The 142,732-nt window shown below is 42.9% G+C and overlaps 1 protein-coding gene and 6 long non-coding RNA genes across 15 annotated transcripts, besides 11 other annotated features; 3 read left to right on the top strand and 4 right to left on the bottom strand.

Moving 5' to 3' along the window:
- Window positions 1–9,686: 9,686 nt before the first annotated feature.
- Window positions 9,687–10,671, bottom strand: LOC101927480 (uncharacterized). Its single transcript, NR_134971.1, has 2 exons — window positions 10,579–10,671; window positions 9,687–10,011 (listed from the first exon to the last, which is right to left on the bottom strand). It is a non-coding gene; the product is annotated as an uncharacterized LOC101927480 (long non-coding RNA).
- Window positions 10,672–14,080: 3,409 nt separating this feature from the next.
- On the bottom strand, window positions 14,081–56,219 carry LOC105371275 (uncharacterized). Of its 3 annotated transcripts, XR_933597.4 has the most exons (3): window positions 55,709–56,219; window positions 53,854–54,103; window positions 14,081–16,006 (listed from the first exon to the last, which is right to left on the bottom strand). It is a non-coding gene; the product is annotated as an uncharacterized LOC105371275 (long non-coding RNA). The 3 variants fall into 3 exon arrangements; XR_007065072.1 differs by lacking the exon at window positions 14,081–16,006 and having other exon boundaries at window positions 52,429–54,103; window positions 55,760–56,219; XR_007065071.1 differs by lacking the exon at window positions 14,081–16,006 and having other exon boundaries at window positions 52,429–54,103.
- On the top strand, window positions 15,781–17,432 carry LOC105371276 (uncharacterized). Its single transcript, XR_007065073.1, has 2 exons — window positions 15,781–15,942; window positions 17,264–17,432. It is a non-coding gene; the product is annotated as an uncharacterized LOC105371276 (long non-coding RNA).
- Window positions 56,220–81,300: 25,081 nt separating the features above from the next.
- Window positions 81,301–91,324, bottom strand: CRNDE (colorectal neoplasia differentially expressed). Of its 5 annotated transcripts, NR_110453.2 has the most exons (6): window positions 91,208–91,324; window positions 87,539–87,651; window positions 87,039–87,125; window positions 86,023–86,088; window positions 82,736–82,848; window positions 81,301–81,647 (listed from the first exon to the last, which is right to left on the bottom strand). It is a non-coding gene; the product is annotated as a colorectal neoplasia differentially expressed (long non-coding RNA). The 5 variants fall into 5 exon arrangements; NR_034105.4 differs by lacking the exon at window positions 87,039–87,125; NR_170995.1 differs by lacking the exon at window positions 87,039–87,125 and having other exon boundaries at window positions 82,736–82,765; window positions 90,932–91,324.
- Window positions 91,009–91,208: a silencer, noted in NCBI's record as "silent region_7503". NCBI's record gives its function as "represses an Ori minimal core promoter by ATAC-STARR-seq in GM12878 lymphoblastoid cells {active_cell/tissue: GM12878}" and the evidence as "EXISTENCE:reporter gene assay evidence [ECO:0000049][PMID:35858748]".
- Window positions 91,259–91,668: a silencer, noted in NCBI's record as "silent region_7504". NCBI's record gives its function as "represses an Ori minimal core promoter by ATAC-STARR-seq in GM12878 lymphoblastoid cells {active_cell/tissue: GM12878}" and the evidence as "EXISTENCE:reporter gene assay evidence [ECO:0000049][PMID:35858748]".
- Window positions 91,849–91,918: a silencer, noted in NCBI's record as "silent region_7505". NCBI's record gives its function as "represses an Ori minimal core promoter by ATAC-STARR-seq in GM12878 lymphoblastoid cells {active_cell/tissue: GM12878}" and the evidence as "EXISTENCE:reporter gene assay evidence [ECO:0000049][PMID:35858748]".
- Window positions 93,137–93,246: a silencer, noted in NCBI's record as "silent region_7506". NCBI's record gives its function as "represses an Ori minimal core promoter by ATAC-STARR-seq in GM12878 lymphoblastoid cells {active_cell/tissue: GM12878}" and the evidence as "EXISTENCE:reporter gene assay evidence [ECO:0000049][PMID:35858748]".
- IRX5 (iroquois homeobox 5) lies at window positions 93,303–96,923 on the top strand. Of its 3 annotated transcripts, none has more exons than NM_005853.6 (3): window positions 93,303–93,885; window positions 94,936–95,341; window positions 95,515–96,923. In NM_005853.6, exons 1-3 carry the CDS (start codon window positions 93,637–93,639, stop codon window positions 96,309–96,311), a joined length of 1,452 nt encoding a protein of 483 aa, NP_005844.4. In that variant the 5' UTR covers window positions 93,303–93,636; the 3' UTR covers window positions 96,312–96,923. The 3 variants fall into 3 exon arrangements, with proteins under 3 accessions (NP_005844.4, NP_001239126.1, XP_011521111.1); NM_001252197.1 differs by having other exon boundaries at window positions 93,637–93,885; window positions 95,518–96,923; XM_011522809.1 differs by lacking the exon at window positions 93,303–93,885 and adding an exon at window positions 93,956–94,647.
- Window positions 94,055–95,254: an enhancer, noted in NCBI's record as "CDK7 strongly-dependent group 2 enhancer chr16:54965529-54966728 (GRCh37/hg19 assembly coordinates)". NCBI's record gives its function as "activates an origin of replication core promoter dependent on BRD2, BRD4, P300/CBP, MED14 and CDK7 cofactors, with strong dependence on CDK7, by STARR-seq in HCT116 cells {active_cell/tissue: HCT116}" and the evidence as "EXISTENCE:reporter gene assay evidence [ECO:0000049][PMID:35650434]".
- Window positions 96,957–97,708: an enhancer, noted in NCBI's record as "H3K4me1 hESC enhancer chr16:54968431-54969182 (GRCh37/hg19 assembly coordinates)". NCBI's record gives its function as "activates a minimal SCP1, AML or CMV promoter by ChIP-STARR-seq in naive H9 embryonic stem cells {active_cell/tissue: H9 hESC(naive)}" and the evidence as "EXISTENCE:reporter gene assay evidence [ECO:0000049][PMID:30033119]".
- Window positions 97,709–98,458: an enhancer, noted in NCBI's record as "H3K4me1 hESC enhancer chr16:54969183-54969932 (GRCh37/hg19 assembly coordinates)". NCBI's record gives its function as "activates a minimal SCP1, AML or CMV promoter by ChIP-STARR-seq in naive H9 embryonic stem cells {active_cell/tissue: H9 hESC(naive)}" and the evidence as "EXISTENCE:reporter gene assay evidence [ECO:0000049][PMID:30033119]".
- Window positions 98,452–101,109, bottom strand: LOC124903692 (uncharacterized). Its single transcript, XR_007065074.1, has 3 exons — window positions 100,602–101,109; window positions 100,208–100,493; window positions 98,452–99,790 (listed from the first exon to the last, which is right to left on the bottom strand). It is a non-coding gene; the product is annotated as an uncharacterized LOC124903692 (long non-coding RNA).
- Window positions 99,028–99,590: an enhancer, noted in NCBI's record as "H3K4me1 hESC enhancer chr16:54970502-54971064 (GRCh37/hg19 assembly coordinates)". NCBI's record gives its function as "activates a minimal SCP1, AML or CMV promoter by ChIP-STARR-seq in primed H9 embryonic stem cells {active_cell/tissue: H9 hESC(primed)}" and the evidence as "EXISTENCE:reporter gene assay evidence [ECO:0000049][PMID:30033119]".
- Window positions 101,844–102,406: an enhancer, noted in NCBI's record as "H3K4me1 hESC enhancer chr16:54973318-54973880 (GRCh37/hg19 assembly coordinates)". NCBI's record gives its function as "activates a minimal SCP1, AML or CMV promoter by ChIP-STARR-seq in naive H9 embryonic stem cells {active_cell/tissue: H9 hESC(naive)}" and the evidence as "EXISTENCE:reporter gene assay evidence [ECO:0000049][PMID:30033119]".
- LOC105371277 (uncharacterized) lies at window positions 113,938–117,100 on the top strand. Its single transcript, XR_001752189.1, has 2 exons — window positions 113,938–115,015; window positions 116,787–117,100. It is a non-coding gene; the product is annotated as an uncharacterized LOC105371277 (long non-coding RNA).
- Window positions 114,063–115,262: an enhancer, noted in NCBI's record as "P300/CBP strongly-dependent group 1 enhancer chr16:54985537-54986736 (GRCh37/hg19 assembly coordinates)". NCBI's record gives its function as "activates an origin of replication core promoter dependent on BRD2, BRD4, P300/CBP, MED14 and CDK7 cofactors, with strong dependence on P300/CBP, by STARR-seq in HCT116 cells {active_cell/tissue: HCT116}" and the evidence as "EXISTENCE:reporter gene assay evidence [ECO:0000049][PMID:35650434]".
- Window positions 119,795–120,089: a silencer, noted in NCBI's record as "tiled region #5485; HepG2 Repressive non-DNase unmatched - State 13:Ctcf". NCBI's record gives its function as "represses a minimal TATA promoter and a strong SV40 promoter by Sharpr-MPRA in HepG2 cells {active_cell/tissue: HepG2}" and the evidence as "EXISTENCE:reporter gene assay evidence [ECO:0000049][PMID:27701403]".

Genomic DNA, 142,732 nt, shown 5'->3' on the forward strand with positions numbered 1-142,732 from the left:
TTTTATTTTTCGTAGAAACGTGGTTTAATCCGTTGTCCAGGACGGTCTTGAATTCCTGGGTGCAAGTGGTCCTCCCACATCAACCTCCCAAAATGCTGGGATTACCGGCATGAACCGCCATGCCTGGCCTAATTTTTAATTTTACATATTGTGATATGTTAGTACATTTTATTATTATTTTCCGGTTTTTTTTTCTGATTTGAGAAACATTAAAATTAAGACTTTTTGTGAGCTCAGTCACTGTGCCTCCTGTGTCTTATGTCTTCCCTGATATCCAGCACCTGGGACAGGGTGAGCACGTAGTAGGTGCTGCACGCAGTTTTTATTCTCTTTCTCTTTCATCCACATCTAAAGCAACATTTTCAAAAACTCCAAGTGGCAAATTAAAATTTAAAAAATAAAGTCAAAAGAAAATGTTCTCCAAGCCAGTGGATATCTGTAACAGCAGGTTTCACTTATAGTGAATATCACTTTACTGCTTTTAACAAACTTCAAAGAAAATGTTGTAAGGCCATTCATTCTACATGTCTGTTTCACATCAGTCACAATTATATTCCAGCTTCACTTCTCTCCCCTTGTTATACCTCATAAATCGTGTAACCAGAATGTATGTGTAGTATATGGATTACATTAGGAATTGTCAGAAGTAGCCTGATAGTCAGCATCGGCAGTGGCCCTCCCACCCCTGGCAAATCCCTGGGAAGGTATGTTAATACCCGCACCCGCAGTCATTAGAAGAACCGCAGCTCAGGGGAAGGGACCCATTTCCTTAACAGTCTCTCTAGAGAATTGAAATTGCCATTGCAACATTTAAACCATCGTGCCACAGCTCTCCAACAGATATATTCATTGACCTGTTGAGTGGTCATACAAAAATAAAAACAAAAATCAGATTTGCAGTGGAAATGAAACCTCGTGTGTGGTACGCAGGGAACATGCAGGTTTCCAGAGCTGGTTAGTTGAGCCCCCGAGATGCTGTTTTGGCAGTGCAGGGTAACATTCTGTTGTCCTAGAAATCCTCTCTACCAGTGCCTCGCAAAGAAGGAAATGTCTCTGGATTTCCAAATTTCACTGCTGTCTGCTTTTTCATTCATGGCAAAGACTCCTGGATGACAGCAGCCACCCTTCTCATAAGGAAATGACAGAGATGAGACGGCAACCTGGGGCCCCTCTAGCAATCATCTGGACAGGGCAGAGCGCTTTACCTCCCCTCAAACCCTCCCCGCTCCCTGCTTTGATACTTTCTCCCCACACAGTAAAGATCCAAGGAAGTTGCCCATCAATGGCAAGCACATTTTTCCGTTTGAAAGATGCAGTAAAAAGAAGTTATATAGTCAAAGAATACAGATTCCTTGTTCTAAATGAAAGAGCTTAATAGATTTATATTTATCACTCCCGTTACATTTATAAGATCATTGAAATTCAAGACCTTCTCATTTATCTGGCAACGGTTGAGAGCGAGCTGCTTCCCACATGTGGCTTTTTCTGATAACCCACACTTTATACCCTTTGAAGCACCAGCACTTGTTAAAATGGAATCTTTTTTTTTTTTTGATAGAAAAAATTTTCAAAATGTCACACATGTTTCCCAGCCTTTTAAAACAGATTTTCGTGAAGCGTAATTTAGCATCCTCTGGCTTTCTAAGAATGCATGTGGAGGTGTGATGGTGAAAGAACTCTAGAATCAGACAGATGGGTTCATATGAAACTCTGACACTGCCATGTTGGTCATGAGACCTTGAGCAGTTTCAAATCTCTGGGTGCTGCCGTGTTCCCATCCATAGAGATGGATGAAACTCTGAGACATGCTGGGAGGCTGAGTGACCTGCTACATATTGCAAGTGTTTAATGTGATACTGGGGAAATATTAACCATTTAAAAAAAAAGAGGGTAAGGCCAGGCCAGGCATGGTGGCTCACGTCTATAATCTCAGTATTTTGGGAGGCCGAGGTGGGAGAATCATTTGAGCCCAGAAGTTTGAGACCGGCCTAAGCAACATAGTGAGACTTCATTTGTACAAAAAAATTAAAAAATCAGCCAGGCGTGGTGGTGCATGCCCATACTCCCAGCTACTCAGAAGACTAAAGTGAGAGGATCGTTTGAACCCAGGAAGTTGAGACTGCAGTGAGCTGTGATTTTACCACTGCACTCCAGCCTGGGTGACAGAGTGAGACTCTATCCCTTAAAAGAAAGAGAGAAAGAGTGTAGTAGAAAATAAATGTGTAATGAAATAAATAAAATTAATAAGCAAAACCAACATGTTATAAATAATAAACTGATGAGCACTGCTATGATCTAAAGATGCCTTCAGACTTTTTAATAGGCACGGTTAACTTCACCTATTCTAAATGTTCTCAGCTCAAAATGCCATTTGAGTTTCTTACCTTTTTTTCAAGTTTTTGTTTTAACTTTTTTTTTTTTTTTTTTTTGGAGATAGAATTTCGCTCTTGTTGCCCAGGCTGGAGTACAATGGCGTGATCTTGGCTCACTGCACTCTCTGCCCCCCAGGTTCAAGCAATTCTCCTGACTCAGCCTCCCAAGTAGCTGGGATTACAGGTGCCTGCCACCACACCCAGCTAATTTTTGTATTTTTTAGTACAGATGGGGTTTCACCACGTTAGCCAGGCTGGTCTCGGACTCCTGACTTCAGGTGATCCACCTGCCTCAGCCTCTCAAAGTGCTGGAATTACAAGCGTGAGCCACCGCTCCCACCTAACTTTTGTTTTTACAATCCACGGATCTCCCTTCTCCCTGGGTTCAGTGTCTACCTCTGGCCATAGCTCCTCTAGTATTTTCTTTCTAACATCCTGTGAGATGAGAAACCACATACGCCAGTTGGCTAGAAGCATTTTTCAGTAAGAGTAAGTGTGTTCTAAGGCATGGCTTTGGGTAATTTTTTTTTCCTGAGAGGAGGGGAAGTATGACTTTTAGTACATGGTATTTGTCAAGATGGGCCAGGTTTTGCTGCAAGAAAAAAACCTCCAAAGTCTCAGGTGGCTTCACAGAGTAAAAGTTTATGTCTCATTTATTTTGTGTGTCCACTTGGGTTGCGGAAGGGCTCTATTTAGCATGGTTGCTCAGGTACACAGGCTGACAGAGCCTCCATCTCAATCCATGCTTCCACAGTCCCCACAGCAGGGGAAGGGAACTTGGTAAATTGCCTAGGAGGTCTTAAAACTTCTGCAGGAAATCACATATGTCTTCATGCTGACATTTCATTGGCTACCACAAATGACATGACCACACTTCTAGAGGGCAGATAGGTACAATTCTATCATGGGCTGGCAATGGGGGTTGGGGAGAACTGGGTAATCTCACATATGGCTCTGGTTTATATATTTTAGCTAATAATAATCCCAGTTTATATTTACTGAGTGCTTTTATTCCATGCCATCTACTGCACTAGGTGCTTTTCAGGCACAGGTACTTTCCCTGTTTTTATATATGAGAAAATTAACATGCAAACAAGTTAAGGCACTTGTCCATAGTCATACACAGAGTAATAACATGGGTAAACTGATACTCAAACTGGGTCTGTCTGACACCAAAGCACATGTTCTTAACCAATGTTTTCTGAATCTCAAATATGTTCTAGACCACTGAGGTTGATAAATAACCTTGAAATAAGTGACTCATGTTATTGTTGTGTTTGTGAAATTTATCCATGGAAGGATGGTCAAAATTTCCTTTGTTCATGTTCTTTTCTTCATTGCCTTTCCCCTAGTGGGATGGCTTTCAATTTAACAAGTATACTCTGAGCACTGACTATGTACTTATCTGTGAAACATGCCAGGAGTGATTCCTGGGCAGGATATAATCAACGCCACAGTTCTTGATTTCTTAGAGTCTATAATCTTTCAAAGAAATGATACCGAATAAAAGTAAATACTTTAAGATGAAATGTAAAATATAAGGTAGTTTGTAAGAGAGTTAAACAGAATAGTACGATGCATTGTGTGCTACACACAACTCTACTTGCTGTTGTCAATGTCAGGGAATAGAAAGAAGGGCTTGAAAAACGAAGAGAATTTAGACAACAAAGGTGTGCATCCTAAAATAAGCAGAGGGCGTATGAAAAATGAGGAGACTGGCTTGACGAGGGCGAAAACTGTGTGTTGGGAGGAAGGGAGGGAACTAAGCTGGCTGGAAAACATAGAGCCAGGTTACAAAGAAACTTGAATACCGGTGGAAGGCTTGGCCATGTCCCCTGCCTTGTCCCCTAGGCAGAGAGAAAGGGGATACAAGGCATATGATATTTCTCTTTTCCTATAATGTTTTAAACATTTTAAATTTTTCAAATAAAGTTGAAGTTTACTTTGCCTCCTCATCCATTCCTGGTCACAGTCACCTCTCCTCTCTCCTAAGAGGAAATTACCATCATGATTTGGTGGGTAATATTCCTGTTCACATTTTAATATTTTCCCCCACAGGTATGCAAGTTATGAATTCTACTTCCATCCTTTTACCCCTAAATCCATGACTACCCATAAATTAATATTCCCACATCTAAATTAAAGTCTAGAATTAATATTGCTTACTTCCTTCTAAATAATACACACTTTAACTCTCATCTGCCCTCCAATCTTCCATGATTTTGTTGTTTAGAAATTTACTTCTACCTTAGTTTTAAACACTCACAAAAAGCCATTTTAATTATACTGTTGAGAGTTTATTTAGATTTACCAACACATTTATCCACTTTTAAAGGTTTCTTGCATCCCTCTTCTGTTCATGGTAATCTTTTTTCTTGCCAAAGTAATCTTGATATAGATATGTATATATATGCCAAAGTACTACTTGAAGACCAGGCGCAGTGTCTCATGCCTGTAATCCCAGCACTTTGGGAGGCCGAAGCGAGTGGATCACTTGAGGTCAGGAGATTGAGACCAGCCTGGCCAACATGATGAAACTCCGTCTCTACTAAAAATACAAAAATTAGCCAGGGGTAGTATTGCATGCCTGTAATCCCAGCTACTCGGGAGGCTGAGGCAGGAGAATCACTTGAACTCGGGAGGCGGAGGTTGCAGTGAACCAAGATTGCACCACTACATTCCAGCCTGGGCAGTAGAGTGAGAGTCTATCTCAAAAATAAATAAATAAATAAATAAATAAAATACTATTTGAAAAAGTAGCCTTTTGATGTCTGAAATTGACTTTATTTTATTTTCACCCTGGAATATAGTTGAATATAGATATGAGAGAACACATGTCTTGGATAGTGAAAATTATTGATTATTATCTCTTTGCTTCTTATCCTGTCATTTTTTCTGTTTTGCAACTCTTAATCAACATATGTAAGACTATCTCATTTGATTAACTTTTGTATTTTCCATCTCTTTCTTTCTCTCTTTTGCTGTATTTTGGATAATTTCCTCAGATCTGTCTTTCCATTTACTTATTCGCTTATCGACCACATCTGTTTTACAGTTCAACTCGTCTATTGAGGTTTTTATTTCAATTACTCTTTTTTTCATTTTTAGAATGTTTTCCTCCAATCTGCCTGTTGTTTTTAAATTTATGTTATTCTTAGTTTATGATTGGTGTTCTTTTTTTATGTTTTGAAATGCTTTAAGTCTATTTATTTTAAAGTCCTTTTTAGATTGTTATTCTGTTACTCCCAGCTCTTGAGATGCAAATTCTCGCATTTGTTTCATCTGTTGGCTCTGCTTCACTGTGTCTTGCTTCTTTATGTGGCTTCTTTCCTTATTTCCTTTCTGTAAACTCATCCTTATGAAGATGAAAGTGAAAGAGGGGCCCATGACAGTTTCATGTGCTCTACAGCATCTTTGTGAGGTGCCTTTGAATTTACTGATTCTGGACAAGATTTTAAAATAATTTCTTAGTTTTGGGTCCGGGTACATAAGTAACAAGAACTCAGATCTTACTCATGACACAAATTCATTTCTTTTGAGTGATGCCTGTTACTCTCATGGCCCTGAAAAACTACAAGCTTCCCTGCTATTCCCCTAGGCTAGTGGGTGGTTTCTTTAGTTCCCAATTCAGAGGACATTAGTCAGCTCTTCAGAAATCCTGGCTTTATGCAGGTAGCCTGGCCCCTCCTCCTGATTCTCTGGGGCTCAGGCCTATAGGATCCTGTTCACCGGGCCTCTAAAGTTTCAGCTGTTAAGGTCTCACTCCTATCCTGGTTCACATGTAAGTATTTGTATTTTACCTCCCTCTGATCACTCTAACTTTGGGCATCCTCTTTGCATCTGGCACTTGAGGCTTTTCCTTTCTTGGTTTTCAGTTTGAGACTGTATTAAAAATGGTGGAGAGGGTATTTTTACCAAAATTTATATATGTGTGAAGTGGGAGGGTTGGTTGGTTTGTTTTAATCAGCTCAGATTAGCACTGTTGAACTGCAGCTATGGAAAAAATACTTTAAATGAAAAACTACACAGGACTTGGCAATTAATCACACACAACTTACTTAGTTTGCATTCCCCCTCCCCATCCTCTTGCTGTCTACTTCCCAAAAGGAGATTTTGAGACAAGGACTTGAGAGTAAGTTGTTAACATTGAAGATGGGGATGGGTGTGGTGGCTCACGCCTGCAATCCCAGCACTTTGGGAGGCCGAGGGGGGCGGATCTTGAGGTCAGGAGATTGAGACCACCCTGGCTAACACGGTGAAACCCTGTCTCTACTAAAAATACAAAAAAAATTAGCCAGGCATGGTGGCAGGCGCCTGTAGACCCAGCTACTTGGGAGGCTGAGGCAGGAGAATGGTGTGAACCCACGAGGCGGAGCTTGCAGTGAGCCGAGATTGCGCCACTGCACTCCAGCCTGGGCAACAGAGCAAGACTCCATCTCAAAAAAAAAAAAAAAAAAGTTAGACAGGGAAGGGAAAATGGCCAATAAAGGGTGTTATCAATCCAGTTACTATTCTAGAAACTGGAACATAATTACCCTGGAGAAACCCTGGGTGTTCAGTTATCCTACTCAAGGGGTGAGGAAGCTATTATATTGATATTAACTACTGTATGTCACTGGTGGAAGGTGCTTCCAGTGGGTAACCCACCAACATTTCCAACCTGTCATGTAGATGGGTTTAGTTATATACCAATGTGTAACATACTATCCCAAAATTTAGTGGCTTAATATGACAATAAATATTTATTATTTCATACAGTTTGCAAGGGTGAAGAAATTTGGAATAGCTTAGCTGGTGAGTTCTGGCTTGAGGTTCCTCATGAGGTTGCATTTAAGAAATGGGCAGGGATTTAGTAATCTGAAGGTTTGACTGAGGCTGGAGGACCTGCTTCTAGGGTGGTTCACTTGCACAGCTGGCTGGTCAGTGCTGGCTGTTGGTTGGAGGCCTCAGTTCCTCACCATATCAACTTCTCCATTTGACTGCTTGAGTGTCCCCACAACAAGGCATATGCTGACCCCAAAATGAGTGATCCAAGAGAGACCATGAGACCACAGGGCCTTTTATGGCCTAGTCTTGAAAGTCACACTGTCATTTCCACCACATTCTATTTGATAGAAGCGAGTCAAGTCATAAAGTTTGGCCCACGTTCAAGAAAAGGGGAGGGAGGAGTATTAAAAAATGTGTGAATCTATTTTTAAGCCATCAGAGCAGACAAATCAGGCTTTGGCAATCAGAGTGAGTTCTCAGGCAAAGAAACACAGGTACATTTGGAATTCAGGTAGGCTAAAGTAGCAAGGAGGAGGGAGGATGGGTGGGGCACCAAGAGTGTCCTCTCCAGGAATAAATAAAGATAAGTCCAACCCACTTTTAAGGTGTAGGGAAATAGACTTGATCGTTTCATGGGAGGAGCTGCAAAGTGACACGCTAAAGGACATCAGGATATGAGTGAAGATCTGGGCCATCTTCAGAATCAATGTACTGCAACCACTAAGAAAGAAAAAAACTTCCAGTTAGATTATGATACTCCATAGATTGTAAGATGTATCTCAGTTTCAGGCCAGGTGGAGTGGCTTATGCATGTAATCCCAGGACTTTGGAAGGCTGAGGCAGGCGGATCACTTGAGGTCAGGAGTTCGAGACCAGCCAGGCCAACATGGTGAAACCCGGTCTCTACTAAAAATACAAAAATTAGCTGGGTGTGGTGGTAAGTGCCTGTAATTTCAGCTACTTGGGAGGCTGAGGCAGGAGAATGGCTTAAACCCAGGAGGCAGAGGTTGCAGTGAGTTGAGAGCATGCCACTGCACTCCAGCCTGGGTGACAAGAGCGAAACTCCATCTCAAAAAAAAAAAAAAAAAAAAAAAAAAGATGTATCTCAGTTTCAGACATACTAATATGAAAAAAGTATATCTTAGAATCAACAAATATAGTAGTTGTACAAAGAATTTCAGAATTATATATATACGGTAGCTGCAGAAACAAACACCTCTAACTTTTGTTTTCCATCTTACATAGATTTCATTAAGAATTAAGCATAGACAGTAGGATGATGATGGTATGGAGATTTAGATTTTAGCCCTTACCAGGCCATATCCTAGAAGTTGAATAAGTCATTTAATCTCTCTGGGTCTCAATTTTCACATCTGCAAAATGGAGATAAGGTACCGCCTTGACTTTCCCACAGATCAATAAAAAACAAATGCAAAATAGCTTTAAAAATTAAGATGTCATTGAGATATAAGGTGCCATCAGTGTGCAGAAGCAGCTATAAAACTCACAGATAGTGTGAAAGAAAATGAACGTTTTTGTTCCCTCGGAAGCTCAAGAAAGACAAAATTCCTGATTCCTTATGGTGCTAATCATACTGGACTGATTCCCACATTTTATTTATTTATTTATTTATTTAATTTTTTTTTTTTTAGATGGAGTCTCACTTACTCTGTCACCCAGGCTAGAGTGCGGTGGTACAATCTCTGCTCACTGCAACCTTTGCTTCCTGGGTTCAAGCGATTCCCCTAACTCAGCCTCCCAAGTAGCTGGGATTACTGTTGTGCACCACCACACCCAGTTAATTTTTGTATTTTTAGTAGAGACAGGGTTTCACCATGTTGGCCAGGCTGGTCTGGAACTCCTGACCTCGGGTGATCTGCCCACCTCAGCCTCCGAAAGTGCTGGGATTACAGGTGCGAGCCACAACGCCCAGCCTGACTCCCACATTTTAAAGAAATATCTTTGTTTAAAGATCAAATTTTTAGAAATGGAAGAAGGCAGGGGGGACTTGAATGTGATCCTACACAAACAGATCTTGCACGTCAATGAAGATAAAAAACAATTGGTCATTTTCCAGCTGGTGCAATAAACCCGGGCATAGGAGAACCATAAGCCTCATTGGCTGAGCTAGCAAATCTAGGTATTGTTCACACATGGCCGTTTCCTAGTGGTGTCTGCCCGAGCCCAAATAGAGACAGAACTTGCGGCTTTCAGTCAGAAAAACCCAGCTGCCACTTGGGCTGCTGAAAGCTCCCAGTATAAAGAAATGACACACACCTGAGCAGGTCTGATATATATTCCTTTCTGCAGAGGGCAGTGGAATACATTCCTGGGCCATTCATCATGTTGCTAAAATTAGATCCTGCTTAGAAGGAATGATATATTACTGATTACATAATAAAGATAGCTATATTTCTCATGAGAAACAGAAGGGAGAGATATATTTAGGCATAGGGCAAATATATCCTTGATATGAAAAATGGATTCATTAAGTATTTAATCTTTATACCATTCCTGTGAAATAAATGCACACATACATCACACATGTTTTAAAGTGACTTGATAATTAATATTGTTACACTTGAGAAAAATCCTGGCTCTCCATGGAGAAGTCATGTCATGAGTCAGAAGAGTGCAGGCTGAGGCATGCCCTCCACTGAATGGCTTGTCTGCACTCTGAAAGCCAAGTGAACCAACCATTCCATCCGTATGAAGAGCGTAAGTCCTAGATTTGCGTCGTGATGTCATCTCAGGTGGGTGAGGCCCAGAGGGAGTCACTGTGGCTTTTCTGAAGTAGTACATTTCAAAGAGTCCATGGTGATGACGGCTGAAAATATCCTATCTACAAGAGACAGCTTTCATTCTCCTTTGTCTGTAAAAAAAAAAAAAAAAAAAAAAAAAGCAAACAGAAAAAAGAAAACATCAGTTGCCTTACATCTCATTCTAGTTCTCTGCAACATCCTTACCATACAGGAAAAATCTCACATTTTAAAAAACTTGTAGCCATGGTGGAGGCATTTCCAGATATCCTGTGATGATATTCCCACTTAAAACAAACATGAGGGTGTTTGGTTGAAGTTTAAACAAACACACAGATTTGTAGCACCTCATGTGTCAAAGGTCAGCAAAAACAAATCTGGGTGAAACGAAAGAGCGAAATAATTCTAAGAACAATAGCTATGAAGAGTAGATTGATCTAACTCAAATTTATCCTAAAAGGATTACAGTTAGGAGGAAAATGCTAACAAGTTATAAAAGATTAAAAGCTCATTACTTGTATGTTTATGTTACAGGAAAATAGCATAGGCTCTGAAGTTAGATGGGCTTGAGTTCTAGTCCTGGATCTGACATATACTAAATTTGTGAGTTTTAAGCAAGTAATTTAACCTCTTGTGAGCTCTTTTCCTCAACTGTAATATAAAAATCAAATTGCTCTGACCATACTGTCCTAAATGTTGATGGCGTGTATGGTATCTAGCACAGTGCCCGATATAGAGCAAGAAGTCAACAAACATCTGCTGCCTTCCATTCTCCATCCCCTGGAGTCCATCCACTTAGATGAGTCTAGGAAGGTAGTGGCAGAAACCTTTTCCAGCACTCAGTGATATCATCATCGTCATCATTATCATCACAATGCTTCTCTCTACCGGGCTGTCAGTTAAAATTCTAGAGTGAACAGGAACACATTCATGGACAAAGTCCTCAAAGTAGTCAGAGTAGGCTAGGCTCTGCTGCCATAGAAACAACCTCCAATGCTCAGTGGCTTAATACAATAAAGGTTTACGTCTCTTTCATGCTACATGTCCATTGCGAGTTAGCAGGTACCTGTGCTCACTTTAGTCACTCAGGGACCCAAGGTTCTGCCCTCTTTTGATGCCACCATCTCAACATGAGGTTTACACTGGACTGTGGGAAGAAAAGAGCATCAAAATAGAGCAGTGGCTTTTCATTGCTTCCATGAGGAAGTGCTATATGACACTTCTGCTTACATTTCAAAGGGTCAGAGATGTCAATCCACCCAGGTCCCTAGAGAAGAGGCGACTCAGAGAATTGAGGCTCCTGTGGAGTAGCAAAATGATGACTAGAATGCACCAGTACACCCAAGTCCAGGGAGGCTTCCAGTAACCCCAACTGCAGGTGCTGTAACCCTGACTCCCCGGCTTCCCTTCCTGGGAGGATGCTGCTTTGCATGTGACCCACCAATCTCAGCCAGGATCTAATCCAGGCCCATTCTCTCCCCTGGTTCAGGCTTGTGAGTGGCTTTCTGAAGTTTTGATTATTAACCTTTCTAAATAATTCCTATACTCTTCTCAAGTCACATCTAAGTTGTCAAACTTGCAGATGCTTCATGGCAACATGATTGTTATTTTGTCACCAGATGCACCTTACTGTCACCTCAGATCAAATTAGACTCCCTATGTAGCTGATGTTGCTACAATTTTTGCTTCTTTCCCAGAAATAATCAGTATCTCCCTTATTTGCCAGTGGTTGACTGATTGCTTTATTGGCCCTTATTTTTCACCCCTCCCTTGTATTCAGGACCCTTGACATGCATTTTGCATGACCTCTTGCTAAAGAGGTGGAGTTTATTTCTCTATGAATAAGAAAAGTGGCTAAAAGCTTTATGGAAGGGCCCATGTTCAAGGAGATTGACCTGTCAGGGGGTTTGACAGCAGTAGGAGTTTCCAGGGTGGGAAGACTCAAGAAGGAGACTCCACTGTGATCCTGTGTGGTTCAATCTGATGGAAGCGGGACCCCAGCTGGTGGTTCTGGATATGAGGAACAAGGTCTTGATTCTGCAAAGAAGAGGTTACAGTAGCTAAGTCAGAGTGGCCAGGCACTGAACAAGCAGGCTGAGATTTGGTCCGAGGGTCCAGGAGGGCATCCAAAAAACAAACAGAAAATCTAGACAGGAGACCAGCAATCCTGTGGGGCCTGAGAAGACGGTGCCCTGCTGGCACTGCCAGGCTCATCAGACACCATATTGAAATAGGAAGTCTCATTCCAAAAACCACCGACAGTGGGAAGGGGGATCCTGAGCTTTTTCTAAGTTCAGAGCTGGATGAGAGTCAGGTCCTCTAACTTGGAGGGCCACGGAAAGCATGCACCCCTCCCCCAACAAGATTCTGACTCAATTGGCCCTGGTTAGTAGAATGTATTAGGTTGCCACAAAGGTAATTGTGGTTTTGCCATTACTTTTAATGGCAAAAACTGCAATGACATTGCTCCACCCTATATTATTATTATTAACAATATGCTGCCTGTATTGAAAAGCACTTAACCAGTTGGCTGGACCCCAAGCCTTCCTCCTGGTACAGGCCTCAACACTGATCTTTCTAAACCACAGTTTAATTAGGCACCCTAATTGCCATTTCTAAAGAAAAAAAATTAATGATGAAAATAACTGTTTTAATCTGCGGATTAACGCGCACAGTCATTGAAAATCTATAAATTGACCAACAGAAGCCCTTGCCACGACACTTGCTGTATGTCCTTTTTTTAAGACAAGGTCTTGCTGTGTTGCCCAGGCTGGGGTGCAGTGGTGCCATCACAACTCACTGCAGCCTCGACCTCCCAGGCTAAAGTGATCCTCCCACCTCAGCCTCCAGAATCTTGAAACTACAGGCATGTGACACCACACTTGGCTATTTTTTGTTTATTATTTGTAGGGTCTCCTTGTATTGCCTAGGCTTGTCTTGAACTCCTGGGCTCAAGCTATCCTCCCTCCTACAGCCTCTCAAAATGCTAGGATTACAGGCCTGCGCCACCGCGCCCAGCCCTCTAGCCATGTTTTACATGTCCCCCACAGTCAAGAGCTGATGCCTTGCAAAGACAGGGAGTACATTGTAAAACTTCAGAGCAATTTACCTTAAAGAGATTCTTAAAAATATTCATTTTATTTTTTTTAATTTATTTATTTTTGAGACAGAGTCTTGCTCTGTCATCCAGGCTGGAGTGCAGTGGTGCAATCTCAGCTTACTGAAACCTCTGCCTCTGAGGTTCAAGGGATTCTTGTGCCTCAGACTCCTGAGTAGCTGGGATTACAGGTATACACCACCAAGCTAGGCTTATTTTTGTATTTTTAGTAGAGATGGGGTTTTGCCATGTCGGCCAGGCTGGTATCGAACTCTTGACCTCAAGTGATCCACCCACCTCGGCCTCCCAAAGTGCTAGGATTATAGGTATGAGCCACCACACCTGGCCTAAAATGTTCATTTTAAAGAAGAATATAGCAACTTAAAAATGACAAAATATTAGCTTACCTATCTGTATTTATTCATTCGCACCAAACCCAAGGACTCTAGCATTCTTTTTTTGAGACAGAGCCTTGCTGGGCTGGAGTGCAGTGGCGTGATCTCGGCTCACTGCAGCCTCTATCTCCCGGGTTCAAGTGATTCCCCTGCCTCCGCCTCCTGAGTACCTGGGACTACAGGCATGCACCACCAAGCCCAGCTAACTTTTGTATTTTTAGTAGAGATGGGGTTTCACCATGTTGGCCAGGCTGGTCTTGAACTCCTGACCTCAGGTGATCCACCCACCCTGGCCTCCCAAAGTACTGGGATTACAGGCATGAGCCACTGCACCCAGCCTGGACTCTAGCATTCTTAACATAGAATATTGCATGCTAAGGAAGAAATAAGAAAATGCTAGGATACATTGCAATGTGGGGTTCTTTTGAATCTGGGGTCAGGGCAGGCTTTGCAGAGACAGTGCCTGTTGATTTCAGGACTAGATGAAAAGCAGGAACCAGCCTGGTGACCAACTGGGGAAAAGGTTCGCAGGTAAAGGGACCCAGCATTCCGCAGAGAACTCATGCTCAATGATCAGTGAAGAAAGTAGTTTGGCGACTTCAGGTGATGCTCACAGCAGTTCATTATAGCTGTGAAGCACCCCAGCCACCTGAAGAGAAGGAAGTAAATAACACACACACACACACAAAATGAAGAACAGGAGTTAAATTTATTTTTAAAGCACCACGAATAAGCATAGCCGGCATTACAGACAGTATTCTGGGGACAATATTATGTTCTCTCGCATAACGTTTCTAAAGAACAGAGAGGCGCATGGCCCCAGTCAGTTTTCCCTGTGAGTGATACAAAATAATCTTTTATTAATATTATTTTCGATTTGTTACCATTGTACGTAATCTCAGAAGACCAAGCAGAGAACACATTATATAAATCAAAGGAATAAATGAATATGAAAGAAAAGACAATTATAAGCCCGAGTAAAAATTTCTGCCCATTCTGTTACACTATAAAGCATTTTGTAAATCTAAATATCATACGTGAATGTTGAATAAATATATAAATATGATCTTCCTCTGGGTTTTTAAAAATAAGAATCTCAGTAGGCAAAGAGTTATCATTTCATATTTAAAAGTTCTCTCAGGCCTGTGTTTTCCAGCCTCAACAGTTACCGCAGGGAAGCCCGTATCTAGTAGAGACAATGAGGGTGGCAGTTGAGAGCTCTGGGTTTTGGACTGGAGGCAGATGGAACTAGGTTGAGTCCGTACCTTGCCATTTGGTTGTGTGACCTTGGACAAGGTACATAATCTATCCAAGCCCTCGTTTTGAAATGTCTAAAATGGGGTGGTTCTTCCCATTTCAAATTGTTGTTGTTGGAACAAAATAAGAATTAGTTAGAGTGTGGAACGGCGGCTGTGACATCCCTGTGGTTATCACGACCAACATTATTTCATCAGAGGGCATGGGTGTGTTTGAGGGCCTCACACTGGTACACTTGGAGATGCACAAAACAGCCATGGGACAGAATAAGGCTGTGGCATGGTGGTTGCTTCAGATGGGAAGACTTGGAATGGACAGCAACTCTTCTACAGCCTTACCAATCAATCCTGGCGGCAATTAAGAATTAAAGGCCTGGCACGGTGGCTCACGCCTGTAACCCCAGCACTTTGGGAGGCTGAGGCAAGCAAATACTTTGAGCTCAGGAGCTCAAGACCAGCCTGGGCAACATGGTGAAACCCTCTCTCTACCAAAAATACAAAAAATTAGCCAGGTGTCGTGGTGCGTGCCTGAGTCCCTACTACTCGGGATTGCTTGGGCCTGGGAGGTGGAGGCTGCAGTGAGCCAAGATTGAGCCACTGCACTCCAGCCTGATCGACAGAGAGAGACCCTGTCTCAAAAAAAAAAAAAAAAAAAGAATTCAGGAAGTTGGAGATCAGTCTGTTGCCCATTGGTTGTTGTTGCATTTCACCTAGTGAGTTTGGCTTTCAACTCTTTATTAAGGAATTTGACGATAATCTTAAAAAATTGTTTCTGGAGAATTCTTCCTGAAACAAATTGTCACCTGGAAACTCATAAAGGATAAATACCAAGCCAGACAAATAGGAAACAAACTATATAATAATTATTCACTTGTAAGAACTGCAGAGATTAATGTTATTCATGATGGAGAAAGATATTCTGCTTTAGGTATATTTTGTATCCCACTAGCCGGGGTAATCAACATATTCTCCCCCCTTCCATTCAAAACAAAGTTTGATTAATGCATTAATTAGATATAGTAGGATTTATTCTAGGTTAACAGCTTGGAATATAAGTTAAGAGAGATGAAGAGGAATCCATAATCAGCAATCATCCCTCAATAACTCATCTGCTGTTGAGATTATATCTTCTAGGTGCCACTGCTATCTGTTCTGAGGTTCACTCTGTTCAGCAGCCTTGGACTCTTCATGGAGTAACAGATTGGTATAACTACAGCCTTGAGCCTCACTTGAACCACCACAGCCTCTTCTGAACAGCCAGCAGTCCTTGAAGTCTCAGAGTCTTTTAACCAAAGGGTGTGGATGTTTCCTTATTGATATCATCAAAGATCTAGTGTATCAAGATGACAAACTTTGCTCCCTGTTGGGCCAAAAAGAGACATAAAATTTAAAACAACAACAACAAAACAAAACAAACAAAACAACAACGATAAAAAACAGCCCTCTTCTTTTAGCAACTGTAGTTGAGTACAAAATTACCTTATAAATCACAAATTTTTGAGGGTCTAGCATGTACACACACACACTCACTAATGAAAATAGGCAGATTCCATAGAACAAACAGCTGCTTTGGAAAAAAAAAATGAATCCAGAGTGACAACCCGGGTTTGAGCCCCAGGTCAATTACTGAGTAGCTAAGAGACCTTGGGCATGGTCATTTCACTTCTCAGAATGTGTTTACTCATCTATAAAATGGAAATGATAATATTTACTTCAGGCTCCTCACAACATTGTGGTGAAAATTAAAACAGATAGTCCATGTAGAAGTATTATAAAAACTGTAAGAGGCACTGCTGTGTAAGTGGTATTGTTATTACCAATTTCTAAGAATTGTTGAACACCTTATCCTTAGACCATATCAGCAAGCTGACACCTGACAAATGAGAACTCATTACTGTGTCATATCCCATTGTCTCTTGCTGTTTTCATCCTCAGCAGATAGGGTGGGCCTATGTTGCTCTGGAGCATACATCCTTGGTAGAGGGCATTTCTCTAAAAGTGGAAAGGATTTCTAGCCTTCTTCTCATCTCACCATTTCCACATATCCATATGCCAAACAAATGTCATTCAAAATTCCTAAAGCAAGAAAAGAGAAATATAGGAAGCAGATAGGCACATCTGTTTTAGGTTTCCTCACTTTTGTTAAGATTCTCTATAGATCCAAATGGCCTCTGCCTCAACTCCTGAAATCTCTGCATAACAATAATATTTACCATTTGTTGAGTACTTCTGTAGTTGGTCACGAGATAAGCTCTTGATGTTGAATATTTTCTTTAATCCTCACAACAAACATATGAAATAATATTACTGCTCTGGATTTAATGACTGGGAAATTGAGACTTGGAGAGGTTAAACAACTTTTCTTAGGTTGCAAAGCTAGCTAGTAAGTGGCAGGGATGGGAATAGGTCCTAGGTCTGCCTAGCTCCATAAAACATGGTCTGACCACTACACGATCAAGTTTTTCCTGAAAAAATTCTCTGCTGTTACTATTAGTTTTGTCTGAAATCTGCCCTTGAGCCAAGTTGCTATATAGCACTAAGAATTATTTTTGCCTCAATCTGTCAGATGGTTCATTTTTCCATCCAACAAATATTTATTGAATCTACTCTCTGCCAGGTACTGCACCAGGGAAGAGGTGGTCATCAACTATGAAGGAATCCAGACCTTTAATCCTGTAGAGCTTCCAAGTAAGGATAATGGGTCAACTACAACCTTCTTCCTAGGATATGTCGACGTGCACGGCATTAGGAAAATCTGCTCTTTAAATTAAAATACAAACTCATGAGGATTTTCTTTATCATTTACCAAAAATATATGCCTTAGAGATTCTTTAATTTCATTCATTCTGTCAGTGAAATGATAAATGTTTGTTAGGTGCCTATTAGGAGTCAGACACCATACTAGCCAATCTAAAAGATAAAATTGCATTTATAAAACCTTTGATAATCACAGTTATTCCAGATATACTAGGGAACACCTAATGTTAATACCTGTTAATTCTCAGTTATCTATTTTGATGGAGAAAGAAAATAATTGGGATATATATATATATATATATATATATATATATATATACATGCATACCCACACACACACATGCACGCACATCACCATAACCAAGATTTTGAGATTCTTTCCACTTTAAACTTTTATAGATACCTTTTGAGCTTAAAAAATTTCCTTATTTTGTTCTGTGGAAAAAGTATTTATAAACAGTGGAATAGGTAAAAATTAGAGCACAAAAAAGAGGTAAGGGAGAAGTGAAAATGCAGCATGGGTAATCCAGAGCTAAGCAAACTGTTGAATAATCATCATTATTTTTAATATGTTTCCCATGGTTTCCAAGCATCCAGATCAAATTGAGCTTTCCTTTTTCTGAATAGTGATACTGGCTGGGTGTGGTAGCTCAGATCTGTAATCCCAATACTTTGGGAGGCCGAGGCAGGAGGATCACTTAAGCCAAGAAATTTGAGACCAGCCTGGGCAACATAGTGAGACCCTGTCTCTACAAAAAAATTAAGAAATAATTGTATCTGTGCCTGTAGACCCAACTACATGGGAGGCTGAGGAAGAAGGATCACTTCAGCCTGGGAGAGCAAGGCTGCATGAGCCATGACGGCACCACTGCACTCCAGCCTGGGTGACAGAGCAAGACCTTGTCTCAAAAATCATGATAATAATAATGATACTCCTCTGGACCTTAATGTTTATTTTTAGATTTGTGGGGCCTTTCCTTTGGAGAATGTGAACTCCTTGAAGGAAACAGCCCTGCCATATTTGTTTATACCTCCATAGCAAACAAAACAATTCTGGGCACACAATGGGTGCTAAATATGTACTTGCTGATTAATAGATTAAGATTCTTAGAGAGGTAACAGTAATAACTGAAGGATTATAGAGACCAAAAACAAAGATATTACCTAAAAATAATTATCTTCCCATTTGTTGAAGTAGTTAAAATATAATGGTTTAAGAAGCCAGATTCTGTCATTTTCTATTTCTGCATCTTTGGACAAATTACTTAATCATTCTGTGCCTCAGTTTACCCTCACTGTAAAAATGAGGATAATAAGTGTGTCTATCTAGTAGAATTGTTGTGAGAATTAAGTAATTATAGAACAGGATTTACACCTCCAGCACATGATGAGTGTATAATACATGTTTGTCATTATTTGTGACTCATTTCTGATAATGCAAAAGTCTTTTAAAATGAGAAAGTAAGATACACTAGATTAATTTATTTCAAAGATAGCAGGAAATGTAGTCCTTACCACTACTAAGCTTCATTTAACTAATGAAATTCCATTTTGACTTCCAATTAAAGATGGCAGATTGTGCAAATGCATTCACTTTTGCTCTCTTCTAAGACTATTAAAGTGGCAGAAAACAACCTTCTAAAGAGATAGACCCCTAAGGATTTGGATAACAAGAGAAAAGACAACAACAAATAATTTCTTTGGTGAGACCCTTACATATTATGGAAACCGGGCTTATGACAATTGTGGCATTGATTGCCAGAAAAGTGGAAGAATGGAATGTGGATGGAAAAACACAACAGAGCATCTAAGAGATATGGGACAATAACAAAAGATCTAACCTACATGTAATTGGCATCCCAGAAAGAAAAGATATTAAGAAATAATATGTAAGGATTTTCCAAAATGAATTACAGATACTGAATCATAGTTCCAAGATGCTCAAAGAACACCAAGCAGAATAAATGCTCCCCCGAAAAGAACTCCCACATCATAGGCATATCATATTCAAACTGCTGAAAACCAGAGACAATGAGAACATTCTGAAGGCAGCCAATGAAAACAGACACACTGTACACACAGAAGTTAAAAACCAAAGGTAAGAAGGACAGAATATTTCTCATCGGAAACTATGCAAGCCAGAAGATAGTGGAATAATGTCTTTGATGCTGATTGACATCAAAAACCAGTAAATTCAGAATTCTTTACCCAGCAAAAATATCTTTCAAAAAGAAAGGAGAAATAAAGACTTTCCCAGACTCAAAACAAACAACAACAACAAAACCTGAGAGAATTAATTGCCAGTGTACCTATGCCATAAGAAATGTTATAGAAAGTTCTTCAGGCATAAGGAATGTAATAGAAGATAGAAACTTGAATCCAGAGAAAGAAATTAAGAGCATTGGAAATGGAATGACTAAAGGTAAACATAAAAGTCATGTTTTATTACTTGTAATTGCTCTAAAAAATAACTATCTAAAGCAAAATTAGAAGTATTGTGCATGTATAGCATTTGTAAGAGTAAATACAGGGCAACAATAGAACAAGGGTGAGGAGCTGGAAGTGGGAATATATTACCTTTATAGTAGACATGAAACAGAAGATAATTATTTGAAAGTAGACTTTGATCAAACAAGATGTGTATGGTAAAGTCTAAGGCAACTACTAAAATTTTTAAAAACAGTTACACATGTTAATTCAATAGTGAAGATAACATTAGATAGTAAAAAATGCTTAATTAATCAAAAAGGGGGCCAAAAGAAAGCACAAATGGAACAAATCAAAAACAGCTGTTTAGATTATTGACTTTAACTCAATCATATCAATAATCATATTAAATGCAAACCACACTAATAAAAAGATAGAAATTGCTAGACAATATAAAAAGCAAGACTCAACTATATACTGTCTACAAAAATACCATTTTAAACATAAAAACATAGATAGGTTAAAAGTAAAAGGATGGAAATAGATGTACCATAGAGACACTAATCAAAAGAAAGCTGAGTAGCTTCATTAATGTCAAAGTAGGCTTCAGACAAGAAATATTACCAGTGATAAAGAGGGTTATTACATAATGATAAAGGATTCAATTCTCCAAGAAGACAAAGCAATGAATGATTTTATGCCTATAAATTCAGCAGCTTAGAGCAAATGGACAAATTCCTTGAAAAGCATATCTTACCAAAATTAGCAAGAAGAAAAAGAAAAATTCACATAGCCCTGTATCTTTTTTTCAAAATTGAATTCATAATGAAAAATCTTTCAACAAAGAAAATCCCAAGCCCAGATGGCTTTACTCGTAAATTCTATCAAAGCCTTAAGGAAAAAACTAACACCAGTCTTACACAAACTCTTCAAGAAAATAGAAGAAAACACTTTCCAAGTTGTTTTATGAGGCCAGCATAAACACTGATGCCAAAACTTGACAAGGACATTACAAGAAAAGAAAATTACAGGCCAATATCCTGCATGAGTAAAGACGCAAAGTCCTCAATAAAATATTAGAAAACCAAATTCGGCATTGTGTGAATAGGATAACTGTTATTAATAACTTATGCCAGGATTGCAAGTTTGGTTTCCCATTAGAAAATCAATGTTATAATTCATCACATTAACAGAATCAAACAGAAAAAAGCATAACATCTCAATTGATGCAAAAATATTTTTGAAAACATTGTATACATTTTCATGATTTTTTTTTTTTTTGAGACAGAGTCTGGCTCTTGTGGCCCAGGCTGGGGTGCAGTGGCCCCATCTCAGTTCACTGCAACCTCCGCCTCCCGGGTTCAAGTGATGCTCCTTCCTCAGCCTCCCAAGTAGCTGGGATTACAGGAGTGCACCACCACGCCTGGCTAATTTTTGTATTTTTGGTAGAGACGAGGTTTCACCATGTTGGCCAGGCTGGTCTCAAACTCCTGACCTCAGGTGATCCACCCGGCTCAGTTTCCCAAAGTGCTGGGATTACAGGCGTGAGCCACTGCACTGCACCCAGCCACATTCATGATTTTTAAAAACCTCTCAAAAAAACTAGGAAAAGAAAGAACTTTCATCAGTGTAATAAATGGCATATATAAAAACCCAACAGCAAATGTTATACTAAATAGAGAAATATTTAATGCTTTCTTTCAGAGTTCAGAAACAAGATGTCCACTCTCCCTACTTCTATGCAACCATTATCCTGAAAGTTCTAATACAACAACGTAAGAAAAAAATAAAGGCATACAAATTTAAAAAAAAAGAAGCAAAACTATCTTTTATGCAGATGACACGATTTCATATATAAAACATCCTAAGGAACCATCATCTGGTCTAGTAGAACCAAAAATAAATTTAACAAAGTCACGGCAGCCAAGGTAAATATATAAAACTCAATTATACTTTAATTTTGGGCTGGGCACGGTGGCTCACGCCCGTAATCCCAGCACTTTGGGAGGTTGAGGCGGGCAGATCGCTTGAGGTCAGGAGTTTGAAACCAGCCTGGCCAACATGGCAAAACCCCGTCTCTACTAAAAATACAAAAAAAATTAGTCAGGCATGGTGGCAGGCACCTGTAAATCTCAGCTACTCAGGAGGCTGAGACATGAGAATTGCTTGAACAGGGGGCGGCGGGGAGCGGGAAGGGAAGGGGGGTGGCAGGTGGAGGTTGCAGTGAGCCGAGATTGCGCCACTGCACTCCTGCCTGGGCGATAAAGAGCGACTCCTTCTCAAAATAAATAAATTAATTAAATAAATAATTAATTCATTATATTTCAATTTTGACAAACAAAACATTGGAAAATAAAATTAAATAGCAATTCCATTTATAACGGCAGCAAAATATAAACTACTGAAAATTTAACAAAAATAAGTAAGACATTCTGAAAATGATTTCATATTGCCGAAAAAGGTTAAATAAAAAATTAAACCATATAACATGCTTATGGATTGAGAGAATTAATATTGATCTATAGCTTCAGTGCAATCCCAATCCAAATTCCAGGAGGCTTTTTAGTAGAAATTAATGAGCTGAAGTTAAAATGTATTATGAAAATTCAAAAGATGAAGATTAGCAACAGAACCTTTAAAAGAAAAAATATAGAAGACATATCCTTCCTGCTTTCAAGACTTACTATAAAGCAACAATTATTTAGACGCTGTTATTTGCATCAGATAGACAGACAAGTCAATGAAACAGAATTGAGAGTCCTGAAATAGGTTCACGTGTGTATAGTCAATTGATTTTCAACAAAGGTGTTTGTGCATGCTCACACAGGCACACACATCAATGTAGAAAGAAAAGTCTTTGCAACAAATGATTCTAGAACAACTGGATATCCATATTAAAGACAAAAACAAAACAGAAGAACTTTGACTGCTACCTCATACCATATACAAAAATTAGCTTAAGACAGGAGGCCTTAATGTGAAATCTGAAACTATTAAGCTTCAATGTTTTCTAAAACGAGATACAGGAAAATATCTGCATGCTGTTATGCTCAGCTAAAATTTCTACAGAACATAAAAAATACTAATGATAGAAGACAAAAATCACAAATTGGACATAATCAAAATGTAACACTTCTGCTCATTAAACAATACCATGAAGAAAATGAAAAGACAAGACACAGACTGGGAGAAATATTTGCAAAATAATTTTATTTTATTTTATTTTTTGTAGAGACAGGGTCTTACTGTGTTGCCTAAGCTGGTCTCCAACTCATGCCTCAAGAAGTCCTTCCACCTCAATCTCCCAAAGTGCTGAGATTACAGGCATGAGCCATAGCACCTAGCCTGAAAAATTTCTTTCTTTTCTTTTTTTCTTTCTTTTTTTTTTTTGAGACGGAGTTTTGCTCTCGTCACCCAGGCTGGAGTGCAATGGCGCGATCTGCAACCTCCGCCTCCTGGATTCAAGCAATTCTCCTGCCTCAGCCTCCCAACTGGCTGGGATTACAGGTGCATGCCACCACGCCTGGCTAATTTTTGTATTTTTACTAGAGACAGGGTTTCAGCATGTTGGCCAGGCTGGTCTTGAACTCCTGACCTCAGGTGATCCACCTGCTTTGGCATCTCAAAGTGCTGGGCAAAATCTATTTCTGACAACAGATTTGATATCTGAAATATGCAAGAATGCCTACAAATCAATAATAAAAAGAAAACCTAAGTGCCAAAAACTGGAAACAATCGAAGTGACCACCAACAGGTGAATTTATACACAAACAGTAGTATACTCGTGCAGTGGAATACGCTTGACAGTTTAAAGGAACACGTTTTCTCAGGTATCTCAAAGACATCATTTTAAGCAAAAGAAGCCAGACAGAAAAGAGTCCTCATTGTTATGATTCCATTTATAGAAAGTTCTAGAGTAGGTAAATCTAACCTGTGATGATAGACATGAGAAAAATTGGCCCCATGCAGTGGCTCACACCTGTAATCCCAGCACTTCGGGAGGCTGAGGCAGACGGATCACTTGATGTCAGGAGTTTGAGACCATCCTGGCCAACATGGTGAAACCCTGTCTTTACTAAAAATACAAAAATTAGCCGGGTGTGGTGGTGCGTGCCTGTAATCCCAGCTACTTAGGAGGCTGCGGCAGGAGAATCACTTGAACCGGGCAAGTGGAGGTTACAGTGAGCCGAGATTGTGCCACTGCATTCCAGTCTGGGCAACAAGAGCTAAAACTGTCAAAAAAAAAAAAAAAAAAAAAAAGAGAGAGAGAGAGAGATAGGAAAGGATTGTCTCCTGGAGGCTGAAAATGTGTTAAGATGGAACTTTTTGGGGTGATGGGAAAGTTCTGTATCTTGATTGGTGTGCAGTTATATGGGTGTATTCATGTATTCATACCCGTTAAACTGCACATTTAAAATTGATGCATTTCATTGTATGTAAATTATACCTTGATTTTTTTAAAAAGGGGTAAACAAAAATCACTTTAACGCTAAGTGAAAGAAGCAGGTTCCAGCAATATGATTTCATTTATGTAACATTCAAAAACAGGCAAAGTGAATCAGTATCTTTCTCACTGTGAAATTATTTTCTAAATAATCCACCACAAGAGCTGAAAGTGGTTGCCTTTAAGGAGGAGAAACTGGGGAGACAGCTAGTTTCCTTCATAAAATTAGCATTAGTTGAGACTTAAAAATCTGTTGCATATATAACTTCGGCAAAAAGTTACATATGCAAGCTAAAAAAGAAACCCATACCATTTGCAGGTTGGTGCTATAAAGTTCAAAAGAGGATTGTTGACATTCATTTCAAATAGAAAATTATTTATGATGGGCAAATCTGACAGAAAGTCCAGGACACTGGGTCCACTTGCTGTTGGTTGTGTAATAGAGGCCACCTAGTCACCGGTCATGCATAAAAGACAATGGGAAAAACACTGGAAAAGTGTACATTAAATTAGAGTGAGGGAGGAAAATTGTGACAGAAACCCTATCTGTACTCCCTAATTACAAAGTCTCGCCTTCACCAACTGACACAAATGTGAAGTCAAATTAAGTATCGTCTAATTAACTAGCATCCACACAACTTCAAGACCCGCGACTAGGTATTATTCGGCCGAATAAATGAAATGCAAGGACTTGCAGATTCTCCGTCAACCCAGATCTGCCATCTCAGCCGACCGCTACAAGGTTAGGCCATTTTGTTTTCACACATCTCTCCTTTCAGGGCTCTCCTTGTAATATTTACAGAAAAAGGCAATGCTGGTAAACAGTTTCACACAATGAGGTGTGAGAGTTGATAGGGTCTATTCAAGCTCTGAACTCCCCTGATGAGCTGCCAAAAGTTGTTATGAACGGCCCAGCTGACAGCGTGATGACTGATAAAAGAAAAACAAACAGCTCGGGTAATTCATGAAAACACACTGCACCAAGACAACTCCGAGTGGCGAGTGACAGTTAAGATAATGGAATTTTGGAAGCTTTTCTTAAGCGGTCCTCTCTATACAATTATTCTGTTAATAGACTCTGCCTTAATGTAGCTGGATCCTCAAAACTTCTTTCCATAGAAAAATATTTATTATGATCTCTGGCAGAGAGGTTCTGGCCTTGGACTTTTATACATGGCCAGTTTCACATACAATTTCCTCTTCCCAGAGCAGGCTGAAATTTAGTGTAGGGCTGTGTCTGCCATTTAAAGAAATAAAATATCCGATTTCCACTTCTAATACTAGGAACATTTTGAAGTGTTCTTCCCTCATTTCTTTCATTTACGAACCATTTGCTGCAAACCTTTGATTAAAAAATAAATATTGGTTTACACACTCAACTGCTAATATTTTAAAGGAGAACAATTTAAATGTGGTGGAAGTCAATTTCCAATTCACATAGCTTATTTTGAGTTCATTTCCTTAAATCAGGCGTGACGAAGCAAGAAAATATCAATTTGTCAATGTTTTGCCTTTGTACCCAATGATTTTTCATGAAGTACATTGTGGTTTCTGTAGCAATCGCCTATTTCTTAATTAATGTTTTAGAAAGCAGAAATATAGACATATCTAAAGCATGTGTATATGCACACATAAATAGTATGTGATCCTGTGCCCAGAGACAGAGAAGGAAGAAAAGAGAGACGAAAAGGAAGAGGGGAGTGGGTGGCTGTGTAGTTTAGGACCTGGCTACCGAAGGGTCAAGCAGCATATTAGAAATGAAGAATTTCTGCACTACCCTAGCCCCCGACCAAATCAGAATTTGCATTTTAACAAAGATCCCCAGACGATTCATATGCACCTCAAGGTTTTGAGAAGCTCTGTAATTTTGATGACTGATCTCCTTAATAGTTTAAGTTTTATAGCTGTAGAGGCTTACAAATATGATGATCTATGTTTTACAAAAAGTTTAAAACTCTAACATAAGTTATTTAAAGCTACTCAAAGTAATTTCATAAGTGTTCTTTCAAATTTATTTTTCTTCTCCTCCTTCCCGGGAATAAATCTGGAGTGTCCTTGAGCTCTCCAAGCCTTCTAGAGACTTCGTCCCTTCCGCAGTCACTTTCCTTTTACTTCAAACATTCATAGGCCTGTCTGGCACATTTTTAGGTACTAGGCATGGTGCTAGAGCCTGGATTTTGTGAACCATAGGACTTTTATAACAATAATAAAAACATTTAAAAAAATTATAACTTGATTGTAGTATCAACTATTTAACTGCTGCAATACAGAGTATCTCACAAGAGAGATGAGAAAATCATTGGAAAGACCCAAACAACAGAGGTGGCCTCCGCCTACCCATCAAGGACAGCAAAAATCTACCATTGGACACTCATTCCTTTAAGTTTTGTGGTTGTTAATATTTATACAGTCATCTTTAAAACTTGATGGGCTCTTGAGATCTGGTCTAACTCTCAACAAATTTGCTGAGTGTTCATAAATTTAAATACATACCAATTAAAGAACTTAACATGGCCCAAAATACTGTAAACAAAGATAAAAGACAAAGGTTAAATCAGGGAAAATATATGCAACTATATTTACTATTAATATAAGGACTCATTCCTTTTTATTGTTTTGAGACAGAGTCTCACTCTGTCGCCCAGGCTGGAGTGCAGTAGTGTGATCTCGACTCACTGTAACCTCCACCTCTTGGGTTCAAGCAGTTCTCCTGCCTCAGTCTCCCAAGTAGCTGAGATTACAGGCACACACCACCATACCCAGCTAATTTTTTGTATTTTTGGTAGAGACGGGGTTTCACCATGTTGGCCAGGCTGGTCTCAAACTCCTAACCTTAAGCAATCTGCCCGCCTCGGCTTGCCAAAGTGCTGGGATTACAGGTGTAAGCCATGAGCCCGTTAGGGACTCATTCCCTTAATTGACAAAGAATTTATATAATTTAGTTGGAAAAAGACACATCCAGTGGAAAAATGAGCAGTGGACATAAATAGGCAATTCATCCACAAAAGTGAGTAAATGCATGAAATGGTGCTCAACCTCATTCATAATCAAAGACATACAAATCAAAGCAATGATGAGAGAATGATTCTTACCTATTATGTTGGCAGAAATTAGAATATTTGATAATACAAGTCGTGTGCAGAAATAGGCACTCTCATCTACTGTGGGTAAGAATATGTATTAGTTCAACTATGTTAAGGGGCAATTTGGTAATATTGATCAACATTGTGAATGCACGTACCCTTTAACCCAGCAATTCCATGCTAGGAATTTAGTCTAGGAAAATACTTGCAAAAGTACATTAAACAAGATGGATAAGCAACCTCAAGGAGCATCATGCCAGGAGCTGAGCACCTCCCCCACCCTGCCCCATGGCAGTACCACCCAACAAGGAAAGACTCCCTGAGCCACACAGAGAATCAGATAGACTGGCATGAGCTTGCTACAGAATTATCTCTGAGATGTACCAATTATTCATATATACAGAGAAAAAAAGCAAGGCTCAGAGTGGTATGTACAACTTGATCCCTTCAGATTAAATAAAAATACATATATATTGGTAGCAATTCATATTTTTCCCCTGGAAATACAAGGACCAACTAACAGTGCTTGCCTTTGGGGAAAGAGAGCAGTTAGTGGCAAAGGTGATGAGTGGAAGAAAGCCTTCTAATGTTAATTATATGTTTATCTCTATGGTTTGAATTTTCTAGAAAAGTTCTGAGTGTATGTGTATATAATGTAGGCAAGCAATGCCTTGGCATTGAGTTTATAAACCATTTTGCCTTATTAAGTTCCAGGCACAAAAATATTGGGGAAAAGTCCTTGGAGTGAAATTATTCTCCATGAGTTCATTTTCACAATTATATCTCTGCAGGCAAGCAGATTTCTCAACCACACAGTAGCTAGGCTTCCCAAAGAACTGCTGTGTCCTCTGGGGCTATGATGATAACATTTTTGGAGGTCAAAGAAACCTCTGAGAATCTGTTTAAAGTATGACCAGAAAAACTTTCCGCACACAAAATTTCAGATTCAATATTGGGAGTTTTGCAGAACCCCTGAGATATCCATGGATTGTGTGAGGTCAAGGGCTCGAGCTAATAAGGATGATCTACCCTAGAGAATCTTGAAGGTAGAACAACACCAATTTTATGATTTCATACGCAGCTCTATTGCTGGGACTACTTGGGTTTTCACAGTCTGCCCGGGGGCTACTCCTGTGAAAGTCCTTCCTGACTCTCCCATATCCTACCCAGCTGAGCCTGGAGGCCTGCTTCCACAATCCCAAAGCCTGCCATGCTTGTGTCTATAAAGTGTAGTATCTTTTGTGGTGAGTTATAATTGTTCACTTGTTTGGTTTGCCATCAAGATGGTTAGCTCCTTCAGGGAAAGGCATTTATTTCATAGATCTTTATTTTCTCAACATTGGAAACATTAAAAATGACCAACGAATGAATGCTCAATGTAAATAATCAAATCTTTGTGAATAACCACATACAAACTTGGTATAACCCATTTTGTATTTTTAGTAGAGACAGGGTTTCACCATGTTATGTTGGCCAGGCTGGTCTTGAACTCCTGACCTCAAGTGATCCACCCACGCTGGGCTCCCAAAGTGCTAAGATTACAAACGTGAGCCACCATGTGCCCGGCCCCCGACCCCTGCCTACTTTTTTAACCAAAGTAGTTATGTGTAACTAGAATGATACCCTTCTTGGCCCTCTCTCTGGTCCTACCATATCACCAGTATGATACCTTCTTTTGGAGTCATGCAGAAGCTCTAGGGCCCATGTGGACATTACATGTGATTTCTCTAATCTGGGGTTCTCTTTTCTTTATTCCACTCAACCATCTAGTGAATTCCCTGGTCATATGGATCTAGCCCTTGAGTGTGGATGGGTGGCTCACATTAAACCATCTACTCCTTGGCAAAAGAAGAGTGGGTCATCTGGTCACTATCCTCCAAGAAGGGTAGCACTCTACTTACACATAACTACTTTGGTTAAAAAAGTAGGCAGGGGTGGGGAGCCGGGTGCACAGTGGCTCACACCTGTAATCCCAACACTTTGGGAGGCCAAGGTGGGTGGATCACTTGAGGTCAGGAGTTCAAGACCAGCCTGGCCAACATAACATGGTGAAACCCCGTCTCTACTAAAAATACAAAAATTAGCCAGGTGTGGTGGTGTGTACCTGTAATCCCAGCTAGTTGGGAGGCTGAAGCAGGAGACTTACTTGAACCCAGAAAACAGAGGTTGCAGTGAACCGAAATTGCGCCACTGCACTCCAGCCTGGGCAACAGAGTGAGACTCCATCTCAAACAAAACAACAAAAAAGAAAAAAGTGTGTTTGCGGGGGTGATAAATGTCATTTGGACATCCAGTAATCCAGCCACCAACGTGCTTCCTCTGACCATCACTTGCAGGCAGGTAAGGAGTAAGAAGGCAAAGAAAATTGCAGTGTAATGTCCCATACTCAAGGAATATTAAATGTTGCATTGTGGACTTTAGCCCTCCTGTATGTCCTAATCAAAGAAATAAGAGCGGAAAGGATAAAAGGGGCTTTGTAGTCATAGATCTGAGTGGGAGTTCTAGACCAGCATATATGGAATCATGACGAGTTCACTTGTTCCCTCTGGGGCTCAATGTGTTAGTCAGGAAAGGCTGCGCTATGCTTCAGTAACAAATAAGCCTCAAAATATTAGTGGTTGTATAAAACACAGGTTTCTTTTACTCACATGAAGTCCTCTGTGAATTGGGTGATTCACCAAGGTGGCTGCCCCCGATGTGATGACTCAGCAATGCATCCTGCCTCTCTTTAGTGACAATGCCAGCTCAAAACATGATGGAAAAGAGAGAATGTGGAGTACACATAACCACACTTTCATGCTGCATCTGGAAATGATGTGTGGCCATTTCATTTACCACTGGCTAGAGCTAGTCACATGGTCCCAAGCTAACTGCAAGGGTATTGAGGAGTGCAGTCTTCTTGTGCACCAAAGAAAAGCACAGTGGGACTTGCACAACACATAGAACTGTCTTTGCCACATTCAATGTCCTCATCTGTAAAGTGAGGATAACACCTACCTTACAGTTTTGCTGCAAGTATTAAACAAGAATGCACGTAAAGTGTGCAATGCATATAGCAGACAGTCAAGAAATGGTGTTTAGTTATTTTGACTGAAGCCAGTAACTCCCCATTTGTTGGGCTATTAGAGAGGCTTGTTACATTGCAGGGACACCAGGCCTTCTGGGAGTGAAGCACCACAATAGTGTGAGCTGGTGTGTCTACCAGCATGTCTATTTGTCTATTTGTCATAGGAGAAAGTCTTGGCCCTGGGATATGACACTCAAGACAGCCTCAGGGTGTCATTGGGAAGTGGGGACCAACTCAGAAGGGCCTGGCCCCACTCCCAAGACGTCACATCCCAATAAGATACCTGGTCAGAGGTATAACACTTTCCTTATGCCAGCAGCCAAGAAAAACCAGCAACTTCCAACAGCATTCCACATGAACAATAAACTCAACTTGACTTTGTTGATGATAATGATAATGGAAGTGTCTATCTTCCTTTTTAAACAGTATATCCCTCAAATTTGTTTTTCTATCATTTGTATAACCACCACATGATAAAGTTGCCCTTAGTTTGGTTAATTATGTTCAATCCATGTATAATGTGAGAGTCAGATGATATATTTTTTAATGTGATGTAATTAATCTTTAATTCTTGGGGTAAAGAGAAGGAAGATAAAGAATTAAGGATATTCCAGACCAGGTGCAGTGACTCATGCCTGTAATCCCATTACTTTGGGAGGCCAAGGCGGACACATCACTTGAGGTCAGGAGTTCGAGATCAGCCTGGCCAATGTGATGAAACCCCTTCTCTACTAAAAATACAAAAATTAGCCGGGCATGGTGGCATGTGCCTGTAATCCCAGCTACTCGGGAGGCTGAGGCAGGAGAATCTCTTGAACCTGGAAGATGGAGGTTGCAGTGGGCCAAGATCGTGCCACTGGATTCCAGCCTGGGTGACAGAGCAAGACTCTGTCTCAAAGAAAGAAAAAAAAAGAATTAGGTATATTACCTGGCAACTCTGGGAGTAGATAATATAATCATATTCCATTCACATTTCCTGGTTTCCTGGCTGCATTCTCCCTGTCACTTTATGCACTATGCTGGTAAATACAGTGCTCACTCACCCCACCATCCAATCACATTCATCCAGTTGAACTCTAGAGGCAGCCATGCACTACCTTTTAGAATGTGATGCTCTAGAAACTTATTATGTACCACCACTCCATTATACATTTTTTCAGTAACAGCAATGAAGAGGCATTGAAATACAAAACTGTTTTATGTTCATTTTATATCTTCCCAGAAGAGTTTCATTAACGACAAAAATACACCTTTTTAAGAGTTCTATATTTTCAATTGTGACCTACTACTAGGAATAATTTATAAGAAAAGGTAAAATTTTCCTTGTATCTTTATCAAAATGATTTAGTTTATCTGTTACACACTTTATTTTGATTATTTTCTCCAAAAAACCAACATTTGCAAAATAACAATCAAATATACAGTCATCTGTGTAACGAAAGGACAGATAAAACATTTTTGTTTTGTTTTTAAGATGGGAGTTTTGCTCTTGTCACTCAGGCTGGAGTGCAATGGTGCGATCTCGGCTTACTGCAACCTCTGCCTCCCGGATTCAAGTGATTGTCATGCCTCAGCCTCCAGGGTAGCTGGGACTACAGGCATGCGCCACTACACCTGGCTAATTTTTGTATTTTTTTTTTTTTTTTTTTTTGAGACGGAGTCTCGCTCTGTCGCCCAGGCTGGAGTGCAGTGGCGCGATCTCGGCTCACTGCAAGCTCCGCCTCCCAGGTTCACGCCATTCTCCTGCCTCAGCCTCCCGAGTAGCTGGGACTACAGGCGCCCGCTACCACGCCCGGCTAATTTTTTGTATTTTTTTAGTAGAGACGGGGTTTCACCGTGTTAGCCAGGATGGTCTCGATCTCCTGACCTCGTGATCCGCCCGCCTCGGCCTCCCAAAGTGCTGGGATTACAGGCGTGAGCCACCGCGCCCGGCCTAATTTTTGTATTTTTAGTAGAGATGGGGTTTCACCATGTTGGCCAGGCTAGTCATGAACTCCTCACCTCAGGTGATCCACCCGCCTTGGCCTCCCAAAGTGCTGGGATGACAGGCGTTAGCCACAGCGCCTGGCCCAAATAAAACATTTCTAATGTATCTTAATTCATTTCAGTTTACCTCAATTTGTTCATAAAAACAGATGAACAGGAGTACAAAAGGGTTTGTTTAGAAATTAAGCCATCTGCTGCCATTCAACATGGGCTCTGGTGGACCTGATTCTGCAACATTCCATTTGAAAACTGTTTTGTAGGGGATACTTATCATCTCTAATGTCTTTCAGGCCTGTCCAGAAAATTATTCAGCAGCTATAATAGCCGGTATATCACCTAACTCCAAGGAAACACACTGATATGCCCAGCATGTGTTAAAATCAGGTACTATTGGTCTGATTCCCAGTGCTGTGTCACATTCATGACATGCAGCCAATGAATTAAATCACTTTTGACATATTACACTGGCCTCTGACATGCTGCCAATGTAAAATGACATAACATACTGAAAATGATAATATTGAAAACGGATTAATAGATAGATTCAAATAACCAACATCTAATAACTCTTTCAAATGCAAAGAAGGAATGATAATCACTTTGTCCTATTTTGAAAATGCATTCTTCTCAGAATAAACATTATCATATATAATAGCTGCTACCATATGTTGAATACCTACGTACAGACATTGTTATAAGGACCTTCCCTCCTCAACAGTCCTATAAGGCAGGTACTATTAATAGTTCCATTTTATAGATGAGAAAACCAAGGGCCAGAGAGGTAACTTAACCTGCCTGAGGTCACACAGCTGGTAAGGAGCAGAGGCTACCTTAGCAACCTTGCTACATACACCTTCTTTGAAAGGAATCTAGGAATGTCAATGGGCTTTTTAAAACTCACTTCTTAAACTAAATTTTATCTCTGACATACACAGCTGAATAAGAAATACAGGGCAGACATGCGAATGGTATGCTGGGTTTGCTACATAAAAGTCATCAGGCAAATAACTCGGCTTCTATCAACCTCTGTTTCTTTAGCTCTAAAATGGCGGTAATGATAGTATTAGTCTGTTCTCGCACTGCCATAGAGAAATACCTGAGACTGGGTAATTTCTAAAGAAAAGAGTCTTAATTGTCTCACAGTTCCACAGGCTGCACAAGAAGCATGGCAGTTCTGCTTCTGGGACGCCTCAAGGAACTTACAGTCATGGCGGAGGGGAAGGAGGAGCCAGCACTTCACATTGCCGGAGCAGGAGGAAAAGGGGCGGGGGGAGGTGCCACACACTTTTAAATGACCGGATCTCCCGATAATTCACTCATGATCACCAAGACAATGCCAAGGGCGATGGTGCTAAACCATTCATGAAGGATCCACTCTGATGATGATCCAATCACCACCTACCAGGCTCCACCTCCAACGCTGGGGATTACAACTGAACATGAGATTTGGGTGGGAACACAGATCCAAACCATATCACTTGATCATAAAAACTGTTGTGACGTCTCAACACTGTTATGGGCTGTATTGTATCTACTGCTTCCCCCACCTCCCACTAAATCCACATGTGGAAGTCCTGACCCCCAGCACCTAAAAATGTGACTGAAGATAGGGCCTTTACAGAAGAGATTAAGTTATTTTATTATATAAATTTTATTTAGGTTGGTGCAAAAGTAATTGTGGGTTTTGCCATTAAAAGTAATTACTTTTGCACCAACCTAAATAAAATAAAGCCTTTAGGATGGGCCATAATACAATCTGACTAGTGTCCTTATAAAAAGGGGAAATTTAAACATTCCGAGAGATGTCAAGGATGCAGGCACGCAGAGGAAGGGCCACCTGAAGACAAAGCCAGATGGTAGCTATCTGCAAGCCAAGAAGACAGGTCTCAAGGGAAACCAAACCTACTGACACCTCAGTGTTGGGCTTCCAGCCTCCAGAAATGTGAGACAATACATTTCTGTTGTTTAAGCCACCCAGTTTGTGGTGTTTTGTTATGGTGGCCCTAGAAAATGAATAAAAACACATTAACAATAATTTCCATAGTCCCTGGCAAATAGTGCTCATTAAATGGTTTTTAGCTCAGTTGTGAACGCAAATACACACAGCCTTTGTTTTGGCTGAAAGGAAATGTGTCCTACATTTTAAAACATAATCTGAAAAATGTTTTTCTAATCCATAGACTTTTCATGAAACTTTAATTAAAAGACTAAAGATGGTTCATTTTTCAAACTAACAAAATCCAGTTAACACTGGTTAAAAGTCACTTTGTGGCCAGGTGAAATGGCTCATGCCTGTAATCCCAGCACTTTGGGAGGCTGAGGCAGGTGGATCACTTGAGGTGAGGTCAGGAGTTCAAGACCAGCCTGGCCAACATAGTGAAACCCCGTCTTTACTAAAAATACAAAAATTAGCTGGGCATGGTGGCGGGTACCTGTGACCCCGGTGACTCGGGAGGCTGAGGCAGGAGAATCACTTGAATCCAGGAGGTGGAGGTTGCAGTGAGCCGAGATTGTACCACTGCACTCCAACCTGGGTGACAAGAGAGAGAGTCCGCCTAAAAAAAAAAAGAAATGTCAGTTTACTACAACATTTCATTATACTGTGGATGTTGAAACTGACATTCAAAAGCTCCTTCTCTTCCTTGTAGCTATTGGGGCACTTGTGTCTAGTAAGTCTAGGTTTGGAATTGACACAATTTTGACAGTAACACACAAAGGTCATGACAGAAAGAGAGGGAGAATATATAAACAAACCAGTGTAGACAAAAAAAAAAAGTATTGTGTTGAAATTTTCTTGAATGAAGCTACCTATATCAGAGCTGATATATAAATTTCATCTCAAGAGCTAATTCCTATCACTTGACTTTGGGTCTTATGTTGAGAAAGGTTCTGAAGCCACACCTGGGCTCAGGAAAGAGCACCTGGATGGATTAGGAAGTTGTTTGAAAATGGAAGGAGAAGGACAGGAGCAAGTGGGCTGCATGTTTACTATTCAGAATCTGGACATTGGCTAATGGGCCCCTTTGACTGTCATCTTTTAACTTTAAGGCCTATCAAACATTTGGACTATTGTGCATACTGGATCTATCTCAATACTGTAACTTAGCAATTCTGAATTCACTAAAAACTAAATGCTTTTCTTTATATATGTATTTCCTGTAACAGTTAAGCTTTATTAGTTAAAAACAAAAGGAAACCCCTCTGCTTTGAGCTAACAAAGGCCATCAGCTGAATCACCTTTCAAGTTGCTCTAAAATTCCAGCTGGCTAACCCATAGAACACATATTTTCAGAGGAAGACAAGTTTTTCCTCACGAGTCACCATGGTAGCTTTTTGGTTGCCACCTAACAGTAGGCTTGCGGTTCACACTTTTGCATCAGTGGCTTTGCAATCTGCAGGTACTGTTAACTCTTGATAAATGCAGGTTATTGTGAAGCAGACTAGGTCATGGGGCATGTTGCCCACCAAGCCATACCCTAGAACCTGAGGGGATATGTATCGGCCCGATAATGCCCAGACTTGATTTGCTTCTAAACTGAGGACCAAAGCTCACGTTGTGAGAACTGCACCAGTCAGCGAGCCACCTTCCCCTTCGTGATCCCACTGGAGAAAGATATTTCAAATGATTAACGATTAGCATTTACTTTCAAACTGCCAAGTCCAGTTGGCTAAAGAAAGGCACTAGGAAGCCTAAGAATCTAGGTTTAATCTCTAAATGGGCCAAATAGCTTCACACTGAGAAACCTCCAGCTCGACTTTAACCATAGTCCGTCCCATGGGTTGGAAGGGGGAGAGAGACAGAGACAGTGACAAAGAGACTGACTGAAATAAACTTCAGCCCTACCACTGGAAAAACTCAAAGGGCAGGTGCTGCTGAAAGGGCTTCAGCCCTTTCCTGTCCAAGATCACCACGAACGAGTCGTATTCAAGTCTCAACATGGATCTCTGCTGTAGGAACACAGAGGAGGATCGTTAATGTTCTAAACATCTGATGCCCGTGTGTATTAATCCATTCTCACACTGCTGTAAAGAACCACCTGAGACTGGGTAATTTATGAAGAAAAGAGTTTCAGTTGACTCACAGTTCTGCAGGCTTAACAGGAAGCATGGCTAGGAGGCCTCAGGAAACTTACAATCATGGCAAAAGGCGAAGGGGAAGCAGGCACGTCTTACCACGGCAAAGCAGAAGAGAGAGTGAAGGGGGAAGTGCCACACACTTTCAAACAACCAGATCTCGTGAGAACTCACTCACTATCACGAGAACAGCAAGGGGGATATCCACCTCCATGATTCAATCACCTCCCACCAGGCCCCTCCCTGGACAAGTGGGGATTACAATTTAAGATGAAATCTGGGTGGTGACACAGAGCCAAACCATATTACCATGGTATCTAGCACAGTTCCTTACATACAGCAATAAATTCCTGTGGACTGACTACATTTTAAAATAAAAATCCATTTATTATTATTCATTAACCTAATACATTATAATAACATCTCTACCAAATTTATTGGAGTAAGTTGGCTCCTGCAGAAAACTACAGTACTATGCTAAAAGTCCAAAAGTTTACAAATTAAAAAAATAAAAATTGATATTAAAAAATATTAATTATTATATTATTTTAAACCTTCATCCAAAATATAAAAGTAGCTGGGCATGGTGGCTCACGCCTGTAATCCCAGCACTTTGGGAGGCCAAGGTGGGTGGATCACTTGAGGTCAGGAGTTCGAGACCAGCCTGGCCAACATGGTAAAACCCCATCTCTACTAAAAATACAAAAAAAACTAGCTGGGCATGGTGGCACACATCTGTAATCCCAGATATTTGGGAGGGCTGAGGTGGGAGAATTACTTGAACCTGGGGAGATAGAAGTTGCAGTGAGCCGAGATCACACCATTGCACTCCAGCCTGGGCAACAGAGCAAGACTCTGTCTCAAAAAAATAAAATAAAAATAAAATAAAATAAAATAAATAAAAGTAGAACACAATAAGTATTATGTTGGTTTATTTTCAATAGAGAAAACTGTCTGGTAAACTCTGAAGGCCCTTTCTGGTTCTGGAAAGTAACAGGCAATAGAAAATAATTCAACAGGCTGGCCACCATTAAGACTTCCTTGACCTGGGGGTCCAGCTAGCTTATATTTATCTCAGCCTCATTCATGACTTCCAGCTATGCACAGTGAGGGTTTGCAAATGGGACATTTCTTATGCCACTCTGCAAGCAGTGCCTCCTCACGCCAGCATTGCCTGCCACCAATAGAATTGTCACACTGTGGAAAATGCAATGAGTGGCTTGTTTTCTGGGAGATGCAAAGAGATGAGCTTTTATATAGAACAAGGACTTCCTTAGCTGATTCAGCATACTTAGTGTATCTGATATACAGACCTTCTTAATTGAAATTATGTTTAGTCATGCTTAAAAAATAATCTTATGTTGCTTCTAGAAGAATGCAATCTCTTATTTCAGTATCAGGGTTTCTAGCACCTTATTTGGAGAAACCCCTGACATTCCTCTGTCCTTCCATCTCCTGCATGGCTCTAATAACCAGGAAGCACAAAGATGGAAAATGAATTCAGGCAGCATAAGTGGCAACCCTCTCCCATGTTTCCTCTCCTCTGCAACCCCCTAGAAGGCTTTTTGAAGTCAGAAGGCGCTCCATAGGGGGTGAGGGCTGACTCTGGCTGCCAGCAAGCAGAAATGTTCAGCTACTTAACACAGGGCCACATGTGGCAGCTACAAAAACATCAACAGGATGTGAAATCTGCTTACTTCAATGGCATTCTCCCTGCCCTCCAATCTTTTCAAATCTAAGGAGGTATGGGAGTAGCTGAACTTGGGGGGAAGGGTGGACAGAAACATCTTGTGATTTTAGTTGAAAATTTGCATTATATAGTAAATCTTGGACTATTGTCCTGCTGTTTTTTATTCCATGTGGTTCTGAGTCTGCAACCTTGGGGAGCCAGAGTGTTGCATTTAACACAAAGCCTGGTGACACAAGGGATTTGGAAAGCTGACCACTGGAATATTAGGTGTTTTACATTAATTGTAAGTCAGAAGGAAATATATGTCAGAGCGGGTCCCCAAGGTGTCTTTCTCAGGTTAAGCACTGTACTTATTTAAGTTACTCTAGGGTATAGCTTCCTTTGTCCTGGAGACAAAGGGCTACGTGAATTTGCCAAAAATGATTTGAGGCCAGCTTTTTTGTACCTCTTAGCTTTGGTAAGCTGCAGCTTCCACTCCTACTGTTTAGTAGAAGGAATCCACTGCAACAGGACAGTACTCACTCTGCAAATGATTGGTTACTGGGAATGCTAGCCTTAGGTTTTCTCTCCAATGCCAACAGGAGTGAAACCAGAGGGATGGCCTCTAGGATCTTTCTTCCTCTGAGATGGCATGAGTCCAACCAGTGATTCTGTGATGCTGAAATGGAGAAGGGGAACAGTAGAACATGACTGTACCAGTTTTGGCATCACACAGATGTGGGTCCAAGTCCTAGTTCTCTCATTCATAAATCTCATAAACTCAAGTAACAACTCATCTTCTCTAAGTCTCCATTTCCTCACCTGTAAAAATAGGAATAATAGGGATTATTCCTTATGGGAATTTAATTCTTTATGGGAATTAAATGAGATACATCATAGTGTCTGGCACATAGTGAATGCTCAGTAAATGTGAGCTCTCATTATTAACATTATGAATCAATGTGCCTTGTCCACAGACAGTCCCTACATGGACCCTTTCCTTGGAATTCCAGCCATGAATAGGTGCACAAATTCGAATTTGTACACTGCTCACAGGCAACTAAGAAATTTAGTCCCAGGCCGGGCACAGTTGCTCATGCCTGCAATCTCAACCCTTTGGGAGGCTGAGGTGGGTGGATCATGAGGATTAAGAGATCGAGACCATCCTGGCCAACATGGCGAAACCCTGTCTCTACTAAAATTACAAAAATTAGATGGGCGTGGTGGTACGTGCCTATAGTCCCTGCTACTTGGGAGGCTGAGGCAGGAGAATCACCTGAACCCGGGAGGCGGAGGTTGCACTAAGCTGAGATCGCGCTACCGCACACTCCAGCCTAGTGACAGAGAGAAACTCCATCTCAAAAAAAAAAAAAAAAAAAAAAAATTTTCCCACTGGGGTCATTTTACTTAGCATGGGTTAAGACCAAGAAAACAAAAGACATTACCAGGCTACTGTTTATTCTTATTCCCAAGCCGGCTGGAAAATGTTTGAATCTCCATTCCAGAGTCTGTTTATCAGGGCTATCCTGTTATATCAGTCAGTTCTCACACTGCTATAAAGAAATACCTGAAACTGGGTGATTTATAAAGAAAAGATTTTTAATTGGCTCAGGCTTCCACAGGCTGTACAGGAAGCATGGCTGGGGAGGCCTCAGGGAACTTACAATCATGGTGGAAGGTGAAAGGGAAGGAGACACACCTGACATGGCTGGAGCAGGAGGAAGAGAGAGAAGGGGAAGGTGCTACACACTTTGAAACAACAAGATCTTGTGAGAACTCACTCATTATCATGAGATTAGCAAGGGAGAAATCTGCCCCCATGATTGAATCACCTTCCACTAGGCCCCTCCTCCAACATTGGAGATTACAATTTGACATGAGATTTGGGTAGAGACACAAATCCAAACCACATCACCTATCTTCTCCATAAGAGAGCATTTATTAAGTATTTTCTCGGTGCATATATAGCACCCTGAGAACAGTGCTCTTCCTAGGGGTAGAACGTTTTCCTGAGGCATTTACAAATTAGCAGAAGGGACAGGACTTGGACATAAACCATTTGGGCACCGGGCCATAGCCATCAGCTCAGCCATGGGCTAGAAGCGATGTAATCATGCACAGGTGGGCAGGCAGGGGAGCTTAGAACTTGCCTTTGTCTGAAACCATCAGACAAAGTTCATCTGTGTTCCCTTGTGCATTCTCTTTCTCTTCCTCCAGAAGAGCACAGATCTAGCAGAGGCTGTGTAGAGGAAAGATGAGTTTGACTATGGGTGTGTTTTGTGGCCATCCTGGAGGCCACGAAATCTTCATCCCACAGAGTAGGATGAAGATTCCCAGCACAGCACTCAGAAAGCAAGGCATGTTATCTGGGCCCAGGGCTGCCCTTGCCTCCTGAGGTCTATTATTTATCTTAAAGCCAGTGGGACCCAACCAAGACTCTTGGCCGGGATTTCATTCCCATTAGAGGATTTTCTCTGGACCATTCCTCTTTTCCTTGGACACATTCATTCTTCTCCCACTCCTCATGAACCCCAAAACCACTTCCTGTGAGATGCCCAGCTGTAAGAATTCCATGGCCCTGGTGCTAATCCCTTTTCATTTGCTTCTGCCTAATTTTTTTTTCTAACATCTGTAACCATTCGACCAATTCATGATCTTCCCAATACCCTGAAAGTGGATTTCTTTGCCTATGTACATGTCTGCTGTTTTTCTTCTCTAACAGTTCCTTAATCCTTGACTGAGAACCTTCTAACTGACTACCTCCTGAGTCAAGACATCCCTATCAGAAGTGTTCATGTCTGCTGGACTTAGTCATGGAACTCTAACATTACTGACTTTCCTAAGCTATTGTCTTAAACATTGTCACTAATTAGGGAAGTTCAAGTTTCATAGAAAGAAACTATTATAACCCACTTCCCATATCTACAGTCAATGGGTACTTTGTGAAAATTAGAAAAAGACTCCCTTTTCTCAAGATGCTTCATTTTCATTTGCTGAAAACTGTCAAGATAAATGTACAAAATCTACCATGTCCGCAATATAAATAATGTTCTTGTGCAGTGCACAACCTGCAGAAATTTACATGTTGGTACCGCCAAAGGAAGGGACTCCTTACTAAAGGTAATAGGAAAGATCATCCTCAAGATGTTAAACCACTTAGTTAGTAGTAGACAAATTAGATGTGAACGCCCTATCTGTTTGATTCACCACTATTTTCCCAGTAGGACTGAATTGTAATGGGTATTATAATCATCTTAACTACCACCAATATGATTTGGGACTCCATACACGTAAAGAATGGTGTTGCTCTATTTAGAATAAGATCTACTAATTATCTTACAATGGATATTTACACAGACTCAAAGTATGTCTCTACAGATTTCTTATTCATTACAAAGAGAAAACTTGACAGTGGAGAAACTGACAGACATCACCTTTACCAAGCGGTGGAAGGCAATGTCACCAATATTGAAAAAAGGCAACACCATGTGCCTTCTGATGTGATGAACTGAGAAGAACTCAGCATCACTCTGGGATTTTCCTGTCTTTAATCCCAAGCGAACATCAGTGAAACCCAATTGGAAGGACAGTCTATAAAACAACTGGCCTGGACCCACCACAAATGTCAGGGGAAAAAAAAAAACTGTTCCAAATTAAAGAAGACCAAAGATACATGACAACAAATGAAAAGGGTAAGCCTTGATTAAATCCTGGATTGGAGGAAATACTGTAAAAAACATTACTGTGATCATTAGTGAAATCTGAATATGGGTCAATTAGATAGTAGTATTGTATCAATGTTAAATTTCCCAAATTCGATAATTATACTGTGAAAGTATTTATGGGTAGAAGGTCACAGGATCCATAAGGGATAATAGAATGAAAGAAAGCAAATGTAATAAAATGTGAACAATTGGTGAATCAAGGTGAAGAGTATATACAAGAATTCATTGTACTACTCTTGGAAATTTTCCATAAGTTTCAAAATGCTCAAAAGAAAAAAGTTCTAAAAAAATTTCTTATTATTTGAAAAAATATATATTATTCTGGTAGAAATAAGCAAGTATGGACAACTTTCACTGCAAGATGGTGAGCTTCTAGTTTAAACTGGAGGATGAAATAAACAAATCCTTCCATGACAGCATTGTAAGCAAGCAAAGAGTCATCAACCAATCAAACATTCAAGGAATTTGAATTAGTCATCTAGTTGGAAATTAACTATGGAGGATAGACTACATACATTTAATCTCCCCTCTTTCCTAAAACACCCTGAAGTTATTACCCAGAAATACAAAAAGAGTACAACTGTACAAAGAAAAAGAGAATAAAAATGTACCTGGATAAAGGATATCAAAATAATTTTAAAGGGAATCAAAACCATTTCAGAAGGCAGAAAGTGGGTAGAGAAGTAATATATTGGTGTTACAGAGTGAAACTAGAATATAAATTCTGCAGAAAGGAGCAATGAGAATGAAGCCCATGGCCCCTCAAAGCTCAGGAATCAGGGAGCCAGGTATGGGGTGGATGGGGGATGAGGCTCACATGGAGAGAAAGGTTTAAAGCCTGTCTGCAGCAGTCAGATTCCCAGATCTCCTACTCTCCCTTCTGCATCCAGGTGACTGTTTGGATAGGAGAGATTAAATTAGAGGCTCTAATTTAGGGATTAGATTTAGGGATAACAAGCATAGAGAAGGGCTGGAGCAACACACAGGGCTTAAAAAAGAAGCATACTGAATGATGAGCTTCCTGTCCCTTTTTTCCTCCCTGCTTCCAGAACACCAGCAGCTAAGAGATGCCTCTCCAAAAGGAGACTGGAAAGTTCATCTCTTGAGACCCAAACTTTTAGATCCAGGAGTGGGAAGCCCCCCCATAGAAATAGCTAATGTTGGCTTGCCACCTGATCATATGGCAGTGAAATTCATCCACCACCAAGCTCCACAAATGGACACAGAGGATCTAATTAGCTTTCCATTAAGAATGTAATCTTAAATATTACAGCTAATGACTACAAGACATTTGAGGAGATCCTTCAATATGAAAGAGGAAGACCTAAACAAATAGAAAAATGGGATCTGGAGGAAGCTGAGAACATGCAGACCACAAAAAACAGCAGTGTATAAAATTGTATTATTAATAACCTCAGAAAAATAAAACCTCAGAAACATAAAACCTCAGAGAAATAAAAGAATATACTGTATCTATGAAACAAGAACAGGCTGTTACAGAACAGGAAAAATCAGGGTATAAGATGGAGCCTTGGAAAAGTGTGATACTGACAGTGCAGACATTTTCAGATGAAGATATTTTATTTCTGTGCATACTTCTTTAGAAAGCTATGGAAAGATAAGCTCCATGAACATGAGAAGCAAGAGAGAGAGAAAGACATAAAACCAAGAAAACAGGGACTCCAACACAGGAAAACACAAAAATAAATTTCAGGATGGCAGCTAGGTGACAAAGTGAAAATGCAATTGATCCAAATTAGAGAAGGATAAAAATAAATTTCCTGAAGAGAGTTCTTTAGAAAAGAAAAACCAAATAACCAAAAGAGAGTTGATAAATTATGCTCTGATACATATAATTGTTTATAAAATCTTGATTGACTATCAAGGATGGGTTTGATGGAGCACATGGAACTAATCAAATATAAAAACGAGGCCATTATTATCTTTAAAAAAATTTTAAAAATAATTAGGGAAGTTCAGGTGCATTATTTTTCCCAGTAGTACCTTGTATTTACAGGCATAATAATAATCTTCATACTGAATACTCATTTAACCAAAAATTATATTGGAAATTAATATTAAATTCCAAAATTATATTGGAATCCCTATATTGGAGCAATAGGAATGGTAAAGTAACGAAGCTATAGATTCATATGTTGTCAATGGAAGTCAATAAAATATATCCATTATTGATGTAGCCGTGATTGATAACTAAAGAAATAGCAGTAATCATAGTATTTAGAAATGTGAAGGCAAATGACAGAAGAAACACTTAGACATTTTTAAAGGGTTGCAACTGAAAAGTAGAGAAGAGGTAAAGAAGGGTGAGGCAAAGACCTTCTCTTTTCTTTATAAGCCTTTGAACGCTGTTTCATTGTCAACTATTTCATCATTGTTATCTTGATGAAAATAAAAAATAAAAAGAAATATTAATAGCTTAATTGAAACATCAGAGTAAAACACAACTCAAACAGGTTGTGTATTGAAGAAATGAAGCTGGGCTGGGTGTGGTGTCTCATGCCTGTAATCCCAGCACTTTGGGAGTCCAAGGCAGGCGGATCACTTGAGGTCAGGAGTTGGAGACAAGCCTGGGCAACATAGTGAAACCCTGTTTCCACTAAAAAAGAACAAAAAACAAACAAACAAAAAACAAATAGCCGGTGTGATGGTGCATGCCTATGGTCTCAGCTATTCAGGAGGTTGCGGCAGGAGGATCACTTGAGCCTGGGTGGCAGAGGTTGCAGTGAGCCGAGATGGAGCCACTGAACTCCAGCCTGGGTTATAGAGTGAGACCCTGTCTCAAGAAAAAAAAAAAAAAAAGAAAGAAAGACATGAAGTGGATTTCTTAATGCAGTAGAGAAAGAGCAAACTCAGAGATGACAAATATGAAAGAACCAGAGTGAGATGGGTTATTTCTCAAGGTCACTGAAAGGCTTACCTTGTAAGACAATGAACTTTGTTAGCAGGGTTGGGCCTGGGGTGAGCAGGTGAGGATGGGGACTAGGGCAAGGTGCCTAGAATGCAAAATTCAGAGAGACCTGCACCACCCTGAAAGCAAGTGCCTTAACTTGGTACCCTACGGGCTCACCCTCTTGCCAGCTTGTCTGTTGGATCCCACCACTCACAGTGGTGGGTACAGTGGATTATAGCTGCTGTGTTTGCAGCTGAAAATCTCTCTCCAAACGTGGAGAAATGTGCTTAGGGAAAGCTCACTGCTTGAGGGCTGAAGCAGGGTGAAAGCCAGAAAAATGTGATACAATTACACTCTTCAAAAGACAGCGAGGAAAAGAATCACAAGGCAGCTCTGGCTGTTAGTCTCACAGGAAGAAGTGCCACCCTGGAGCAAAGGATTCCTACTGTAATCAAAGGGAACAAAGGGGGCATTTTACATCAATTAATGGTACAACCCACTAAGAAGATATAGTAGATTTAGACCTTTATTCCATGAAAAAGCAAAGCACCAATACATAAACAACTTATTGAAAATACAGGAGAACTTCTGAAAACACAGGAGAACTTCTGAAAACTACAAGCTCTCAGAGACTCACAAGTGAGGTATATGGAAAATAAGAATGTAGAGTAGGCCGGGCACAGTGGCTCACACCTATAATCCCAGCACTTTGGGAGCCATAGGCAAGTGGATTGCTTGAACCCAGAAGTTCAAGACCAGCCCAGGCAAAATGGTGAAGTCTTATCTCTATCAAAAATACAAAAATTCGCTGGGCGTGGTGGCAGGCACCTGTGATCCCAGCTATTCAGGAGGCCAAGGAGGGAGGATCACTGGAGCCCAGAAGTCAAAGCTGCAGTGAGCTATGATTAGACAGCTGAACTCCATCTTCCTCGGTAACAGAGGGAGACTCTGGGACAGAGAGAGAAAGAGAGTTAGGGAGAAAGGGAGAGAGAGAGAAAGAGAGAGAGAAAAAGAAAGAAAAGAAAGGAAAGAAAAGAAAAGAGAAAAGAAAGAATGGAGGGAGGGAGGGAAGGAGGAAGGAAGGAAGGAAGGAAAGGGAAGGAGGGAGGGAGGGAGGAAGGGAGGGAGAGAGGGAGGGAGGAAAGGAGGAAAGGAGAAAGAAAGAAGAGCATCTAAAAAACAAAATTAACAAGCTTGATTTAATAAGTGGACTTAAGATACATTTCCTAAAGCGAGAATACACATTCTTGTTAAACATATATGAAATATTTACACATTAACTATGTTTTTAACCACAAAGGAAATCTCAGTATATTATCCAAAGGGGAAATCATACAGGCTCCATTCTCTAGCTATAATGAAAAAAAAAAAGCCAGAAATGAATAATAAATCATAGCCTTCTCCTCCTCTTCTATCCGTGCCTCCCCATCTACAAAACATTATCTAGCCACTTAGATAGTTTTTAAAAATTCTCTTTTCAAGATAACTCTTTGGTTAGAAAATAGTAAAAGTACAAAATTATGGACTATTCAGTTATGAAAAACAGTAAAAACAATAAATAGAAAAACTAGTAGACACAGCCAAAACTGAACTTAGAGGATAATTTATAGCCAAAACATACTTATTAAAAATCAAGCAACATGTAAAACAACAGCAACTATGCATTCAGCCAGAAAACCCAGGGAAAGGTCAAACACATCAACTAAAACAAAGTAAAAGGAAGAATTCGTATATGATGGGGTTCAGGTCACACAACTCCAAAATATAGCACCTTGGAAATGAGAAAACAGCAGGAGCAGGAAGGTCCCTCTCACCCTTCTTCCCCAAAGCAGGCCATAAAAACCTGAAAAGGTCACTCTCTGACCTTCTCCCTCCCTGAATAAGGATACCCTCTAGGTATAGAGCAACACACCTGTCACATAAGGGTTTTCAGGAGAGACCCTTATGTGACAGGTGTCTTGCCCTATACCCAGAGGGAAGGAATGTCACACAGGAATGCCAGGAAGAATCTGAACAAACAGGCCTTGCTAAGCCCCCCACTCAAGTTTGTGACCACTAGGTCATACTGAGACAGCCAAGTATAAATGGGTCCCCAGAGAACCTCCCACCAGCCTGCACACTGGGAGGAACGCGCATGGGGGCGAAGCCTCCGGAAGTTTGCAACGTTTGCAGTGGGGAGGAGCCTGGCTCCTCCTCTTCCTGGGTGGAACCTGGGATTCAGTCTGCGAGGCCGGAGGTATATACTAGCAGGACTCTCGCTCTGCTGAGGGTCCCTGTTTCCCCTTTGTTTCCTTTTTGCCCAATAAATTCCATTTTTCTCACCCTTCAAAGTGTCTGCAACCCTAACATTTCATGGCCATGTGACAAGGACCCCGTTTTTAGCTGAACTAAGGAGAAAGTCCTGCAACAATAACCTTACATCCTCCAATTATGCTTCTGCAAGGACTGTCCCCTCTTCAACAAACCTAAGCATAAAAACACATAGATTTCCCTATTTCTTTGGGTCTTCATTTCTGCAGTTTCCTATGCAATGTAAAATTTATATTAAATAATTTTGTAAGCTCTTCCCTTGTTAATCTGTCTTTTGTCATAAAGGCCTCAGCCATGAACCTGGTGATAGGGGGTAGGGGGAATGGATATTATGTTTTCTCCCATACAAATAAAAAGAAGAACAAATAATTGAAGAAAGAACATATCGATAAAAACAAAACTTAAATAAAAGTGTGGCAAGTATGACAAAGAAAAAAAGTGGAGAAACCAAATTAAACCACATTTGGATTAAGAAAGTGGATACAATTACAGATAAGGGAAATATTTTTATTTTAACTTAATTTTATTTTTTTGAGATGGGAGTCTCACTCTGCCCCCCAGGCTGTAGTGCAGTGGCATGATCTCCGCTCACTGCAACCTCCGCCTCCTGGGTTCAAGCGATTCTCATCCCTTAGCCTCCAGAGTTGCTGAGACTATAGGCACCCACCACCACGCCTAGCTAATTTTTGTATTTTTAGCAGAGACAGGGTTTCACCATATTGGCCAGGCTGGTCTTAAACTCCTGACCTCAAGCAATCTGCCCGCCTCAGCTTCCCAAAATGCTGGGATTAGAGGCGTAAGCCACCACACCTGGCCTTGGGAAAGACTTTTAAATAAAAATATTATGTAGAATTTTACGGTGATAAATTGAAAATCCAAAGGAAATGGATTTAGTATTTTAATAAAATACTAAGTATTTAAAAAATAATTCAAATGGACTCCCTACCTCTCTTCTCCAAAAACAAAATAAAATACATATTCATTCATTCAACAAATATTTCTTAGCCATTATTGTGAGGTATTTTGAATGAAGATTAGCAAGATAATCTGCTTTCCGCTAAATCAATCTATAAATTCAATGTATTCCCAATCAAAATCCTGAAGAAATTTTAAAATGGGATTTGCAAACTGATTTTGATCTTCATCTGAAAATGTAAATGTGTGAGAAGTTAAAATTTTGTAAAAGTTAAAAAAAGGAGACTTGCCTTAATAAATATCAAAACATATTACAAAAATGTCTACAGAGTCACAATTCTGCAAAGACATTTCCTTCCCCCTGTCAGAGGTGTTTGAACCAGAGTGACTGCATCTTGAATAGAGTCTGGGTAAAATGAGGCTGAAATCTACTGGGTTGCATTTTCAGGAGGTTAGGCATTCTGTTACAGTATGAGATAGGAGGCTGGCACAAGATACGGGTCACAAAGACCTTGCTGATAAAACAGCATATGGTAAAAAAGCTGGCCAGATCCCACCAAAACCAAGATGGCTACAAAAGTGACTTCTGGTCATTCTCGCTGCTCATTATATGCTAATTATAATATATTAGCATGTGAAGAGACACTTCCACCAGTGCCATAACAGTTTACAAGCACCATGACAACGTCAGAAAGTTACCCTATATGATCAATTCCAGGAATTGCCCACCCCTTTCCCAGAAAACACATGAATAAGCCACCCCTTGTTTACTGTATTCTCAAGAAATAACTATAAGTATCCTTAGTTGGGCAGCCCACACTGCTGCTCTGCCTATGGTGTAGCCATTGTTTTATTCCTTTACTTTCTTAATAAACTTGCTTTCACTTTACTCTATGGACTTGCCCTGAATTCTTTCTTGTGCATAATCCAGGAACCCTCTTTGGGGGTCTGGATCAAGACCCCATTCAGGTAACACCCCACACCCCAAAACCTATTCAGAGTTGTTACTGCCTGGAGTGGACCTGGACTGGAGGGGAGAGGGTGTAGAAAACAGGGAGGAGAATTTTTACTTTTCACCTTTGTATACGTTTTCCACTGCTGCTATAACAAAGCACCACAAACCTGGCAGTTGAAGCGACATAAATTTATTTTACAGCTCTGGTCCAAAGTCTGAATTGGGTCTTACTGGGCAGAAATCAAGGTGTCAGCAGAGTGTGGTTCTTTTTCTGGAGGTTAAGAGGAGAACTTGTTTTCTTGCCTCTTCCAAGTGTCTAAATGCTGCCCACATTCCTTGGCTGGTGGTTCCATTCCTTCAGCTCTAAAGCCAGCAATGCTCAGTCTTCGTGTTGCATCACTCTGGTACTGCATCTTCTGCCTCCTTCTTCCACATTTGAGGACCCTTGTGATTACACTCAGTTCACCTAGATAATCCAGGGTAATCTCCCTATTTTAAAGTCAGCTGATTAGTGACTTTAAGTCCATCTGCAATCTTAATCACCTTTTGCTGTGTAATGCAACATATTCAGCTTCTGGAAATTGGGATATGGACATCTCTGGATGAGCATTATTCTGCCTACCACAACTAGAGCTTTCTAAACTGTTTGTATTTGTTAACTTAGAAATATGTATTACTTTTATAATTTAAAATTAAGAGTACCTGATGGTGAGCATTTTTTAAAAAGCTATAAAGATTTAAACTTACTTTTGTGTTATAATGATAAAAAGGTTGATGTTGCAGGATTAGGCAAATGAAACATTAACAACAACAAAAAAAAACCCTAGCAATTCAGAGACATATATAGGCGGGATATAGCATTAGACAAAGGTCATATTTCAAGCCATGGGGGAAACAGAATGGACAATGTATAAGAGGAAACTGTGGGTGTTACCGGAAATAAAAGGTTTGATCTTTATGTCATACCACATAATCAAATAAATCCCATGAGGTTTAAAGATCAAAACTTCAAAAAAAATTAAAAGTAGTAGGAAAAGATGTAGGAAAATATACTTGTAATTTTGGGTGTGGTCTTCTTATACCACAATCCATAAAGCAAAACTTGATAATATTAAAATCAAAGTCAAAATATAAGCAACAGGCTGAGAAAAAATATTTGATAAAATATAACAAAGAGTTAGTAGCCATAATCAATAAAGATCTTTTGTAATCTGACAAGAACTCAATGATATGGGAAAATGAACAAAAAACATAAACAGGATGATTCTCAGAAGAAGTAATGTAATGGCAACACATATGTGAAATCACGTTCAAACTCACATACTTAGCACACTCAAAAATTCCCCATGGGTCACTGGGTGCCGTGGCTCACGCCTGTAATCCCAACACTTTGGGAAACTGAGGCGGGTGGATCACTTGAGCTCAAGAGTTCAAGACCAGCCTGGGCAACATGGTGAAACGCTGTCTCTCCCAGAAATGCAAAAAAATTAGTCAGGCTTGGTGGTGTGCGTCTGTGGTCCTAGCTACTCTGGAGGCTGAGGTGGGAAAATTTCTTTGAGCCTGAGAGGCAGAGGTTGCAGTGAGCCGAGATGGCACCGCTGCACTCCAGCCTGGGTGACAGAGTGAGACTCTGTCTGAAAACAAAAAAAAATTCCCCATGGCATTATTTGCCAAAATGAAAACTGGATATATGACTTTAAAGGCATCGATAGCAAATAAGTAAATTTTGTACCTCCAAAATAGAGATAATAAATAGCTATTAAATACAATAAGAATGATCTTGGGCACCAATAGAGGAAGATGTCTGTAATAAAATAAGTGAAAAGCTGGGCGCGGTGGCTCACACCTGTAATCCCAGAAATTTGGGAGGCCGAGGTGGGCAGATCATGAGGTCAGAAGATCGAGACCAACCTGGCCAACATGGTGAAACCACGTCTCTACTAAAAATACAAAAATTAGCCAGGCGTGGTGGCGGGTGCCTGTAGTCCCAGCTACTTGGGAGGCTGAGGCAGGAGAATCGCTTGAACCCGGGAGGCAGAGGTTGCAGTGAGCTGAGATCGCACCATTGCACTCCAGCCTGGCGACAGAGTGAGTGAGACCCATCTCAAAAAATAAATAAATAAAGTAAATAAAATAAAAAGTGAAAAAAAAGCAAGTCACAGACTTCTATGGAATAATCCAAATATGCTATATGTAATATATACATGCAATATACCCATATGTTCCCATGTATAATATGCACGGAACATGTTACAAAAGGACTCCTTCAAATTGTTAGCAAAAGTGACTACCAGGCAGGAAGGTAGGACAGAGGAGAGAGTCAAAGGGAGAGGGAGAGTTTATCAAATAAACTTTTTTTTTTTTTTCAGATGGAGTTTTGCTCTTGTTGCCCAGGCTGGAATGCAGTGGCGCAATCTCGGCTCACTGCAACTTCTGCCTCCCGGGTTCAAACAATTCTCCTGCCTCAGCCTCCCATGTAGCTGGGATTACAGGCACCTGCCACCATGCCTGGCTAATTTCTTGTATTTTTAGTAGAGACGGGGTTTCACCATCTTGGCCAGGCTGGTCTTGAACTCCTGACCTCAGGTGTTCCATCTGCCTCAGCCTCCCAAAGTGCTGGGATTACAAGCATGAGCCCCACACCCAGCCTACATTCTTCTTCTCTATTTTTCCTTTAAAGTAAGCATGTATTGTTTTGTTTTTGTTTTTTGAGATGGAGTCTCGCTTTGCTGCCCAGGCTGGAATGCAGTGGCGCAATCTTGGTTCACTGCAACCTTTGCCCCCGAGGTTCAAGTGCTTCTGGTGTCTCAGCTTCCCAAGTAGCTGGAATTACAGGTGCATGCCACCACACCCAGCTAATTTTGCATTTTTAGTAGAGACAGGGCTTCGCCATGTTGGCCCAGCTGGTTTTGAACTCCTGACCTCAAGTGATCCACTGGCCTCGGCCTCCCAAAGTGCTGGGATTACAGGCGCAAGCCACCGCACCCAGTCCATGTATTGTTTTGAAAAATACAAAAAATAAAATAGAAAAGAAATGATAAATAAATTCTCAAAAACTGATACGGGGACAATGGTAAGCAAAAGAAAATTATGAAATCAATGTATCCTGTAACTTTTTTTCCCAAAAAAAAAAATAAAATGATTGGCAAAATAATTAGTCTAGTCATGCTTCAAAGAATGTTAGTTTAGCTATGGGGTTTTCTAATACTTTGAATGAGAGCTAAAAATGTCAAATTCATATATCTTTCAAGGATAAAAATTCTCTAATAGCCTTCATTAATTGCTTCCATTGTACATAATATTTTGTAAGTTTTACATCTCCAGGAAAGTAATGTTTACAAATTCAAACCGTGTACCTTCAATATTACTTAGGTGACATAAACAAATTAAAATAAGGCCAATGTATGCCAGTTGTGTTTATCAACCTGATCCCCTCTGAAAACGAGAAATGAAGTCAAATACCCTTTAATACTATTTATTAGTGGAGTAATATAATACATTTTGACAAGTTGAACAGTTGTAACAGGAGGCTACTTAAGTCTCTACAGGGCCTGTTTAGAATGAAAACAGGAGTGAGAGACAGCTCTATAGCTGGGTTTTAAGAACAGCTCAGCCATCAACTATATCCTAACCAAGTACTTTTATCCAGTTAATTTATGGAGTGAATCCCTTAGGGTCTCTAGCCGTCTACCCCTGCAGCTCATTAGAGCCCAATATCCAACTTTTCTCACTGTAGCACTGAGAGCATTTATGCTTAAAATGTAATTAAACTTAAAACAAACAAGATCTTTATTCCCTGACAGTCCCGCTATTTTTAAATTGACAAAGGCATGAACTTATATAGGATTATTTAGCAAGCACTATACATTTCAGCCACTTATGGCAAGACATTTGCCCAATTGTTCATCCTGCATGCAATTAGAAATCTAAATACTTGGGTAACGGGTTTCTATTGGGAATTAAACTTGCAGATCTCTTACAAACTAGTAATGTGGTAAGACTTGCTGTCCAATGAGGTGTCTTATTGAAATATCCCAGGCCATTTCACTTGTCACAGCTGTCGTTTCAGCCGCTTGCACTCACAGTGTATAGCTTTCATTACGAAAATAGAAATTTGTGTCCTAAGTGCTGTTACATTACTAATGCTAAATATTTAATTCCCTGGGGTTCCAATTATGGTTGAGCACTGGCAACACTGATTCTACTTTTTAATAACAACTGTAAAAGCAATTTGAGCATTTTTCAATTAATTAAATACATAGTGAACGAGTAACCTCTTGTCATTTTGCCCTCCAGGACCTGAGCTAATTGGTGTAGAATAAAATGTTTTGAAAATTAACTGATATTCTGGTCTGCACACTGTTATACCATTAAATTACAGTTTGCAAAATGAAGTTTGTCTTCTAATAGTTACACTCAATAGAGTCTGCAGATGTGAGTAAGTACCTGCATTTTATGTACGTCACGGTGCCTGTAATTACAGCCGAGTTGAAAGTCGAGTGTAGTTTCTCTAAACACCAATCAGTATCAATAATACTTTGCATTGTTCACAGATAAATGCAACATATTTCAACATAGGAAAGTTTCCCAGGTTTCATTACATGTTTTCACGATTTAGCTTAAATGTTTTGAAAGTTTGCTCACAGGAATTACTATCGCTAATTATATTCACACAGAAAAGTTAAAAAAAATTTTTTTTATATTTTTTTCACAAGAGAAAATTACAAATCGGATGTCTGGGAAAGCCCTTCCTTTTTAAACACTTTGTGGCAGTTTCTCGTTTCACTATAGAACAATGTCATAAATAAGCTCTAAATTGGTGTTTCAGCTGAAAAGGATGAATTATAAAAGCAGATGCAATTTTACTCACATTTTAAAACGAACCTTTTTCTGAAGTACAATGAAATATGATTAAAGAGACCATCTCCTTGTAGAAAAACGTCTCTGACAGGTGTTCTTCCAGGCCGGAGTCTTGATTGGCCATAATCTAAAATCCATGCTTGGAAAGTGAATGCCTTTTCAGCAGCTGTCTGCCTAACAGAGATGATCCCCTAAACAGGTTTCACTGAATTAGGAATCTCAGCAGAAGCATTAGGGCTCATGGAGTAAGACACAGAAAGTGAAATTAATCACGCTGGCAGAGAGAGAAAAAAATAATAGGGAAAATTTAATCACTTCCATACCCATCTTTAGGGTTAAAGCTTTAATATTTCTAAGATTTTAGTAACATCTTTGAGAAATGAATTTTTAATTACAGGACTAACTGGATAGCACCAGCCGGTTAAATAAATCAGCCTAAATTTCTGATTAAAAAAAAAAAACTTAACTGGATAAAGAGAACATTTTAGAATTCTGAGGTTGAGTTGACTTTTCTGGAAGCAATCTCCAGTCAATCAGCAAATACACACACACACATAAGTGAAAATCAAAATATAAATATAAATTTCTTTAAGGTTTATCTAAATATTAATCTATATGGAAGGTAATATCTTAATAGATCTTTAAAAACAACAGCTTAATATATCTTATCATAAAATAATTCTTAAAACAAGACATAGAATTTCTAAATGACATGTTAAATACAGTTTACAAATTATTTTTGCCAAAGACCATTTTTTTTCCAGCCCAAAGAACAGCTATATTTCAAAATAAAAAAGTCAAAATTGGCCTAGCGTGGTGGCTCACACCTGTAATCCCAGCACTTTGGGAGGCCAAGGCGGGTGGATCATGAGGTCAGGAGATCAAGACCAGCCTGGCCAATATAGTAAAATCTCTTCTGTACTAAAAATACAAAAATTAGCCAGGCATAGTGGTGCACGCCTGCAATCCCAGGTACTCAGGAGGCTGAGGCGGGAGAATTGCTGGAACCGGGGAGGCAGAGGTTGCAGTGAGCCAAGACTGTGCTACACTCCAGCCTGGGTGACAGAGCAAGACTCTGTCTTAAAAAAAAAAAAAAAAAAAAAAAAAAAGTCAAAATAAAGAAAACTTGTGCTTTGAATACAAGTGGCACAGATATTTTTTATATTAAGAAATGGATCCGAATTTATTCCAAAACACTTATGTATCTAGTTTTGAAAAATAATAATTTCGGCTGGGCGCGGTGGCTCACGCCTGTAATCCCAGCACTTTGGGAGGCCGAGGCGGGCGGATCACAAGGTCAGGAGATCGAGACCATCTTGGCTAACACGGTGAAACCCCGTCTCTACTAAAAATACAAAAAATTAGCCGGGCGCGGTGGCGGGCGCCTGTAGTCCCAGCTACTCGGGAGGCTGAGGCAGGAGAATGGCGTGAACCTGGGAGGCGGAGCTTGCAGTGAGCCAAGATTGTGCCACTGCAATCCGGCCTGGGCTAAAGAGCAGGGCTCCGTCTGAAAAAAAAAAAAAAAAGAAAAGAAAAATAATAATTTCATTAACTGACTTCTAATATGTGGCCAAACCACAACCAAACAAAACAACACCCAGTTCTCTAAAAACATGAGACGGTCATAATTAAAGTCACTATCTTTAGTATCAGGGTCCCCAGTTATTGCACGCAGCTAACCAGTTGGAGTTGGTCATCAAATCCCAGACAGCCTCCACCCATCTCCAGCTGCAGCAGCAGGATGACGACTAGCTGAAGATGGTGAGACTTTGACCCCTCAGGATCACATGCCCATTAAGTTCCCCTCCTTGTGACCTGACACTCCCTGTACTCACAGGGGTTGGCAGCCCCAATCTACACAGTCAGAACTAAGTCTTACCTATTATCCACCAACACCAGTACGTGAAGCCAGTGAGAAAACTCCACCAACCTTGGAAGCAGAGGATCTAAGCTCAAACTTGAGAATGCGAACAGCGGTGGGATCTAGGATGGGTCACTTCACACGTCTGCACCCCTGATCTCCTGGCTCTGACATGGGGGACAATGCAATCTCTGCATTGTTCTCAAGGTCCAATGAGAAAAGACGAAGTTGCTGCAGAAGCTGTAAAGCAGCATGTAAATATAAGATACCCAAGGCTTCCAGGCTAACGCTCACCTGCCATTTAACAAAGCATTTCTCATGTGACTGTGCAAAGTGCCTAAAGTAAAAAATATATGCAGTCAATCCATAATAATGTGCCTAAAGAAAGAGGTTAGAATCATTGTGGACTCTGCAGTTTTCACTAGAGATGCTGTTTTAGAATTAAGGCTTTAGCCCAAGTGCGGTGCCCCATGCCTGTAATCCCAGCACTTTGGGAGGCTGAGGCGGGCGGATTACTTGAGGTCAGGAGTTCAAGATCAGCCTGGTCAACAGGGTGAAACCCTGTCTCTACTAAAAATACAAAAAATAGCCAGGCATGGTGGCACGCGCCTGTAATCCCAGCTACTTGGGAAGCTGAGGCATGAGAATCGCTTGAATCCAGGAGATGGAGGTTGCAGTGAGCCAAGATCGTACCATTGCACTCCAGCCTGGGCGACAGAGCAAGACTCTGTCTCAAAAAATAAATAAATAAATAAAATTTAAAAATCAGGGCTTTAGACTTTAGCTTTAGTCCCAATAAATTGCAAGTCAAAAGAAGATATGTTTAGAGTTTATTAAAAAAAAAAAAAGGACCAATGGGATAAAGAAGACAAGGGGAATTTACAGGAGATTATCTCAATATAGGTGTCATTTAATAAACTATAAACTTAAAATGAGGCCTGTTTTAATTTTATTTTCTAAGGTGTATTCAAATACTCAAATATTTCCCTTAGTTCCCAGACTCAAGGCCCGATGGCTCCCCTATCCTGGCTAGAATCAGCCTCTGAAGAACTCTGCGAAGTGGAGAAGGATGTCAGAGGAGGGAGTTAGAGCAGATGTCCCTCATTTTAACACCCAATTGGCTAAAATACACAGAGAACTGAGAAAAGACTTGCTTGCAAGTTAATATACAACTGTGGCATCTGGCCCATTAGTGGGCTCTGGAAGCCCTTTTTCATGCTGGCTGTATTCTACTTAGCTCCACTACCTGGTCTCCAAGTCCGCAGGAGCATAAAAGCAGAATTTTGAAGGGCAGGTCGAGGCCTGCAGGTAGGGCCAACGAGAAATACAGCTGACAGCAATTGAAGACACAGAAAGCTTCTGAGAAATGCCAATGAGAACTAAACAGAAAACAAAAAACCAAAACAACTAAAAACGAAAAGGCCGAGTCCTTTCATGAGAACTGAGTTATACAGTCCAATTCTTACTGATGACGATGAGTTATTACCAAAGTTAAATGAGACTTGATATGCTTTCAAGATGAGACGGGAAAGTATAATCCATTTTAGAAAGATTTCCATCACAAATAGTTAATGTTAATTCCTAAAACTGGGCTATCTTGAATAACCCATTCCCTGAGGGTTCCAGATTAGCATCATTTCACTGTAGTTAGATAGTTTTATGGTTAATGTACTGTGGTATAAATAAATATAGCTTAGCCTGTCTCCACTGAAAATATGTGTTCCATAAAACAACAAGTAAAATAGGTCAATAAGCAACCCATAGTAAATAATTCAAGCATAAAAGTACATAACATTAGAATGAACCAAGATAAACCAGTCCTCTTCAAAATTGACAATACATTTATTCAAAATGGACTTTTAAAATGAAAACCTAAATATCTAAAGATAAATGGTGAGAAAAGAGGTATCAAATTATTAATTTACATGCACTACACTCCTATAAGAAGAGTCTGTAGGAAAATAAATCAGTTTATGCATCCACATGATGATGAAGTCATACTCTATACCACTCTTATTCAGTTTTACAACATAAAGTTATAGTAGATGTTCAATAAATTGTTGCACGGAAATATAATTTACAAGGCGTTCAGATGTCAGATGAAAAAGAGATGGGCAATAACAGGTATATCATCAGTTTTTCATGGGGGTATTTAGAGATGTGAAATATAAGGAAAGTGAAAGAGAGGAATTTGAAATTTTAAAGAAACTCAACCTGCTGAAGGCTATGATGCACACGTTGATTTTGACTACATCTTGGGGCAAAAGATGCTTGGTGAATAATGTCTGGCTCTGGTTAGGTTTCAGAATAGGAGACTAATCTGAAGACATTCAAAATGGCACCAGCAGATGAGAAGGATGAAGTCAGAGTCCCAGCCTCCTAGCTGCCCTGGCACTGGCTTCACTACTAGGCAGTCCCATTCAGCCAGGCTAACAAAAGATGTCCTGATTTGTGGCTTTGGGGAAACAAGGTAGCAGGTGACCTCCATGGAGCCCCTTGGTGGCAGAGGGAGGTGACAAAAGGTTCCCTATACTGTTAGCAAGCTTCCTTCACCTCCTTGCCTGGTGCAGGTTAAGTCAGAGTTTTAGTGATTCCATTGTTTTAGATTTTAATTTACATGGCTCTTTGGGCATTTTGCAGAGTATATCACCAAAGAAGTGGACATGTTTGCCTTTAATGTCTACGGGCATAATTTATGCATTACTATACTGTCCATCACTCTACTAACTCGAAGATATTAGTAATCTTTGCATTTTCCCCATAGGCTGTGAACTGTGGATAGCATAACCATACCAGGGACATGGGTATCCTCTCAGTCCTCAGCTTTACCCCAGTTTAGTTTATTTATTTATTTATTTATTTATTTGGAAATGGAGTCTTGCTCTCCTGCCCAGTTTGGGTAAGATGCGCCCACTGGGCAATGTTGCGATCTTGGCTCACTGCAACCTCTGCCTCCCAGGTTCAAGCAGTTCTCCTGCCTCAGCCTCTGGGGTAGCTGGGATTTCAGGGGCGTGACACCACACTGGGCTAATTTTTGTATTTTAGTAGAGGTGGTGTTCTCCATGTTGGCCAGACTGGTCTCAAACTCCTGACCTGAAGTGATTTGCCTGCCTTGTCCTCCCAAAATGCTGGGATTACAGATGTAAGCCACTGTGCCCAGCGTTATCCAAGTTTATGACCAGCTAAACTTTACTCTCCCAGTCCAGAATTCACACAGCCCACTGAAACATAGACAGGGCACTCTTGACATTACAAAATTGCTTTATGGTGAGGTTTTAGAAGAACTTCATGTGTCTATCTCATAAAGACCTGAGTAAAAAAATTTACAAACACTTACACAATGCTTAGAATGTGCGCGCTGGCTCACTGCTATAATCACAGTACTTTGGGAGGCCAAGGTGGGCAGATTACCTGAGGTCAGGAGTTCAAGATCAGCCTGGCCAACACGGTGAAACCCTGTCTCTACTAAAAATATCAAAAATTAGCCAGGCGTGATGGCTGATGCCTTTGATCCTAGCACTCCAGAGGCTGAAGCAGGAAAGTTGCTTAAACCCAGGGGGTGGAGGTTTCAGTGAGCCGAGAACTCGCCACTGCAGTCTGTCTCAAAAAAAAAAAAAAAAAAAAAAAGAATGTGGCCTACATCTTCCACCCCACTAGTGAAGGACATTTCAGGCCTCTGCAATAAATTGGCAAGAGGGGGCAGATAATTCATTGTTTATGTCATTTCGGGGGAGAATAGATCTGGGGATTTAGAAACCCCAAAGGCAATCCTAATGAGGTTTCTGAAAGGCTGTTTAGAGACAGAACAGAAGAAGGGGGATTCTTCTCTCTCTTTAGAACAGGTGTCAGTCAACTAAATCCAGTCTGCAGCCTGTTTTGTAAATGTCATTGGAACGCTCTTGTACAAGTGTCATTGGAGCACAGTTACACCCTCTTGTCTATGGCTGCCTTTGCAATGCAATGACAAAGTAACTGTGACAGAGATTGTCTGGGTCACAAAGCCAAAAATATTCACTCTATAGCTCTTAATAGAAAAAGTTGGCCAATGCTTGCTTTAAAGTAGCTCTCAGACTGGGCACGGTGGCTCACGCCTGTAATCCCAGCACTTTGGGAGGCTGAGGTGGGTGGATCACTTGAGATCAGGAGTTTGAGAACAGCCTGACCAACATGGTGAAACCCCATCTCTACTAAAATACAAAAATTAGCCAGGCATGGTGGCATGTGCCTGTAATCCCAGCTACTTGGGAGGGAGGCTGAGGCAGGAGAATTGCTTGAACCTGGGAGGTGGAAGTTACAGTGAGCTGAGATCACGCCACTGCACTCCAGCCTGGGCAACAGAGCAAGACTACGTCTCAACAATCAATCATTCAATCAATAAAATTAAGTCTCTCTCCCTGAGAAGGATAGGAACCCCAGCAAAGCTGTCTCTATCCTAGAAAGCACCTCCCCGAAACCCAGCTTTAAATAGCTTCTTCCCTGTTTGCCCCTCCCTACGCCCACCCCAGCCTTGACACATCCAGATGCTGAGGTCTGTGTTATTTGGAGATCACCCCTACCTAAAGGCCTAAAACACACCCCACTCGCCAGTTGTGAAACACCCAATGAAGACTCAGAACCATCAAGTCATCAGAGGAGTGGTTGAATTTGAAAGTTCCCTTTTCAGCTCCACATTCCCTTTTCAGTGACAGGGCAGAAAAAAGGGGATATTTTCTCTCCTTTAGAACAGGGCTTGGCAAACTAAATCCAGCCTGCAGCCTGTTTTTGTAAGTGTTACTGGAGCACTTGTTTATGGCTACCTTTGCATTGCGATGACGAAGTAGTTGCCACATAGATGGCTCAACACTGATTGAACACCTGGCTCCTGCCCATGCATTTGACCTCAAGTGCAGGGAAGCCTCAAAGAGGAGGATGTGAAAGAGTGTGTGGCATTTCATCAGAAAAGGATGAGACGAGAGAAGACCCTCCAAATGGAAGAGGCAGCAGACCCACAGGTGTGTGGGTGATCATGCATGTCATGGTCTACCCTAAGAAATGCAGCTGCTGGGAGAGAAGGGTGCATAGGCTGGAGAGGTGGGAAACAAGGCTGGAACAGTCTGCCAGTCAGGCAGCAAAAGACCTTGTGAATGGCACTGTTGAGAAGTGGAAGGCAGGAGGATGTTTCTGTTTAATTTTAATTTTTATTGTGATTTTACTTTAAGTTCCAGGATACAAGTGCAGAACTTGCAGGTTTGCTACATAGGTATACGTGTGCCATGATGGTTTGCTGCACCTATCAACCCATCATCTAGGTTTTAAGCCCCACATGCATTAGCGATTTGTCCTAATGCTCTCCCTCCCCTTGCCCTCCACCCCCACAACAGGCCCCGGTGTGTGATGCTCCTCTCCCTGTGACCATGTGTTCTGATCATTCACCTCCCACTTATGAGTGAGAACATGCGGTGTTTGGTTTTCTGTTCCTGTGTTAGTTTGCTGAGGATGATGGCTTCCAGATTCATCCATGTCCCTGCAAAGGACATGATCTCATTCCTTTTTATAGCTGCATAGTATTCCATGGTGTACATGTACCACATTTTCTTTATCTAGTCTATCATTGATGGGTATTTGGGTTGGTTCCATGTCTTTGCTATTGTAAATAGTGCTGCAGTAAACATACGTGTGCATGTGTCTTAATAGTAGAATGATTTATAATCCTTTGGGTATATACCCAGTAATGGGATTGCTGGGTTAATGGTATTTCTGGTTCTAGATCCTTGAGGAATCACCATGCTGTCTTTCACAATGGTTGAGCTTGTTTACATTCCCACCAACAGTGTAAAAGTGTTCCTATTTCTCCACAGCCTTGCCAGCATCTATTGTTTATTGACTTTTTAATAATCGCCATTCTGACTGGCATGAGAGGGTATCTCAGTGTGGTTTTGATTTGCATTTCTCTAATGTTCAATGATGCTGAGCTTTTTTTCATGTTTGTTGGCTGCATAAATGTCTTCTTTTGAGAATGTTTGTTCATATCCTTTGCCCACTTTTTGATGGGATTTTTTTGTTTGTTTGTTTTTTGTTTTTGTTTTTTTTGAGACGGAGTCTTGCTCTGTCACCCAAGCTAGAGTGCAGTGGCGCGATCTCGGCTCACTGCCCGCTCTGCCTCCCAGGTTCACACCATTCTCCTGCCTCAGCCTCCCGAGTAGCTGAGACTACAGGTGCCTGCCACCATGCCTGGCTAATTTTTTGTATTTTTAATAGAGATGGGGTTTCACCATGTTAGCCAGGATGGTCTCGATCTCCTGACCTCATGATCTGCCTGTCTCGGCCTCCCAAAGTGCTGGGATTACAGGCGTGAGCCACTGTGCCCAGCCTTGTTTGTTTGTTTTTTTTCTTGTAAATTTGTTTACGTGCAGGAGGATGGTTCTAAAGGATTTAAACAGCAGGGTGCAGTGGCTCATGCCTGTAATCCCAGCACTTTGGGAGGTCAAGATGGGCAGAACACTTGAGGTCAGGAGTTTGAGACCAGCATGACCAACATGGTGAAACCTCATCTGTATCAAAAATACAAAAATTAGCCAGGCATGGTGGCGCGCTCCTGTAATCCCAGCTACTTGGGAGGCTGAGGCAGGAGAATTGCTTGAATCCAGGAGGCGGAGGTTGCAGTGAACTGAGATCGCGCCACTGCACTCCAGCCTTGGGGACAGAGTGCGACTGTCTCAAAAAAATAAAATAAAATCCTTAAAAATGATTTAAGCAAGGGCACAATTGTGATCAGATCTCACTTTAGGATGGTCACTCTAATAGCAGGGGTGAGGTAGTTGGGGTAAGGGAAATCTGTGCCCTCTCCTAGGCTGCTGGACCCTCCCCACCACACCTCCTCTGAAAACCACTTCTCTATGTACCTCAGAGAGTTCAACCTTTTCCCCCAGGATCTATGGGCACCTTCTAGATAATAGCAAAAGCGGTATCGTTCTCATCCCAAATCATCACTTTCTGGACTGCCTCCCAGTCCCATGCTTCTCCTTCTATCAGCTGTTATTGTTGTTTTGTTTCTAATTTCCAATCTGCTAGAAACGTAATTTTATTATATACAAAATCTTACACTCGGGTACCGTGGCAATGTCAAATTTCTATACAGGTCTCTAAATGCTTTCCCTCATTTTCTGCATTTGTCTTGTCACAGGCTGATCAAAAATGTTTGTGGAAGTCCAGTTTCCAGTTTGGCATTTAAAGCACTTGGAAGCTGCCCCTTCATCATAACAGGTGGAAAGCTGAGCAAACTGAAAACTCAACAACCTGACTTGGGTCTGTAAGAGTGAGATCACAGGGCAAACTGCTGCCTCTGAAATTGGAGAGACAAACAGGTAGATACAGAAAACAACTTGTCAGAGCAGAGACCTCTGTGGGGACCAAAACCAGGTAGGAAAACCTGAATTGTAATTGACCAATTGCCAGAGACTGGTTGTGTACAAATCTGACAGTTAAAAACCCCTGAAGGACCCAGTCATGGGGAGGTAGGGGGCCATTTTTTGAGGTTTGCCTCTTAGAGCTCTACCAGGTTATTACAGTGAATATCAGAGAAAAATTCCCCCTCATGCTTCTAGCGGGGTGGGAGGGGGAAAGAAACCACTTGAAATACAATACAATACAGCACTCTCTTCCATTGTGTCCTTTTTTTTCCATTTTTTTCTTTTTTGATATGGATCCTCGCTCTGTCACCCAGGCTGGAGTGCAGTGGTATGATCTCGGCTCACTGAAACCTCCGCCTCCCAAGTTCAAGTAATTCTCCTGCCTCAGCCTCATCATGCCTGAATAATTTTTGTATTTTTAGTAGAGACAGTTTTGCCATGTTGGCTAGGCTGGTGTCAAACTCCTCACCTCAAGTCATCCACCTGCCTCGGCCTCCCAAAGTGCTGGGATTACAGGTGTGAGCCACCGTGCTAGGCCTCATCTGTTCTTTTTTCTTCATTTTTTTTTTATTTTGAAGTGGAGTCTTGCTCTGTTGCCCAAGCTAGAGTGCATTGATGTGATCTTAGCTCACTGCAACCTCTGCCTCCTGGTTTCAAGTGATTCTCCTGCTTCAGCCTCCCGAGTAGCTGGGATTACAGGCATCTGCCACCACGCCCAGGTAATTTTTGTAGTTTTAGTAGAGACAGGGTTTCACCATCTTGGCCAGGCTGGTCTCAAACTCCTGACCTCACGATCCACCCGCCTCGGCTTCCCAAACTGCTGGGATTACAGGTGTGAGCCACCGCACCCAGCCCCCATCTGTTCTTAACAAGATCTGCTATTTGACCACAGCCTAACCTGATGGGGTTTTATCAGAGCCCAGGTGTTTTGGGGGAAGTGAAATACTCAATTTCAGCCCCCTCTATACTTCCATGTGGGAGAAGAGAAATACCCCACTCCAGCTCTCTCCAGCCATCCTGTCCCTCCTAAGCGGGGGAAACTGAGAAACGCATGTGAAGTTCATAGTTCAGAGGCATCGATTCACTAAAAGACAGAGGCAGGCCTAATCACAGGACTATAGAATGTTTCCCCTCTCCCCACACCTACCGTGAGATTACTGAAGGCCTATTTACGGCAAGTCCTTTTGCCCAGTACATCACGCGCAGCTACCAGGAAAAAATTACAAGGCATACTGAAGGGCAAAAAACACAGTTTGAAGACACAGAGCTAGCATCAGAACCAGACTGAGACATAGCAAGGATTTTGGAATTATTAGATTGGGAATTTAAAAGAACTATTTTTTTTTAGGCTGAACTGTGTCTCTAAGTGATGTTTATTACCCTGTCTTTCCCAAGATCAAACATATTGCTAATGGTTAGATTAATTTCAGAAAAGTAAATTGAGCAGTGCCTGAAATTGAACAAGTGATGCTACAGTTCAAGTCAAAGTCAGACTTCGTTAAACTGAATTCAAGTATTAGGTTGGGGCAAAAGTAATTGTGGTTTTTGCCATTCCTTTTTTAAAAAAAATTACTATTTTTATTTTAAGTTCCAGTACATGTGCAGGATGTGCAGGTTTGTTACTTAGGCAAATGTGTGCCATGGTGGTTTGCTGTACCTATCAACCCGTCACCTAGTTATTAAGCCTAGCATGCATTAGCTATTTTTCCTAATGGTCTCTCTCCCCTCACCCTATGCACCAACAGGCCCCAGTGTGTGTTGTTCCCCTCCCTGTGTCCATGTAAACCAACTATAATTGTTATAGTTGAAATGTTTTTGTCCATTCTAAAACTCTTGTATTGAAAACTTAATCTTCGATGCAATTATATTGAGAGGTGGGCCTAACAGAAGGTTTTTAGGTCATGAGGGCCTGGCCCTTATGAATGGATTAATGCCAATATCAAAAGAGTTTGCAAGAGTAGGGTCTCTCTTTTTCACTCTTCCGGTATGTGAGAATACAACTTTCACTCTCACTTGTTCTTCTGCCTTCTGCCATGGGAGGACACAGCAAGAAGGCACTAGACACCAGATACTAACAACCTAATCTTGGACTTCTCAACCTCCAGAGTTGTGAGAAATAAATTTCTGTTCTGTATAAATTATCTCATCTGTGGTATTCTGTTATAGCAGCACAAATTAACCAAGACAATGATAAAGATACTAATGACTCTAAGGAATGAAGTAGAGGGCACGCAAAGACAGATGAGAAACATAAGCTGAGACATGGAAATTCAAAAAAAGAATTAAAAAAATACTAGAGATAAAAAACAATGTAAGAGAAATGAAGAATACTTTTGATGGGCTAATTAGTAGACTGAGGCAAGAATCTCTGAGCTTGGCGATATCTCAATAGAAACTACCAAGACTAAAAAGCAAAGAGAAAAGTAACTGAAAAAAAAAAGAGAAAACAGAATATCCAAGAACTATGGGACAACTACAAAAGGTGTAATCAGATGTGATGAGAATACTCGAAGGAGCATAAACAGTGAAAGGGCACATAAAAAATATTTGAAGCCATAATGACTGGGAATTTTCCCCCAGTTAATGTCAGACACCAAACCACAGATCCAAGAAGCTCAGAGAACATCAAGCAGGACCGATGCAAAACAACTGAAACCAAACAAACAAAAAACTACTCCTAAGCATATCACATTAAAAGTATAGGAAATCAAAGGTAAAGAAACAATCTTGAAGGAAGCCAGATGAAAAAACACCTTACCTATAGAGGAGTTCATTACATCTGAACTTCTCCTCAGAAACCATGCAAACAAGAAGACAGTAGTGTGAAATTCTGAAAGTGTTAAGAGAAAAAAACAAAACGAAACAAAATCATCAACCTAGAATTCTATGTCCTGTAAAATTACCCTTCAAAAGTAAAGGAGAAATAAAGACTTTCTCAGACAAACAAAAATTGAGGGAAAGCATTGTAAATAGATCTGCCTTGCAATAAATGTTTAAAAAGATTATTTAGAGAGAAGAAAACTTATATAGGCCAGAAACTTGGATCTACATCAAGAAAAAAAGATCATCAGAGAAGGAATAAATTAAGAAAAAATAAAAATTTTTATTTTTCTTATTTTTCATTGTTTTAACAGATAATGTTTTATTCAAAATAATACTAGTGACAACAGCGTTTGATTATATATACATATATATGCTTATCTATAAGCAAAATGAATGACAACAATGTGATATTAGGGATAGGAAGGAGGAACTAGAATTATTTTATTATGAAAAGGTAATCATGTTACCTATGAAGCAGTATCATATTATTTGAAAGAAGACCTGGATTGGCTGTAAATGTATATGGCAAACTCTAGAGCAACCACTGAAAAAAGTAAAAAAAAAAAAAAAAAAAGAAATATAACTCATACGTTAAGAAAGGAAACAAATATTGTTAAATAGTTAATTAAAACCATAAAAGGCAGAAAAGGAGAAGACAAAAATAGAAACAAAGAACAAGAATAACAAATATACAACAGGAACAACCATGATATATGTTAATCCAGCTATATAAATAATCATTTTAAATGTCAGTGGTCTAAATGTACCAATGAAAAGAAGTTGTGTATGAGCCTGACAACAGAGTCAAAAACATATGAGGCAAAACCTGATAGAACTGCAAGGAGAAGTAGATGAATCCACTATTAGGGTTAGAGACCTTAACACTTCTTTATCAGAAATGGATAGATCCAGCAGGCAGGAAATCAGTAACGACAAAGTCAAACTCAACAACACCATCAATCAACTTGATATAATACATCTATAGACTATTTCATCCAATAACAGCAGAATACACATTCTTCACAAACTCACATGGAACATTCATCAAGACAGAACATATTCTGGGCCATAAAAAAACACCTTAACAAATTTAAAGGAGTACAAATCATACAATATATGCTCTCAAAACACAATGGAATTAAACTAGAAATCATTGACAGAAAGATTAACTGCAAAATCCCAAAATAACTTGGAGATTAAATAATACATTTCTAGATAACACAGTGGTCAAATGAGAAATCTCAAAAGAAATTTCAAAATATTTTAAAATAAATAAAAATGAAACTGCAGTTTATTATAGGTTACAGAAAACCCAGTGCTTAAAGGAAATTTTATATAGCATTGAATGCATATGTTAGAAAAGAAAAAAAATCTAAAATCAATAATTTAAATTTCTACCTTAGGAAACCAGAAAAAGAAGAAAAAAATGAAATCCAAAATAAGCAGAAGAAAAGAAAATAAAACAAAAAGTGGTACAAATTATAGCAAAGGTAGCCTGCTATATACAAAGTTCATATTCAAAAGTCAATAGCTTTACCACATACCAGCAGGCAACAAGTGTAATTTGAAATTGAAAACATGATACCATTTACATTAGCACCACTACAAATAAAATAATTTTAAATTTAATGAAATCTGTGCAAGGTCTATAGGAAGAAAACTATACAATTGATAAAAGAAATTGGAGAACTACATAAATGAAGAGATATTCTATGTTCATGGATAGAAGGACTCAATGTGGTTAAGATGTCTTTTCTTCCCAACTTGATCTAGAAATTCAACACAACCTCAATCAAAATCCCATCAAGTTATTTTGTGGATATCGACAAACTGATTCTAAATTTTATATGGATAGGCAAAAGACCCAGAATAGCCAACAGGTATGACATGATATGAAATGATAAACAAGAATAAAGTTGAAGTTCTGACAATACCAACTTCAAGATTTGCTATAAAGGTATGGTAATAAAGATAGTGTGATATTGGTGAAAGAGTAGACAAATAGATTAATGGAATAAAATAGAAGCCAGAAAATAGACTCACATAAACATAGTCAAATGATCATAGACAAAGAAGCAAAGGCAATACAATGGAGGAAAGACAGTCTTTTCAACAAATGATGCTAGAACAACTGGAAATCTGCATTAAAAAAAATGAATCTAGACAAAGGCTTTAAACTCTTCACAAAAATTTACTCAAATAGATCACAAAACTAAATTTAAAACACAAAACAATAAAATTCCTAGAAGATAACATAGGAGAAAAATCTAGATGACTTTGGGTTTGGTGCTGACTTTTTACATACAACACCAGAGACATGATCCATGAAAGAAAGAACTGATAAGCTAAACTTTATTAAAATTAGAAATTTCTGCTTTGTGGAAGACACTGTTAAGAGAATAAAAAGACAAGCCAGGGACTGAGAAAAAATATTTGGAAAAGATATATCTGATAAAGGACTGTTATACAAAATACACAAAGAACTCTTAAACTTAAAAATAGGAAAACAAGCAACCTGATTTTAAAAATGGGCCAAGTTGTGTATGGTGGCCCATGCTTGTAATCCCAGCAGATTGGGAGGCTGAGGCAGGAGGATTACTTGAAGCCAGGTGTTCGAGATCGGTCTGGGAACATGGGGAAATCCCATCTCTACAAACAAATTTAAAAAATTTAACCAGGCATGGTGGTGTGTGCCTGTGGTTCTAGCTACTCTGGAGGCTGAGGAAACGGGTTGCTTGAGCCCGGGAGGTAGAGGCTGCAGTAAGCAGTGATTGTACCACTGCACTTTTAGCTTTGCTGACAGTCAGACCCTGTCTCAAAAAAAAAAAAAAAAAAAAAAGATGTTGGGGGGGAGGCTAAATGCCTTAACAGACATCTCACCAAAGAAGACATACAGATGGAAAATCATCCCACAAATATATGGTCGACTGATCTTCGACAAGGGCGCCAAGTATACGCAATAGGGAAAAGGCAGTCTCTTCAACAAATGGTATTGGGAAAACTGGATATCCACATGCAATAGAATGAAACTGGACCCTTATACCATAAACAAAAATTAATTGAAATTGATTAAAGACTTAAATGTAAGACCTGAAAATGTAAAACTGCTAGAAGAAAACATAGTAGAAAAGTATCAAGACATTGGTCTTGGCAATGACTTCATGGATATAACACCAAAAGCACAGGCAGCAAAAACAAAAATAGACAAGTGGGAGTCCATCAAACTAAGAAGCTTTTCCACAGCAAAGGAAACAATCAACAGAGTGAAAAAGCAACCTAAGGAATGGGAGGGAATATTTGCAAACCATATGTCAGATAAGAAGTTAATTTCAGAAATTAAAGATTTATTATTTAATTTCAGAAATTAAATTATCCAGGTGTGATGGCACGCACCCGTGGTCCCAGCTACTCAGGAGGCTGAGGCAGAGGATTGCTTGAGTCTGGAAAGTAGAGGCTGCAGTAAGCAGTGATCACACCACTGCATTCCAGCTTTGGTGACAGAGTGAGACCCTCTCTCAAAAAAAAAGTGGGGGTGTGCCAAATGCCTTAACAGACATCTCACCAAAGAAGATATAATATGGATGGAAAATCATCCCACACATATATGGTCATTTTTTTTTTTTTTTTTTTTTTTTTTGTGAAACGGAGTCTTGCTCTGTTGCCTAGGCTGGAGTGCAGTGGCATGAACTCGGCTCACTGCAACCTCCACCTCCCAGGTTCAAGCGATTCTTCTGCCTCAGCCTCTTCAGTAGCTGGGACCACAGCCGTGCAGCACCATGCCCAGCTAATTTTTTTGTATTTTTAGTAGAGATGGGGTTTCACCATTTTGGCCAGGCTGGTCTTGAACTCCTGACCTCAAGTGATCCTCCCACCTCAGCCTCCCAAATTGCTGGGATTACAGGTGTGAGCCACCACGCCCAGCCTATGTGGTAATATCTAATTTCAGAAATTAAATAAACTCCTGCAACTCAATAGCAAAAACACTAATAATCCAACGTAAAAATGGGCCTGGACTCGAATAGACATTTCTTCAAAGAAGACAAAAATGGCCAACATGTATATGAAAAATACTCAACATCACACTAATCATCAGAGAAGTGCAAGTCAAAACCATGAGATACTACCTCACACCTGTTTAGATAATGGCTATTATCAAAAAAAAAATAAAAAAGCATGTTGGTAAGGATGTGGAGAAATGGGAAACCTTGTACTATTGATGAGAATACAAAATGATGCAGCCACTATGGAAAACAGTATAAAAATTTCTCAGAAAATTAAAAATAAAAATACTGTATGATGCAGCAATCCAATCTAAAACCATTGAAATCAGGATCTCAAACAGATATTAGCACTCCAATGCTCACTGCAGCACTACTCACAGTAGTCAAGAAGTGGCGACAACAACCTGATGTTCTTTGGCAGATGAATGGATTATTTAAATGGTGGCATATACATACAGTGGGATATTATTTAGCCTGAAAAAAGAAGGACATTCCGACACGTGCTACAACATGGATGAACCTTGAGGTCATTATGCTAAGTGAAATAAGCCAGTCATGGAAAGACAAATACTACATGACTCCACTTATATGAGGTACCCAGAATAGTAAACTCATCAAATCAGAGAGCAGAATTATGCTTGCCAGGGAATCGGGATGGGGGAATGGGAAGCTGCTCAATCATCACACATAAAGTCTCAATTATGCAAGATGTGGATCTGGAGATCCAATGTACAGCATTGTCTCTATAGTTAACAACAGAGTGTTAACTGTGTACATTGTACACTTTAACATTTGTTAAGAGGTTAGATCTTATGTTAAGTATTTCTTATCAAAATTAATTTTTCAAAAAGAAGAAATACAAATGGCAAATAGGCATATAATGCTCCCCATTATATGTCCTTAGGGAAATGCAAATGAGAGGCCACTACACACCTATTAAAATAGCCAAAAGCCAGAACACTGACAACACCAAACGCTGACATGGATGTGAAGAAACAGTAACTCTCATTCATTGCTGGTGGAAATGCAAAATGGTCCAGTCACTATGAAAGTTTGGCAGCTTCTAACAAACCTAAGCATAATTTTAATGTTTGATCTAGCAATCACATTATCACATTCTTCGGTATTTACCCAAAGGAGGTGAAAATTTATGTCGACCCAAGAACCTGCACACAGGTTTACAATAGCTTCATTCATAATTGCCAGAACATGGAGGCAACCATGTTCTTTAGTAGGTGAATGGGTAAAAAAAACTGTGGTATATCCAGATGATGGAATATTATTCAGTGCTAAAAAAAATGAGTTATGAAGTCATGAAATGATATGGAGGTAACAAATACATATGACTAAGTGAAAGAAGCCAGTGTTAAAAGGCTACATACTACATGATTCCAATTATATGCAATTCTTAGAAAGGCAAAACTATGGATATACTGAAAAGATCAGCTGTTGCCAGGTGTTAGGAAGAGGGAGGGATGAACAGGCAGAACCCAGAAGATTTTTAGGGTGGTGAACTGACTCTGTATGATACTATAGTGGTAGAAACATGTCATTATAGCTTTGTCCAAACCCATAGAATGTACAACATGAACTGTGAACCCTAATGTAAACTATGGACTTTGGGTGATAATGATGTGTTAATGTAGGTTCAGCAATTGTAACAAACGCACCATTCTGGTGTGGGATGTCGATGAGAGAAGCTGTGTATGTGTGGGGGTAGCAGGTATGTGGGAAACTTTTGTACCTTCTGCTCAATTTTACTATGAACCAAAAACTGCTCTAAAAATTAAGCCTATTTTTTAAAAAATATATGTGGGCTGTCAGTCTATGGAGCACACTTGGAGTTGCACTGTGGACTGTGGCCTTTCTAGGTATGGAGACGTTGATTCCTCAACCCTGGGTCCCCAGCCCTTTGTTCAAGTATCGCTGATGGTGGAACAGACCCAGGTGTGAGCTTTGAGGGGGCTAGAAGGCAGAATTGACCCAACCTGATGAAGAGGAACATGTACTGATTGGGTAACTGGGGCAAGAGTGATGCCATGACCCAAAACATGATGAGGAGGAGGGTATAGAGAGAGACAGGCTCAGGGCAGAGGAGCCAGAGGAGGGGCAATCAGGAGCTGTCCTGGTAGACAGCTGAGCTCTCCATACCCAGGCTTGGGCCAAGGAGAGCACTGAGGTGGGAGGTGGAGCTGCAGAGAGGAGCTACCTTTGAGGGATACACCAAACGAGGTGGCCAGCAAAAGCAACACAGGCAGGGGCCAAGGAGGAACCCAGGAACGAGTGACACTGTTCCCTGCACAGAGAGAGCAAGCAGGATGAGGACTGAAAACCATCAGAGTTGGCAAATAGGCCTTCAGCAAACTAAGAAAACCAGGCTGGGTGTGGTGGCTCATGCCAGTAATCTTAGCACCCTGGGAGGCCAAGGCAGGCAGATCACTTGAGGTCAGGAGTTCGAGAAGAGCCTGGCTAATGTGGCAAAACCCCATCTCTATTAAAAATATCAAAATTAGCAGGGCGTGGTGGCAGGTGCCTGTAATCCCAGCTACTCGGGAAGCTGAGGCAGGAGAATCGCTTGAACCCGGGAGGCAGAGGTTAAAGTGAGCTGAGATCACGCCACTGCATTCCAGCCTGGGCGACAGAGTGAGACTCCATCTCAAAAAAAAAAAAAAAAAAAAAAGAAAGAAAACCTGATGGCACGGGGATGAATGAGAAATGAGAATGGGAAAACCAATAGAAAGACACCTTTCTATTGACTTTTTTCTAAAAGCTCAGTTAAGGACACAAATGCTCCCGGTGGAGCACAGAAAGAGAGTAGGTCTAGAGGGGATATTTTAGAATGGAAGCAAGTAAGGAAAAGAAATTAAGTGAAGAGGGAGAATTTTAAGATATAGAAAGAGTTAAGATACCAGAGGAAAACGGGAAAGAGAAAGCAAAGGACTAGCTAGATAGGAGAAAGGCTATCATTCCCTTAAAAATGAGGAACAGAGGTAAGACTGGGCACAGAAAAAATACAGAAATAGGCCAGGCACCATGGCTCACTCTGGGAGGCCAAGGAGGGTGGATCACACGAGGTCAGGAGTTTGAGACCAGCCTGACCAACATGGTGAAACCCCATCTCTACTAAAAATACGAAACTAGCCAGGTGCATGGTGGCGCATGCCTGTAATCCCAGCTACTTGGGAGGCTGAAGCAGAAGTGCTTGAACCCGGGAGGTGGAGGTTGCAGTGAGCCTAGATCACGCCATTGCACTCCAACCTGGGCAACAAGAGCGAGACTCTATCTCAAAAAATAAATAAATAAAATAAAAAATTAGAAAAAAATAAAAAATTACAGAAATAATGTATTGTGCTTTGCTGAAAAAATTATCCCATTTGGTTTTACAATTAAGTCTGCATTACTTCAGCTTCTCAGTGGGTTTCAAGGTTTTCAAAATGAAAATGTCAAGGAAGTACCAGTTTCCAACTTCTTCTAAAACTTGTCTATTCAATCTCTATTTTTTTGGTCCTCATCTTTTTGAGCAAATAAGTGATAACCCCTTATTTCTTAGCCACTCGGGAATAAACAGGAGCTACAGTCCATATCTGGTCCTGTTTCTGCTCTAAGGAACAATTCCACCAGCCCCAACACAACTGGCAAAAAATCAAGGCAGTACTGAATCCTTCCTTCCTTTCTTTTTCCACCTCTGAATATGGCAGTGCCTTCTGGAGGTATACATGTTCACTCTTGCAGGATTTACGAGTTGTAAGTTGTCCTCATGATGTATGTTAATTATATTAAGCAGATGCAGACAGGAAGATCATATCAGGGTTTATAATCCACAGCCGGGTTATAAACTCTGTGAAGGAAGGACTATGGCTACTGTGGTCTCCACTTACGGCCAACGCTGCCCCAGTACCCAGTACTTAGTAGGTGCTGAGTGAGTATAGTCATGTGCCACATAGCAACATTTTGGTCAATAATGAACTGCATATGTGATCCCATAAGATTATAATACCGTATTTTTACTGTACCTTTTCTATATTTAGACATGTTTAGAGACACAAATACCATTGTATTACAACTGCCTACAGTATTCAGTACAGTAACACACTGTACAGCTGTGTCGGCTAGGAGTGATAGGTTACACCACAAATTCGAGGTGTGTAGTAGGCTATGCCATCTAGGTGTGTGTAAGTGCACTCTATGATGTTCATGCAACAATGAAATCACCTAACAAAGCATTTCTCAGAATTATCCCCATCGTGAAGCAGTGCATGACTGTATTTGTAGAATGTCTGTTTGAAGTAATAAGATGCAGGTAACATTACATGAAAACCTGAAGATACTAATCATTTAAGCATATGTTGTAACCAAACTCATCAAATTTCTAAAAACAAAAATATTCTTAAATGCTTTTTGTCTCTGAAATGTTTCACTCCTCTCCATCTACTAATTGCTATGCACAACAGAAATTTACTACACTTAATTCATTGAAATGCTTATGGGACAACTAGAGCTAGGAACATTCTTTCTCTTTCCTTCTTTCATATACTCCCAAATCCCATCTTTTTCAAAACATTGCCCAAAATATTGAACAGTCTGTCTCACAGCTGGCTTTACACAGGACCATGATAGCTGTACTACACAAAAACAAAACAAAAAATAAAAATAATGAAAGGAGACACATTTCTTGAGAGCGTTTCTCAAGAAATGTGCTCTTTAAGAGGAAAAAAGATGAAACAATATGAAAGAATTTTAAACACTTAGGTATTTCAGTCGTGCCTCAAAACCAACTGCTGGGCCCACACTGAACATGGATCTTTTTCCCTCTAGACCTAATTTTACCGGGTTCCAACTCAAAACATCCCCATCCCACCACAACTTAATTGTTTAAGCACTCTGGATGCCATTGACATGCTTTTCCTCTGCCATCACATGGAATCAGTCATCAAGTCCATTTATTTCTAGCATCTGAGCATCTTCCATCAATTCAGATCTCTCTCCTTCCCCTGGCCACTCTTAGCTCAGGCCAACAACCACTTGCAGAAACCTAACTGATCTCTCAATATCCAATCTTGCTGGCCTCTAATGCATTCCCCATGCTACCACCAAAGTGATATATTTAAAATGCAGACCTGGTCAGGTAAATGCTTAAAACCTTAAGGGCCCCCCCTGTTTGCAAGATGAAATGCAAGTTTGTTGGCCAGGCATATAAAAGCCCTTCACAGCCTTGCCTCTGCCTGTGCCTGCTCTCTTCTCTCTCCCATCTCTGCATACATCCCTCATGATCCTCTATACCGGACTACTCCAAGGTTCTCCATTGTCACTGGTCTTTGTTCCCCTTGCCTGGAGCCCTGTTCCTGCCAGGGATCAACCCCAATGCCCTCTCCTCTAGGAAGCCTTCCTTAACTTTGCCCACACTCCACCAGATTTAATTAGGGACTGGGCCCATGTACTACCATGATCCCTGGAGCTCCCCCTTATCATGCTGTGCTGAAATGATCTGTTTATGGCTTCATCTCTACAATAGGTGATAAGCTTCAAGTTGTGCCAGGGTGAAGACTGCATGCCATTTAACATTTTGTCCCCTGGCCAGAGCCAATGCCTACTTTGTTGAATTCAGGGAGTATTTTTATTCATATTTGATTCTCTGGATTTATCACAACGTTAAAACACAGCAGGTATGCATGAATAGCAATGAATAAACAGAACATTCCATTGGATAAAATCCAGTTCTTAGATGAACACGCTGATGCTTTCTACTTGTACCCATATCTGGTGCCAAGATGTTTGCATGACATGTACAAATGACAAGTAGACATTTATTTCTGACATTTATTTCTAATGTGAAGAAACTATTATTAAGAATGGGGTTGTGATACAGACGTTGATAGGGTGAATTTCCAGAAGTTGGGACAAGCATCTTCAAGTTGGCAGAATGTGCTTTGGAGTCAAAAAATAAGTTTAATCGTATCACTTACTAGCAAGTCATTTCACCTTGCTGGGACTCAGTTTCCTCATGTGAAAAACAAGTCTTCTCCAGCTTCAAAAGCCTGCAAGTGGAAGTGGCCTGCTATTTTTATGCACTGCATTTAAAAGTATTTTGAATAAAGAGGCTCCTGAAAAAAAAAATAGTGCATAGATGTGTCTTGCAAATGACACTTTAGTATACTCATATATAAAGTTTAAAGATGGCACATACGTTGAAGTAACTTAGCAATAAGTTATTCTAAAACATGTTGTGAAGAAAAAATATATAAACAATTATAGACAAAATTATAAAGTGCCTGGTGTTTTAAAAGAATGTACAGTGAATACAGCAACCACTGCAGTCAGGAAGTCTAGTGGTAACCAACCTATGATTTGCAGTATTTGTAAAATTTTTTTAAACTGTCTAAAATTGCACCATTTTCTTTTTCTTTTTTTTTTTAAACTACTACATAAACAGTAGTACAAGATGATTCCACAACGCTTTGTCATTATATGTACTTGGAACTTTTAAGTCACTGGTCTAATATAGCCCTTTCATAAAATACAATTCATTTTGGTCTCCTCATTGGCAATGCCATAGTGTTGAAGATATTGGAATCAATATTATTACATATAAAATCCTGAGTATCTTAATTTTAATGTCTTTTATAACTGCCTTGCTCAAATTTATGATTTACATAAATTTAAAGAAACTCTGATAGAAACTTACGTCTTCTGTTTTCCAGATTCCCAAGTTAATGGGGCCTTGGCTATATGAAAGCTTCCTATTTTAGCCTCTTAAAATTGGATGCACATTTAGAAAAGGCTCTTAGCTCTCTCTTATTATCCTGTACACTTTAACAAAGTAATGTACAGAAATACTTGTGTTTTCTTAGGTTGCTCAAAAGAGTTTCTTAATAAGGCCATAAACTCTATGTACAGTCTTACCAAAAGTCATTTGTGTGTGTGTGTGTGGAGACAGAGTTTCAATCTATTACCCAGGCTGGAGTGCAGTGGCGCGATCATGACTCATTGCAGCCGCGACCTCCCCAGGCTCAAGCCATCCTCCCATCTCAGCCTCCCAAGTAGCTGGGAGGTTAAAAAAATTGGTTAATATTTTTTTTTTCTGTATTTTGTAGAGACAGGGTTTCACCATGTTGCTCAGGCTGGTCTCGAACTTTTGGGTTCAGGTGATCCACCCACCTTGGCCTCCCAAAGTGCTGGGATTACAGGAATGAGCCATCATGCCTGGGGTCCCAAAGCCTGCTTTATATAACGTTTTATCTATATGTGATCTTACAGTTTTAATTTTGGAGCTCTTCCACAGGAGCTTTAAGTTCTTTTGTTATTTTAAGCCTCAGATAAACTAAAATTTTTTAAAGTATTATAGTCTTATAGATTATGCATTTAACAGACCAGAAAAGTATAAAATACCTTATTCCTTCTTACCAAATATAAAAGAAAATGTTTTATACACACACACCCACACACACACACGAGCCTCAGAACCTACGAGACTCTTCAAAGTAGTAGTTTTTCAAGGAAGGGTACTCATTTGTTTTTCATGGAAACCCACATATTTAAATTCAAAGATTACTATTTTTTTTCTTTTTTAAAAAGCATGCCTTATTTCTAGTGAATTCCTAAAACATAGAAAGCTGTTAAATACTTTTGGGCAATGACATACACTTTTGATGCCTCAAACTCTGAAACTGTAAACAAACCAGATTCCACCCCACTTCCAACAAACCATGTCCCAGTTGATTTCCCTCTTTCTATCTGATGTGCTCCTTCAAGATTCAAGCCTCTTGCTGGGGAGGGGAGGAGAGTGGTGACGGCGGGGGGGGGGGTGGTGGGGGGCGAAGGGGAGAGATTGGTCAATGGGTCTGAAGCTACAGATGGAAAAGAGGAGTAAACTCTGGTGTTCTATTGCACAGTAGGGTGATTGTGGTTAACAATATTGCATTATGTATTTCAAAATACTAGAAGATTTTGAATGTTCTCATCACAAAGAAATTATGTTTTTGAAGTGATACATAAGCTAATTATCCTAATTTGATCATTACACAATATGTAAATGTATTAAAATGTCACACTGTATCCCGTAAATATGTGCTATTGTGTCAATTACAAATAAAATGAAACTTAAAAAAAAAGCAAGCCTCTCATTCTCTGTAATGCCTACTCCATCAGCTGCAGTTCTTTTTCCTCATGAATTCTGGAAGCTTTGGATTTCTGATTATGCGTAATTAGATTGGTTTCTCAGTTTCTTTTTACTTTTTCCCATCCCTACCCCCTAGTCTAAGAGCTAATAGAGCTACACTAAGAGAACAGGTGCTGTAGTGCCTTTTTATTTTTATTTTTTTTAGACGAAGTCTCGCTCTTATCCCCCAGGCTGGAGTGCAATGGCAGGATCTTGGCTCACTGCAACCTCTGCCTTCCGGGTTCAAGCGATGCTCTGGCCTTACCCTCCCAAGTAGCTGGGATTACAGGCGCCTGCCACCATGCCCAGTTACTTTTTGTATTTTTAGTAGAGATGGGGTTTCACCATGTTGGCCAGGCTGGTCTCGAACTCCTGACCTCAGGTGATCCGCCTGCCTTGGCCTCCCAAAGTGCTGGGATTACAGGCGTGAGCCACAGCGCCTGGCCTGTAGTGCCTTCTTTATGATGGGTTCCCAGTGCTGGAAGTGCCAGAAGATGGGATGCTACAACACGGCTCAATGAATGAATGACTATTCTGGTATTCAAAGATTCAAGTGTACATCCTTTTACCCAGGTCAGTTTTAAGGGCAAAGACTATTTTATTATCTCGTGTCATTTATTTAACTATGGTCATGACCATAATGAGCTAAAGATTAAACTATATTCATGAGGATTGAAAGACTCGGGTTCCCTGGGCCTAGTATCTCACTCAAAAAAAAAAGCTAGATTTATAATATTGACTGCTGTTAGAAGGATCACTGTGACCAGCCCAATGTTTCACCCGTGGTAACTTTTTTTTTCTGTTTTTTTTGAGACTGAGTTTTGCTCTTGTTGCCCAGGCTGGAGTGCAGTGGCGCAGTCTTGGCTCACTGCAGCCTCCGCCTGCCAGGTTCAAGCAATTCTCCTGCCTCAGCCTTCCCAGTAGTTGGGATTATAGGCGCCTGCCACCACGCCCGGCTAATTTGTGTATTTTTAGTAGAGACGGGGTTTCACCAGGTTGGGCTGGTCTCGAACTCCTGACTTCAGGTAATCCATCCGCCTCGGGCTCCCAAAGTGCTGGGATAACAGGCGTGAACCACCACGCCCAGCCGGTAACGTTTTAAAGTCAATATACTTGGCCAGCACGGTGGCTCACACCTGTAATCCCAGTATTTTGGGAGGCCAAGGTGGGTAGATCACCTGAGGTCAGGAGTTCGAGACCAGGCTACCAAATCCTGTCTCTACTAAAAATACAAAAATTAGCTGGGCATCGTAGCACACACCTATAGTCTCAGCTACTCGGGAGGCTGAGGCACGAGGATCACTTGAACCTGAGAGGCGGAGGTTGCAGTGAGCAGAGATTGCACCACTGCACTTCAGCCTGGGTGACGGGGTGAGACTCCATCTCAATCAATCAATCAATAAAGTCAATATACATGATAGAAAATCAGAGCAAAAATTATCCTTGAAAATTCTTTCAGTGGGTCTCCCCAATAATATAGCATATATGGTTGTGTACTACCTCACTATGTCTCATAAAGCATAATATAACTTTGTATAATTTCCACCAGAGTTTGATGGAAACAGAGCTGTTTCCTCCATTCAGCATTGTGGAAAGTCATCATTTTAGGGGCCATGTACTAGAAAAAGATACTTCTTTTTCCTAACTGCATATAATTGAATTACATGAGCATTTTCTGCAACAGCACTCAACAAAGCATTGTAAAGATGAGTTAATTCTACAAATAAAAACTGCAGGCCTGAGGGTAGTGACAAACGCTAAAGAATCTATCAATTCAGAAACTATCATAATACATCCTTGAATGTCAAGTCTCCAGTAACACTGGAAAACTGCCCTCATCTTTCTCAAAGTTGCCTGTCAGCTTTGCAACATCTTTCCTAGAGTATATGCGTCTTTTATTCCTTTACATAGGAATTGTTTGCCAATAAAGCAATTTTTTCAAAAGTATTTCTCTAAAATAAGAATAAAGTCTAGATTGTGGAAAAATCCTTCCTTATATTTGGCTACAACTTATATTTTTATGTTTTAAAATCATAAACAAATCGTCTCAAAAAAAAAATACTCTACATAATTACCATATGACTCACAATTTTCACTCGTGGGCATCTGTCCCAGGAAAATGAAAGTTTATGTTCACACAGAAACCTCTACACGAATATATATATAGTACTTCTATTTGTAATAATCAAATACCAGATACAACCCAGAAGTCCGAATTGATGAGTGATGTGGTACACACGTACCACAGAATACTACTGAACTAAAAAAAAGGGAACAAACTATTGACACATATAAGCTGAATCTCCAGAAAATGATGCCGGGTGAGTCAAACCCCAAAAGGTTACACACTTTAATTGCAATTATATAACATTCCTATAAAGGCAAATTTATAGAAATGGAGAACATGCTAGTGGTTGCCAGGGTTAAGGGAGGAGTGAGATGGTCTGGAAGTAGGGGTGGATATCAAAGGGCGGTAATGAGGGATCCTCCTCATGATATAAATGTTCTCTGTCTTGACTGCATCAATGTCAGTATCCAGGTTGTGATGCTGTGCTATACAGTATATTGCAAGAAGTTACTATTAGGAGAAACTGGGTAGTGTTCAAAGATCTCTGTATTATTTTGTACAACTGCATGTGAACTTAACAATCTGAAAAAATAAAGTTTGATCAAAAATAAAAAAGGAAATCTCTCTAGCCTAATAAATTTACTTTATGACTCTGAGATCTAAGCTTAAGAATTCATCATAGCCCTTGGATTCTTTGTCATCATCAGCCTTTGTGGACCTTCCCAGTTCCTTCCCTAAGCACTCCTTCTCACCAGATGTACCCCTTCACAGTGTCCACACCAAAGAGGCTAGAGACCTGTCTATACAAAAGAATTCTTCCATCTTCCTATAGCTGCTACAAAGGCCACAACAAGGTATTTCCCAATGGCAAGGTAATCTATCATTACTCAATTACCCAAATGCAGGGATTCTGTGAAGGAAGTGGATGTCAGCCTTCTTTACAGAGATGAAACTCTGCCATTTAGGGCAACTTTTTCTTGTATATGAAATGAGCCAATAGATTTGTTTGAGGAAGAGATATTCTATTCCAGAGGGACTATTACAGAAAATTAAAGTACACATAGGAATATCTTTCAAGTCTTTTTCCTCCCATAAATATGAGTCATATTAGAAAGTTATTTTAAACCTAGTCTAATATCTGATTGTCAAAAGAATGACTCTGATAGAAAAAGGAATTTTTTTGAACCTTTTTTTTTCAGGTATAAACATTCATTCAATCCAATAAAGACATTTTAGAAAAAAGTCAACCTATACAATTTATTTTATTTTTCCTATACCTTGGCTAAACAAAATATATTTGGTGATACTGTAAAATACTAAGCATTTTCAGTAAAACTGGCAATCAAATACAGCTTAACCTTCTTCTGCGTGACAACTGAGGATTTTAATTGGAAAAGTATTATAGTCTATAAACAGGAATACCCAAAACATATTTAAACCACTCGAGCACTTTGATTTTTCCATGTTCTTTGCATCTAGATTGAAACACATCACAGGAAATTTCAAAGACCAACGGCTGAATCTAAAAGAAAAAAAAAATCCATTTAGTTGCTATGATCATTGTCACCATCAATCCCTAATATCTTATACTTCACTGGTCACACTTAACTCTGCTATGCTGTTTTATGCTTGGGAGAAGACAAATTACTAATCAATTATGTATACTAATTTAAAATGCTACCTTTAGGAGGCATTTTAATAACTTAGTAATAGGGGTGAAGTGCTTCCTCTAACTGCTTACGTGAAAACACCTTCAATAACACATTAGCCAGGATGCACTGAACATTTGGGAACAATTAATGCTATAGTCTACATAAACTGTCAAATTGCCCCCCCTAAAGTAGTGGTACAATTCTGCAACTGGTTGAGGTCACATGGAAAATAGAATTATATGCTAATTTGTTCCCATATTAAGTTATCATAAAAGGTCAGACCAAACATAGTAAAAGGAATCCTGGAAAAAAAATTAAGTAGATTGGTATGTACTGTATCAAAGTAAACTGTTTATCTTAATAGATACAAATACAAGAAAATGTTAAAGCCAGGGCATTTTCTCCTTTTTAAAAAGAAATGTTTTAGCTAACCCTAGGCAATGACTTGCACGATTTAAAAATACTTTATAGGAATAGTTTTTCCCTAAAGGAGAACAGGGGTAGGGTACTTTTTTTTGCTTTCAAGCAGAGAAAAGCAATGGAAAAGGGCATAATATCCAAAAAGGAAAAATTTCTCCAGAAAACTATTTCCTCTACTTTACATGTTTCTTAAATTTAATTCACATAGTTCTACACATGAACTATAAAATGAACACACAAACACACATGCTTAGTTTAGCTGAAACTAAAGAGGGGTCAAGAGATGTTGACTATAATACATTTATTATTTTACTCCAAACTAAGAAATAATTTGGAGGGGTGATGGAGAAATGAAATATTACAGCATACGAAATCACAGGTCTAGTATTTTATAAAGCATCCAGTTTATTGCAGGACACAACTAAGACAAGTGACAGAGATCATCTGTCACACCCTTAGGCAAACTCCTGAGAAAAAAATAAAACAGTAATTTTGTGTCCTAGAGACTATCCTTTTTTCCACCAAAAGATATACTTACATTTTTCATTTCAACATTTCCAGTGGCATCCTACAAGAGAACTAGCACTCACAATGAGTCATCTGAATTTTCTTTAAATCGTAACTCATTTTTAATTTCTAAACAGGTTTTACCTATTGATTTAAATAAGATAATTATTAGTTACCATAAAATGAGTTAGGTTCACATGAAATATCAGTTTGACATCTTATTCAAATACTTACTTTCCTGCTATTACCAGCATTGTTTATCCTATTTTCCTTATCAAGTTAGATATGGAGATACCTAGGCATAAAATCTTCAGACACCTTGATGGACTAAAAATAAATTTATTTTTATAAAAAGTATAAAAATTATTATCATTCTTGTTTTGAAGGATTTTATGTATTGGGAAGTAAATCCATAAGAAGTTGAGAATTACATTAAAAGAGGGTAAAAGTCTGACAAAAATGAAAACATGCATTGATGCCTAAAAAATCAGGACTGAAGTAAATTAATCTTCATTCCCACTGAAAGCAATCTTGATGTCCAGAGACTGAGAATTATTCTACCATAAAATACGGCACATTAAATACTACAATAGCCCATCTGAAATGTCTTAATATAATTGATATCATCTACAAATGATTGTACATATATTTTAATATTCATTACTGGAGATTCCAATGCAAAATATATTGAAATTGTAAAAATATTAAGTCAGTTAAAGACCGCATCAAATCAGTAGCTATTCTATGACTAAAAGTAAGACTCAAAATAAGATTTGAAAAAAACCACTAAAAGCAGGGTCAAAATATTTGGATGTTGCTTATCAGAAACAACACTATCATTCCTGATGGTTTGCTTATAAAATTCTATATTCCTACCAGCTGGCTGAAAAGAATCAAAAGCTTCTTACAACCAGCTAAAAAGAAAGACTTTACCATGCCCCTTGAAAAAGCTCATTTTCACGTTACTCAGGCTTCATTATGCTAAATCAATATTCGTTTAGTCACTGGGGTTATTGACATATTTTAAAATAAAAGTATACCCTTCAGCTACTGCACTCATTACAGGTAATTTGTCTTGTCAGAGAGCAGGGAATATTATCCTAGTCTTTCAGGGGCTGACAGCCCATGAAAATACCTCCCCATGGTTACAACTGTAAATAATTTTAAGGTAAAATATTGAAAAATCAATGACTGTTTCCTGCAATCTGTCACAAACAAATCAATCATAATCTGTACTGCCAGAGAGTATGATTTGAAGGAGATGGGAGCAGATGTAATTCTTGGCTGGAATCTCTCATTTCAAAATCACTTCACATAATGGTGTCATCATTTAAACACTTAACAGTCAGTGCAACTGCCACTGTAACATCTAGTTGGACAAAACCACAAGGAGGGGGAGGAGAAAATGCCATCACTATTATGTTAACAAACATTTAATTTAAATGGTTGCTGCACTAGTAAATTTCTGCAGAAAACAGTTTTACCCGCCCCCTTTCACAGTTCCAAATTAATCAAGGATGCTTTTCTATAATCTGATGCTTAGCAAATTAGCTCATGATTCAAATTTTGCCCTCTTGAAGCACATATACCTTTTATTTTAAAAGTCCATTATAGAGAATAAAATTTGGAATATATAAGGTATTTGAATTGCAGAACACCCCTCTAATTCTGTTAATATAGCAAAGACAAAACAGTATCATATACATCAAGATCATACTTTTAAAGTAAGTTTAAAGGTCTCAATTGCCCAGATATTAAATTTATATTTTCCTTCTATTAAAAAATATTACATTTCAATTTTGTAATATTGTAACATATTTTAAGATGACCAGCAAGACCTAGTCAATTTGAAAATACCCTTGCATTCCATACACAAGCTATACCATAAGTAATAACCCAAGTATATGATGTGTAAAAGTTGGTGAAGGTCATAATACTGAATTTTTTTGCAAATGTAAACTGCTTTCCAAGTAATCAGCACCATTTTTTACTAGACTACATTTTAATCACTTCCTTAGCTGCTTACAACCTCTACTTAGGCATAAATAAAAGAATCTGAAATTGGTATATTTCCCCTTCCTGCTGTGTTAACCAAAAATACTATTTGACTTAAAGATCAAAGAGTCTTTTTCCTGAAGGTTTTTGTTTTTAAATGTACACTAGTTCTTTTAATGAAAGAAACTGGTTTTAGCCACGTTTCTAACCAATTTCCTAATTATATAACTAGACACCATGAAGTCCTTCATTGTTTTATTAATATTCCTCCCCAGATATAGTTCAGGGGGCAGATGTTTTTAAGCCAGTCAAATTTAGCGTTGGGGGTTGGGGGAAGGTGGTACATCAGCATTAGTGAAAGGGGCAGATATTTTTGATGCCTAGAAAAGTATATTATTTTCCTTAAAAAGGAAAACAGATATAAATACCATTACAAAATTTCAGCCTGTATAAACATTCTTAGATATAGTAATTGGCATATTATAAAAAGGTTTTACTCTGTTTTTAATTTAGCCTGCATATTCAATGTGCCTACATAGCATCAGAGGATAGAATCTTTTCTGATAGATACAAATTTAACCCAATTTTTGTTCTTCAAGAATCTTTCATTCTTAAACACCACTGGGTTTTTGAAAATGAAAAAGCACATGGGTAAATTATCAAAGAAATAATCCACAATAAAAGGGAGCCCTCCATTCCATGTGAATCCCTGCAACAGCTGCAAAGTAAGCAGCAAGCCAACCTAGGAAAAGATTACGTGAAAAGTGGAAAGGCACCTAAGGCTCTGAACCAGGAAAAGAACCCCTGTGCAGGAGCTCCCGGCCTCCAGGACACTACAATGCCCCAGGCTGGGCCCAACTACTTCTCAGCAGAGCACTGGAACCAGCTGCCAAACACCAAGTCTTATACTCAGAGTTTGGTCATGTCTAGCAGTAAATCATCCAGCAGAAAACACATCCCCCCAAATGAAGGCAACAAAGAACTGGGAGGCGAATGAGGACGGTTAAGCAACATGCTAAATGCATGCACGTCAACCACAAACTAAAATGACATCTACAAGAACTGTGCAGGACACCTTCACAGATCTAATTCTCAGAAAGAAGCTATTTTAAGGGTGCTGAGTATGGCTAAATGATATTTCTCAGCTCTACCAATGCAGTCCATGGCACTAGAAGAGGCAGGCTCAAAAACTTAGCAGAGGAAAATAAAATTGTTTCCATATACCAAATTCAAAGAAATTGCTGTCTACTGCACAAAGTTCTTACATGTAATAAAGATTCAGGATTACAGAGGAAAGTATTCTTTTAAAAGAGATAATATTACCTCCTTATCTTCAGAATCTCCTCCTTCCAATAGCCAGTACAGTAGCTCCATTATGAATTGCAGACTCTTAAAAAGAAAAACAGGAATAGTTAGCTTCATCTTTTGCACCACTTCCTTCCTTCATGGAATTACAATTTAATTACCAATACTCCATTTGATTTTCTTCCTAGATGATACACTTCTCAAAAAGCATGCTCTTTAGCCATTTCTACTAGAGAACGTTTAATACAACCTTCTCAGTTAATCAACCATAACCCATTATTGCTGAAAGGACATCTTTTCTTCATATTTTCAAGAGTGGGAACCCCCTACATCTATTTTATATAGAAGGAATATAAGAATTTTAATACATGTGAATACCTCTAATATACATGAAATATGAATCTTAATAAATGTGGCCGATAACAGATATAAAACTCAACCAATCTGCCTATGTGTTTAGATTTTTCCTACATTTATCCTTAGGAGGAAAAAAGAAATTACTTAATCCTCTTATCTTTTAAATTCAACAATTTTATACATGGTTTAAAACAAAGTAAAACAAAACAAAAAACTAAGCTTAAAGGCAAACAAAAAGGAATCAGATTACTCACCACCTAACATTTTCTTTACATTTGTGTTGTGTTTTCTAACTCACTGTAATGCTTTAGCTCTCAGTCATACGTGAAACCCAATTTCCATAAGCAATTAATAATAGGAAAACTCAAGGATGTTACTTTAAAATTATTATATATCACTTCATATTAGTTAAAAATCACTGTAATGCCTCGGAAAGTATTCAGAGAAACATTTATTTTATTGGCGGCTATATTAACTACTGCCTTCTGTAAAATTAGCTTTTTTTTTTGTTATAAGAACCATTTTTTTTACTTAATAAAATGTTCTGTGTCAATAAATTCAGTTCCTTGCTCTGACAACTAGACAAATATTCTGCAAAACAATTCTTTCTCATAGCTTTTCTTACCTGCCTATATTCAGCAGCCTCTATTTGATGAGAAATGACAAGTTTTACATACCTGTGTGTACTCTGTCACTAAAAAAGTTTGGTACCCATGACTGGAACTGATATTCCCACTAAATTTATTCTTAAAAGAAATAGGTAACTGAAATGATTAAAAACTGTAATTAGGCATAAACAGGTTATTTCTCTTAAATAATAATTCTATTTGTATAAAATATTACAAACTTCACTTTGATTTTTATGAAAAGCACTGAGTTTATAAATTTTACTGTCCAATTATACCATTAAAAATAAATTATTCAAAGTAATTCCATGATAAATAGTAAGTAAAAATAAATTATTCAGTTTTATTTCATGAACCTAAAATTTATCTATTTACTGTACTCTTGTTTAATGCATTAATAAAATTTTTAATAATCAAAGGCCTCAAGTAGCTGACATTCTCTACATTTTGTACTTAGCCTCTATTATCAATAATAAATACTTTGGTAAAACCAACATTGATGCTATTTTGGATCGACTCCACATACAAGCAAACTGTGTGCAGACACTCACTTGCAGACCAGCCTTGGGATGAATTTCAGCCAACATTTGGAGGAACCCCTTAGTTCAGAAGTGAACTTAGCTGACAGCATCCAAATGTATTATGGAAGCATCACACTTAACACCTGCACCGAAAATGGAAATGATTCTGTTTAAGGAAACACAGAAAACTAAGTAATACTTTTGGGATATTAGATTCAAATATCTAATTTTCTCGAAGGTATCACTCCATATTATGGCAAATAAACAAATAAAAGCTGTATCAAGGTATGGAATATCATTAGCCTGAGAAAAGACTAGAAAAATGGATTACGTAAATGACAACTGCAGGAGAAAATTATATTCTCTTCTCCTGAACAAATGTTAAGTGCATCCTTACTAATAAAGACTTAAACTCAAACTACATTAGAATATACTGGTTTTCAATTTTGAAGCATCTAAGTTAATTTGCTAAGCTAAATTGGTGCTTAGGTACACTACAGCTATAAAAACACTGCAGATTTATGCAGAAATAAGCCTTCAGCATCACACTTCAGAGCAGTGCTATGAAAGCAAACCACTCATTATTGAAAAAGGAAAAAAGAATTCCTAGATTTGACATGTTCTTAGAGTTGCACCAGCTGCTATTCTATTAAGAAAAATTATTCCCTATAAACAGCTAACAAATATACCAAAAAGATGTTAAAATATAGGAGTCAACAAAAAAGAGATATTGAAGAGAAACATATAAAGATAATGAAATACTACCACTCAAAACAGGCTGTACTATCCCAGAGTTAAAACATTATTCCAAAGTATGATGCTATGTTCATCATCTATTTTGAAGAGCATATTTAATTCACTCAGGATTACATGATTTAATTTACTTTCCTGTTATCAACTAAAGAACATTTTTTCCTAAGATTTCTAGAATGTATACACATAATAATAATTATTGAGTTATTCGTTAAAATGGATAATTAGTTCATATTCCTATTTCATCTCTTTTAATGCAATATATCAAATTTGAAAATAACACATGGATAACAGCATAAGAATGCTCATCATAGCTGCCAGAGGGGAAAAAAATTTTGATTAGGGGTGGTATGGGAGATAAATAAAGCAATTATCTCAAAATTAATGGTCTTGTTTTAGTTTTAGCAAACAAATCTACGTAAGTCTTTCTTTTAGTTTACCATGTAATTCTAACCAGGTAATTATCCTTGGAGTCAAGAATGAGCTGTGACTCTACACCTGGCTTTTCCGATCATATGCCTATGGTCTCCTCCACTTTCATTTCCTCTTTTTACAGTGACTTTTAATATTAAAGAAAAACATACACACTTCTTACATACACACTGATAGACAGCCAGCTTCCAGGAAATCCTAAGCTACAAAGAGAAGAGAAAATCTTAATGCAATACTTATGTTAAAAGGTATTAGGTGCTGGGTAAGCCAAGGGTAATATCATCAACAGCATCCATCTTGCCAGTGTTTTTGCATTCCGAGATTTGTAGTAAAGAACAGCAATATTATTTTAGTGGTCACCCAGGTTATGACTCAGATCCTTAAACTAGTAAGAGACTAAATGCACTATCTTCACTTACTCATCAATTCAAACACACAGAACAGTATTTTGGAAGAAATAAAACAGTTTTCTTCTATTTTTAGAAATAAAAACAAGGCATTCCGTAAACATTGTATCTAGGTATTTAATGATATGAAAAAGAAATTGTTTTAGATCATTAAGGCACCCCAGGAGACTGTTTCTTTTCCAAAAAAACGAAATAGCATAAATTTCTCATATATTTACCTCTTATTATATTCCTGTTTCTGCACATTAAGCATGCCCTCCTCTACAGACTTATTCTGAACACTAACAAGTGTTTGCTTAATAAAATACTGCTCTATTTTATGCTTTTCTTTCAAAATTAGAAACCATTATTCCACAAAGGTAGAGCACAAAGAAAGCCGACACAGGCATTGCCAAAAAGCCACAAGTAGTATTAGTACATGCCAGAACACTTAACATTAAACTATCATTTCTCTCTAAAACTTCTGTTGCTAAAGTGCTCACAAAATCTGGAAGCTCAAAGACAGGTTTCAAGTGCAATTAAATTCTCCAAAAGCAAAACTGTACAAAAATATGCCGCCCTTCTTATGTCACCATTTATAGACAACATTTTCTCAGGATCTTAATTAAGATAACGATGCACACCTGTGTCAACATTCTCTGGCAAGACAGCCTTATCAATCATAATCCTTTAAGTACACTCCAAAACAGCAAAGCGATATGACAGAAGCAATCTGTTGCCTTTCCTGGTGTTGGTGTTGTGTCTCTCCCACAAGAATGATGAGATCTTTAAAATACAGCAGACCTACTTCTATGAGTCTTTAAAGTTTTAACTGTAAATAGCTATTAACACTAAATAAACAGGAATAACCTCTTTTGCACTTGACTGAAACAATGACAACTGTACAGCCAAAACTTGAAGAACAAGCTCTAGGGCCATGTCTTGACAATACAATTGCGAACCGTACTTTAAAGCTTTAAATTTTAAGAGTTATGCGAAACTGGATCGGTGCAGACATGACAAACCAATAAACCTTTAGGAAGTTTCAAAATGAGAATATTTAATAGTCCTACGTCAAAAACAACCCGAGCAAACTTATCCCTAGTGTAAGTTTAAATGTTGGGAAAGACACAAATTCAATAGAAAGTAAGGGGAGAAAAAGTCTTCTTGGTAACCTAGGATGGGAGGGATACAGATCCCACCTCTGCTGGAAGAGAAAGCTTCAGAGTCAAGACACCAAACTACCGCTAACAAGTATGCAGCTTTCCAAACGGAAAAGCTAATGAATAGGAAGTAAAAAGGAGGGGAGAGTGAAACAAACGGTCACCACTACCCAGATAAAAAGTTAAAACCTCGTGTTTACCAGCAAACAAGTGAACGCTTTCATATAAAAACGGAGAAAACCCGCCAGATGCTATCTGCATGCCGTCTGCCTGCTAATCATGATCGGCCGTTCCCTTTCTCATATTAACACAATTCTATCTCAGACGCCGGGCGGCCGTGGCCAGCTGAGCAGCAGAGCCATCAATGTGCAAATAAAGCAGAAAATAGAGACATCCTTAAGAAATGAGTCTTAAATTTGGCGTAGAGCGGAGGTGACAACCACGGCAACAGAACCATACATTCTAAATGCCTCAATATCTTGCAGGAGTCTCTCCAGCCCCTGACACCAAAAAGAAGACAGTACAAGAAAAGGGGTTAAAAAAATTAAAAAAACAACCAACAAACAAGCCACGGGGCGGGGGCGGGGGCGGGGGCGGGGGTGGGGGGAGAAAGCGCGGGACTGCCGGAGTGGCAGGATGATGTAATGAGGATGTCTGTGTGACAGACTCGGGTTCTCGGTGGCACAAACCTCCAAGGGCTCTACTCCGGAAAGCCGTGTCCCGGACGAGAGCCGCGGCGACGAAGGGAACAGGCGTGGACAGAGGAGCCACGCCCACGCGCGCCCGCCCCGAACCCCGACACCCGGAGAGGCTCGACCGGCGCCGACGCGGCCCGAGGCCCAGGCCCTAGCCCACGGGACGTCTGGTCGGGCGCGGGGCACCGCCGCGTCCGTTCGGCCCACGAGGGGACACGACTAGAGGGGCGGACGGCGCGGCCAGAGGGCCTGGCCCGGGCGGGGGCTCACCTCTCCTCCGCCGCGCGGGCGCGCGGGCCGCGGACGCTCCCTCGTGGCTGGCGCGAGCCCCCGGCGGGCGGCGCGCGCGGGCCGTTACCGACCGTTAGCGCCAGGGGCTGCGGCTGCGGCGGGCGGAGCCGGGGGCGGGCGCTGAGGGGCCGTGGGGCCGCAAGAGGCGGGAGCGAGGGGAGCAGGGCGGGGACGCTGCTCCCAGGAGCTCCCGGCGACGACTCGGGCCTACTGCGAGCCCGGGAAGAGGCCGCCGGCGAGGCCGCCACTGGCCGGCTGCGCGCTCCCCCAGGCTCGGGCCGCCTGGGCCGCTCCGCCTCGCTTAGACATTGGCCGGCTGGCAGCCACCTCGGCCCCACGGTCCCCGCCGCCGCTGCAGCCAGCTTCCCGTCTCCATGACAATAGCGCGATCGAGACCCCGCCCCTCCCCGCCCCTCTGGCGCCGAGACTCGGAGGAAAGCGGGGTTACGTCACCAGGGGGCGGAGCCCAGGGAGGCCAGCGCCCAATCATAGGTGAAGGAGGTGTCAGGCACTGGGCTGGGCGGACCCAGGGGCTCTCGGAGAATGTAGTCTGAACCGCTCAGGCCTCTTGGTGGGCGGTGTCTGGGGGAGGGGAGCAGACGGAGGGGAGGAGCCAACGCGCGTGCACGAGAGCGCAGCACCGAGCGGGTGCCGGTGCGGCGCTGGGTTAGTGTGAGATCGCGAAATAAAGTACATCTCGCCCGTCAAAGTCAATGCGAGAAACTTTGTATATAGTTATGCTTCGGCTTGCGTGTGGCCCCATTATGCGAAGTTCCCGATATCCCGAGCTTCCGCGGCGTGCCCAAACCTGTGCCATCTTCTGTCCTGGTTCACCAGCGCCCCTGTCTGTCCCAGAGTTCGAGTGCGTCCGTGGCTTGTGGTGGCGGGAGGTGGAGAGAAGAGGAGAGGGTCTGTTTTGTATTCTAACTGTGTGGCCGTCGTGGGCAAGGGCTCTGCCTCTGACTCAGTTGTGTGTGTTTGCTTCGCCAGCGCCTCGCTGAACAAACAGTGGTTGGGTTGGGCACTGCTCTGCCCAGTGTTTGCAGTGGAGCGTGGGCGGATGCGAGAGTGCGTGCGAAGGGGAAGGCGACTTAGTTAAACAAAAGGGAAGGGGACCCGCACCCTCCACCACCACCGACTTGGCGGTGCGAGCTGCGTGCGGTGGGAAAACCGGGAGAAAGAGGCTGCGAGGCGTGGGAGTGGAGCTGGGGACGGTCCCGAGATCTCCTCGGGTGTAGCTGATTCTCTGTCTGGCAGTTCTTGCCCACCACCCCTACTCTAGAAAAAGGCTACCCCGGTAGTTCCAGGAACCAGTGTCTTCTCCCTCGCCGTCCGGCGGGGGGTCGGTAGAAGGAAGGCGAGGCGGAGACGTGCAGACGTCTGAGGCCTGTCTCTCGCCCACCTGCTGCTGCCGGCGCAGAGGGGCAGTCATCCCGGACTTCCTGCGCCCTGGGCGCGGGCCATCCATCGGCTCTCCCAGAGACTTTCATTCCGGATCTCCAGCTGGCTCTCCGGGCCCCCTGGCTTGGGGAAGACGCCAGAGGGGGGTGGGCAACGAATGGCCTCGGAGCCCAGCCTGCCGGAGAACAAGAAATCCGCTAAGTCCGCGATCTACTGTGGCTAGGAGAGCGCAGAGCGTTCGCCGGCGCACAGCCCGCGGCCTCGTTCCCTTTGTGCTTCGGGGCGGCGGGACTGCCACTCCGCCCCGAGTTAGCAGAAGAGGAAAGTTGGAAGAGATCGGCGCTCCTGGGATGTGATTGTCATCCTGGGGCCGGCGCTCGAGAGTCTGAGAGAAAGCGAGAGAGAGGGAGAGACCGGGGAGGGGAAAAGGGGAGGCAAAGAGGAGGGGTGAGAGGGGGGGCCGCGGAGGGGAGGCGGGCGCTAGGGAGGGGCGAGAGGAGCGCCAGCGAGCGGGAGAGAGAGCCGAGGAGGAAGAGGGAGAGGGCGAGGCGCGCCTGGCGGCCGGGTTGGCTGCGGCCGCCCAGAAGCTCCTGCCAGTCCTCCCACCGACTACACCCCGGGAAGGAGGAGCTTCGGGCGCGCACAAGGCGTCAGAATCCTCAATTTCCAACTTAGCATCTTGGCAGGACCTTTGCAAAGGCAAAAGCAGAGCCCCCCGGTGCAAAGAGCGAGGGGAAAAAAGAGAAAGCAGCAAGGGAGGGGAGGGGAGGGGAAAAAAAGCCCAGCTGGGGCGAGCGAGGCGCGCAGAGGAGCGGGCGCGGCGGTCGCAGCCGGAGGCGCGCGGGAAGCCAGCGAGGAGGCGCCGCGGGCCGGAGCCCCGGAGCCGGGGCCAGAGGAGCGGCGGCCCAGGGCAGCCAGAGGCCAGGTGCCCGCCCGCTCGCCCTCGCAGGGCGCCGCCCGGCTCGTTGGCGGCCGCGGCGCGGCGCGCCCCATGCCCGTGTGTGGCCATGTCCTATCCGCAGGGCTACTTGTACCAGCCGTCCGCCTCGCTGGCGCTCTACTCGTGCCCGGCGTACAGCACCAGCGTCATTTCGGGGCCCCGCACGGATGAGCTCGGCCGCTCTTCTTCGGGCTCCGCGTTCTCGCCCTACGCTGGCTCGACTGCCTTCACGGCGCCCTCGCCGGGCTACAACTCGCACCTCCAGTACGGCGCCGACCCCGCGGCCGCCGCCGCCGCCGCCTTCTCCTCGTACGTGGTAAGTGAGCGGGATCCGCGGCGGGCGAGGGGCAGCAGGGGCCGGGCGGGAGGACGGGGGCGGAGGGGGACACGGGCCTAGGCGCCAACACCGACCTCCCCCGCCAAGCTTCGCGGCCCCTTCAAACTTGGGCGATTGTCTCCGCCAGCTTCGCCCAGGCCTTGGACTCAAGAGTTGCTCGCAAAAGAGAGCCGCGTCTTGCTCGGATCGCTGAGCTGGCGGGAAGGGGTTCTGTGGGGAGAGGTAGCTGCAATTAAAGAGCAGCATTTGGTGTAAACGTAAGCTCCGGGCTGCCCTGCAAATTTTATATTTTTGGTTTTGCCATTTTGGAAAAGTAGTTCAAAAGAAATAGACTCGAAATTTGAGCAGAAGCGTGCTAAGTCTATGTAAATGTGTTTGGCCTAGCCTTTAATTAGTCCTCCAAAATGTTGCAAATCCGTAATCCTATCTTCGCAATCCGATTTGGGAGTATTAAATTTCTGAAAAGTCGGTCGAGCTGCGGTGCATCCGGGATTTTTCGGCCGGGTTGTAACTTCGGTCTGGGGTAGTATTTTTGGAGGGTGGGAGTGCGTGGGCATGGCTCAGCTTTTTGTTTGCATTTCTTAGCTGTTGAAAAAAGAAAAAAAGAGCCTTGACTTCCCTTGTTTTCCCCCCTTGCGCCCAACGTGCGTCCGCTCCCCCGCCGAGCGCGGAGTCGCCTCAGTTGCCCAGGCCTCTATCTGCATGGAGGGCCGGGCCGCCGTGGCCAGATCTGCGCACGGGGTACGGACGTGCCCGGGCAGATGGGGGCCTACGGGGTGACACCGAGGCCGGGACAGCTTCAGGGGCCCCAGAAGGACCTGACCCAGAAATTGAGGTCCCCGCTGCCTTCTGAGGAGGGGGAGGAGTTGCTCCTAGGTCTGAACCCCGCCAGCCTTGCCCCGTAGGAAGCTGGAGTGCGGGCCTCGTCCACCCACAGACCCCGGGGAGCGCAGGGAAAAGGGTGCTTCGGTCGTTCCGATGGCAGTGGAGACCACGGTCCACACTCACCTCTCTGCGTCTCCACCGCAGGGCTCTCCCTACGACCACACACCCGGCATGGCGGGCTCCTTGGGGTACCATCCTTACGCGGCGCCCCTGGGATCGTACCCTTACGGGGACCCAGCGTACCGGAAGAACGCCACAAGGGACGCCACGGCTACCCTCAAGGCCTGGCTCAACGAGCACCGCAAGAACCCCTACCCCACCAAGGGCGAGAAGATCATGCTGGCCATCATCACCAAGATGACCCTCACCCAGGTGTCCACCTGGTTCGCCAACGCGCGCCGGCGCCTCAAGAAAGAGAATAAAATGACGTGGACGCCGCGGAACCGCAGCGAGGACGAGGAAGAGGAGGAGAACATTGACCTGGAGAAGAACGACGAGGACGAGCCCCAGAAGCCCGAGGACAAGGGCGACCCCGAGGGCCCCGAAGCAGGTTGGTGGACATGGGAAAGGGCGTGTTGGGCGGGAGTAAAAAGGAAAAGAGAGGCCTGGAGGGGGCGCGCACGGGGCCTGGAGGTTGGGGGCAGGGGTCCCTGCCTTTGCGGGCGGGAACCGGGTCCCGCCGCGCGGCCTCTGCGCCCCTGACAGCCTGGGTTTCGCCCGCAGGAGGAGCTGAGCAGAAGGCGGCTTCGGGCTGCGAACGGCTTCAGGGACCACCCACCCCTGCAGGCAAGGAGACGGAGGGCAGCCTCAGCGACTCGGATTTTAAGGAGCCGCCCTCGGAGGGCCGCCTCGACGCGCTGCAGGGCCCCCCCCGCACCGGCGGGCCCTCCCCGGCTGGGCCAGCGGCGGCGCGGCTGGCGGAGGACCCGGCCCCTCACTACCCCGCCGGAGCGCCGGCGCCCGGCCCGCATCCAGCCGCGGGCGAGGTGCCTCCGGGTCCCGGCGGGCCCTCGGTTATCCATTCGCCGCCTCCGCCGCCGCCTCCTGCGGTGCTCGCCAAGCCCAAACTGTGGTCTTTGGCAGAGATCGCCACATCGTCGGACAAGGTCAAGGACGGGGGCGGCGGGAACGAGGGCTCTCCATGCCCACCGTGTCCCGGGCCCATAGCCGGGCAAGCCCTAGGAGGCAGCCGGGCGTCGCCGGCCCCGGCGCCGTCACGCTCGCCCTCGGCGCAGTGTCCTTTTCCAGGCGGGACGGTGCTGTCCCGGCCTCTCTACTACACCGCGCCCTTCTATCCCGGCTACACGAACTATGGCTCCTTCGGACACCTTCATGGCCACCCGGGGCCCGGGCCAGGCCCCACAACCGGTCCGGGGTCTCATTTCAATGGATTAAACCAGACCGTGTTGAACCGAGCGGACGCTTTGGCTAAAGACCCGAAAATGTTGCGGAGCCAGTCTCAGCTAGACCTGTGCAAAGACTCTCCCTATGAATTGAAGAAAGGTATGTCCGACATTTAACGCGGGCTGCGTCGGTCCCGGACTTTTCTAATTTATTAAAAACATGGCCTTGGCAGTTATTTTTCCATCACCGAGAGAGAGAGACAGAGAGAGAAAATAAACTACCCCTCCTATTCAGAAGTTTATAGTTTATGGAGATGGATGACATAAAAATGTAAACATCTCCACACAAAAAAAAAAATGTCTTAACCAACCGAAAAGAAAAATTAAAAAAGGATTTGTATTAAATCTTATTCTGTATATTTAATGTAGCATTTTTGTATTTAAATTGATAATTCAATATCTTTGAAGTAAATTATGAAATCAAGACACCTGTACAGGCATTTAATGTTTTTTTGTAATATAAATATATACATTTGTGTTTCCCCCAAAACTGTTTCATAGTTAAAAAATACAAGTTTAATTTAATTTTTTACACCTATTGATTCTGCTGGGTATGAGCTAAAGTATTACAGAAAGGAAACAGGTTATACTCTTAGATTTAAAAAGTGAAAGAAACTGCAGGCGCCTTTGTAAAATGCAAAATATTTAATTAAAAGAGATTTTAACATAATGAGAGCCACTCATTACTTTTTAGAAGCCTCAATAAACTGTCCATTGCCTTGGTCAAAAGGTGCAAACTGCAACTTTTTTCAAAGTGGGGATTGAAAGGTTCCACAGACCTTCAAGTGTACCAGGGGAAAACCATAATTAGGCTGCAAGCCCCGGGGAACCTGGCCCTGCCCAGAATGCAGATCTGGATCACTGATGCGGGCTGTTTGGGAGAGATTGGACCCTGGAGGAAGGAGAAGAGAGACCCAAGTGTGTGCCCAGAAGGGAGAAAAGATGGCAAAGCCAGCTAGGGACACGCACCACTCGAGCGCCATCGCTTAACCTAATTACTTCCAATCAGTGTCGTGTTTTATGCAAAGCAATCAGCTGGTGAACTTTGCTAATGAGTTCGATTTTATGCCGGATTTAGCCCTTATTACTATTTCAAGGGTGCTTCGGGCTAGTGCGGGCGGGAGCATTCAGGGATGCCAAGGGGAAGACTTTCCCAAGTCACCGTCTTCTTCTCTGCCCCTTCAAATTTGCGCATTGATCTCTTCTTTGGATTTGATTAAATTATGAACGTTCCATCTCAGACCGTGCGGGTGGCGGGCGGCCCAGAAGTGCCCGCTCAGCTGCGGGGCTGGGGTCGAGCGGGACGGGCGAGGGGACGGTTTCCCCCTTTCACAGGTAGGTGTCACACTTGTCCTGAATTTCAAGCCTGCACTTTGCAGAGTCGGAGATTGCAGAGTGGGCGGAAGGGGAGGAGGGAGCGCCACAGCCACTTGGGGGAAGAGAGGGGAGCCCCTGAAAGGATCCCTCCCTCTCACAACGGGCCTCTTTTTGGACAAGTGGCCTTCAAAAGTTCGAGGCCATTTACCTAGATAACGAGGCCGTTGTGGACTCCATCAGGCTTGTCGTCGCTTTAGCACTTTTCCCAGCTCAGATGCAAGAGTCCGAGTAGCTACAAAAATATTTCTGGGGTTTTATTTTCTCGTTTTAATCCCACATACTTCATCTCAAAATAAAAAGTCAGGATGCATTTGAATCCCTAATGAGGAAGAATCCACGCCCTGTCCCCGAGGCCGGCCAGCGATGTGGGTTCGGGCTTGGCTGCGGTGCTGGCGGCTCCATTTTGCACCCGAGATCTGGAGCCCGGACGCGTTTTACTTCGTGGGAAATTTTCAGTGGTTGGGGGAGGGACTAGGGGTTGTTATAGCAAAAACATACCCCAGCGACGGGAATTAATTTGCTCTATTAAACCCAAGCCTGAGTGTAGAGAGGGAATGTGTTTGCACATAACACCGGCTTAATTAGACTAAATCAAAATGCACATATTTGCATTTCTACTGAAGATGACTTTAACCTTAACTCGGTGTTTTAAACCCACCCCGAAGTTTCACTGGAGTTGCTTTTGCTATTTCTTTTTTTTAGCCTGCCACGGGGCTCCTTTATAAGCTTATTCGAATTTAAACAAGTTTGAAAGCTGCATTGTCCAGATGTTTTAGCAAACAGCAGTCGACTTTAGGGTTTAAATTAGTGAGAAAATTCACGCAGGGAAAATGGTTTCAAAGCTGGAAGTGTGAATGATTAAATATGCATGAGACGATCGTATTTTATTTTGTCCCTTTAATTATAAATGATTTTTTTAAACAATTGAATTCCAGAGATGACTTGCCTTCCCTCCTTTCCCCCCTACGCCGCGCCTCATCCCCCTCCACTCTCCCCTCTCTCCCCCCACAGCCTGGTTCACAATCAGCTTTCCCCCCTGTTGAATATGCAGCCCCAGGAGTCACCTTTTCTAAAAAAGTCAGAAGAATAGGCCAGTCCCCTTCTCTTAAGGGAGAGTTTAAGGACGACATCAACTCGGCGGGGTTTTGGAAGCATTGGCCCTAAACCCTGCCCAACGATTTTAAAAAGAAAATTACAGGCCTCCCAGTGTTCCCGGGAATATGCAAATGCCAGGGCGCAGGCCTCCCAAATCAGACCGCGAAGGCTCGGGGCTGCGAGCCGAATGCCCGCCGAGCTGCCTGGGAACGGGAACCGCGCACCCGGGAACGCCAGGCGTTTCTCTTCATCCAGGAACGGCGCGGAGAGCCTCCGGCTGGGGAGCTAAACCGCTGGGGACTCCGCGGCTGCTGCCTGAGTCGCTGTCCGCTGCCCGCATCCCTTCCGCCCTGGGCCTCTGCACGGTCTGCGGTTTTCTGTGCGCACTTGGTCTTCAGTACTAGCACCCAATTACGTCTGGGTTTTTCTTCTTTACAGAGCTGGGTTTCGGTGGCCACCAGCTTTTCTGGTGTTTAGTGACTCTGAGTTTGGAGGTGGCCTACCAGGCAAACGGGGATTCAGGGCATTTAGGAAACGTCTTCCGCGCTTAATCCCAGAAGTGGTTGCGTGTCCGTACGATCCCAAGTTCCTCCCGGAGCCTCTTCTTTGCTGCGTCTCGGGCCCTCCAGCAGGCGAAGCCTCTTAGACGCGCTGGGGAAACTTCCGGCGTGTTCGGGGCTCAGGGTTTCTTCTCAGGCATGGATTGGGGCGCAGAAGTTGCGCGAGGCAGCGCCTAAGGTCCCGAGGTGCTGAGACTGTGCTGGCGTTTGCCACCTGCCCCTGGCTAGGCCGTTTCTGGGCCCCAAGAAACGCCTACCTTGGCACTTAGGGACCAGAAGCCTCTGGATGTCTAGCAACAGGGGTCACGGGATCACTGCGTGGGGTCTCTGTAAGCAGTCCCCTGAGGCAGTGCAAAACCGGAAACCTGCTCTGTGCGGGGCCGAATCAGTTCATGGGATTTGGGAGTCAGGAGAGACGTCTTTCTCCTCCCAGCTCCTACACTCCGGGTACCAAGGCCCGAAATGCCGTTCCCCCAGCCCGGGTGCGGGGTCTGCAGCAAGGCCTCCTGATTTGCAAACCCCTCCGGGCTGCTTATTCCTGGTGCCATGCGCAGCCCTTGGGACCTAGAAGATTGTGGGGGAGGGAAGGTCGCACGTGCGGTTTTGGCACCGACCGTGCCTCCTAGTCCACCTGTCCCCCACAGCTAGCTGCCAACTCGGACGGAAGCGCGGAACAGCGCAATGCAAACCGCCCAAAGTGAAAGGAATGTAATTGCGCTCCCATGACAGAGCCAGACGCGGATGCAGTTTAGGAAGGGCGCCGCCTACCGGCCCCTGGGAGCCATGCGATTCGAAGGGAGGGGGACCTAGAGGAGACCCCCGCTATCCCCCCACCCACCGTGGGGCCTTAGCTTTGAACTCCGGCCCGGACAAACTTAAACTGCTTCGCCACCCCAACGCGCCACAGCCCTGGACCTAAGACCCAGTTAGCATTGGGAATTTGGGGAGCAGGGCCCACGACTAGAACAAAGTTAACCCTACCGGTTCCCGCCACGGCTTCGGCACATTTCAAAAAACCAGGCGCAGGCAATTGAGAAATACGCTGCCGGCTGAAACAGCCTGCGGGTGGGGGCTGCAGCCGTGCGCGCCCGGCAGTTCCCGTCCCGCATCAGGTGTACGCACTTCCACTCCTGCGGGCCCTTCCACGCTCCAACTCTGGACCCCGCGCAGTTTTAATCTGCGGTTTGGGAAATGGGGGTGCTACCGTGCAACCGCGCCCTGAAAGACCGTTTTGGTCTTAAGAGCTTTTGGCCTGTGGGGTGGACATCTGTAGAAAAAGGAAAAACAAAACAAAAGTAACCTCCCATTGCGTCGAACCCTCCTATTCCGAAAAGAACTTTAATGAGGTTGGCTTGGCAAGGCCTGCGGTGCTTACCTCGGCTTCGCCCTACCCCGCCAGAAGCCCTCATAGGTTGTATCCACTGGTCTCCCCCAGGTGCAGGGTTATTAGGGGAAAGGGGGGCGCGCCCTCGGGCTGGATCTTTGTTTCCCTCGTCGCCCGGTCATCAAACAGGAGGGAAATCGGGCCCGACTGGGACCTTGCTGCCCGCCTTCCCCTTAAACTGGCTAAAGCTTCAGGACTGTCCCTAGACCCACCCCGCGGGTCTTCCTTTGTGTCCAGGGCATAGCCGATCTCCTTTTCGTTTTCACGAGAACTGCGACTTGGGCCTCGGGCACTAGGCGAGCCCAGGTTGTGGCCTAACAGCAGATCGCCTCGGGAGCTTGGCTGCAGCTCTGCCCGCACCTCCAGCGCTGGGCGGCCTCTCGGGGCCAGTGGGGATCTCTGGCCTCGTGTAGGCCACGGGCCCCAGCCCTGGGTCCCCAAGGCCGCTCGCCGGGCAGCGCTCGTTTCCGGCACCGGGACGAGCCCAGCGCGCTCAGACACCACTTTCCCGGTGAAATCTGCTTTTATTTGCTCCGAGCAAACCTCGGGCTCTCAGCGCTCCCGCCTGATGGATGCAAATGTAAATGTGCACTTATTTAATTGGATCAGGCCCCAAGATAAAAGAGATAAACGGCTCCCCGCTTGCTAACTTATTTTCCTAGGCATGCAGCGCCGCGTGGAGGGGAAGCTAATGAAGGAGCAGCGCGGTGCTGGGCACTCGAGCTCTCCGCAGCCGTGGCACGCTGGCCGGCCGGCCCCGCGTAGGCTGCAACTCCTTGTCGACCTGTTTTGCACTGGCCCTGCCCGCTAGATAGGGTCCCCCCGGGACCTTCTGTGCGCCAGGCTGGGAAAGTGAGAAGGCGTGGTGTTGGCATTGCGCTTGCAAATACCCCACCCTCGCCACAACTTTCTCTTTTCTCTATCTCGGTTTGTCCCCCTCCCCTTTCTTACCCAAGTCTCCACGCTTGGGTCATACTGGCTGGGCCCATTCCATAGAAAATCCTTGCTATCTTCTTTCCCAGTCATCTTCTTAATTCCCCAGGCGTCGTCTTCCACTTCAATTGGAGGTTTCAGAAAAAGACGCGAGGGCCGTGAAAAAGACCAGGTGCGACCCTCCAGCCCCCAGGGTCCTGCGGAGCCGCCCTCGAGAAGGAAGGACCCCCTCCTCTGTTCCCACAAGGCCCTCTTTTGGAGTATGAGATTTCTTTCAGAATCAGCTGGAAGACATGGATTAACCTCTTTTCTCCCAAATAATGTAGGAACACAATACACAGAGCACTTAAGTCATTGCAAGGGGTCGCGGAACCCCGAAAACCAAACATTAGGAGAAAGGGGTGCCTGGCTCTTGCCTCCCCGGGGCGGGAGTTCGAACCTCAAGGCCAGAGCATCCTCCTTCCCTGCAAGTTTGTTTTCCAATTTGGGGTCTTGGTTTTTCGTTCCTGCAGTTTCTCTCATGTTCAGAAGGGCTGCGGAGGAAGTCGGGATGGGCTAGGGCGAGAGACCTGATGAAACAACCTGCCGAGAATGGGTACACAGCAGTCGGTGGTGAGGGGCGCCCTAGGCTGAGACACTGTGGGCTGGATGGCTGGACTGGCGAGGTTGGGAAGGGCTGTGTGGGAGGAGGCCAGGCCGGGCAGGGCGTCCCGGCCACGCCCCGTCCCCAACGCGCTGATGGATCGGCTTGTCAGGAGAGCTCTGTGCGCGGAGCCCATCAGAAAGCACTTACCTCGCTAAACTGAAATTACTGTCTTTTCAGGGGCTAATTTGTGTAACTCCCATGGAGGGGCTTGGAGGGGGTTTGATGAGGCATAAAATGATGATTAATGAATTTATTGGCCGCTGCTCATCAAACAAGGACTGGAGAGTTCGCGTCTGCACCCGCGGCCTGGCGGCGGTGCTCAACACAACTGGGGTTCAGTCTCCAGGGGCTCAGCGCCTGCTTGAGTTTCCCCAAGTGCCCGGTCCTGAGTGCTTTCCTTAGCTGCTTCCTGCTGGCGGTCTCCCCCACAACCCCATCCTAATTCGGGGCACAGGCTCTAGCTGCCGCCATCGCCCCCTGCGAACCAGCTGTCCAGGCCTGCGGGGAGGTCGGCTGCAGGCCCATGGGGACAATGGCTTCTCCAGGACTGAGTGTGACTGTGGCACCCGAGGCAGCCTAGAGCTGGGGGACTGGAGTTGCCTTCCCAAAATGTTATAGTTTACCGGGTTGGTACTTGGGCCTTCGTGGCTCAGCCCTGCCTCTGCAACTTACTAGCTATGTGTCCTTGGACAGATCCAATACCCAATCTGAGCCTCAGTGTCCTCATCTGTGAAATGGGGCTTTACCACTCCTGGCTTTGTGAGGATTCAAGTGCACGGCACATGGCTATCCTTCAATATGGTTATTAAAGTCATGCTATTTTAAGACTTCAGTTCACTGGAGATGCTAGCTAAGGCCTGGGAATAAACAGAGGGTGGGAGACAGAGGCTTGGGTTGTGACTTGAGGGAGAGAGAATCCTGCCTGAATGGCTGATCTTTCTCAGCACTTGCCTCCACCTTCCCAGCTTTCCTGGCTGGGGCTTGATAACTGGGACAGTGAGGGAGACTGGAAGGCAGTTTGACCAGGGAGTGACCTGCTCAGAGTTGAGCTTTCTGGAGCTGACTGGAGCTGCTACGTGGCTTGTTTACATGGCAGAATCTACTTTCAGGTTAGTCTGCTGGACAGTTCAGAACTTCTTCTTCTCATAACCCACCCTTCGTCTGCAGGCTCCTGTCTTTTGGAATCTGTCCACAAGGACCTTTTGGCTATTTCTGCTGGTTTTAATCAAGAACCTGCAACCCATGAACTTACAATTTCAACTTGGATTATTTTCTCCAATTGAATCACCTCCCCTGCCTACCTCACACCACCTCACTCTGTCCGTCCCAGATCTCCCAACAGCGGACTTCTCCCTTGCCTTCCCAGGACATCCCGTGTTCCTGCAACAGAAGACAGGAAAGACCTTGACATTGACCTCTCTAGTGGAATGCCTATCCTAGTCTCTGTGTTAGTACAGCCCCATTTAAACTCTTCCCTTCCCTTACTCTAACCACTGTCAGTTAAGCACCCATAATATACCAGATGTACTGTTCTAGTCATTGGTGATGCAGCAATGAACAAAACAAAGTCCCTGCCTTCCAACACTTTAGAGAATATGACAGAAAATAAACAAATGAGTGAGATAATGACTTATTGCCATGTCCAGGTGATGAGAGTTATGAGAAAAATTTAGTAGGGTAAGGGGTTAGTGAGGGCAGTCTGGGAACCCTCTCTTAGGAAGCTCTCTTAGGTGTTTGCACAAAGACCTGAAAGAAGTTAGGGAACAGGCCATGCAGATATTTGCAGGAAGAGAGTGCCAGGCAGAAGGAAGGGCAAATGCAAGGATCCTGCAGTGGGAGCAGGGTTTGATCAGCAAGGAGATCTTTGTGGAAGGGGAAGAAGCCTAGGTAAAGCTAGGGTCAGGTTATATGGGACCTTGTAGGTCCTGGTGGGATATTTGGGATTTATGAGAGAGGGAGAAAAGGAGGAAGTGTGGGAGGATTTTGAGGGGAGTAACAAGATCTAACTTATGGGTTTTTTGTTTTTTTCTGTTTTGTTTTTGGTGTTTTTTGTGGGTTTTTTTTTTTTTTTTTTTTTGACAGAGTCTCACTCTGTCGCCCAGGCTGGAGCGCAGTGACACGATCTCGGTCACTGCAACCTCTGCCTCCCAGATTCAAGCGATTCTCCTGCCTCAGCCTCCTGAGAAGCTGAAACTATAGGCACATGCCACCATGCCTGGCTAATTTTTTATATTTTTAGTAGAGACAGGTTTCACCATGTTACCCAGGTTGGTCTCCTGACCTCACGATCTGCCCGTCTCGGCCTCCCAAAGTGCTGGGATTACAGGCCTGAGCCACTGTGCCCGGCCCAACAAGATCTAATTTATGTTTTAAATGCATCTCTAGGGTGTGAGAGCTGAAAGTCTGGTAGGACAAGAGTGCAAGTAGGAAACAGTTAGGAGGCCAATGGAGAATTCAGGGGGAGGGAATGTTGCTTTGCACCAACCTCTACTTGGTGGTACCCAGAGAGACGGGGAGAAGTGCTCAGGTTTGGGCTATATTTTGAAGGCAGAGTCAACAGGCTTTACTGATGATGGATTGTATATGGGCCAAGAGAGAAGAGCAGAGAATGCTGGATGCCTCTAAGGATTTGGGCCTGAGTCCCCAGGATAATAGGGGGTGTCATTTGCTGGTATGCCTAACATTAAGGGAGGTGCAGGGATTTTTTTTTCCCCAGAAAGAGGGTAAGTAAAATACTCATTGCCCTGACCCTCAAGCCATTGGGCCAAAAGGAGCTGCTTTTGTGGACACGTGAGGCATCTAGTGGCAAAGCACTCAAATGCCCAAGGCAGATGCACAAGTCCAGGGAAAACTCAACAGATCCTCTCTCCTGAAACCATAGACCTTACAGTTCTTTGACCACATCTCCCATTTCTTTTCTTTTTTTCCTTTAAAAAATAACCTATCTATCCATCCTCTCTCTTTCTCTCTCTCTCTCTCTCTTTCTCTCTCCCTCTCTCTCTCTCTCTCTCTCTATTTCTCTAGTAAAGATGGGGTTTCACTGTGTTGCCCAGACTGGTCTTGAACTCCTGGACTCAAGCCATCCTCCTGCCTCAGCCTCTCAAAGTGCTAGGATTCCAGGTGTGAGACACCGCACCCTGGCCTCCCTGTTTATTTCTTTTCTCCTTACCAGTGGAGAAACTAAGACTGAGGAAATGAAAATGATTTCTCCAAGCTCATGCCATGGGTTTAGAGACAGGGATGGATCCAAAACCCAAGTCTCCTAACTCCTAGGCCTGCATTTTTCCCTGCCTCATCCAAACTAAGTTCTCTGGGATATCTGTATTTTAACAGAGAACTCCTGGAAACAAAATGCTTTAACAGAGAGGAATGAATTTATAATGGCGGAATCTCAGACACCGTGACAGGCTGTCAAGGGAGATATATTTAGGCTGGGCTGGGAAACATCTTAGCCCTCCTCAGACACTGCTGGAGGATGACTGCCTCCTCAGGACTCCATGTATGAAGTACAGATGAAGAAAAAGCTTGGGATGTGTCGTCTCTCCCAGAGACTCAACAACGAGGAGGAACTGGGGCCATTTCGCCTACCAGGGAGTGTTTTCTTTCCTAAACAATTGCTGTTTGAAAGGATTTACTCATTTCTTCTGTTTGAAGTGACATCTGCCTGCCCACAATTATCCCATGTGATGCCAGCAAAAATTAATGTTCCTTTGCCCATCATTTCACAGCAACTCCTATCAAAGACAGATTGGAGTTGGGGGCAAGGCCCCCCATCATGGGTCCTTCATGCATTTATTTTGAATTTTTTTTTTCTGACATTTCAGCTTCACTGTTTTTTTTTCAATCCTTTACTTGACTTGGGGATTTTGTTTTGTTTTATTTTTTTTTCTGTAAATGATCGGTAGCTTTGTCCCCAAGGGAATCCACAGGCCCTTAGAAACAGCATCTCAACATCTTTCAAGCAGAGTGAGACATCTGTTATCCCTAGATTCCAAATCCCTTCACCGTTCCAGAATGTTCCAGACACCTTCCCAACTAACATGGTTTGACATCAGACACCACATAGTTGTTTCTGAGGCTTTTTTTAAGATCCAAACCACAAGATTTTCTGTTTGTTTGTTTGTTTTGTTTGCCCTCTATTTGTATCCAGTATCTAAGTCCAAACCCTGTGTAATAGGTGTCTTTTTTTCCAAATACTCATCTATGAAAGATATTCATTGGTCGCTGAGGACCAATTTTCCTGGATCACATAAAAGAGAAGATTAGTGGCAACGTGGGGAAAAGGGCTCATTTGGAATAAATACCACCTCTTTGCTCTTGTGAAGAGTGTGGCAGAAAAGTCATTGGCCTGGTTTATTTTGGTTGGTGGAGTTGTTTTTCTTTCTGGTTTTTTTTTTCTTTTTAATTTTCCCTTTCAATCTGACTAAGGCCTGACAAGTTCTAGAGCATGTAGGAGGAGCATCTGGGGCCCCACAGGGCTGGGGACTAGAAGGAACCAGAGCCCTGTACTCCATGCTCTTCAAACTCACTCATTCCAGGGCTGGAATGAGTGCAATTTCTATTTTGATTACTATTTAGAAAATAATTTCCTTCCAATTCTTTCATGATTTGCTTATTTAGGAATATTTATAATGCTACTGAAACTGAAACAGAAGACCCTTATAAAAAAATTAATTCAGTGAAATTATTGGCCCCATGTGTTTGAAAGTGACTAAAGTTTCTCAGGGTCTCTGATTGCTTCTAGAGGCTTCCCCTCACCCTGTTCTTTCTTCTTTGCAGGCTGCCCTCAAAGTTATATGGGCTGCATGAGTATCTCTTCATCCCCACCTAAAATCATGTCATGTCTTTCCAGAGATGTACTTACTACACTTTGGAAAATAGCAACTGCTTATTTTACAGATATGGAAACTGAAGTCCTGTGAGGTAAAGCAGCTTACTCAAGATCAGTCAGCTGGTTGGGGACAGAGCCAGGGGTGTCTGCCTTCCCTTCCCCACCCTGCTCCCCCGACTTCCTCATCGGTTCCCTCTGGGAGCTCTTTCTTATCAAACCCCTTGCACTGGAATCCTCATCTCAAATGTGGTTCTAGGGTGCAGGACTCAAACGGGAGGGGCCTTGCAAACCCGTGAGATTTCAATGCTTCTGTCCCACTGGTCCTGCAATACCTGAACCCTTTTTTCCTGTCTGTGGGTCACTCTTTGGGGGTAAAAGGCCAAGACCAACAACCAAATATGCTCTTTGACATCATAAAAATCCCTGGCCCTTCTTTTCTTCTGCAGGGACAGGAGAGGTGGCCAGAGTTTGCACCTGTGAGAAAGCACAGCGGGGTGGGGAGTTGGGGTTCTCAGGTAACGTCGCAGTGAAGGGGTAGATGTCATCTTCCATCCAGAAGTTTCTGCCCCAGGAGCCCCTCGTGTCCTCTTTCTCCAGTTACTCACAAATGGGGTTTCTCATCCCAGTCCCCTCCTTCCTAAAGCCAACCACAGTGACATGTGGTAATTTTTGAGTGTCAACAAGTGGGGGCTTTGGGCTCCCAGCTGTAATGTCACTCAAAGGCAACGCCCACTAGCTTGTCCCTTTTCCCTTCTTTTCTCCTCGGGTTGGGGATCAGATAGGCCCTCCCCTACCTGCCCTGGAAGATCAGCCATGCCCCTCAGTGCTGCTACCGCCCACCTGGCTTAGCACCCACTCCTGCCTCTCACCCTTGCTCTAAGCCACACATCGACTAGCTGAATATATACAGGTTGGGCATCCTTAACCTGAAAATCCGAAATCCAAAATGCTCCAAATTTCAAAACTTTTTGAGTGCTGACATGATACTGGGTGAAATATTTCACACCTGACCTCACGAGACAGGCCACAGTCAAAACATGGGTAAACAACACATGGTGTATTCAGTGTCCCCAAGGGAAAAATAAAATTATCTTCAGGATGTGTATATAAGGTGTATATTAAATATAAGTGAATTACATGTTTAGATGTGGGTCCCCAAGATATCTAATTATATATTTTCCAATATTCCAAAATCCCCCCAAAATGCAAAATACAAAACACTTCTGATCTCAAGCATTTTGGATAAGGGATACTCAACCTGTATCTGCAACTAGAAGGACCACATGCAACTCAATGTCAAAATGCCCCAAACTGAAGTTAAGCCCTCCCCATTCCTCCCCTTAGCCCTAGGTTCATATCAGCTTCTCCCCATGTCCTGCACCCAGTCACCCAGTGGAGGGAATGTAGAAACCTCCTGGCGCCTCTCTTTCCCTCCCTTCCATACTCTAATTGGAGCCTTTGTCCTCTGTTGCATGGACTGTCACATATCTCTGGAGTGTCTACCTGCCCTTATCAGCTTTGTACCACTTACACGAAGCCTAAAGCCTGGTGTGTCCTGAGTATTCAAGAAATGCAGATGGAAATGAAAACAAATGAATGAATCCTAAGCCAATGTATTTGAACTTTCCTATACAATTTCCCTATGAATTTTGAAAGCAAGCTGGTGTCAGACAGATGTGGGTTCAAATCCTGACGGCCCTCTGTTATTTGGAGTATATTAGTGAGCTAGACTAAATGCTCATGGAATCTAGACAGAGATGCCCAGGACATGTGGGGAGTGAGAAGGTGAGCTCCAGAGTATGCATGCCTGTGTTCCATTCCAGTTTGTGACATGTGCCAGCTGTGGAATCCCAGGTAAGTTCTTTCATCCCTCTGAGCCTCAGTGTTCTCATCTGTAAGATGGAGATAATAACAGTATCCGGCTCAGAGGGCAAATGAGATAGTGCCTGCCAAGCCCACCAAAGCACATTGTCGACAATCAATAAATGGAAGCTGGGCCAGGCATGGTGGCTCACACCTGTAATCCCAGCACTTTGAAAGGTCGAGGTGGGTGGATGGCTTGAGCTCAGGAGTTTGAGACCAGCCTGGGCAACATGAGAAAACCCCATCTCTACTAAAAATACAAGAATTAGCCAGGCGTGGTGGCGCACGCCTGTAATTCCAGCCACTGAGGAGGCTGAGGCACGAGAATCGCTTGAACCAGGGAGGTGGAAGTTGCAGTGAGCCAAGACCGCACCATTGCCAGCCTGGGTGACAGAGCAAGACTGTCTCAAAACAAAACACAAAAACAAAATAAATGGAAGCTGTAGCCATTATTACTTGATAAATATTGCTTCATGTTATTGAAGATGACTTCATCTGAGAATTTCTAAAATTGCGTAGTGTGTTTTCTTCAGTTCTTAACTGCTTCACATGTTTTTGCTGACCAGCAATGTTTAAGGTGTCTAGAGTTAAAAAAAAAAAAAAAAAAAAAAAGCTTATTTAAGAATCATGCCTCGGAACATTATTTCATTACTTAAACTTGCTGCTGACTCATCTGTCCCTTGGTAACTGAGTCTTTCTTTACCAATAACTTTAATTACATCAATCACTCATTTCAAAAACTGCTGAATAATGAGAACTCCTAGAGGTGACACCATGGACTTCTGTCACACAAGCAGGGACTTGTGGAAGGGGAACAGGTTTTTCTTTTCTTTTTTAATAGCATTCAGTACTTCAAACGGGGAAAATACATTCAGTCTTCATTATTTACTTTCTGTCTATCTATCTATAATTAGCAATCTTCATAGCAGGGGAAAATGACAATTCATAACTTCTTGAACTGAATTGAATTTGTTTCATCTTCTGACATTTCTGAGTCATAAGGCCCAAGTCTCTGCCTCTGGGGTAAAATAAATGTTTGATAATTCTAGCACCAATTCCTTTGCTAAAAGCTGCTAATTACATAGTTTATGATTTAACATATTACCTAAACAATTATCTTGTCATTAATAACAATAGCTACCTTATTAAGCTCTTAGTATATGCCAGTTATTGCATTGAAGCTTTTATGTACATGATCTCAGCAGAATCTCATCAAACCCTATAGAGTAGGTGCAATTATTATCCCCATTTTACAGCTGAAGAAACTAAAACATTGCAAGATTAACTTGCCTAAGTAGGTGTCAGAGTAAGAGATGTGTGTAGGAATGTCTGTCTCTCTTTCTGTGCCTAGACGCAACCAGGAGAGAGCTGCTGGCTGTTCTTTGCTGCTATAGGCATTAAATGCTTTTCTGGCTATTCATGGCTCAGTTCTACTGTGAGTTGAATAAGGTACCTGCTATTTGCTGAGCTTGAAATGCTATCAGACTGCAGGGAAGCGGTACTCCTCAATGTGGTGAGAGGAGGAGGTGGATGCCTAGGCTGGGCATCTCTCAAAACCCTGCCCCGGAGCACACAGTCTTCCTTCCTCCTCTCCAAGCCCTTGTACCCTGGCTCCTGGACTGTGACATCGGACTCCCACTAGGTCTCTCTGACTCCAGACTCTCCCTGCATCTTTTCATCTGCATACTCTTCCCTTATTAGCCAGGAGACAATGGAGCTATGGAAGGTTGTGGAGCAGGAGAGTGACTAAATCAAAGCTGCCCTTCAAAAAGAGTAAAGTCAGGCCAGCCACGGTGGCTCACACCTCTAATCCCAGCACTTTGGGTGGTTGAGGTGGGCAGATCACTTGAGGTCAGGAGTTCAAGACTAGCCTGGCCAACATGGTGAAACCCTGTCTCTCTAAAAAAAATACAAAAGTTAGTTGGACGTGGTGGCAAGCGCCTGTAATCCCAGCTACTCAGGAGACTGAGGTGGGAGAATCGCTTGAACCTGGGAGGTGGAGGTTGTAGTGAGCCGAGATCACGCCACTGCACTCCAGCATGGGTGACAGAGTGAGACCTTGTCTCAAAAAACAAAAACAAAACCAACCAACCAAACAAACAAAAAACAAAAGGAATAAAGCGCGGCTCCTGTATCTGTCATTCAAAGCCCTTCTTCCATCTGACCCCACTCTCCTTGTAGCCTCATGTCCCCAGACTCTTCATGGGTATCTTGTGCTGAACAGCCCCTGCCCACACATTTTCTCAGGCTCTTCCTCTGCTTCAATGCCCTTCATCCAGGTCACATGTCTAAATCCACCTGCCCTTTTGAGATTCATCTTAAGCCCTTCTAGAGGTCTTCCTCAATGGCTCTAGCCCATAGTGCTTCTGCCGAGCCAGAGGCGATGTAATTTACGGGGTCTGGGGTCAGGGTAATCTGGGTTTGCATCTCACCTCTGCTACGTATCAGCTCTGTGACTTTGGGTAAGGGCTCAGCCTCTCAAAGCCTCAATTCCACAATAGTAAAGACGTGAATCTCTGTGTCCTGAAGCTGTTAGGATGAGTGTGGGCATTTCTGGGGAATGTCTTATGAACTCACTAATTTTAGCACTGCCTACAGAGCCAGGTATGTTCGTTGGCCACATACTGAGTGCCCAGGTAGAAGACTGGAAACAAGATGATTCCAAAATGCACACGCTCCAGTGAGATCTGGGCTGGCTGGCTACTGTGATCTTTTCATGTATGTTCCTTTGAACACATAGATCTGGCTCTGGGCTTTCCTGCTGTTTGTCCTGAGCCAGTACCATACTCTTTGTCTTACTATGGCTTTGTAATATGCTTTAATATCTGGTAGGGCAGTCCTTATATCTTGTTTTTCTTGGTCAAAACTATTTGACTTGACTCTTTGGGGGCATTTATTCTTCCACACGAATTTCAAGATGAGTTTATTAAGTGTTTAAATCATTATATTTGTACCCTTTCTGCGCCTGACACAAAGTTTTAGCTTCAAGACTATGGGGGTGAGAATATCCAGGTGGTTCTCTGAGGACACAGGTTGAGAAAGTAATAAAGTGCGTGCCAGTGTTCTGACAGGACCTGTCTCGTGCACCCTGATGGTTCTTAGGCGAAACCGAGGACCCAGGTGCCTTGCCTTGGGTGGGTGGAGGGGAAAAAGCTCTGAGGTAGTGTGACAGAGGAGTGCATGCCCTGGTCCTGCAAGGCAGCACTCTCCTGTGCCTGCTGCTCTGGGCAGGGTGCAGAGCTGGCTGCCTGAGGACTTGGGGCTTCTAGTGCACCCATACCCAGTGAAGGAGGTTTCCTTATTTCAATCAGGTTCCCCTGAAATACCCTTGGCCCAGTCCTGACTCTTTCCTATCAAATGACAAGTACCAGGGATCCAGGTCATATGGTGACTAATAGCATGGGCCCCAGAGTCAGGCTACCTGGGTTCCTGTCCCTCTATGATGGATCCCTCCTCCGCCTATCCGCCCAACTCACCACCACTCTCAGCAAGTGGCAGCATTGCCATCTAAAAACCCAGGAGTCAGCCAGCTTTTCTCATTTTCTCCAAATTGTCACATCTAGTTACCAAATCTGGTGGATTCAACATCCTTGACTTTTTGCCGGAATCTCTCTTGTTCTCCATTCCCATGGCCACCGCTAATCCAGGCCATGGTCACCTCTCACTTCCTCCGTGGCCTCCCAGTACTCCAGTACTGCTCCCTGCAGCTGAAATTCCCCACCGAGGATGAGCTGCAGATGTAGTGATATGATTCCCCTGCCTAGAAGAGTCAGTGGCTCCCTATTGCCCTCATACGAGACCCAGAGACTCCTAAGTATGATGGTGCTTCAAACTTTAAGCTCTGAACCTGTAAGACAGTGTGTCATATCTGTGCTCTACCTTGCCTCTGAGGCTTTGCACACACCATTCCCTTTGCTTGGCAAGCTCTGTGTTTCCCCTTCTCCTGCTACCTTCCTGCAGTCAGCCCCTGCATAGTGAAATATCTGTACTTGAAGCCTCCCCTCCCTTAGTGTCCTGCCTCTCTCTATGCTAAACATATGAAATAAGGGATAAGCATGAGTTAAAACCTCACTTCTACCCTTGACTAATTGCGTGCTCTTGGGTACTTAATTCACCTCTGAGATTCAGTTTCTCCATCTGTTAAAATGGGGCACAATCATAACGTTAGGAGTCCATTTCAGGCAGACACTTTAAAAGTCAGGGTCTGCTTTCCTGGCTTGTAGGATTGTCGTGAGAATTAAAGGAGATTGCTGCAGGCAACCTTTCTAGGCCTGTGGATTGTTGCAGGCAAACTTTCTAAACAGATGCATAAGGCTCAATCCTACCCTAAGGAGATTTCATTGAGATCGGACTCATAGCACAATGATTAACAACTTCTTGAGAATCATTTTTTCTTTTTGTTCCCCAAGGGGACCCCAGTCTTGTTTGGGGTGGCAATGTGCCCTGCCCTAGGGGAGGAACCGATTATATTCTGTTGTAAGAATTACATTTCCCTTTTGCATGATGCTTGCTTTTCCAGTCTTCCTTGCAGCTAGGTGGTCATGTGACCAATTCCAGCCAATGAGATATAAAAAAAATCTACTAACCTTTCTGAATCTCAGTCTCTTATTTTATAAAATCAAAGTGCAGTGATGTTTAATCTCCCCTTTTCTTTTTTTCCTTCCTTCCTTTCTTTCTTTCTTTCTTTCTTTCTTTCTTTCTTTCTTTCTTTCTTTCTTTCTTTCTTTCTTTCTCTCTTTTCTTTTCTTTTCTTTTTTTGAGATGCAGTCTTGCTCTGTTGCCCAGGCTGGAGTGCAATGGCATGATCTTGGCTCACTGCAACCTCCACCTCCCAGGTTCAAGTGATTCTCCCACCTCAGCCTCCTGACTAGCTGGGATTACAGGCATGCACCACCATGCTCAGCTAATTTTTGTATTTTTAGTAAAGACAAGGTTTCACCGTGTTGGCCAGGCTCATCTCAAACTCCTGACCTCAAGTGATCCACCCACTTCAGCCTCCCAAAATGCTGAGATTACAGGTGTGAGCTACGGTGCCCAGCCTTTTTTTTCTCTTTTTAAAGCAGAAGATCCTCTTTTTTTTGTTCCAAAGAAATCTTACGTGGAATCCTAATATATAACAAACAAAGCACAATTGTTGTAATTGAAATGGAGATTGGAGACTGCAGGAGTCCCCTCCCAGCCTTTCTGGGCAGTCCCTGTAGATGTCTACAAAACAATACTTGGTAATCCTCTGGGTTGGAGAATATCTGTATTCTGTAGTGGATATATGTTATCTTGTTTAATTTTTGGGACACACAGATTCCATTCCTGCACCCTGAATTTCTCCTTGAGAGCCACCATTCCATTTCCCCAGGTCCATATGTTTTTGATGAAGTTAATTCAATTTGGCTCCAGGGCTAGGCATATGATTTTGTCATGCCCAACATTTCATCCCACTGGACTCAGTGATTGGTTCAGGAATGTGCACATGACCCTATTTAGCCCAGTGAGATTAGATCTAGGATTTTTATTAAAATTTAAGAGAGGTGGAATTTTTTCCCCCCATTAAACTTGAACTCTGGGACTATGAAACCTGAAAATAAAGTCTACATGGAAGTAAACAGAGCTGAAAGATGGAAAGAGACCAGATCTCAGAGGTGTTAAGCCATTGGATTAAGATTTGCCTGAAGACAGACAGATCTGCCACTGGACCTTTGGTTTTGTGAGTCAATATATATTTTTTTAATTTAAGTAGCTGGAGTTTCACCTTCTATTATTTGCAACCTAGAGTCCAAACTAGTATGGATTCCTTCCAGATCCAGAATCCCAGGATCCTCGGGGAGGTAGATTTTGGGGCTGTTCACCAACTTTCCACTTTTTCTTCTCCTGAGCACATGGTAGGATTGCACTTCCTCACTCGTTCTGAGTGGGGCATGACATATGACTATGGTGTATGACTTTCTTTGTCAACAAAATGTGAGTAGGCGTGATATGTGTCACTTCCAGGTGGGCTCTTTAAAGTCAGTGCATGATTCACTCCACTCTTTCTTTCCCATAATAATGTTCCAGATGTTGGAAGCTCCATCAGCCTGGGTCCCAGATTGAGGACAACGAGGAGCACAGATCTCTGCTGACCCTTGATGGATTTGTACTGTGAGCAAGAAATAAACTCTTGTTATTTTACGCCATTGAGATACTGGATCAGTTGCTAGAGTAGCATACCTCAGCCTACCCTGAATGATAAATGAATAATTCTTTACTTCCTACTCCTTCTGTTCTTCTCCTTCTTCTCTTCCTCCTCCTCTTTTTCCTCTTCTCCTCCTTTCTCCTCCCTTTCTCCATCTCTATCTTCTTGCAGCCTTGCTCTGGCCAGCAGTCTTGTAACTCTATCTCTTAACTTACCTTCTGTCAACAGACCATTAAAAGGGTTCCATGATTGCTCTTCTCCAGCCTTCCCAGTGACATCCAAGTGGACACTGGCAGGAGATAACCAGTTTACCTCAACAAAGTCATGCTGGTGGTATCCCCACTAGTGCCAATCAATTACAGCTGTCAGTCATTCATTCTTCCTAGTACTGGTCCCAGCAGGGGCCAACTTCCTGATCATATTGTTGGACACACAGGGCTCTGAGTTCTGGAATAAAACTTTCTCCAGAAATTTCCATTCATTATCTTATGACAATTAAAAAGATTCTGGAGTTTGGGGCATGGTATTCATAACATAATGCTCTGCCAAGATAAAAAATGGACAGGCAGGCACGATGGCTCACGCCTATAATCCCAGTTCTTTGGGAAGCCAAGGTGGGAGGACCGATTGAGCCCAGGACTTCAAGACCAGCCTGGGCAACACAGGGAGACCTCATCTCTACACAAAATTTAAAAATTAGTTGGGCATGGTGGTGCACACCTGTAGTCCCAGCTACTTGGGAGGCTGAGGTAGGAGGATCACTTGGACCTTTATAGTTGAGGCTACAGTGAGCTGTGAGCTTACCACTGCACTCCACTGCACTCCAGCCTGGGCGACAGAGTGAGACTCTGTCTCAAACAACAACAACAGCAACAAAATGGACAATTAAAAAAATTATATGCATCAGCTTTAGTTGTTAATAAGCAATTTTTAGGGCTGATCAGCTAATTAAGCCAATGCACAAGATTCTGCGCCTGGGGTGGATATTTGGAAATGACTAAGTTCTGTTGAATGAAAAAGTAGGAGTAAATCATTCCTGAAGCTTGAGTGAGATCATTATCATTAACATATGGGACACTGTATAGCTCAGGAGTCTCAGACGCATCTGCTAATAGGGGCCAGACAGACCATGGGAGTTATTAGAGCAGGCCAGTGGGAGTGGTGGGGACCGTGGGGACCTTCACAGGGATACTTCTTCTACATTCAGCTCTGGCTGATTGTCCCCATGTAGGAATGTAGGCCCAATGTTGCTAGTTCTTCCATTTTTTTTTTTTTTCAGGAGACTTGAAATCCATCTGCTTGTCAACTAGATTTTTTTCTAAAATAGTGTAAAGTTCAAACTTTGTCGGTGACCACGGGTAGAATGTTTGATAGTGTATAACACATGGTCACCCTTATTATGTCTTGCCATTCTACATTGTCTCCATTCTACAGATTAGGAAACCAAGGCTCAGGAAGGTACAGTGACTCCCCAAGATGGACATAGCCAGGTTCTGAAACTTGAACCTATGCCATTTGGCTCCATGTCAACTGCTTTCTCTTCCTCCTCTATCATAGCTGTCTCCTCATGGCTGAATATGTAATGGAGAGACTGATAGTACACCAAAGATTCATGCTTCCATTTCCATAGCACAGGTGGTGAGTGGGAAGTGGCTATGAGCTAGGGACTGCAATTCCCAGCCTCTCTTCTTGTTTTATTTTTTATTGTTTTCTTTTATTTTTTATTTTTTTCTGCAGCCTCTCTTCTAGATCAAGTCATGTGACAAGTTCTTGCCAATGAATGGAACATGACAGGAAGTGATATGTGTTATTTCCGGGCAACAGCAATTAAGAAATGGGTGCATCTTCTCCACCCTCTCTTTCCCCTCCCACAGCTTGCTGCAGAGGAACCCAGCCACTTGGAAGCCATGTGTTGAAGATAAAAGGACCACAAGATGGAATACATCCGGTTTCCTGATGTATTTTCCTCCAAATACATCATTTGGAGGAAAGCCAACTCCAATGCGTAGTGCTCATTTTGGACTTGATAAATAAACTTTCATTGTCTTTAAGTCATTATATATTTTTGGTTTTGTTATAGCAATTAGCATTACCTTAACTGATAGAAATATGAATGGACTTTAAAACATTTTTCCTTTTTCCCTTCCATAGTAACAGGAGGAGTTCATAATGGACAGGGTTATCCACTTGAATCCAGCAGGGCTTCGATGAGAAAATGACTCAAATTAGGTTTGGTTTCTAGGGATGGGAGTGTAGTGGCCCTCAGTGTCCCAGTGTCACTGCCTCTTGACCCTCTGCCCCCTTCCCAACCTGGCATTAAAGGAGGCCTCATTCATGCTTCAGCCTGGGGTGAACATATTATCATTGCTGTCTTCTGGAGAAAGGCAACAGACAAAACAAGCATTCGGCCTGTCTGGGCCGCACACCCTCAACCAAGATAGGAGTCAACATGTTTGGGAACATCAAAGACAGTGTGGTATCTTAAGCATAAGGAGATTAACATTTACAAAGGTTTGCCCCTCAGCCTAGTCCCAGGAATCCAGCAGACAGAGCCAGAAGGGACAATTAACATCACCCATCCACACTGGGGTCTTCTGGCATCTCAGAAGATTTTCTTTTGAGCTTTCTGCTAGATCTGGGATGGAGGAGGCAAAGTCTAGTCTCGTATTTGAGCAAGAACCCTCTGCACTCAAAAGAGATGTTAAAACATGCTGGGCATGACAGCATAGGTGTGAAGTCCCATGGGAGAATTCTGCCCCACTAAGTACTGTGCACTGGCACTCAAAGGGAGAGAGTTTTTACCCAGAAAGTCAGTACCCTCCTAAGCCAGCCAGTCAGTACAAAGGGACTGAGGTGGGCTGTGTGGCCGGAGGAGGGGTGAGGCACTGGTTTGCCTCTTTGAAGCAAGAGGTCAAGAATATCCCAACACACTCCAAGCGCTGGCAACAGTAGGCAAAAATGGGGGACCTAAATCCTTTACAGCTGTTGGAAACCATACCCTATTCAGAGATAATTGGCAATTAGTTAAACAACTCCTGTTTAAAACACTCCTCCTCCCCATCCTTAAAGACAGCTGTGTTTAAAAAGGGAAGGGGAGAGACTTCTCAGGAAACCTAATCTTCAAATCTATTCCCAGAGCTCTGGGAATCAATGAGTTAGAGAATTTAGAACTATGTCCAGGCAATAGAACATCTTTCTAAGACCTATTGCTCCATTTTTCTCTTGCAGTACAACATAGCAACATAGTGGCCAAGAGCACAAACTTGGGAGTTAGAAAGGCCTAGGTTTGAGGACCTACTCTGCCACTTATGAGCTGTGGGAACTTGGGCAAGTTGCTTAAACTCTCTAAGCCTCAATTTTTTCATCTGTAAAATGGGCATGATAGTAATTGTACTATGAAGATTAAATGAGATGGTGCCTGGCACAGAGTCAGTACTCAGAAGTGTCAGCTCATAGGCATACAGGCATATTCAAACCCAAATTCCTTAGCCTGGTATTCAAGGTCTTCTACAGTTTATCTCCAATCAACTCTTCCTAACTCTGCCTCACCTCATGTCCTCTATTATCTAGCCAAAAAGAACGAACCCACCAGGCTTTAGTTTCCTCTTCTGTGAAATGAGATCAATGAATTGGATTGTCTCTAAGTTTCCTACCAATCCTACTCTTCTAGGCCTTGGGAAAGCCCCACCCCATACCTTTGACCACACCATTCTCTCTGCCTAGGACTCCTTTCTTCTCATCTTCATTTGTCAGTCTTACCAAGCCTTCAAGAAACCTTCCCAGGGAAGGGATTTATTTCTTCTTATAAATCAGCTCAAACCAAAGTTGTCAATTGGTGCCCTTTTGTTAGTCCTGTACTGTATTTTTTTTTTTTTTTTTTTTTTTGAGATGGAGTCTTTCTCTGTCACCCAGGCTGGATTGCAGTGGTGCAATCTTGGTTCACTGCAACCTGCACCTCCTGGGTTCATGCAATTCTCCCTGCCTCATCCTCCCAAGTGGCTGGGATTCCAGGAGCACAACACCACACCCAGCTAATTTTTTTGTATTTTTAGTAGAAATGAGGTGTCACCATGTTAGCCAGGCTGGTCTCCAACTCCTGACCTCAGGTGATCCACCCACCTCAGCCTCCCAAAGTGCAGGGATTACAGGCGTGAGCCACCACGCCCGGCCCTGTGCTGTATTTTTTAAAAGCAGAAAATATTACTTTTTTTTAATTTTCAACTTCTTTTATTTTTATTTTACTATTATTATTTTGAGACACAGGCTTGCTCTGTTGCCCCAGGCTGCAGTGCAGTGGCACCATCATGGCTCACTGCAGCTTCAAACTGCCAGGCTCAAGGGATCCTCCCGCCTCAGCCTCCTGAGTAGCTGGCATGCACCACCACGCCAGCTAATTTTTTGGTAGAGTCTGTGTCTTGCTATGTTGCCCAGGCTGGTCTTGAACTCCTGGCCTCAAGTGATCCTCCCACCTCAGCCTTCCAAAGTGTTGGGATTATACGCATGAGCCACCACACCCAGCAGCAACTTCTTTTGAAAAGTCAGGCCGGACACGATGGCTCACGTCTGTAATCCCAGCACTTTGGATCACCCGAGGTCAAGAGTTCAAGACCAGCCTGACCAACATGGTGAAACACCGCCTCTACTAAAATTACAAAATTAGCCAGTCATGGTGGTTCATGCCTGTAATCCCAGCTACTCGGGAGGCTGAGGCAGGAGAATAGCTTGAATCCAGGAGGCGGAGGTTGCAGTGAGCCAAGATAGCGCAATTGCACTGCAGCCTGGGCAATAAGAGTGAAACTCTGTCTCAAAAAAAAAAAAAAAAGAAAAAAAAGAAAAAGAAAAGAAAAGAAAAAAAGTCAGAAGACCTGGCAATCTGGGACCTGGACAGTTGTCTGGAGATGGCTAACTACTGCCCCCTACAGGTGGGGCAGGTGTTCCTGAATTTTTTTTCACCTCTGATGCTTTCCTAATTGACTGATTTTCTGCCTGGGCCCAGAAGGCAATTTTCCTTCTCCTCCCCCTTCTCCTCCTCTTCCTCCTCCTCCTCCCCCCCTTTCCTCCTCTTCCTCCTCCTCCACCTCCTCCTTCTTCTTTGTCTGGTCCTCCTATTCCTTTGTGTGTGTGTTGGAGGGTGGTAATTATTTCTTGTCTCCCAGCTTATGTTGGAATTACTGATGTTTATAGGCACCCTCATCTTCTCTACTGGCCTGTGAGATTCTTGAGGACTGGATTCTTATTCATTTCTGAAGCCCAAAGGACCTGGCCCAGAGTCTAAATGCAAAGAGGGGATGAGCAGGGGCCCTGCATGCCTGTGAATGGAATCCCTGCAGTTGTACAACCCAGCCAAGTGAGTGAGTGAGCTTGTGAGTGAGTGAATAGGTTAATGAATGATGAAGATGTGTACTTACATAGCACGTTTTATGTGCCAGGCACTGTACTAAGTACTTTACAGATGTTAACTTATTATAAAATGAATGGACACAGGAGTAAATATTGAATGAATGGGTCCCTGTGCTTGGTTCTCGGCTTAGGGCTGATGACCTCTTTTCTCTGGGAGATATGAACATACATTCTCAGTTCTGAGCCCCAGTTGGCTTGGGAGCTCTTTCCATGTTCTAGACCTTGGTTTCAACAAGCTTTACTCACATCAGTGGAATGGGGATGAGGAGATTGTGATTGTCCCAACCTGATAAAGTTGTTGATTACCCAAAGAGCTGCCCCATCGCCTGATGGAACCCTAAACAATAGACAGAGGTCGCTACAGCTGCAATCTAGACTGCCTGCTTGGTTTCCTTTTTTTTTTTTTTTTTTTTTTGAGACAGAGTCCCGCTCTGTCTCCCAGGCTGGAGTGCAGTGGCGCGATCTCCGCTCACTGCAAGCTTCGCCTCTCGGGTTCACGCCATTCTCCTGCCTCAGCCTCCTGAGTAGCTGGGACTACAGGTGCCTGCCACCACACACGGCTAATTTTTTGTATTTTTAGTAGAGACAGCATTTCACCGTGTTAGCCAGGATGGTCTCGATCTCCTGACCTTGTGATCTGCCCACCTCGGCCTCCCAAAGTGCTGGAATTACAGGCATTAGCCACCGCGCCAGCCTGGTTTCCTCTTCAATGTTCAGTCTCATTCCCTGAGAGTAGGACATTCTTTGTGTTTGCACAAATGTTTGCATCAATCTATTTCATGTATATGACATTTTAGAGCTTAGTATTTCTTAATTCATTATCTACTTTGATCCTGAAGAGTTACTTATTTCTCCCTCTTCCCTACCTCCATTATAAGGTATGGAAAACACACATTACTTTATACTCATTTTACAGATGAGGAAACAGAGGTCAAAATGGAGAAAAAGGATTTGCTCTAGGTCGTACTGCAAGGTAGAGACTCTCACTTGCACTTCTGGCTCAACTCTTTTTCTGTTTCATTGCAAAAATGTGTAATACTTAGGTGGAAAAACATCCCAATCCATTGGCCACCATTGTGATATCAACAGAGAGGAGGACATGGTGGTTCTGTTGATTGAGGGTGGTGGAGGGAAAGTGCAGGAAGAGAGGCCTGATTGGAGGTGGCTGGGGAAGACGTTGAGAAGGGGCTTGGGGACAGGGATAGAGGAAGCGAGAGTGATAGCACTCTCGCACACCCACTGGACCCATTTGTGTTAGCTCCCTGGGCCCATGGGCAGGCACATTTCTGATCCATGATGTTGACAGAGGACCCAGAACCCAAGCAAGGCCATATGCAAGTTCATGTTTTAAGGGAGCAAACTCTAAGAAAGCAAGAGGTGTGAAAGTAGAGGAACAAGGTACTCCTGGGGCAGCTGACGAAGCCGATTGCCCCCACCACCCACAAACCCCTGAGCTTGGTAAAGCCCATGTAGACAGGTAATCCACACACTCCTGCCTTAGGGCCAGAGCCACCCTCCCATCCCTGCCCTCTGGAGACCAGCTGTCCTTCCTCTAGGTCCTGTCCCCTGCCCTCCATTCCATGAGGTCCCTGAGTAGCCTTGCTGCCAATAGAACCCAAATGGAAGAGGCAGCTTGGATTCTGTGGTACTGTTCCCCGTCTCAGGCCATCTTGCTGGTTATCTTATTTGAGTTTTGTGATCATGTGGGAAGGAAGCAAGGAGTCCTCCCCATTTGACAGATGAAAAAACTGAGGCCAAAAAGAGTTCGGGGGCTTGTCCAAGGTCACACTGTGAGATACTGGCTTAGCCAGGACCAGCATCCAAGGCCTGGCTTTAGGAGTTTCAGTTTCTCGTCACCTTCTCCAGGTTTTATTGACATTAATTCCCCTCCTGATGGCTCACCTTCCCCTTTCTGTCTCCAGAGGTAAGACTTGCTTGACAGAGTCTGCCAGAATGATTTGGGTTTTAGTTAAAAACTAGGAATTTCTGCCCCAAGCCACCCAATGGGAAAAGAGTAAGCAGAAAAGAAATCCCTCAGAGAGAGAAAGCAGGTGAGAAAACAGTTTTCAGGGACTATGTTACTTGGATGATGGTAGTAACTGATACCCAACAGGGTATTACCCTGTGACAGACACTGTGTACTAAGGTCTTTACATGAATTAACTTATTTCATACCGTTAATAGCCATATGTGAGAGAGACAAGATTATAACATGCGATATCAGAGAAGTTAAGCAACTTGTGCCAGGTCACACAGCTGACAAATGGCAGAGCTGGGATTTGAACTCACAAGGCCGGGATTTAGAGTCTTTGCTCTTAACATGTATTAGCTTATTTCATCTTCCCCATGCTTCTGTGATAGGGGTACTATCAGTACCTGCGCTGTAGAGATAGTCAAACAGAGATTCAAAGAGAAAAGGTGATTTGCCCAAGCGGTAAACTAACACCCTTGTTCTCTTTGAGTCCAGGCCAGACAGCACCTCCTTCATGTGCATACCCCAGGAGTGGAGATGATAGATGCTGACCATAGCTAGCACTGAATGTGTATGCATAATGTGTCAGCCACTGTTCTAAGTGCTTTGTGAGTATTCACACATGCAACCCTTACATGGGCCTTATGAAGTTCATACAAATTACCCCCATTATACAGATGAGGAAACCGAGGTCCAGGGAAGCTACGTAGCTTGCCCAGCATCACATAGCTGGTAGGTGGTACAGTCTGGCTCCAGAGCCCTTCTTCTTTTCAGCCTTGTGTGCTAGACAAAGGCCCATTTTAGGCCTAAGGGACATGAAACACTGTGCAAAAATAGCATCTAGGTATGGGAGAGTTGTATCCAGGGAAACATCAGCCTCCTCTACTCTGAAAAGCACCAGAATAAAAGCCGATGCTCTCTGGTGCAGCCCAGACCAGAGTTTGGGAGGCATCCTCAGCTGAGATGCTGAGAACCCAAGAATGAGACAATGAGATGCTCCCCAGAGGCTTGGCAGCCTGGGGAATTCAGTGGCTTCTCATTAATGGAAGCCCACAGGATATGCCCAATAAAGGATGTTGCTGATTGGGAAGGCCGGCCCCTTGCTTTGCACAGAGGAGATCCCAGTGTCAGAAATTATTAGGGGTCAGGTTTGTCTGTGAGCCAGGCTGGGAGCCAGGGCAGAGGTAGTGGGGAGATGAGAGGAGAGGGCTATTAATAAGACAGAGAGGAGGGGAGATGGGATGGGGAGGGAGTGAGAGTGAGATTGAGAGAGAAGGGGAAGAGAAGGGAGGCATATTGAAGCAATCGGAAAAAAAGTCAAAGAAGACAGCATAATTTTCAGCAGGCTCTTTTTCATCTCCTATCCCCCACATCCTTGACTCCATTCCTTTTTGCCTCCCGCCTCTAAGTTGGTGATTAAGTTATCATGCAAATAACAAATACAATGGAAGTGGCTTCTTGAAAAATGATTTCAGGAAATAAATAATTGTCTTCATGAGCACTGGCCAAATACAACGATTCTGGTTCCTTTTTTTTTCCAAGATGGGGCTAGAGAGGGAGAGGTGGGGAGCAGGTCACAGGCCTGCTGGTGGAATTGCCTCTCTGTGGCTCTGTCTCTCTCTCTCTGTCTCTCTCTCTTTCACAAGTGAAGGTACATTTCATCGTCATGTCTGACTATCCCAGCCAGGTAAGTGCTCAAGACAATGAAAACTAGAGACATAAAGCAGGCCGCAGCCTCCATCCCCAGGTGGAACCCAGAAGCCAGCACTCAGAATGACAGGGAGCCCAGGCCTCCCCTGAGACTCCAGCAAAATCTGCAGTCCTCTGCCCCACAGTTTTAGGGCAGAAAAGCCTGCCACCCTCTTGCACTCTAGGAGAAGCAAAACTCACCCCCAAAATACAACCCCCACCCCAAAAGAGCTGGGAGGGGGAATGTGTTTCATTTGACTCAGGCAGAAAGATAAACTTGTTCCTCCCAAGAAGAGGTAGGTACATTTCCCTTGATGACTCCAAGTCCTACATTCAGAGCTCCTGGTAAGAGCTCCTAGCTAAGGATGGACAGCTTCTGTGGAAGTCTTTGCAGATCATAACAGGTGGTTTTCTTTTTGTTTATGTTTTACAGTGTTGATGGTAGCTTCACGGTGTGGTGTTGTCTCCTACTTATGTGTAACACTTTTGTTCTTCTCTTCTTTCATCCGTCTCTCCCTCCCTTTTTTCCCTCCTTTCTTCCTTGCTTTTTTTCTATCTTCCCTTCTTTCCCTTCCTTCCTTCCCTTCTTCTCTCCTTCCTTCCATCCTTCTTTCCTTCCTTCCTTTCTTCCCTCCTTCCTTCCATCCTTCTTTCCATCCATTCTTACTTCCATTCTTTTCTTCTTTCCTTTTTTCCTTCCTTCCTTCCATCCTTCCCTCCCTCCCTCCCTTCTCCTTCCTTCCTTCCTTTCTTCCTTCCTTCCTTCCCTTCCCCCCTCCCTCCCTCCCTTTCTTCAATACACATTCACTGAGCACCTACTCTATGTCAAACTCTGTTCTATATTCTGGGAGTACAGCAGCAAGGTAGGCAGACAAGGTCCCTGGCCTTATGTGATTTACATTCCATAAAGAAACTACAGACAATCAACAATCAACTACAGACTCACCACCAACAATACTTTAAATAGTGTTAAGCGCTATGAAGGAAAAAATGCAGGAGTGTCACGGGGTGAGGCAGGAGTTTCATGGTGTTGGCTGGAGAGGTGGCGGTGGGGGTGTCCATACTAGGTTGGACAGTGAGGAAAGGTGCCCCTGATGCTGTCTGTGAATGAGGGGAAAAGCAGTAAAAGGAAAGGTCAGGACGGAGGACGGGGAGTGGCATGGGATCCTACAGGACATGATTTTAGATTTTCCTCGGGTAAGTTGGGAGCTAGGGCAGAGGAGCGGCATGATCCCTCCAGCTGTGGTGGCCATGGGTGGAGGGGCCGAGACAGAGGCAGGAAGGCTGATGCAATGATCTGGGTGGGAGACTGGCAGAGTGAAAGCAGTGGAGACAGTAAGGCCGGGGGATCCTGGATGAATTTTGAAGGTAGAGCTGGATTTGCTTAGGAACTGGAGAAAGTTAGTGTCATCCTTGGGTGATGACAAGGTGAGTATGAGTGAATGATCTGCAGCTCTCCCCTGGGAGTGAGACCTTTACGGCTTCCATGCGTGCCTCTGCTTTGGAAGCAAAGGCAGGGAAGCTAACATGTTGACCTCCTTCCAGAGCTTTCTGGTGGCCAGGAGAGAAGGCACCCTCCTGGAACGTTTATCCTTGCTACCCCTGCCAGGCGCCTCTCTGCAGAGTGTCCCTACCCCCTTTTTGCACAGGGTAAAAAATACATATATGCCTTGATTTTCATTGATCCATCCTGAATCAATGCTTTTAAAAAATCTCACGCACATTTGGCTTAAGAGCCAAAGCATGCATTTTATGTTTTGACATGGTGTCATCGATCTGAGGCACGTGTGTGTGTGCCCCACCTGCCCAAGACCCCCGCCCATCCCCCCGGTGGCCGCCCTGTGATTCTGCGTCCTTAATGGCCTTGCCCCTGCCTGCACCTTCAATGCCTCCCCTGGCCCTCAGCATGGGGCCCTTTCTCGGGTTTTTTGAAAGAATCGATAAGGTGCCGGGGCCTCCTGCGGCTGCTTGTCACTCACACTCCACCATATAATAAATTATGTATCTCTCTCTCTCTCGCTCTCTCTCGCTCTCGCTCTAATTTTTATTGCGTTTGTTGATGGCTCTGTGATGGTTGACTTTGCCCAGGCTCAGAGGCAGGGTGCAGTTGAACTTTAGTGAGGACATGGAGAAGGGGCAGCAGTCTTAGGAAAAGGGGCCATGGGGGCAGTGGGGGAAGAGGAGAAGGCATTAGCTGCAGACTATGAAAATGGGCTTGCTCTGAGCCTCTGGGGCTCAGGAGAGCTAAACTGCTTCCTGTGGTCCTGGGACCTCCTCGGTGGGACAGGGCTGGATCAGAAACCCCCCAGGTTTCAGCCGACGAAGAAGACACATATTTCTGGGGGGAAAGGGAGAGATTAAGGTGGCATACAATAGCATCTCCTGCTGGGTGTTCTACCCTGACTTTTGGGCCAACAGGGAACTTTGCTGAGGCTGGGTCAAGCCATGGGTGTGGAAACAGTGGGTGTGCTGGGGAGTGGGCTTCCTCACTCAGGGGCCTCCCGAACACCCATCCTGAATGATGTGTTAAAAGAACAGTAGGCAGGAATGCAGGAGGCCCAATCCCTTGGCCCCAGTTACTGTGTAACAAGAAACAAGCTTGTTCTCTTCCCTCAAATGTATAACCAGGAGATTAAAGTAGCTGATACTTCCAACAGTGGCCAATTATTGAGCACTCGCCATGTACTCTCTCAGGTCATCTCCACAACAACCTTCAGGCATGGGCAATCGCAATCCCAATTTACAGATGAGCAAACTGAGGCCAGAACGGTTAAGTTGGTTGCCCAAGGTTGCGTGGCCAGAAGTGAGCAAGATTTGAACCAAGGCCTATCTGGCTCCAGAGGCCATGGTCCTAGTGGCTCTGCCTTGCTAACTATTTTTGTTGTTCCTGAGACCCCTGCTCTTTGCCTCTTTGGTTCTCTTAGAATCTGTCCCCGTGGCCTTTGCACCCTCTGTCCCATTAGTGACCTCAGTCACTAATGTCTGGTTTGCCTCACCTCCTCGTTGCTTTTTCAGCTCCTCTAACATATTTGTGGCCCACTCTCTGAATTCGCTTCCCTCTGTTGAGTTCCTGGAGTGGGTTTTGTTTGCCTGGATGCATTTTGAGGGACAGATTCAAGGGGCAGCCACTACTCAGTGCCAGCTAGCTATTGCTCATCAGTAGCAGGCCCGTGGGCCTAGCATGGCCTGCTCTTCTAATTCTCAAGCAAAGCCAAGTGTCTGGATTTTTATACAATGCCTCATTTTTGCATGTTAACACCAATTTAAGCTTTAAAACAACATTCCAAAGACTGAATACAACCGGTCCATGGGTCCCAGTTTGCAACTCTGCTCCTTATCGTGACTTAATGTTTTTTGCTGCTGTTTCCTTCTTTCAGTACTTGGGTCAGGTCCTAAGGAGGGGAGTCGGTTTAGTCAGCTCATGCCTTATGCTAGGTCAGTCACTGACCATTCAATGGATTCTCTGCCTTTGAATTGGGTGCCCTCCCTTGGCTGAACACCTAAGGTTAGGGGGTGATCTCATGGCACAAAACCACATTGATTAAGCCTGTCTATTTGGCAAGATGGCTTGCCTTTTAATCCAGTGTTCTTTCCATCTTACTTCTTAGGCTTCCTTTGTTAGTCAGTACTTTGTTTTATTTTGTTGAGAATCAAAGCCAGGACTATAACCTAGATCTCCAGATTTGGATAAATCTATTAGGACTTCAACTTATTTTTATGAAAGACCAAAGGCTCAGGGCTTCTTTCTGATGATCCTTCTAGGCCTCGTGGTCTACGGTTCCAGAGATGTCCTTTCTGTAGCATCCATCCATCCATCCATCCATCCATCCATCCATCCATCCATCCGTCCATCCATCCATTGATCCATTTATCCCATCTGTCCAACCATTCATACATGCATGCACTCATCTATCCTTTCATCCATCTATCCATTCATCTGTCCATCTATCCATCCATCCATCCATTGATCCATTTATCCCATCTATCTATCCATCCATCCATCCATCCATTGATCCATTTTTCCCATCTATCCAACCCACTATCCCATCCATCCATCCATGCATGCACTCATCCATTCATCCATCTATCCATCCATTCATTCATCCATCCAGTATTCATCCATCCAGCAAATATTTATTAATTATCTATTATGCAGCATACCAGGCACTGTACTGCGCTGTATAAAGTAGTAAATGACACAGATCAGCACTGTCCCCATAGAACTACATTCTAGTCAGAAGAAAGAGACAATAAATAAGCAAATAAGTACATATATCAGGTAATTTTAGATAGTGATAAGTGCTATAAAATAAAGAAAACCAAATAGAAAAATAGGACCAAGGGTGAAGGGATACTGTAGGGTGGCTGGTTAGGAAAAGCCTGTTTGAGGATGACATTGGAGTTCAGATTCGAAAGTAGATCTGAGGAGAGAATATTGTACATAGACAATATTCTAGATAGAGGGTCAGTGAGTATAAAGACACTGAGAGTGAAAGAAGGAGCAGAATGAAGGCCAGAGTGGTTGGATCCACAAGGGATACAGTGATAGGTGATAAAGATGGAGATATAACTGGGCCCAGATCTTCCAGAGCTTTGTAAGCCATTGAAAGAACTTGAAGTTTGATTCTGAGTACCTGGGAAGCCATCTCTGACCAGGGGAACTCCTTTGCCTATCCATGTAGCTGTGACCACTGCCTGGGTATTATATCCCTACAGAGACCAGAAGCAACTGATGTGGTGGGCCAGGTCCCAGAAGTAAGCCTGTGTCATGAATGTGGGAGGCTGGACATCCCACTTGGCCTGGGTGAAGCTCTGAGACTTATGCTTTCAGCTGCGCCTGTGCTTCAGGATTCAGGTGGGGAGAAAAGTCATGAGGTCAGGCAATTCATGCTGGCGGCTAGGGGTCGGCTAAGCTGGGGTTAGGTCCTGACTCTGCTACTTACTACTGATGACCTTGCACAAGTTACCTACCTCCTTGAGCACCAGTTTTCCCATCTGTAAAAGGGACACAATCACAATGCCCTCCTGTGGCTGTTGAAATGATTAAGTGAGATAATGTACAGAAGAGCTGAGCACATGGAGCTCAATATATTTTAGTTATTTTTTCCCATGATCATAATATATCAAGAGCAGAACTCTCTGGAGTTTGGGTTCTTGTGGAAGGAGGCAGGGCGGGGATCCTGGGTACCATTTGTTTTAGTCCAGGCCTCTATTAGAGGCAGAACTACTGTCTGAGACAGCTGTCTCTGCCCCCAGCTTAGAGTGTAACCTTGGGATCCTCATCTGTAACATGAGGGAAATAGGCTCAGTACCCTCTTTGACCTTCCCCTCTGACATTCCGAGGCTCAACTCTGACCACTCCCAGAGGTGGGACTGAGTCTGCCCTGTACTGTGGGGAAGTCACTCAGCCCTTGAGGCTCAAGGTTGGCTGAGGGTCGTCTGTGGGCTTGAAGTCATCCAAGGTAGGATCCTCAACTCCTAGTCAGCTAAGATAAAGGTCCTTGGTAACCAACTGAGAAGAAGCTGGTTAAGAGCAAATAATGGTTCCCATTGTGCTTAGACTATATTTCAATCAGCCAACCCAGCATCCATCCATCTGCAAAAAACCCAAACTTCTAGCACACTGTGTTCCCAGCATGGTGCAAAATTAATTTCTGACAACTCTTTGAAATAGATTTCTTCATTTTATAGATGAGAAAACCAAGAATCTAGGAGGTCAAATGGATTATCCAAGGTCACACAGCTAATGCATGTCAGGATCTCAACTCTTTCCTGTTCTCCATGCCTTCACTGCTTCCCAACCAAGGCCACCACTGTCTCTCATCTGGAAGACATCGATAGCCTCCCCACTGGCCTTTGGGCTTCCACTCTGCCTCCCTCCAATCCATTTTCTACAATAAAGACAGACTGATTAAAAAAAAAAATAGAAACGTCATACCTTGTATGTACCAGGCTGTAACCTAGGTGCTGGGGATACAGCAGTGCAAGGTGTCTTCATGCTACTCTGGCTTCCTGTTGCTCACAGGATAAAATTCAACATACCAAGTGTCTTGACTGCGGTAGGGGCAGTGGGAGTATCCTGCCCTAGGGTCAGGCAATAAGGGTTTTTCTCTGGAGAATGTAAACACAATAATAAAACCAACTAAAAACTGATCTTTCTTTATGATCATCCTGCACCAGCAATTCTACACAATGTTAGTAATAAAATACTCCTCTCTGCTTGACCTGTAAGTGGGTGGCCATATAATTGATCATTACTAATAATTACATCAAGACAATAGGCATAAACAGAGACATCTAAGGCCCTACCTGTAAGGCCCTACCTGTAAGGCCCTATGGAATCTGTCCCTGCCTACCTCTTTAACCTGATATCTTTAAAGTTTCTACCTCATTTAAGCAAAAAGGCCCACTTTTGACTCTATACTCATTTCCAACTTCTCCTTACCTTGGGGCTCTGCCTAAGACCTAAAGGATGGCACTTGTCCAGAGAAGGGGACTGGGCACTGCAGCCAGAGGGAGGGACAAGGCTCAGGGCTTTGTAGCACTTCCCTTGGTTCTCATCCAGGATCTGCAGGCCATGGGAACTAATTAGGGTCTTGGCTGAAATATTGCATCCTCAGAGAGGCCCTGTCTAAGCCCAGAAAACCAGGAAGTCTCTAGTGCATAGTTCTTTCCCTTTATGTCTCTTATGACAATGGTGATTGTTTTGTTACTGGTGTGGTTACTATTTTATGACCCTCTCTTCTAGCAGTCTCTAAGTGCCATGACATTGGAGGCCATGCCTGATTTGCTCATGATTGTACTCCCAACACCTAACACGGTGCCTGGCACATGGTAGACACTCACTAAGCATTGCTGGAATGGATGGATGGATGGATGGATGGATAGACGGATGGATGAATGGTGAAGCTGAGATCCAAATCTAGGCTGACTCAAAAGCCCATGATCTTCCCACCATCTTAATTCCAAGGCTGCCAGCATGGTTGAAAAATCAGATTATATCCAGGCAGGAGGGCCTTCTTGTCAAAGTCAAGGCCAAGATCAATGGGGGAAAGGATCAGGTAAAAGCAAAAGATCCAGATGTGCAAATTCCCTTCAATGAGGCAGATGTGACCCAGTGATTCCATGCCAGGCGTAACCGTTGCATCTGGTTGCTCATTTCCATTAAAGGAATTGTAGCAGGTGCAAAAACCGGAGATTATCCCAAGAATTAAGATATGAAAAGCATGTTAGATCACTAAATTCCAATTAGGGAAATTAAATTGTGCACACTCCCTTCCTGACGCAATATTGGGAGCTTGCATTAGCTCTGGGCTCCGGTTCTAATAAAATTAGAGAATAACACTTTAATTGAATTGTGCTTAAAAGGATCATGCTGACAAATGTGATTGTATCTGGCTGGGATGCACACCTTCTCCAGCAATCATTAAATCCAATGAAATGCCAGTCTCAGGATCCTGACAGTTTTCTGAAACAATCTGTGAACCGTGCTGTATCTTGGAGTATCTAATCAATTTAGAGCCGCCTCATTAGGACTTGGCTGCTAACGGATACTTAAAAATCAAAGCAAATTACTGCACTCCATGGATAACTAGCTAATCATATCGATACAACACGGCTGGACTGTGTTGCAACAATTCATTTCCTCTTTAAGAAGCCACTGTCACCTATAATTTAGGGATTGAGATTCATAAGCCTGATGCAGACAGCTCCGATGTCAAGGATTTTCCCGAGCACAGGGCCAAGGGGTGCACATCACCCCAGCTAATTAGGATAAGCTAAAGCCAGCCTCTGACCCCCATCATTCACACCCTACCTCATTCCCAGATATTGAGCCCAAGACTCTGTTGTGCAAAAGAAGAATCAGAGGTTCCGAGATGGGTAGCAACTTTCCCAAGATCACACAGCAAATGAGTGGCAGGGCCAAGATTTTGCCCTTCTTGACATCACATCAGACTTTCCAATATAATTTCAACAGAAAATTAGAACAGTGATTTTTCTTTCATCGATAGTTTACGTGAGTCCCATTTTAATGATCTTACTAATAATGAACATCACCATCTTCATTATAATACCAATGGCCTATCCTTATACAGAACTTATTAGAAATAGAATTCATTTAATCCTCTCAACATTCCTAGAGGTATGTTCTGTGATTATTGTGATAGGTGTTAATGCTGTCTACTAAATATGTCTGGCTCTCCTGCTCCAGGATACATGGTAGGTCTGTACTTCTTGGCTTCCTGGGGTCAAATTGGCCAGGTGGCTGGTTCTAGCCAAAGAGTTGTGAATTGAAGGACTGTGTGTTATTTACAGGCAGAGCATTTAATTTATGTTTCAAGATCTCTACCATTCTTTTTTCTTCTGCTTCATCAGGCTGAAATATTTGAGTCAGTGGCTGCCCCGAATACAGTAAGCAGAAGCTCCTAGCTAACCAACAATGGTGAAGTGGCATGAATTAAAAGTAAACCTGTGCTTTTGGAAGCCTCTGAGATTTTGGGTTTGTTTGTTATTGCAGCATAACCCAGCTTGTCCCGACTGATGGAATCATCACCCCCATTTTACACATGAGGAAACAAAAGCACACAGACATGAAGTGGCTAGAGCTAGGTCATATTCGGACCTGTTGGTCAATTTCTCCACAGCCCGGATGTCTCTTTGGGCCTGCAGAGTCACAGTGAGTGATGGGTGCTGGGAGCTGCTTTTCAGAGATACAGGTCAGGCGTGTTGAGACCACTTGCCCCTGCCACTCAGCTCATGCTTGGGCAGATGTACTTTTTAATCTGCTCTTTTTTAGGCATGTGAACCACTGGCTGCTCTGAAAAAAGTCCTTTTAATGTCTTCAGAGATAAACTCATCTCATCTTCAAAGATGCGAGTCCATGCTTCACCAAAAGGAGTCTCTTTGATGGAGAAATTCCAGGCACAGGGAAGGCCTAAGCAGGAAGCTACATTCCACAGGGACCTTTCTGCACCCACCCTCCGAGCCTGACTATGCTGGCAGCCATGGGTTTTAGCTATGGATGAGGAAGACTCTGCAGCTATGCTCTCCTGAGAGTGCCGTGCCATTGGCCTTGCAGAACCTCTAAGGTGTTGGCTGCTTGGAGTTCCAGGAGCAGTTTGAGGGGTGGGGTTGGGGGAGGGAATCTGAGACCCCAGAGCTTGAAGAAGGAGTGGAGGAGAAAGTTTGTAGAAATTGTATACAGCTTCAGGAAATGTATACCCTTGGCGAGCCATATCTGAGTCAGTTAAGACAATAATTGCAGGCCTTCCCGACACAGAGAGAGGGCAGGATGGCAGGACCTGCTATTATCATGTTCTCTCAGGCACAACAGCTTGTTTACAGGAGGGCTGTGGACTGCAAAGTGATTGTCTGGTGGCTCCGGAGGCAAAGGCTGCTCCCCACACCCCCTGGTTGGGCCCAAGCCTGGCCATCAACCTCAGTGCTTAATCCTGGGGTGCCCATTGCCAGGATGCTCCAGGGAGCAGCCGCTGGGGTGCAGATGGTTAACCAGGTGCCATTATCAGCTCCCATCCATACCTCAAGTCTTCTCCACCTGCCAGAGGCCCAGAGAAAGCCAGCACTGCCCTGGCCGGGATATTTAGTTGGAAGGCACTTAGGACCTAAAGGCAAGACATCCAAATTCTGGTCTGAACTCACTGCTCACCCACTGTGGGACCCTGGCTGGGTCCTTCCCTATCACATCCTCAGTAGTCTCATTTTAAAATACAAGAGTCCCAGCAGATCAGCGTTTTTCAAGTTCAGATTATATTTCCAACTCTTTGAGGGTGTGTGTGTGTGTGTGTGTGTGTGTGCCTTTCTTGTGGATGCCAAGGTTTGACACAGATTATTTTTATTTTAATGTTACTTCCATATTTATACGTATGTCACAAACAACAGAAAACAATGGTGGCTAATTTAAGCAGAAATCATATTAATGAAAGGATATAGGGTACATTATAGATGGTCCCTGAAGATCACAGAAAAAGAATGGAGGCTTCAGCACATCAAACCACATGGCAGAATGGGTCCTGCAGAGCCTGGTGTGGGGCTGCAGCTGGTGTCAATACCAGCGCTATCTCTACAGATACCACCCAGGCTGCCCCCTAGATACTGCTGCTGGAGTAGGGGTAGCAGCCACCCTGGCAGCCAACCTTCCCTAAAAGGTTTTCACATAGCCTTGCTCTTTTTTCTTTTTCTTTCTCTCTCTCTCTTTCTTTCTCTTTCTTTCTTTCTTTTTCTTTCTTTCTTTCTCTTTCTTTCTTTCTTTCTTTCTTTCTTTCTTTCTTTCTCTCTTTCTTTCTCTCTTTCTTTCTCTCTTTCCTTCCTTCCTTCCTTTCTCTCTCTCTCTTTCTTTCTTTCTCTCTCTTTCCTTTCCTTTCCTTTCCTTCCTTCCTTCCTTCCTTCCTTCCTTCCTTCCTTCCTTCCTTCCTTCCTTCCTTTCTCTCTCTCTCTTTCTTTCTTTCTTTTTTTTGAGATGGAGTCTTGCTGTGTCACCCAGGCTGGAGTGCAGTGGTGCGATCTTGGCTCACTGCAACCTCCGCCTCCCGGGTTCAAGTGATTCTCCTGCCTCAGCCTCCTGAGTAGGTGGGATTACAGGTGCCTTCCACCACATCCAGCTAATTTTTGTACTTTTAGTAGAAACATGTTTTCACCATGTTGGCCAGGCTGGTCTCAAATTCCTGACCTCCAGTGATTCACCCACCTTGGCCTCCCAAAGTGCTGGGATTAGAGGCGTGAGCCACCACACCGAGCCTGGTTTTCTTAGTTTGCTGAAGGCCTGGTTGCCAACTCTGATGGTTTTCAGTCCTCATCCTGCTTGCTTTCTGTGTGCGGGGAACAGTGTCCCTCATTCCTGGGTTCCTCCTTGGCCCCTGCCTGTGCTGCTTTTGCTGGCCACCTCGTTTGGTGTATCCCTGAGAGGTAGCTCCTCTCTGGAGCTCCACCTCCCACCTCAGTGCTCTCCTTGGCCCAAGCCTGGGTATGGGGAGCTCAGTTGTCTGCCAGGACAGCTCCTGATTGCCCCTCCTCTGGCTCCTCTGCCCTGAGCCTATCTGTCTCCATACCCTCCTCCTCAGTATTTCTTGGGTCACGGCATTTCTCTTGCCCCAGTTACCCAATCAGTCCGTGTTCCTCCTCATCATGTTGGGTCAATTCTGCCCTCTAGCTCCCTCAAAGCTCACACCTGGGTCTGTTCCACCACCAGAGATACTTGAAAAAAGGGCTGGGGACCCAGGGTTGAGGAATCAACGTCTCCATACCTAGAAAGGCCACAGTCCACAGTGCAACTCCAAGTGTGCTCCATGGACTGACAGCCCTGCCTCTCCTTTTTCTATCACAAGCTTCCAGTCAAAGTCTGGTGAGAGCACATCTGATTGGTGGATCCAGGTCAAGTGATTGTTTTCTAGCTGCAAGGGAAGATGCGAAAGCATATTCCTGGCATTTCCAGCTTTTCCATTAGGAAGTGGATCCTGATTCATTAGGTGGGGATTCCACAGTCATAGAGGAAGAGAGTTCAAAGGTCATGAGGTCAGCAAGAGTTCCCTACAAGTTACAAATATAAAACTAGCTTATAGCCCTTATAATGCTATAAAATGCAAACATATTGATGAATGAAATATAAATTTTAAAGAAGCAGTAACATTCACTTATTAAAACCACTTATTTAAGATGAACAACACTGTTTTGCTGAAACCAAATCACTACTTGAAGTAAGAATATGATGCTGACTGCTACATCAATGCTCTTCTGAGTTGTGGAAACGTTATGTAATACATTTGCCAATTGGTCTTCATTTGGCACTAAGACTTCTTCCCATATTAAGTTTATCTCTGTTCTTTTCTCCTTAGCCCTTGACAATTATACTTGTACTTTTTGATACCAATATGATTGTAGGCACAAAAGCAGATATGACATTGGAAAGTGTGGTAGTTCTCAGTTATGTGGTCATCCCAGTGGCCCAGAATATTCTGAAATAGTAATAAATGTGAAAACTCTTTACAGTCTCCAAAGTATCCTACGATGTAAGAAATTCTCTCCTGAATAGAAATGCTCCTCCTGAAATGGTAGACATCAGTCTTGCTTCACAGTATTTCCAGATCTTCTTCCTTTCCATATACACAGGGGAATTACATTTCCTTCTCTCTTCAACATCAGGTGTGGTTTTGTGACTTGCCCAGACCAATGACTGTGTCACTTTTGCATGGAAACATTTCTGAGTTGATTCATGATTTTCAACTTCCCCTTCACACTATCATGATGGCTAGTGATATTCCAGGTGGTGTCTCTGCTATCCTAAGTGAATGAAGATGACATGGAACAGAGCCCTTGCCAACATATGATGACATGTAGTATAAGTGAGTGAATAAATCTTTCTTATATTAAACCACTGAGGCTTTTAAAGTTATTCGTTGCGCAGCATGGCCTAGCCTGTCCTGACTGACACACTTAGTAAGGCATGGATTACAATTGCTGTCATCTCCTTTTTATACAACAAATACTTCTTCATAAGCACAGAGAGTTTGAGAACCTTGCTCAAAGTCAGACAACTAGAAAAATTCAGATACAGGACTCCAATTCCCAGTCCAAGTCATTCCAAATCCCATGCTTCTCCTAGCAATTCCCAAAGCTGAGAAGACGGAGTTCCAGCAACCAGCAGCAAGGCTGATCGAAAACATGGTATGTCTTAGTGGCTGGAGTCCATGTATTTCGAGGCACCAGTGTAAGCGATCATTTTGAGTGCCAAACACATTTGTACTACAGAGCTTCCCAACTTTAACAATGGGGCATTCTGAATCTTTGGATTTAAAAAGTCATAGTTCTCAAATTCCCCTCCACTGCCGGGGAGGTTGACATGATGATAGATGCATTTGGAGTGGTTGAGCTTCCGTTCCAAGAAGCACTCTGAGGCCATAAACCTGTTCACAAGAGTGATGTGTGTCCCTGGGTCTGTGGGTGGTCATGCAGTTTTTGAGAGAAGGACTCTACTTTCTGCCTTGAGGGCTCCGCCCACCTTCACTTGAGAAACAAACCTCTCATCTGGAGGCAGAAAATGTGGCTTATAGGACAGGTGGCTCAGGAAAAACACCAGGGCTGATTGCAATGCTCCCAGTCACTCCTCGCAGGATGATATTAGGGGGAAGTAGGCAGAAATTGCATATTTTAACCAACATTTTCTCCAAGGGAAGTAACATTTATTGGGGACTTAGAGCTCAATTCTAGTCACATGTTTTGAGAACCAAGTGCTTCCTATGGGTTCCTGAGCATTTCCAACTTGAGGTTTCTTGCCAAGCCATCTGGGCTGAGAACAGGTATATTAGTCAAAGATCTTCAGAAAAACAGAACCAATGTCCAGATCTACATCCATATATCCGGCTTCTGTTTTCTATATATACGGAGAGAGAGAGAAAGAGAGAGAGAGAGAGATAGAGAGAGAGAGAGATTTACTTTCAGAAATATCGTGAGGCTCACACCTCACAAGATTAGGGTTGGCAAGACTCAAATCATCTGTAGGGCAAGTTGGCAGGCTGCAGATTCAGGTAAAAGTTTTTGTTGCTATCTCGAGTCAGAAGGCTAGTATATTGGTCTGTTCTTACACTGCTATAAAGAACTTCCTGAGACTGGGTAATTTGCAAAGGAAAGAGGTTTAATTGACTCACAGTTCCGCATGCCTGGGGAGGCCTCAGGAAACTTACAATCATGGCAGATGAGGAAGGGGAAGCAAGGACCTTCTTCACATGGCAGCAGGAGAGAGAAGTGCAAGCAGGGGAAATGCCAGATGCTTATAAAACCATTAGATCTCATGAGAACTCATTCACTATCAGGGGAACATCATGGGAAAACCACCCCCATGATCCAATCACTTCCCACCAGGTCTCTCCCTCAACACCTGGGTATTACAATTCAAGATGAGATTTGGGTGGGGACACAAAGCCTAACCATATCAGCTAGAAACTCAGGTGGGATTTCTATGTTGCAGCATTCCTTCTTTGGGGAAATTGCAGGCTTTGTTCTTCAGGCCTTCAACAAATTCCATGAGACCCACCCACATTCGAAAAGGTCGTCTGCTCTAGTTAAAGTCAACTGATTGTAAATGTTGATCATATCTTAAGAATAACTTTACAGCAACATCTAGACTAGTCTTTGACCATACAAAGACTAGGTTACCACAGTCTAGCCAAACTGACACATAAAATTAACCATCATATCAGGATCAATCCTAAAAATGTGCACTGGGGAGAGGCTTATATATGAACAATGAGGCCAGCTAAGGCCTTATGGACCACAACTATATACAAGAAATTCCACTTCCTTTAAAAATTATCAAATTATTTTTATTTTTTTTTCTTTAGTAAAGACAAGGTCTCGCTATGTTGCCCATTCTGGTCTTAAACTTATAAGCTCAAATGATCCCCCTGCCTTGGCCTCCCAAAATGCTGGGATTACAGATGTGAGCTACTGTGCTCACCTTTCCTTTTTTTTTTTTTCTCCCAGAAACGGTGTCGCTCTGTTGCCCAGGCTGGGGTGCAGTGGTGCAATCATAGCTCACTCTAGCCTTAAAACTCCCACCTCAGCCTCCCGAGTAGCTAGGACCACAGGTGTGTGCCAGCACTCCTGGCTATTTTATTTTTATTTTTATTTTTATAGAGATGGGGTCTCACTATATTGCCTAGGCTGATCTCGAACTCTTGGCCTCAACTGAAGATTTCCACTTCTGATGTCTCCAAACTCCTAGCTCCAACTCCAGTTTGGGGCTCTTCTGATGAGTGATAACATTTGATAAAAGTAATAATAAAGATAGCAGATAGCATTTATTAAGGCCTATGCTTTACATACATGCCTCCATCTAACAGAACATCCCTGTGAAGTGGGAACTATTACTATTCCATTTCACAGGTATGAAAACTGAGACAGAGAGAGAGATGCAGTTAGAGCAGTAAGGACTGGAGCCTAAATTCCTCTCACCATCTATTCTTTCCCTCATAAACTTCCTCTGTAGTTCACTGTGGAGGGAGCTGCCAATTCATTTTCTTCATCATGGAGCCAGAAACACCGATGATCTGGAACTGTGTAACCCAACAGATTCTTTCTGTCTGTCTAGGGTACAATTGGCCCCAGGACCCTATGTAACCAGGGTTATTTTAGTTCTTCGCTGGGAAGAAAGCACCTGCCTCTTTGCATCTGCCAGAGCTGTCAGCTCTTCCTTTCTGTCATTTATGCAGCGTCTTACTCATTCAAAACATTTGTTCAGTATCCACTCATTCCAGTGTTAGGATGTAATCATGAATAACAATGTTGATAATGGTGGTGGCGATGCTGCTGCCGCCGCCGCCGCCGCCGCCACTGGTAACGATGATGAGGCAAAGGTGGTGGCGATGGTGATGATGACAGTACAGCCTCCTGGATGGGGTCCGATCAGTGCAAGACTAACACCTCCCTTGCACTAGACATTATGCTTCTTCTACACATACATCCTGTGCTCATGGTCAGGGGAGCTGATTTCCTGCTCCTTGTTAATTTAATGCCCTGGCAACCTGTTAGCATACACAGCTGTAAACAGGCGCCATCACCCTCATTACACCCTGGGAACTTCCATGTCTGTGTCCCCCAGAGCACGGGAGGCCCTATACCACAGCAGGGTAGAAATCAGGGATTCGGTCTCACACTTCAAGGTCTTATCTGCTTGTTACAGGGGCATGAGTGACAATGAGCAGTGGCTACATATATTCATCTCATAAAGGTAGGTTCTTACCCAGTCTCATCTGTGCTAGAGCCCCCTTAAAAGAGAAGCAGAAGTGGGGGCCGTTTCCTCTGGCCTTGCCACCTTATCAGCCTCTGCCAGACCAAAGGCTGGGGACTATGGTAAGTCCTCACTTAGCATTTGTAGGTTCTTGGAAACTGCAACTTTAAGCAAAACCACATATAACAAAACCAATTTTATTATAGGTAGTTGGAGTAATCAAGAGTGAAGTTCCTGGCACATTTCTGGCCACAGAAATATCACCAGACTTCTAAATAAAGACCAAAACATTCCAACATTATACGTTGAAATACATGTGAGCTACACATACACTTAAGAAAGGTTAATACAAACACATGAGATCATAATTTATCCGCTTATTCTTATTTCAGTTCAGGGTAGAGGGTGGCTGGAGCCTATCCCAGCAGCTCAGGGTGCCAGGTAGGAACCCACCCTGGATAGGATGCCATCTCATCCCAGGGTGACTGCTACACGCATCCACACTCACTCACACTGGGACCACACAGACGCACCAGTTCGTGGAACATGTGCAGCTTTGGGGTGTGGGAGGAAACCGGAGTACCTGGAGAAATCCCAGGCAGACGTGGGGAGAACGTGCAGACTCCACACAGACAGAGGCCCCAGCCAGGAATCCATTTTTTTTTCTCATCAACGTTATAACAAAATGACATTGAATGGACCATTATTCGAGGGGCTGCTGAACGGTGAACATGTGCGGCTCTTTAATGAAGGGCCGGCTACGTCTCAGAAAGGTCAAAAAAAGGAGAAATGAGGGTTGTGTAGGATCCCTCGCCTGGTCATTCCCTTGTTCCAGGAAGGCCTCTGAAGACTCAGATATTAGCAGGGATGGCCCCTGCTTTTCCTTCCACCCCATAAAACTGTGGATGATCTTTCTCTGCCTGATTCTCTCTCTCTCTCTCTCTTTTATACCTTTTCACATCTCTCCGTACAAGGCATTTTCAAGCTCTTCAAAATGATGACTACAACAGGTCCTCAAGAAACTCTGATTCCTACAGGCCAAGAGAAAGGGGTTCCACCCACAACTGTTTTCCTGTGTCTCTCATAGAGCCTCCAGCTTTGGCCAGACCCTCAGCTCTCCCAGCTCAGCCATTGCAAGCCCCCAAATGGGCCTTGGGATGGGCTCAAGTCCCATGAGTGAGGGTGAAGGTGGACACTCCATTCCGCTTCCTTCTCCCCATTCAAGAGACACACGCCAAAGTTCTTACTAGGTCACCTCCCAAGCCAGCAGAGCCCACTGCAGTGAGCATCTGGCTTCTTTGGAGACAGCTCAGTGACCCCCATGTAGAGGAGGGACTATTTCTCCTATTTGTGTGGCTTTGCGGCTGCCCACTGGGAAACGACTGCCACCTCCATTCTCCACTCTTATCGTGCTAAGAAGCGTTTCTGCTCTTTCTTCTCCTGCCTGAGGCTGGAGTCTACGACCCCTCCTGATAGGGACAGACACCAGTTCATTCTGCCAGGTATGTTTTCTTGCTTTATTCTCCCTTCTATCCCGTGAGACCAATTTTGTGCATTTGAAGAATCCAGGGCTCAGAGAAGTGAAGTAACTTTTCCAAGATCACCCAGCAAGTAAGCTGGGAGCAAGATTTCCAACCAAATATGCGGATGCTGCATAAGGTAGAGCAGTAGCAATTGTTCCAATAGATAAACCTCAGAATCTCATTGGTTTGACAAAGAAAAAAGTGACCAGTATGTCATGGTCCAGGGACTCAGGCACCTTCTCTCTTGTGGCTCTGTCCTTGGCAACGCTTGATTCCTGATGTCACTCTAGGGTCATTTCCGGTCCAGCCAGCCTGAAGTGGGAAGAGCATACAGGATCACACAGGGAAGGAGTTTCGGGGAGGTTTATATGCACCCCTGACCCTTTCCCTCTAAGGCCAGACCTCTCTTCCTTCCCGAGCAGCCTTAGAACCTTTCAGTAGGCTCCAGGAAGCCTCTACAGACGAACTGAAGCTGACAGCTAAGATGCAACTTTATTGCCTTCTTGATTTGAGTGGTCTCAGTCAACACACATTTCCTGGCTAGTTTGTTTTACCACAGGGAGGGGGAGGAGCGGGGGGGCGGTGGATAGAGGACACCTTAACTGTCAGGAAACATTACGAAAGGCTTTGAAATGGGCAGAAAAAAAAGTTGCTGGGTGTCCTGTTTAGATCACCTTTCTGGATTATCTCCACATTTCCTAGTCTTTGAGCTATTTTATAACTCTGAAAATTGTAGGAAAGCAAAATGCAAACAATTCTCGTCCATGGGAATGCAAAGACATTTTGTTAGGTCAGAATGCAACTGATTGATGCCCTGTGAATAGGTTATTTTTGCATCTATTTGTAACTTCATTTCAGTTTTCTCATTTGCCTGTGTGTGTGTGTTCTTTGAATTCTTTGAATTCTCCTTTGAAGAGATAGTAACATCTTATAGTTGCCTCATTAATTAATGAGTTAAATAAAATCTTTGACACCTGTTCATTTTATATTTGTGTGCGAGTCATGATTTTACTCTTTATATGCATCTTAAAAATCCTTTAACAACTAATAATTCCTAGAGGGAGGAGGAAAACCTATAAAACATCATACTTCCCCGCTTCTCAGGAGCCTCACACCCATCCTGGAAGACAGGCAGGACAAGGACTGCTAGTTCCATTTTGCAGTTAAGGAAGCTGAGACCCAGAGAGGGGACTGCCAGATACCAAAGACAACACTGTGAGAAATGGTGGAACTGAGAATTCAGACCTGGGTGTGTTTGATTCTAAAACCTGTATTCTTAACCACGGTGTCTCATTTCCCAACCAATTCTTCCTTGAGGAAATGGCATATTAGCACAACAGATATCCATACTTTTCCCATT

The sequence above is a fragment of the Homo sapiens genome, chromosome 16 (assembly GCF_000001405.40).
Source record: "Homo sapiens chromosome 16, GRCh38.p14 Primary Assembly".
In the NCBI taxonomy this organism is placed as follows: Eukaryota; Metazoa; Chordata; class Mammalia; order Primates; family Hominidae; genus Homo; species Homo sapiens.

Bases quoted from the DNA above. Each gene is read 5' to 3' on its own strand.
- IRX5 (NM_005853.6), top strand. From the start codon at position 93,637: ATGTCCTATCCGCAGGGCTACTTGTACCAGCCGTCCGCCTCGCTGGCG. The intron at 93,886-94,935 runs GTAAGTGAGCGG...TCTCCACCGCAG, and splicing joins CCGCCTTCTCCTCGTACGTG to GGCTCTCCCTACGACCACAC. The intron at 95,342-95,514 runs GTTGGTGGACAT...TTTCGCCCGCAG, and splicing joins CCCCGAGGGCCCCGAAGCAG to GAGGAGCTGAGCAGAAGGCG.